The sequence below is a fragment of the Nelumbo lutea genome, chromosome 3, assembly GCF_056320005.1.
Source record: "Nelumbo lutea isolate HS-2025 chromosome 3, American lotus-T2T, whole genome shotgun sequence".
Taxonomy (NCBI): Eukaryota; Viridiplantae; Streptophyta; class Magnoliopsida; order Proteales; family Nelumbonaceae; genus Nelumbo; species Nelumbo lutea.
Window position 1 is genome coordinate 53,144,014 of NC_142686.1, and position 116,727 is coordinate 53,260,740.

A 116,727-nucleotide genomic window follows, 5' to 3' on the forward strand; every position below is an offset into this window, starting at 1 on the left:
TTAATTACGTTTACAATATCATCACCACCGGATCTGATAGTGCTGCTATCAAGTCTTCCATCACAACTTTGACTCGTATCCACAAATCTGGTGTAACAATCTCTCAGCAACCTATCTGACAATTAACCCTAAATTCTACTCCCGAGCTAAACATCATGAGGTGATTTTCCACTGTGTGGGATAAGGTTGCCTAACGAGCTCTTGATGTTTGGTACATTTCCACCACTACCCAGCTTGTTGATCTATTGACTAAGAATCTCCCTTGAGCCCGTTTCCAACTACTTTCAAACAAATTGGACCTCTCCCGGTAACCGGTGTGTTCAATTTGCAAGGGGTGTTGGAGAGGAATCTCCTCCTGTTACCATTACGTAACTGTTCTCATGTGACAAAATGACAGTTACATAACTTACATTTACATTTTCAACAGTCACTGTAACCATCAAACTTTTAATTTCAAACCCTACACAAACTATATTACTCTGTAACAATATATACACATGAATGAAATCAAAACTACTGTCGTATTTGTGAGAATTCACTCAATACTTGCTTGGAATGGAGTATAGAAGAACAACCCTAACCAGTTACGGGAATCCTGGGTTTGGTTTGCAATTTAGATTATTGTTGGTATATTTTGAAAATTTGAAGAACAGTTAAGGATAAAATAATAATTTTATTAATTCAACAGGCTAACGAAAATTGAATTTATGAGAATTTAAAACACTTTGAGTAGGTTTTGAAACTTTATGAGTAATTTGAGTAATCGTCAGATGGTTGGGAGTACTTTTAAGTGATTAACCCTGTTTTATTTAAGATATTAGGTTTTCATTTATAAAATATAAACAACCACCCTTCCCAAAATCATAGTTAAAGTACCTTGAATTTACTTTCAATTGCGACACTTAAGTACCTTGAACTCTTAAAAATAGACACTATGATCTATTAATTAGAATTCATTCAGTTAAACATTACATAATGTGAAAGATACCCTTTTCGTGTATATTTGAAATCATTCTAAGGAGTAAAATCACCACCAGAGAATACCATTGCCAAAAATTTGAATCTGTTATTTGCCATCCATGTGAGAACGTCATCGTGGGGAGACGTTCTACTACCTATGAATGATAAAGGGTATTTTTTACATTATGTAATGTTTAATTGACAAAATACTATCGAGATGGACCCAAGTGTCTATTTTTGAGAGTTCAGGGTACTCAAGTATTACACTTGAAAGTCCAAGGTACCTATCTGACACTGTCCCCAAAGTATAGGGTACCCATCTGTAATTTATCCAAGTACTCATTAAAAAAAAGACAACCAAACACCCAATATAAAATAAGTGCTTATTTTAAAAAATAAACACTTAAAAAGTTGATTGCCAAATGCAAATAAGAATTTATTTGAATAAATACTTGTTTTTAAGCACTTATTTTTTAACTTAAGCAATTCCAAAGATGGCCTCAATCCAGCTCCGGAAGCTTCTTTTTACAAGCATGCGACTTTACACGACGCAGACTGATTGCCAACTTTGCTAGTAACGTATGGGGCGATATGCCAGTATTTGGGTAAAACTGTAAAAGGGCTGATTACATTCATAAAGGGGATACCAGATTAAGAAATGAAAGATAATCACCAACATTTGTGTCAAACGCGTGGCAACTGATGGGAGCAGGATCAGTCAATTCAGTTCAGCCTAGAACATTTCAAAGTAACATTTTGGCAACATCACTGCCAGTCTTCTTGGAGTTCTGGACGCGGAGAGTAAAGTACAGACCATATAATTTAATGATTAGATTAAAAGAAAAAAAAAGGGGGAGTACCTAGTTGTAGCTTGATGATTTTACACTACTGTTTCAATATCCTATTGACAAAGTAGCTTCTTAACATACAATTCACAGAAGATATTTACAGAAACAATTGATTATGAGGACTCAAGCATTTGACTTACTTCACTGCAACAATTTTTACAACCTACCGCAGCCTTCACCAATGGTTTCATGACTCCCGGTACTTGGTCAGGTCAAATGTCAATGTTCTTGAGCAGCTGTAAACATTAAAGCATCAGTAAGTGACCTTTAGCACAGCTAAACCTTGTAAACTTACTGCACTGCAACCATTAAGTTGCAAATTCCATTGCAGTTGCAAGCTATCACGAAAAATAAGGAAAAAGAAATGGATCACCTTCTCTCTGAATCCCTGTAGACTCCAACTAATGCTTCAGCCTTGTCATAAAAGCTATCCTTCAGTGAGATAACAATACTCTGAAAACCACTGCCACCATCAGAATCTTGATTACCCCTAGCTCCATCACAAGATTTTGACCTAATGAATCCAGCAACCTTGGCAACATTCAAATTATCTAATGCAGCATCAACTTCATCCAATATGAAGAATGGAGAAGGCCGGTAACTGAAAAGTTGACAAAGATCATCTGTAAGCTCCTGGAAATATGGCAATTTTTCATGACGGAATGTGGTTCCACTGTGACGGTGGTACATATACACAAGCTAACAGAGAAGGCAGTTGGCTTAGATTTTCCTATTAGTCCGTGTAGGACTCAGAGAGCCAATAAGGGGAGATAGAAGTTGTGTAAGTTACAAGCCAGAGTATCCTGTTATACCGTAGATCATTTTGTGTTTTCATTCTCTGAGAAGTGTACCTATGAATAGAGAAGAGCAACGCAAGTGCTGCAACAGTCTTCTCCCCACCAGATAGTTGTTCCATGTCACGGAATCGCTTTGTTGGGGGCATTGCAGTGTACTTGATGCCATGTAAGTAAGGGTCATCCTCATTTTCTAGGTTCAGATATGCTGTTCCACCCAGCGGGAGTGTGTTGCTTTTCGTGAGTTGCTTATAAATCTTGTCAATATTACTGGAGATATGGTTGAAAGCATCCATGAACAACTCATACCTGCATCAACCAAAACATATTCCTTAATTTCAATAATAAATCAATAGCAATACTAAAATTTTTGTAGACATTTCAGGCAAAAAGAATTTAAGACAAACTGATCCCAGCAGACTCCTAGGCATAAACCTCATCTGCCCTCCTGTATTAAAATATATGTTCCCGAAATAATTTCAGTTCATATAAACTAGAGGAAACTAACTACATAGACAAAGCTATCTATATTGATCTGTTAACGACAATTAACAAAAGGAAATTTCTATAAAAGAATAGTGAGGGCCAGCAATGCTGTATGGAGAGAATGCTGGGCATTCAAGAAAGTAGTGAGGAGGTCATTCGAAGGAACCTAGAAGTAGCTCTAATAGGTGATAAAATGAGAGAAAGTAGACTAAAATTGCATGCATAGAAGACCATCTACAGCACCCTCAAGAAGCGATCTGTTGCAGGTTGAAAAGGCTAGAAGCGCTAAGGCAGACAAAAGGAGAACATCTGGGATTGGCTACTTCAGACAACATCTGGAGTTCTACAGTAGAGCACTTCATCAGATGGATGGTGTGGCTTCTACTCCTACCTCTTTTGCATCTACATTATGTAACATTGCCTCTGCTTTCCATGTGCCCACCCATGCTACTAAATCCCCTTGGATTATTGACTTAAGGGCTTCTAATCATATGACTGGTGAGTCTAATCTTTTCCATTCAATAGTCTTTTTGCTAATGTTAGGGATGAAGTAAGACTAGCATATGGGACTTTTTCAACCATTGCTGGTCAAGGATTATCTCTTCCCCATGGCCCAGCCCTTACTAATGTCCTTCATGTTGTCTATCAGTAGTATCACAAAATCTTTGAAAATGTGTTCCAAGATTTGACCTCCAAGAAGATTGGTCAATCTTTGAATAAAGCTAATGTTGTAGCATCTAAGTCCAGTAGTTCCAGGAGTCGATCCAATAAAAGTCAAGTTTATTTGTAGCACAACCATATTGGTCACTTGTCTTTTGAGTGCTTGAAAATATTATTTCCAAAGTTGTTTAAATCTATTTCTAATCCTTCTTTACAATGCCAGACATGCCAACTAAGCAAACATAGTAGAACTATTTCATTCAAATAATAAAAGAGCAATTTTTTCCTTTTTATATTGTTTAGTCTAATATTTTGGGGTCCACATCTATGACTTATAAGGGTGGTTATAAGTACCTTATCAGTTTTATTGATGACTTCTCCAGATATACTTGGATATATCCTATCCATTGTAGAGAAGAAGTTCCAAAACTTGTTAAAGATTTTCTACATATGATTTTCACACAATTTCATGTTGAGATCCAAATTTTTCAATCTAATATTTCCACAGTGATTTTAATGATTTTTTATTTTGTTTCATGTGATTCTCTCCACTAGAGTTCTTGTGCTAGAACACCACAACAAAATGGTGTTGCAAAGAGAAAGAACTGACATCTACTTGAGATAGACCAAGGGTTGATGTTACACATGACTGTTCCAAAGTGGCTTTGGATTGATGTTGTTCTTGTATGCCCTCCCAAATATTGCAAGATAGGGCCCCACATCAGATGTTCCCTCAGTACCCGTTTTCCGCACCCCTTTATGTCTTTGGTTATCATTGATTTGTCCATTATCTCCCTCTTGTGAAAAACTGGATCCAAAAGATTTTCTTTGTCTTCCTTGGCTATCCTTCGTCTTAGAAGAGGTATAAATGCTTTGACCCGGTGTCCAAAAGTATTTAGTCTCCAAGGATGGATCTGTCATTCTTTGAGAGCCAGTCTTTGTTCCCTGGCTCTCCTCAAGGACAGACAAGTGCTAGCCTAGAGAATAGGCAAGTTCAGCAGGTCCAACAAAGTTCAACAGATGTAGAGAACTGAGATTGTGCAACCAACATCATCAAGTTCACTAGAGATAATTCCTTCCCAATCAGGTATACTTGTTCCCTTTGATATTCCCGAACCCATTGGTGTTGATGTTCCAGTTGATGATCTTGACGTTCCTATTGCTAAATGTAAGGGTGCCAATCTTGTACCACCACGCATCCCATTGCTCACTAAATGCCTTACGATAGTGTTTCCCCTTCATTTTATACCTTGTAGAGGCTTTAATGTTTCCTGAATGGGAAAATGCAATGAGAGAAGAAATAAGAGCTCTTCACAAAAACAATACTTGGAAACTTGTTGATCTTCCTAAAGGTAAGGAGCCAAGGGGATGTAAATGGGTATTCTTATTGGAGCATCAAACAACTAGGACAGTGGAGAGGTATAAGGCCAAGCTAGTTGCCAAGGGATATACATAGGTGTATGAAGTATATTATGTTGAAACCTTTACTCCAATGGCTAAGATAAATTCTATTAGAGTTCTAATATCATTGGTTGCTAATCTAGATTGGAATCTCCATCAATTAGACATCAAGAATGCCTTCTTGAATGGAGATTTGGAAGATTGAGTATATATAATCCAACCTCTTCAATTTCAGGTCAAGGGAAGTCAGCACAGGGTATGCTGTTATGGACGCATTCCTTGGGAAGACATACCATCGCTGCCGGCAACAGCAGAAACCTGACCCACCGCCAGCAGCAGTAATGATTCAGTGATTCTCAGTCTACCCAGTTCAGCAGCAGCAGTCTCATCCAGATTAGATTAGCTTATCTTGCTTGTTCTTATCTTCTTGTTCTTATCTTATTTTATTGCTCTTATCTTATCTTGTTAGTAAGTTATCAGATTAGGATTAGCTTATCTTATCCTTAGCAAGATAGAACTGGAAGTCTCCCTATTCAACAAGGAGACTCCCTCAGATTAGGACTCTTGTAATCTCCTATTTAAGGAGACACCCTTATTGAATGAAATCATCAAATTATTCAGTCGACAAGTGAGTTAGGAGAGTTGGTGATCTCTTGGACAAATCACCAAAGGCGCCATAATAGGTTCATCACGAACAGGAGGTTTTCCCCGTGGACCGACCCGTGACGAGATCCTAATCTCGGGCCCTCAACAACTTGGTATCAGAGCAAGGCGTCATGGGAGATCTGGAACAGCTACCATCCAAGGTCCACGACCTCGAGCACCAACTTGTGGAGACCAGCTCCGAAGTTCGTGAGATCAAAGGCGAAGTGAGGGAACTGCGACGTCTGATGGAGGTGCCCTTTCTAGCAGGGAAAGGAACTCTGAAGGAGGGACAGCCACTAACGACCGCCAACCAGATCTGCCGAAGTCTTCCGGCGAACAGCAGTCCGTTAGCCATGGAGCAGCCGTTGTCCTCAAGTACAGCAGGCTGGAGTTCCCGTCATACATTCCGGAATCAACAGACAAATGACCAGGATAAGGTAAGCCTAGCCGCCTTTCATTTAACAGAAGAAGCACAACTTTGGTTTTATCGATTAGAGCAAGAAGAACCCGGGCTCAGTTAGCCCCAATTTAAATCCTATTGCCTTCTTCGATTCGGACCCCCACTGACCAGCAACCCGCTGGGCGAGCTAATTAACCTTAAACAGACAGGAACAGTTGTTGAATACCAGCGACAGTTCCAAACCCTCCTTGCGAGGGCATCCTCCATGCGACCCGACCAGCAAGTGGATATGTTCACAGCAGGGCTAGCAGAACCCCTGTGAGTGGATGTCGAAATGCAGAATCCCCCAAATTTGGTCACAGCCATGAACTTAGCCCGCGCATTTGAGCGCAAGCTGCAGCTCAGCCGCGGAATTTTTAACGTGGGTCGTCCACCGAACTAGTGGGTGCCCCCAAGATCAACAGCAACGACCCTCTCTTCGGCTACCAGCCGGTAACTGAAACCTCACATGACCACCACCTCTAGAGCAATGACAAGTACAGGCAGTAACATGGCCACTCCTCCCATCAAGCGTTTGACCAGAGCAGAAATGGTAGAACGTCGAGCGAGAGGTCAATGTTTCAACTGTGATGACCTCTACTCGGCAGGACATAGATGCAAGAGGCTTTTTTGCCTTCTCATCGATGAGCAAGAGGAGGAGAAAGGGGATCCCGCCACATTCAAGCCAGAGATCTCTCTCCATGCGATCATCGGTATTAAAACCTCTAAGACCATGCAGTTACAGGCACAGATCGCAGGTCAGTCGGTGCGCATTCTCGTCGATTCAGGGAGCACACACAACTTCATAAGTGAACATGCCGCCCTGCAGTTAAAACTACCAATGGAACTCCGGCCACGGCTACAGGTAGCCGTCGCAAACGGTGAAAAAGTTCACAGTTCAGGGATTTGTAAGGACGTCCCGATACAGGTCAATTCTGAACTAATTCTCGTTGATTTATTTGTACTCTCATTGGATGGGTTCGATATTGTCCTTGGGGTCAAGTGGTTAATCCCTTAGGGCCGATTTTATGGGACTTCAGTGCACTCACAATGACATTTCACCTAAATGGGAAACAAGTTTCATGGAACGGTTGCAGGGTTAAAGAAAAGAGACCACAGGTCCATACTCTTCAAACAGAAATGGCAGCTATGGAAAAACTCCTCGCCGAGTTTTCAAATTTATTCCAGGAACCCAAGGGACTCCCTCCTCCCCGAGCTTGCGACCATCGCATCCCTTTAGTGGTAGGGTCATCGCCAGTCGTTGTTCGGCCTTATCGCTATCCTCACCTACAGAAGGATGAGATAGAAAGACACTGTACAGCGATGTTGCAACAAGGAATCATACGCAAGAGTCACTCCCCCTTCTCTTCGCTGGTTCTATTGGTGGCAAAGCAGGATGGAACGTGGAGGTTTTGTGTTGACTATAGAGAACTCAATGACCAGACGATCAAGGATAAGTTCCTTATTCCCATTGTGGACGAACTGTTGGACGAATTGCATGGTGTGCAGTATTTCTCTAAGTTGGACCTCAGATCAGGGTATTTCCAGGTTCGCATGGCTTCTAGCGACGTGAAGAAGACTGCCTTCCGCACCCACCATGGCCACTTCGAATTGTTGGTCATGCCATTCAGCCTCTCCAATGCCCCATCCACATTTAAGTCATTAATGAACGAGGTATTTCAGGCCCATCTGGGCAAATTTGTTTTAGTTTTCTTTGACGATATCCTCGTTTACAGCAAATCATGGGTAGAGCATGTGCATCATCAACGATCAGTTTTCGAGCTCCTGCGCCAACACAAATTATTCCTCAAAAGGTCCAAGTGTTCCTTCGGGGAGCGACAGGTTCTTTATCTTGGCCACGTCATCCATGGGTAGGGTGTGACAGTTGATGGTTCCAAGATTCAGGCTATCAAAGAATGGCCCAAACCTCAATCAGCCAAGGCCTTGCGCGGATTCCTTGGATTAACGGGTTACTACCGCAAATTTGTTCAGAACTATGGATTGTTGGCAGCACCGTTAACCAACCTGTTAAAGAAAAATTCCTTCCGCTGGGACGACACAGCAGATGAAGCTTTTCTGGCGCTAAGGACTGCCCTGTCCTCCACCCCGGTCCTGCAGTTACCTAATTTCGCCCTCTGAGTTTACTGTCGAGTGTGATGCTTCCGAAGTAGGTATCGGCGTCGTATTACAGCAGCAAGGGCACCCAATTGCTTTCTTCAGCCGCCGACTGGCCGATCGGCATCTAAAGCTCCCAGCCTATAAGCGCGAACTGATCGGCCTCGCCCAAGCCGTCCAACACTAGAGACCATATTTGTGGGGGCGGTTGTTCATCATCAAAACTGATCATTACAGCCTCAAATACATGTTAGAGCAACGTCTCACCACTGCCCCTCAGCAGCATTGGGTTAGCAAACTGCTCGGGTTCGACTTCCGGGTAGAGTACAAGGCGGGGTCCTCCAATCGCGCAGCTGATGCCTTATCTAGGCGAGATGAAGACGTGATGACTCTGTATGGCATTTCCCAACCCCGGATCTCTCTGTTTGACGACATTAAGAAGGCAGCACCACAATCTCCGAAATGGTCACCCTTGGTCCAGAAGATCTAGTCAGGCACTGCCGACCCCAATTGGTCGCTTCAAGATGGGTCGGTACTATATAAGGGACGAGTCCATCTTCCGTTCGACTCCCCGTTGATTTCCACCATCATCACCAGCATCCATAACTCCACCCATGAAGGCGTTCAGAAAACGCTACACCGCATCCGAACTGATTTCCATTGGCAATGTATGAAAACTTCCATTCGAGATTTTGTCCAAAAATGCTCCACATGCCAATAGCATAAATGGGAAAACCTACACCCCAGTAGGCCTTCTTCAGCCCCTTTCCATTCCGTCACAGATCTGGGCCGACATCTCCATGGACTTCATTGAAGGACTACCCAAGGTAGGTGGCAAATCAGTTCTCTTCGTGGTAGTCGATCGTTTCTCTAAATACGCTGACTTCATCCCTCTATCAAACCCGTACAGTGCCACTTCAGTTGCCCTCGCCTTCTTCGCACATATTTTTCGCTTACATGGGTTACCAGAATCCATTGTCAGCGATAGGGACCCGGTTTTCACCAGTGCCTTCTGGAAGGAGTTATTCCGGCTGCACGGCACCACCCTGGCCTACTCTTCAGCTTATCGGCTGTAGACCGACGGTTAGACAGAGGTGGTCAACCGCACCATCGAAATGTACCTCCGTTGTTTCATCGGCGATCAACTGCGACGGTGGGTGGATTGGCTCCCTTGAGCCGAGTACTGTTACAACACAGCCTACCATTCTTCCCTCGGCATGACTCCCTTTTGCGTCGTTTATGGTCGGGACCCTCCCCGCTTGTTGTCCTACGAGCCTGGTTCTACTTGTTTGGACGCAATTAATCACTCCTTACAAGAACGTGACGCCCTCCTAGCCGACGTCCACCTTCGCTTACAGCAGGCCCAACTCCGCATGAAGCTCACCTATGACAAGCACCACCGGGAACTGTCGTTCGATCCAAGACAATTTGTTTGGTTAAAGCTCCAGCCCTACAGGCAACGCTCCTTGCGCCACAGGGCTTCCCCAAAGCTGTCCCCTAAGTTCTATGGGCCCTTCAAGGTTCTACGACGGATTGGCAATGTGGCCTACTAGCTGGAACTGCCAGCGACCAGCCGGATTCATGATGTCTTCCACATCTCCTTACTGAATCCATTTACAAGTGTTCCTCCGGACCAAATTCCCCCCTACCACCCCTGAAAGATGGCAAACTGATCCCCCAACCGAAAGCTCTCCTCTGCTCTCGTTTCAATCGAGGAGTTCTTGAAGTCTTGGTGGAATGGTGTAACTTACCATCGGTCGAAGCCACATGAATCCCATTGACAGAGTTCCAGGCCACATACCTGGAATTAGAGCTTGAGGACAAGCTCTTAGTCCAGGAGGAGAGTAATGTTATGGACGCATTCCTCGGGAAGACATACCATCACTGCCAGTAGCAGTAGAAACCTGACCCACCGCCAGCAGTAGTAATGATTCAGTGATTCTCAGTCTACCCAGTTCAGCAGCAGCAGTCTCATCCAAATTAGATTAGCTTATCTTGCTTGTTCTTATCTTATTTTATTGCTCTTATCTTATCTTGTTAGCAAGTTATCAGATTAGGATTAGCTTATCTTATCCTTAGAAAGATAGAATTGGAAGTCTCCCTATTCAACAAGGAGACTCCCTCAGATTAGGACTCTTGTAATCTCCTATTTAAGGAGACACCCTTATTGAATGAAATCATCAAATTATTCAGTCAACAAGTGAGTTAGGAGAGTTGGTGATCTCTTGGACAAATCACCAAAGGCGCCAAGATAGGTTCATCACGAACAGGAAGGAACAAGGGAAAACAAGAGGTTTTCCCCTGGACCGACCTGTGACGAGATCCTATTCTCAAGCCCTCAACATATGCCGACTAAGGAAATCTCTATATGGGTTAAAGCAATCACCTAGAGCTTGGTTCAGTATATTCTTACATGGCAATTCAGCAGATAGGGTCAAACAATGCTAGTCTGACCATACTTTGTCAAGAGGGACCAAAGTAAAACTGTTGTTCTAATAGTTTATGTAGATGATGTTATTATCATTGCAAATTGAGATTTCTAAAATACAAAAATTGAAGGACTTCCTAGCCATGGTTTGAAGGGAAGGATCTAGGTCCACTTCATTACTTCCTTGGGATTGAGGTTGCCCATTCAAATAAGGGTATTTTTATTTCTCAAAGGAAACATATTCTCAATTTTCTCCAAGATACTAGTATGTTGGGGGCAAAGCCAACAAACATGTCTATTGAGGTGAACCATAGACTACGTAATGACAATGTTGAGATTTTACTAGACACTAAGCAATTTCAAGGACTAGTAGGGAGACTTTTTATACCTGCCAATGACTCAGCAAGACAAACTATGTAGTAGGGGCACCCAGTCAAGATATGCATGAGCCCAACACTTCCAACCATGAGGCTACAAAAAGAGTACTCAAGTACTTGAATAACACCCAATGAAGGATTTATTGGTAACGAAACATGGTATATGAGAGTAGAGGCGTACAATGATGTAGACTAGGCTGGGTCTATTGATGACAAGAAGTCCACCAGTAGAAATTGGATGTTTGTAGGAGGTCCAATTTCTACTGGTGGACTTGAATAACAAGTACTTGAATAACACCCAAGGAAGGATTTACTGGTAATGAAACATGGTATATGAGAGCAGAGGTGTACAATGATGTAGACTAGGCTGGGTCTATTGATGACAAGAAGTCCACCAGTAGAAATTGGACCTTTGTAGGAGGTAATTTGGTAACATGGAGAAGCAAAAAGCAAAATGTCGATGCTAGATCTTGTGCTGAAGTAGAGTACAAGGCCATGGCACATGGGGTTGCAAAAATTCTATGGATTAAGAACTTATTAGGAGATCTAGGGTTTGTTGTGGGCAGCCCTATGTCATTTTATTCTGACAATGAAGCAGCAACCAACATAGTTGAAAACCATGTTTTTCATGACCAAGCAAAACACATTGAATATGACAAGCAGTTCATCAGGGAACAGCTTGTTGATGAACTCACAAAAGGCTTAATATAAAAGATTTTTATTAAAAATCATCCGCTTTGACAAGACCCCCCCCCTTTCACTAATGTTATGCATCTTTATTCTTCTTAATATAAAAGATTTTTAATAAAAATAAAGAAAAAAAAATGGAATCCCCCCTTCCTCTTCATCCTCCTCCCCTTCCTCCTCCTAACCCCCCTCCTCTTAAGGAGGCTTACGCCTCCTTGTGTTTGGGAGGCTTACACCTCTTGCGTTCTGAACTACGCCTCATGCCTCTAGGTAGTGGAACGCCTCACATCACGCCTCCACGTTTTAAAACATTGCGCCTAACATAGTTTTTCCTAGCGTTTGAGCGAGGCATACTTTGAAAAGTGCCTAGTCGCCTAGACAAGCACCTTGACAACTATGTTTACAACATCAAAGGAAAATCTAGGAATGGCCCCCAAGTCATTTATGCCAATAACAGACTTTGGCAAGTTAACAATGTTTGATAAAGTGACTCAAAACCGAACATAATTTAGAGGTGAACTTTTAACTATGACAGGTAGGTAAAACGGCTAATGTTTAACAAGAACTATAAATTGTCAACTATAGTCTAGGGGTGCAAATGGATCGAATCATGATCCAATCCAATTCGAAGTTCGACCCTATTTTGTCGGATTCGGATATCCCCATTTCGGATCTTTAGATTGGATCGGATCAGATAATAGGATCCGATCAGAAATCGGGTCGAATTTGGATCACCCCCTATCCGATCCAAGAGGATATGATCCGATATATATAGGGGGTGTGTTTAGAGATGCAGGAGGAAAAATCCTGGCTATGTATTCTAGTCCAATAGGTTTGGGGGACTCGCTTAGAGCTGAAGTGTTGGCTCTCCTCCAAGGGGCTCAGATTGGCCAAGCAATTAGGCTTTCAAAAGCTAGAAGTAGAGGGAGATTCAAAATTAGTACTAGGTTGGCTGCAATCAAATAGTTTGGGAACATGGTACCTTAGACAACCTGTAAGGGAATTATTGAGCCTCACAAGGGAGCTGAGTGCACAAGTTTATTGGACTAGGAAGCCAGAAAATGCTTTAGTTGACAACCTAGCAAAGCAAGGGGTGAATCGGGAGGTTTTGTTTTGGGCAGTGTTGTAAGTTGTTTTTTGTTCAGGGGTCACCTTTCACTTTAGTAGGTGACAATTGCACTTCTGGTTTTTAACTAATGAAAGTTATTGTTTCCTATCAAAAAAAAAAAAATATATATATATATATATATATGTTTTTTTTTTTAAAGGTAATGTAATTTTATTCAACACAGAGAAACAAAGACAAACTGCAATTCAGACCCAAGAAGGCAGTCTGAAGAGCAGCCGGGATTACAATCTCCACCAGGAGCAAGACAAAATAACATCCATGTAAATATATATATGTTATTTATTTATTTAGATAAATATATATAACACATATATATGTTATTTATTTATTTTTTATAAAAAACATGCATATATATGATGAAAATAGTTGAAAAGATACTTGTATTTTTTAATTTTTCTTTATTTAAATTGTTATATTTTATTTTTCTTTTAATAATTTATTAATTTTTTTTAAATTAAATCAGATCCGAATATCCAACTTCCTCATTGGATTCGAATTCAAATCTTCGGATCGGATCCGATTGGGTCTTTGGATCGGATCAAATCTGTTGTTCATAGTTGCGGATTGGATTCGGATATACCCTGATTCAAATCCAATATGAAGTATAAGTATAAGCTAAGTCCATGGATGGAATCAAAAAATGTGGTGAATATGGGAATACCTAGGAGTTTGAATAAACACCCCTGGTAAACTAAAAACCAAAACAAGTTGATGATAAAATGAGAAACAAAAGATTCCAGTGGGGAGTGGTAATATTGCAAGTCCAAAATAATATACCAACAATCATGCAGAAGAGAAATCAATCCAGTCTGGAATTATGAAAGGAAAACAGTAATAAAGAAAAAAAGGTCCAAATTATTGAAAGTATGACCTAGCTGACAAAGTTACTGCAAACTTCTTGTTATTTAAGAGGTGGTTATAAATGGTAGCAAAGACAAGACCATCAATCAGCTCCTGAAACTCATTACCTGCACTGATAATGTCTCAGAAATTGCAATGGTGACTCATTAGCCATATACTGTGAACCTATTGATGTGGGGGAATTAACAAGGGCTGAACTATTGGCATTGTTACATGGATTAAGGTTGGAAAGATCTCTGTACTATAGTAATCTGTTGGTAGAAGGTGATTCAAAGGTAGTTGTAGGGTGGCACCAAAAGATCAACTTGGGGCATTGGCACCAGGCAGTACAGAAGCATCATAAGAGAACACACTTGGCAGGACAAGCAAGAACATCCTTAGGTTCAACAATCAACAAATAGGCTAACTGATGAGCTAATTAACAAGGAGTACAAAATGTACATTTGTACTGGGGAATTATCTTCCCCTAGGAACTGTTTGATGAAGTTAAAAGAATATATGATGTAATCAGTGGTAGGCAGCAGGAGATGGCCTATATTTCTAAGAGGTTCTAGGCACATACCTCTTGTACAGATTTCTCTTCTATAATAAATAAAGCTATTAATGGTAAGTGATGAATACAGAACCAGTTCAAACTCAGAATTATACCTCTTTTGCTTTACTGCATTGTACTTATCAGTTATCTCTTTTTCCTCCTTCCTGGCTGCTTCAAACTCTTCAATTACGGCCCTCTCTTTCTTCTGTAGGGACTCATACTGCTCCACTGCCTTTGTATTGGGAGCTGTTCTTTCAATTTCTGATATCAAAGAATCTATCTTTTGCTTGAATTCCACCTCAAGTTTTTCCCTCTCAGAGGGTCTCATGTCCTGCAAAAAGGATCTGTTAAGCTGATTGTAATCAAAAACCAGATCCTGTGATGGTTCTTCTGTTTCCATTGGATCAGAGCAAGTTGGAAGTTTTATCTGCTCCAATTCACATTTCTCCAGTATCTCTTGCTGCCATGATCTTAGCTGTTCAATTTGTGCCTCCTGTAATGCAAAACATACTCTTAAGCCCATGAATATTCAAAGATTAATGTTTGTTTACAATAATAGTGAAGTAGAACATCAGCCTTCTGATCTTACCTTGGAATTTATTTGACGGCTCAGTTTTCCTACACTTGCTGCAACACTAGAAGATTGCTTCTTCAATTCTTGGATGGTCTTCTCACAGTCATCTGAGTTAGACTTCCACTCTGTATGGCAAGAAAGAAATAGCTTCACCATTATGGTTTCAAACAAAACAACATCTCATTAAAATAAAATGACAGAGTCTATAAATGAAAACAGAAAACAGGTACAACCAATATAATCCTACTTCCCTGGGAACAAACAAACCGTCCCTACACTGTGATATTGAAAGAAAATGAACTGGAACTGTACCCTGAACTTTTTTCTTCAACTCATCTATCTCAGTTGTAGCTTTCTCCGTCACTAGTCTGGCTTCTGCATCTTTCTTCTGTACATGTTTCAACTCTTTGTCTAAAGCATCAAGAGAAGATTCCAGTTTCATGATCGGTGACTCCATGTCCCGTTTTTGTTCATACTCTAACCTGACAAAAGCATGGATTTTTTCTCTGTAACTGAAACTTTATTTATTGATACAAAGAATAAGATTGTTACATAGAAATGCCTAGGCACCACAATATCTGGCCTAGCCCCTGCCAATCAAAAAAGTTGAGTTCTGGCTACTCCTTGCTTTACTAAGCCATCTGCCAAACTGTTGGCAGATCTAAGAACCCAATGGAAGCTTGTTTTCAATTCTTTTGCCAAGTATCTGTCAGAAGTTTGTGTTTAGCTCTTCTGACAAAAGCATGGTTTCCCAACAAAATAATTAAAGAAGATTAAAGATACAGAGAAAACAAACCATTTGGACAAGACAATTGGGTGCAAATAAGATGAAAAATAAACCTAGTCTATGTGTTCAAGCATATAACATTAGAAGCCCAGTAAGTTTCCTTTCTTTAATTGCTTAAAAATACACTAACGTATGCTGAAGTAAGTTGTTTAGAAAAGCATTAAAAGAGAAAAATCTAAAGTTGCAATACTATACTAGCAATACAATCACCATTTAGTGCAACATTACACCCACAAATACAACATAAACCAAAGCCACAGAATTGGTAAATAAAATTATATATATATATATATATATATATATATATATATATATATAAACTACCATGCAAGATGAGCTAATGAGCCATATAGATATCTTCTATACATTCAGACATTTTCAACTTTGAGTTTTACTAATATCATGTACCGCTTTTCCAAAGGTTCATTATTTCCCAATCCTTCATTTAGAAAAGAATTGTCCTTATTCAACAAAAAATGGAAGTTGAACAATTTAGTGTTTGCAAACCAGAAATATCACAATGGCCCAAAGAAAGTCAAACTTGCTCTTTACAAGGCACCAGATAGCAAATCAAATTAAATATACACCGAGTAAAGCAATGAGAATTTATCAAGCATCTGTAATAGGAAAGTTGCAAATATCAAGTTTCCTCAACAACTTCCACCCAGAAGCAGAAACAAAATGCTTTCACAGGCAAAGGATCCCATTGCAAAGATGTTACAAACACTTTCACAATAGTTATGCTTTCCAAAACAGAAAAGGCAACTCCAAAAAGTGGAAGTTATTTTGATGGAAGTAGAAAGAGAAGTACAAGGAGAGCAGGCACTGGTGCAGTTATACAAGGGATGCAGCAAGACAGACTAGCACTATACTCAGGCCCAATAGGACAGGGAGAGATATTGAAAGCAGAAATGATAGTATTCCTGTATGGATTAAGGCTGACAGGATCACTCCATCTCAGCAATCTCTCAGTAGGTGATTCTACATTACAGTGAACTGTCTGTTGAATGAAATTCAAGAACAATGGAGGTCAAGAAATTTACTAAGAGAGATCAAGAACCTGATAAGGGAGTTGAGGGTTCAGATCTGATGGATCCGAAGGGAAGGAAACAGCTTGCCGGGCAGGATAGAAAAGTATGGGGTAAACAGAACAGACATGTACTGGGGGTGGTCAATGAAGGTCCAAGGGATTAAATTGCATAGAAAATTATGTACTTGGGACAGTAGCTGGGGCTACCAAGGGTGGAGTGGTGTGCATGTATTTGGCACCTATTTTACAGCTTATACATTCTTCTTATCATTAATAAAGTTAGTGTTACTGATCAAAAAAGCAAAAATTATTAAACATCCATGCCATGTGAGAGAATTCCAAAATATCAGCACAAATGATCATTTTTGTGCCTGCACCTAAAAAACATGATCAAGTAAACTGCAAAAGGTAAAAGAACTGATTGAGAAAAACCAAAACTTACTGGTATTTCAATTTTGACATCTGGTTACTGAGGCTAAGCCTTTGTTCGGCCATCTGTTGTGCAGCCTTGAGCTGGTTTTCTTCATATTCACGAATGTTTTTTACTCCAACAGACTCACTGAATTTCTTGTATATGCGGTCCACAATCTCATTAATCCTCTTCTCAAGCTTCCCAATTTCTGTCTTCCTTTTAGCAATTAGGCTTTTTAACTGCCAACAGAACAAACCCATGATGTCAACTAGTATCCACCTAATATGTATATGAATTCCGTAACATAAAGTATAAACACCAGTTATTCAGTCCCACTTTGTGAAGCTCAGGCTCGATATGATTAATTTCTTCTTTGATATTTAGCTTTTCCTGCTTCAATTTCAAAAGCTTCTCCTGGATATTGTCCTGCACTAAAGATTTTATAAGTAAAAAAAGCAGTTCATAAACTGCATTAATTGCAGAATCCAGAATGTATACAAAAAATTGTAAAGGATATCAATATCCACAGTGCTATATAGCATTTTAGCTTTTACAAACGAGGATTCAAAAAAACACCAACATAACGATAATAATAGTAGTAGTAGTAGTAGTAGTAGTAGTAGTAGTAGTAGTAGCAGCAGTAACACTAACAAAGCCACAAGTGTAGTAGTAGCAGTGGATTCATTTGACTTTCAACTCTCAAGTACAAAGTTCCGCCTTTAAAAAATAACCTACTGAAGTGGTTTCATCTGAAGGGTAACATCCTTGATTTATGGACTTGGCACCTATTCTTAGCTCAGTTGCATCCTTTCCCTGTTGAAGCACTTTAAATTCAGGTTTCTACAACAAATTGGCATTTGGTAATCTAGTAAGATATACATCCCTTCCAAACTAAAGTCCCGAAAAAGGAGATACTCTAAGTTGTAGAATTTAAATGCTCAACAAGTTAAAAGCACTATAATAAGAAAGTGATCACAACGGAATTACAATTGAAATTAATAAGTTCACCATGAATGCAAGTTAGCTATCTCCAATTATCTAAAAGCATGCAAGTTAAAAAAGAATTGCAGGCCGATAAAAGAATTTAATTTACCCTCTCAATCTTTGAATAATGAATTTTCTTTTCAAGTCCACTGATTTTTCCAAATGCTTCAGACTCTTTCATCTGCATCTCCCTTATTGATCCAAGCTCTTCCATTTCCGACTCATATCGTTCTTTGTTTTTCTTAAGACCTGTGAAAAAGAAAAAAGTTAACACTTATTTGATTACAATAAAGGGCTAAAAAAGAGCCACAACACAAACCTTCAATTTTCTTATCATCCCACTGTTTTGACCTTGCTTCCATTCCGCCACTAGTACCACCAGTCATAGTTCCCGACTTTGAAAGGAGAATGCCATCAACAGTTACAACTGAATACAATCAAAACAGTCGCTTTGACTGATTTGTAAAAAAAAGATATAAACATAAAATCCCCATGCATATTAGATAAGCATTTACCTTTGTACCTCTCCCCGCTCCAGCTAAGAACCTTAGCTTCATCTAGATCATCACATACTAGTGTATTTCCAACAGCATACAGAATAGCCTTCTCCAAAGCTGGGTCGAAGGTGTTGTCATTAAGGTCCACAAAGGTATTACATATTCTTTACTTTCTGCAACTTTAATCAAATTGCACATCAATTCTTTTATATAATATTTTTAACACAATTCTTTCTGCTAATCCATTTTAGATGAGATGGTAGCATCTTCATATGAATAATCAATCAATTTTATTAATGTATAAAATGTTTGCATGAGAGATATGCAAAACAGGCCCAGAGCAAAAAATGAATTTTACCTTCCACAACATTCAACACATTAAACCAACTATAAACAAAACCTATATTTTAATCCCTTTAACTCATTTAGAGGAAGTATCCAACCAATCCATCAAGAGTTGAAGGGGCTAGAAGGGCTAGGGTAGACCAAAAGTGACCTGAGTCGAAGTAGTTAGAAATGATGTAGGCCCCGTTTGGTTATTCTGATTCCAACTGTTTGGTTGAATCAGAATCCCACTCCCATTCCTACTGGAATGGCATTCCCCCATTTGAGGGAATGGCCATTCCCTGCCCCTCCCTTGGGAATGAAATCTCATTCCTGCTTATTCCAACTCTCATTCCCATTCCTGTCTGAACCAAATAGACTATGGGAATAGACCATTCTGATTCCAATTCCGAATGATTTTGGTTCCAATTCCAACTGCGAACCAAACGGACCCTTAAGTGCCCATAATTTAACAACAAACAGAACAGAATGGTGAAACAGGACTCAAGTGCAGACCCCATATGATGATGATGATGATCCAATACATCAAGAGACCACTGACATACAAAGAAACCACCATGGCCCTTCCAAATTCTCAAACAGTCTCCAATTGTTTCCTTTCCAAACAAACAAAAGGCCATTGTAAACATACAAACTAGCCTAAACACCTAAAAGGGCAGGGTCAATGCAATCCCATCCCTAGGGGTGGCCACAAACCAAGCTTTTCACGAGCTATTCGAGCTCGGCTCATAAAAAGCTCGGTTTGGCTCAGTCTAAACCGAGTTCAAGCCCAATAATAGGCTCGTTTGCTAATCAAGCCAAGCTCGAGCCTAATAAAGCTCAATTAGCGAGGCTCGCGAGCCTTATCGAGCTTTTACAATGTGTGTGTGGTGTGTGTGTACATACATATATATATGTATACATGTGTGTGTGCGTATTATACATATAAAAAATAATATATATACATAAATTAAAAATAAAAATGTTAAACATGGTATTTTATTTTTTATATATAATAGTGATAACTACATTTTATAATTCTTAATTTTTATAATGTTAAATAAAAAATAATATTTTATATGTATAAATTTTAATTTTTATAAAACATTTGGTTCACAGACGAGCCGAGCTCAAACGTATCATGTTTTAAAAGTGCAAGGCGCAAAAAAAGATGCAAGTGCCAATTTGTGCCCAAGGTGCAAGGTGAGTGGCGTGCCTTTTTGAAGCAAGGCGCAAAAATACAAAAAAAAAACAAATGAAAAAAAAATAGTCAAAAAATGCAAAAAAAATGCAAAAAAAAATATTAAACATGATGTTAATAAAAATATAAACTTAAATTTTAAAATTAATGTTTTAAAAACCTATTATCTAAAACTAAAATGCATAAACATAACATGTATAGTGTATTCAAATGAAAATTTAAAAATAAAATCAAACATATAAAACATTTTCACGCATGTAAAACCCACAATCTCTTTTTTTCCTCAATTGCATTACTTCAAGTAGCTAATGGAATGTAAAACATATTACATTCCTTATTTTACGAGAACCCCCTATTTGCTAATGTTGTTCATTCATTCATCTTAGTAAAATATCTTCTTAAAAGGCAATTAAAAAAATACAATCATTATTTTTTTGTGAAAATTAAGAATTTAAGACACTAACATGGGCTAGTTTGGGCTTGCCTTGAGGGGCGTGGTCCGCCCCCGGACCCAGCCTCTAGGTTCAAAAAAAGCAAAAAGAACGTAAAATTTTCAAAAGGAACACGCTTGGGCTAAGGTACAAGGCCCATCAGGCACACACCTAGGTGCACCAGGCGTGTGCCTTTTGAAAGTGTTGCGCCTAGAACCTGGGCGAGGCACCTACCCTAAAATGTACCTCGCCTATGCGCCTAGGCACACCATTTAAATCACTAAGCATACGAGCTTTTGACTCAAGTCGAACTAGAGCTCAAGCCTCTCTCGAGCTTGAGCCTCATACTTTATTGGTGAACCGAGTTCGAATAGCTATACATTCGGCTCGGCTCAAATCCACCCCTACCTATCCCCCAGATGTCCGTGCCAGGCCGCACCCAACAATCCAAGAACCTACACCATATCCTATCACAAACAGGGCCCATACAACTAGTTGCAAGATGAAGGCACTAATTAGTTGCCTAGTTGTACCCGGTAATCTAACATTTAGAGGGAATAGGATGAATTACACACAATCTTGAACACCTGGCTGTAGGACCTATCAAGAGTGAACACACCAGTGTTTCTGTGGATTTGTTTGGTTCACAGACAAGATCAGAATTGAAAATTGGAATTAAAATCCCCAGGAATCAAAATTGGAATCACCTATTCTTGACGCCTGTTTGGTTCAGTTGGGCATCAGAACTGGATTCGGATTCTGATTGTTGTTGCTTGGTTCATTTGGAGTTGGAATTGGAATCAAACTTTTCAATTTTGTATTAGTCTATTTATTATTTTATTACTACTTTATTAATATTTTTATGAATATATAATTATTATTTTATTATTATTATTTAATAATTAATATCTTAGTTTTTATCATCAATTTATTAATATATTATTATTTTATTATTACTTTAATAATATTTGTTTATTATATTTATTAATAATTGTTCTATTAATATTTTCTCATTAGTTTATTAATATTCTATTATTTTTTCTTTTATCATTTTAAAATTAATTTATTATTATTTAATAATTAACATGTTAGTATTTGATTTTTACTTTCATTATATTATATTAATATTTTATTTGTACTTAATTATAATTACTTTGTTAATATTTTATGAATTTATAATTAATATTTCATTTGCACTTTGTTTTTATTGTTTTATTAGTATTTAATAATTAATACCTTAGTATTTATCATTAATTTATGAATATCTTATTAATATAAAATTATTTTAACATTAATTTATTATTCATTAATAAATATCTTTGCTTTTTATTATTAATTTATTTCTAGTTTACTAATATTTGATTATTATTTTAATTATTAATAGATTGTTATTTTATTATTATTATCTTATTATTACTTTCATAATATTTATTATTTTATGATTAATATTTTCTTATTATTTTATTATTATGAACTTATTAATTTAATAATATTTTATTATTTTATTACTATTAGGTTTGGCGGGTATCCTATTCCCTCAAAGGAGCCTAGGATGGCCCATTCCCCCATATGGGGAATCCAATTCCGCCAAGAATGGGAATTGGAATCCCATTCCGACCAAACAAACGGTTGGAATCAGAATGGGCCCAATTCCAGGCGCCTATTCCAACAAACCAAATGGACAATGTATGCATAAAAGTGGGCCTCATGTGTAAGGAACATTAGCATGTTCACTCTTGATAGGACCTGTACCACAATTTGCTCAACTTTGTTTGTAGACCAACCGAACTCCATTTAAAGGTGCTGAATGATGACACCAAGTCTTGATGAAAGATATTGTATCTTTACAATATCCATACATCACAAATAGGGCAGAAGAAATCATGTAAAACTGTTTCTATCATTCAGATAATTACTAGAGAGAACCTGGCAGCCAAGAATTCAAAAGCTCATGGCCCGATAAATCATGAATGTTCAACATTGGCATGATATATGCATGCAAACAGTTTGGTTCTTGTGCCTATACATATTCAACTATGCTTTACCTAATAAGATCAAAAGGAAATTTAACACCACTTTCCATCCAATGCATGAACAAAAATGTGTGATTATCTCTACGAAAGCATACTAATACTTCTTTTTTATTTTAATAAAATAGAAAACAATTAATTATCAAAAAGAATAAAAATGTAGGCATCAAACCCAGTATGCATATTGCAAAATTTTCACGGGCAGAACCAAATCACCAATCAATTAAAAAAGGATATTGGATCACATCATAGATCAGCTTCGCAGTTCCACCTAGCACACGCAACCTCTCAATTATTGGCTTTACACGCACTGATTGCAGGGGTATAAACGTCTGAGGAGGAAGCCTTTGTTCCTTCAAATACTGAAGAAAAGAAATAGGGTTAATATTTTTTATCACTTAAGCACATTGTATAATTGAGATTGTAATTAACATGAAATCCACAATTACGGAGCCAAGGCTACAAAACTGCATACTGTTATCAATTTAATACTAACTACGTTAACAAGAAAATGTTAAACACAGACAAAGAAGGGAAACTTTTCCCTCTAAGGCTTTTTTTATTTCATTATGAAATGGATGTAAAACTTTTTTAGGCTTAAACATTTCAACTATTATTCCCAACCCTTTATAACAAAAGCTTTGTTTCTTCCCCTGCCCCCTAGTAATTTGTTTTGATGTAAATTGCAAGTAAAACAATGTTTTCATCATAAAATGGATAAGATTATCTGACTTTTTCAGCCTGAAAATTTTCCATCCATTTTTTATTGAAATAAATGCAGCCATAATATATTTTTGGAAATAAATATAGAAACAAAAAATAGAAAGCATACAGCTTCTTTATATTCAATCTGTTTTAATAAGAAGTAGCTTCTATCAAGGCTTCAATTTTTTAGAAGATTACAGAATATTAAGTAAAGGGATCTTTAATTGTGTCATCTGATCCTTATGGGGTGAGAGTCTTGTTCCCTTTCACCTTCTGCACTTTTCTGTGTAGTCTGGTGGTTTTAATGAAATTATTTTTATTTATTAAAAATGATGCACAAATACAAGTTAAAACAGATGGTCAAACTCTACAAAAACAAGATACAATATTGTAAAGGTACACATAGAGTGCCCATAAATTTCTAAATATTTGATGTATACCAGAGGAGAAAATTCTGGTTTCTCAATTAGTGTGCAATTTCAGAATTGAGTGTGGCATAAAATTTTTTAATTTCACTATCTATTTTGCTGAGATTTTCACACGATATGATCATTTTTTTAAAGAAATTAACTGCACATGATATCACATTAGATGATCAGCTTTCGCACCAATCACCAATATGCTCCCTAGACCAAACCAGAAGAAGAACCAAGACCAGGAAAGGAATCAGCCTATTGAATTGATTGATTGCAACAACATCAAGGGGGTGTTCTTTTTTTGGATTTTGAGAGGGGGGAAAGTTGGTCAATGGATTTTAATTCCCATTGACCAAGAATCCCATGTTCTTTTTTCAGATTTATGTGGGGACCAGGGAAAGTTTATTTTCCTGGGTACCATTTACCCGGGTAAGTGATACCCATCTCTTAGGTGGGTAAAGTTGCCAATACTTGAATGGGACAAAAATGCCCCTTTTAATAATGGATTTTTATGGCTAAAATGGTCATTGCCTTATTTACATGAGAAATAAAAGAACATGGGTATATTTACTTACCCGGATAAGTGTTTCCCAGGAAAACTTACCCAGGTAACTGCATTTACCCAGGTAACTTACCGAAAAACGAACAGGACCCAAGAGAGATCCAAAGGTTTCAGACTTTAACATCACCAAAATCCCACACCTCAGAAGGTTCAAATTTTGAACTCCTCTGCTACTTAGGAACTACACCTGCACCACCATCATCTGGGCCCACAGCATTGACATTCCTTTAGTAAAAAATAAAAAATAAAATCTATTGAAAATAAAAAAGATAGGTACAAGATAGGTGATAAGATATTGTCCACATAGATGAGAAAAGAAAAAAACCCAGAACCCACCGCCATCTTCTAAACAATCTTTCCAAAGCCCAAAAAAAAGAATAAAACCCCAGACAAAAACACATACATTATAAATACTACATACTTAAACTCACACCTCCAATTCAAACGAACTAACCTACAACAGACTGTCAACAAAATCATCAAACCTCCCAACAGAATTACCCGCTTCCTCAGCTTCTACGAACAATTGAACATAGACCTCTTTACTATCTCTTTACTTCTCTTATTAATTTTCTTTGTTTTCTTTACTTTCTTAATGGGCCAGACCCCAAATAATCCCATCTTCAATCTGAAAAAAAAAAAAGACTTTCACATCTGAACAGTTCAGTGGTTTCTGACTTCTGAAGCATCTATCAGGAATTTCTCAATGGCCATTGGTTCCATAGGGTTAGCATTGATCCTTTCCAACTCCAAGAACATATTCTTTTCAAAATCTGACCCACTGCCACCTAACCACTATCTTCAAGCCCATACCCTTCAACTCCAGCTGACCTCAGTCTATTTGGATTATCAACACTCTTTACATTACAACAAGCCACCTCATGAACCATATTGTTATTCTCCCAACCCTTCAAAGACCTAATGAATTTTTCTTCCAATTCCTTGAAAGTTCTCCTTCAAGAAAAAACAAACCTAAAGATTTTCTGACCTCCACCTCTATATTCACATCATCTTCCACTAAAGATTCACTCAAGTTATCATCATTATCTTCAGCCTTAATGTTTCCAACTTCATTTTCACTCTCTTCAAACTCTATAAATAGTTTCGTTCCATATTACTTTTTTCACTTGTACATTTTTACCTCTATCTCCTTGCAGCCATTATGCCCATGCTCCACTTCACGTCCAGATTAACCGCCCTCACCTCCTTTCTTGCTCCTTCCTTCTCATCTCTGCCTCCCATCATATAACCTTCAGAAGTCCTGTCCTCAACTTCCTTTCCAACAAATCTCCTCTGTAACCCCCCCCCCCCGGTCTTGAATGTATTGACATCCCAAAATAGGGTCCTTCAAGACCCCCAACTTTCATTCGTTCGATGAGGTTAATGCACAACATGGTTCACCTGAAATTAGTTTTTCCCCAGTATGTGTGTTCATTCTCTTGCAACACAACAAAAAAAAAAAAACAGGAAAATAAATGACCCTTGACACAGAGCAACAGCTTATACATGATAAGAAGACCATATGTACCTTAATGCATTCTTTTCCTGTATTTTCATCCTCTACTACTACAGCATCCATAAATTTTCCCATTGCAACTGTAACAGCAAGATTATACTTCTTCTGTGTTGGCCTACACAGATCAGTCATACGACCATGAACACCTGGAAACAAGCGCTTGAGAGTCTCAACAGCTTGGGACAACCTGGCATCCCGTTCATTTTCATGCCTATCAGCCTTCAGTTCACGCAACTGATCATCCACTTCAGAAATCTTTAACTTCAAAGATTCATATTTATTCCTGTGTAAGAGAAGAATTCACTTTGATTAGAAAGTACATGGAATAGGAGAAGCAGATGGATAAAATTGCACCAGTCAACCATCAAATAATTCTGTGTAAACCAACATTTTGAAATCTAGAAAGTGTTTGGTTTTTAACTCCGCCAGTGTGAGCTTGTCTTGCACCACCAGTCCCAAGCCCAGATTAAGTAGGAGGGTGCATCAGGTTGGCAGCCAGCACTAAAACTCTTGCTAAACTCACATGAAATTTGATCCTAACTTGGATATGGCATTAAATAGAACGGACGGGTGAAACAGGGTTCATGTAGCCGACCCCATATAGTTGGGAAAAGCATGGATGATGATGAAAGTGGTATGTTTTGGCTTTCCCACTGTTATCAGGTGGTTCAACATCAAAATGCCAGAACCAGCAGGTTTCCATTGAACTGGATTGTGGTCCAGTTCAGTTTCCAAAACAAGGAAAGTCCATTACAGTTAGAAAGCTAATTGTTAGCAATAAATGTGCAAACAATTATTAGACCAACCTAGATTCTCGATGCTTATCTTGCATTGCAGATAGCTCCTTTTTAACTCGCTTGAGCTCTTCCTCGTGCTTCCCTAGTGCATCAACAATTTTTTTAAGTCGTGTTTGCATTTGTTCCTCCTGTGACTCCAGCTCTTGCTCCCGATTTCTCAACTGTTGAAGATTTTCATCCAAATTTTTCTCAGCTTCAATATCAGCATGTTGTTGTCTATCCTGAACCTCTTTCTCATCTCTCAGCTTAGCAGTTTTCATTCCAGCATCTTCTTTACTGCAATATTAAAATTCCATTAATGATTTTTACCTAGAGAAATATTACAGATGTTAATTAACAATATGCAAAATGTAATGAGTGACAGAATCATATGTAAATATCCATAATATCAATTACATCAGACACACAGAAATTTTAGGAGCAACTTAATGAAACACAGAATATATTATGTTATGTAAAAATGTATTAATGGAGTATTGAGACTGTAATGAGCATGCAGAATAGGGTAATATTTAAAAAAGATTTATAAATAGGAACTTTAAACCAATATCAGCTCATTGAGGGTCTGTTTTTTAGTTGGGCAATTCGAGTCTTGATATAAAGCATCACTCTCATTAGAGAGCAATAGGGACATGTAGTATTTTTTTTTTTATCAATAGCAATAAGCTTTATTAAAGATGGGAAGAACTAATTCAATTATCAAAAAAAAAGATAGGAAGAACTAATTACAAGTGGGGGGGAGGTAAAATGTCTTAACTCCCCACCATCAAATTACAAAGAAAGAGGAATTAGAAATTAGCCCAAAACAAAGACACCGTATTCACCCCTTGCTTGGCTAACCCATCGCCAAGTGAGTTGGCATTTCTTTTCACCCAGTTGTACTTCACCTCAATGTCCCTAGCAAGCCATTTGAATTTTTTCCTTTCATTGCTATAGCTCCACATGCTATTGTTGTCTTCCTTTAGCCATCTAACCAACATCTCGGAATCACCTTCAAGGACCAATCTTCTGGTGTTCAACTCTCTTGCTTTTTGGATTCCTTCCAGAGCCGCAAAGATCTCAGTCGTGAGAGAGTCACCTTCTCCAATTGGGCCTGAAAACAAGGATAGAATATTCCCTTCCTCATTCCTGAACACACCCCCAATCCCAGAAGGCCCTGGATTCCTTAAACTATTCCCATCAAAATTGAGTTTTGCGAATCCAGTGGGTGGGGAAGTCCAAGAGGGTCTAGAAATCCTCTTAATCTGAGCAGAGCTAGCTATCTCTTTCCAATTTCTCAGCAAGTCAGTCATGGAAAATTTGTAAAAAGGTCCAATGATTTCAGCCAATGGACCACCCTTAAGTGTATCATTTCTATTAAGCTCTCAAAGGTTCTTCCCTTGTGTGAAAATATACATGAGTTTCTTTCTTCCCATACGGACCAACAAACAGCTGCCTTGATGCATCTCCACATAATCATCCCTCTTTTCTAAGGCCAGCTGAAATAGGAAGGAGAGAACAAACTTTGCACATTCAAAAGGGGATTCCGATTACACCCAAAAAGGGTGAAAGCCCACTCCCAAATGGTTTTAGCAAACAGGCAAGTAACCATAAGGTGGTAGCTAGTTTCCCCATCAACTTTGCAGAAAGAACACCTATTCGAGGATAAACAAGAATTGGGTCTCTTTCTTTGAAACATGTCATTTGTGTTAATTCTTTCCAGGAAAGTTTCTCAGCAAAAACTACAATCCAAGGAGGAATGGGCTTGCTCTAAACCTCTTTAACAAGGGTCCCCCAAGAGGAGAAGGAGGCTGAATTAAGGTTTCAAAGAACGAGGCACAAGAGAAGGTACCCAAGGAGGAGGGGGTCCAAATTCTGGTATCTTCCTTAATGGGGTCCAAGAAAACATTTTCAAGGATGTTTAACAAAGCCAAAATCCAGCCCATATTTGTATCCTTAATGGCCCTATTCACACCCAGGCTCCACCCAAACCTAGAAGTTGAGTCTAAAGGAACTAAGAAAGAAGAGATAGGTACATTTTTGAGGTTTGACAGAGCATACTGATGAGACTAAAAAGTACCCTCTTTTATCCCCAAATATTCACTCTTTTTCATTCTTTTAGCACTTAATTGAACTCATTACTCTTGTATTTCGATTCAGGGCAAGCAAGAAGGCGATTGGAAGAAAACAAGGCTAATCGGATGATTTTGCACAGTTTCAGCACCATTCAGTAATCTGGGCATAACTCTCTATTCCGAACTCCGATTTAGATAATTCAAGATGCACTGGAAAGATGAGGGATATGCCCACAACTTTTTTGTTTTGGGTTTTGACAGATTCGGTCTGCATCAAAGACGAAATCGGGTCCGAAGTTGGAGCAAGTTCGCAGCAAAGTCCATTTCACAGCTAAAGCCCAATTCGCAGAAGAGCCTTGTAGCAACCCAACTCGAATTCAAGAGACAAGAGTCCCAATTTCGAATGTAATCTCCAGAAAGAGAGTCTTATCAGATTTAAGTTTTGAATGTAATCCTAGAAAGATAAGATGATTGAGATTAGATCACTAGATAAGAGATAGGATAATATTAGTTCAAAACAGATCAGGACTTTCTTAATTGAGGTTAATCTCCTAAAAGAAGTTGGAAAACAGCCATCTCCCTCAGCTATATAAAGGGGGAGGGGGCGGACTAGCTTTAAGCATCAACCAAAAAATTCCATCAATCAAGCATCAAGCAACTCGATCAATCAAGAAAGATCAGTTCGGCCTTCTAAGAAGCAGAGCATGGAGGATTCGAAAATCATGAGCAGTTAAGCTTTTCTTTTCTGGTTCAAGGTTTATTATGGCTATCCTAATAAATCTAAGGTTAAATGCTTGAATTGCAAGACTGACAAAGTCTACCTAGGATCGATGACCAATTGATTAAATCCGAACCCTTGAATCAAAATTCGATAAGACTGATTTCTCTTAAGTTGATATTGCTCTCTTGATTCTTTTTGAATTTTAATTATTTAATTTTCCCACTCTTTATATTGCACACTCAGCTGAGAAATTATTTCCCTAGCTCCCAGTGGGATTCGACCTAGTACCACTACTACTACAAAGAGGGGAATTGTTCCATCAAAGGGGAATCCCCAATCCAAGTTTGTTCCCAAAACTTTATTAGGTTACCTAAGTTCAAGCCATACCTGATCCAAGGGGAGAATGATGGAAGTACATCATGGATGGTTCTCCATGGAGATGTAGTTGTAGCCCTTGCCAGAATTGTAGGATCCCAGCCATTGTCCTCCAGCTCATGAATGCTAGCCACTATCTTCGTCCACAATTTGTCCTTTTTCCAAAAGAAACCTCCATAACCACTTCCCCAATAAAGCCATGTTTCTTTTCCTAATATTTCTTATCCCAAGACCTCCTAATTTTTTAATTCCATTTATCACCTCCCAACCCACCCAATGGTCCTTCTTCTCCTCTCCTGGCTCCCACTAGAAATCCCTCATTAACTTTTTCCAACATGTTGGAGACCTTCGTGGGAATCTTAAACACTAACAAGTAAACAGGTAAGTTATCTAGGGTAGACCTAATCAAAGTGATCTCCCCAAAATTATATAATTTTTCCTCCAAGAAGCAAGTCTTTTCTTGAATCCTTCCACCACCGGGTTCCAAAAGCTTTCTTTCTTGGGATTATCTCCTAAGGGGAGACCTAAGTAATTCGAAGGCCAATCCGAAATTGCACAACCTAAAACTCCTGCATATTCTCTTATTTCCCTCTCCTCCATGTTCACCCCGCTATACAACTCTTATCAAAGTTCACCTTGAAATTAGACATTTGCTCAAAGAGTTGTATTTCCGATTTTAAATTCATAATCCAAGTTATGTCCCCACCTTCACAAAAAGAATTGTATTATCTGCAAATTGCAAGTGTGTAAGTGAAACTTCCTCCCTTCCTACTCTCCATCCTCTTAGTAAATTCCTCGAATCAGCTCTATGAATCAATCCGCCCAAGAACATCTACAATCAAGGTGAATAAAAAAGGAGAAAGTGGGTCACCTTGTCTTATTCCTCTCAAGGCAGGGAAAAAGTCCACCATAGTTTCATTCACCAAAATAGAATAGTGGTAATTCCTAACACAACCCCAAATCCATTTGCATTATCTGTCCCCAAAACCAAAGCATCTCAGCACCTCCAACAAAAATGACCAATCAACTAGGTCATAAGCCTTTTCTAAGTCTAGTTTGCAAAACACTCCCTTCTTTGCTTTCCTAAAACTCTCCAGACTCTCATTTGCAATCAAGATTTGACCAATAGTCTGTCTTCCCTTCACAAACGCTCCTTGGTTGGATGCAATAATAGTACGGAGAACTTTCTTTATCCTAAGAAACAGCACTTTTTCAATTATTTTTTACAGGTTGTTCACTAAGCTTAGTCCTAATATTTTTTCTTTTTGTTTTTCCCTCTAAGGCTCTCCTTTTCACAACAAGATGGTATCAGAGATAAAAGACTCCAAGAACGATTATCATGTCTTAAGATCTGTTAACCATATTCTTTTTATGTCATGATTATATGTTTTTTTTTTCCTATGTTGTATTTCTTGTTTATCATTCTTGTATCTTTCATGAACTTTTACTTTGGTGTTTTGTGTTTCCTCATATAGTTAATTTGTGGCAAAGTCTTCTTTCCCTTTATTTCTGTTACCGGTATGTTTTAGAACAGTGTTGTTAGGGGGCATTTAGTAGTGTTCAATCGATCAACAAATGCTGAAAATGTTGCTTGTACGGTGGTCAGTGATTGTATCGTTGAACCTCCACACTCCAAAAACACCTCTGAAATTTTTAGCGGTCAAGATACCTCTAAGCACATCCATTCATCCAAAGGTAGCAGAAGAAAAATGGTTCCACCCATGCCCTTTTATTATGTTGAAAAACCCAACATTGTTTATTGTCTTCCTGTTGCAACCAGTTCGATGCTTTGGTCAAAATGACAGCTCCAATGTTCGGAAAAGGTGCAATGTTCAATCAGAAGCAGCATGTTTAATGAAGCTACCAGTAGTGATGGAAAACCAACAATTTCTTTACGTGAGTCGGATGGTTCCTCAACATCAGGGCTTGCTCTACAATGAAGATATTGGTTGTGGTTGTTGTGCAAGAGTGGTGTCATCTCTTGTTTTCTCTCCCTGTTTTTCTGTTGTTATAGGCGGTTAGTTGAAGTTGTTGGGTTTGGGAGTGTTATCTCAACACTTGCCTTTAGGTTGTATTCGGTTTTTTCGTTTAGGCTACGTTTGGTAGAGGTGTAAAATCGAACCGGGGTAAACTTTACACCCCGGTTCGATTTTGCAAGCATTCAGTAAGCATGTAATCGGTGTAAAATTACATGTTACCGTTGAATTACGTCGCGCTCTCTCTCTCTCTCTTCTCCTTCTTCTCTCTCTCTCGCTCGCTTCTTCTTCTTCTCCTTCTCTCTCCTTGTTCTTCTTCTTCCTCCCGGTTTCACTCTGATTTGTTCATACCTACCATCGGTCTTCAACTTTCCCCCTTCTCCGATCAATCTTCAATCTGGGTCCTCTACTCAGCCTCCATGCCACAAGCTTCTTCACCGGCGTAAGAATCGGTGTTACAGATCTGTATCTCCTTCACCCGTACCAAACGACAACGAATCGAAGGGATTTGAGGTGTTGCAAATCTGCTCAACCTCCATCGCTCGCCCCTTCACCCAAAGCAACACGTAGGTGCTGCTCGGAAAACTTTCCGGTACATCTTCATCATGTTCTCGTCCTGGAAGCAACACGTAGAGAATGACCCCACAAGACCAAATATCCGCTTTCAATCCGTTGTACCCTTTCTTCCTTAGAATCTTGGGGGCCACATAGGCCGGCATCCCACACTACGTGTGTAGGAGTCCATCATTGAGGAGCTGCTCTAGCAAAGCAAATAACCACCAAAATCAGAGATTTTGAGATTTCCGTTCTCATTAAGGAGGAGATTCTCGGGTTTCTGATCACAGTGAGAGACGCCCCTGTTGTGGCAAAAATCAACAACACTAATCAATTGCTGGAAATACTTTCGAGCGACATCCTCCTTGAGCTTCCCTCTGTAGACTTTAGCAAAGAGCTCACCACCTCGAACGTACTCCATAATAAAGAAGATCTTCGATTTCGTCGCCACGACTTCCTCGAGCTCGACGACGTTGGGATGGCAGACCAGACGCATGACGGAGATCTCCCGCGTGATCTGCTCCATTAATCCTTCCTTCTTGACCTGGTCCTTGTTGATCACATTGATGGAAACGCTCTCGCCGGTATTGAGTTCCTTCCGCCAAGACCCAAATTTACACCATAGGAAACCAAACGTGATCAATGTAAATTTTCAAAATCAACCGGTCCTAATTTCCATCCATCATTAAACCAGTTTACATTTTCCCTGGTGTAAAATTTGAATTTACACCTCAAACAAATGCAGCCTGAATAAAAATTCTTTTGTTACTTATCAAAAAAAATATTTTGAAGGTGATTTTCTATTAATTCTGCAACTGTTAAGTAAATGATGTGCATAAATGGTTAGGTAGATGGACTAGCCTACGCTGTAGGGGGGTGCCTTGGCACAATCCAGATTGTATTCTATTCTGATAAGCTGCTGATATGCTATTGATTAAAGAAAAGACCAATAGTCCCACATATTAGTAATGGTAAAGCCAATACTTCATTCCAAGAACTATATATCTAATATCACAAGTATCAAAATACAACACCACCAGTAAATAGCCATCATTGTTTGATCTTGAGAAACAATTATTAATAAGAACAACAAAATCACTAGTTTCTGTCAAGAACACACAACAATAAAGAGTTCCAAAGTTGATGCTTGAAAATATTGACATTTAAGAATTAGTAGAGCAAATTAAGCATAAAAGTATAATTAACTGACAAAATCAAGAGAAATACATTATTAGCCTAAGATTATTATGACTGACCAAAACACTCAAAAACGAAAACTTACATCTGATTGTATTCCTTTAATTGGCTGTCAGCTAGTTGTAGTTTTCCAGCACCATCTTGACCCTTTTCATTTAGACTGTTTAACTCTATTGTGACATCATGCAGATCATTCTGTAGTTTTTTAATTTCTTCATCATGCTTCCTCTGATCTTCAATCTTCTTATCTAGCTCCTTTCGGCTACTTTTGATCTTTGAATTAATACGGGACATTTCTTCCTTTAACTTCAGAAGCTCAGGTTGCTGCCAAGAGGAAAGCAACACAATGAGGAATCTAGTATCTATTAAATTAGGTTACATATATCATAAAGCTAAATCTAAATGTCATTTGAAACAAACAAGAGGAAAAATCATTCCTTCACAAGGCCACTGTGACATAGCAAAACCAAAAAAAACCAAGACAATCATATGCTCCAGGTAGATGTTGCATTTGCAGATGCACATTCCCTTCTCAAAAATGACTACGAGTCAATAATGCAGAGGAGATTTCTTTTATGGACATAATGCAGTACGACATGTTATGCACATAAGGAAAGAAAACAACAGTAGAGTAAATGTTGAAATGGCAATCAATAAGGAATTATGGATCAAAATGATGGAGTTGGATGAAGATGTGTGCTTCCACCACAAATTCTCAATTCTTTTGAATGGAAGTCTCACTGATTTTTTTCAAAAATTCTAGAGGCATTAGACAGAGTGGCCCATTTTCCTCTCTTCCCTTCATCTGTACAATGGAGGCTTTGGCAAAACTAAAAAAAGGGCAGCTCAGGGAGGCTTCCCTGGTGGTTTTGGTGTTGTTGATGGCTTTACCAAAGTTGAGCTACTTTATTTTGCAATGATGCTTGTCAAAGAAGTGTCTCAAGAGAAGTACAGAATCTAATTGAGTTTTGAATAGGTTTGAAATGGTTTCAGGCCTGAGAATTAATTCAAAAGAAGCTCTACTACAGGACACAATTATCAGGGGCAAGCTCCACCACTGTGCTAATAGCCCATCTTGCAGCCCTCCCATTAGGACCCACTATTCCAAAAGTGAGAGCAACCCTATCTCTCTCTTTCATTTTTGCACCTTCATGTCATCAAATGGGAGGGACATGGGGATGTAAAAAGATTGTATCAACTTGTTCTGACCCAGGACTATAAGCTTATGGGCTCAGTCTCATATCATCATTGAAAAACAAAAGAAGATTTCCATATTCAAGCTGAGCTCAAACCAAAATAGCCCAGTGTTTTAAAAGTGCAAGGCGCAAAAAAGGCGCAGGGGTCAATTTGTGCCTAAGGTGCAAGGCACAAGGCGAGGCGCGCGCCTTTTTGAAGCAAGGTGCAAAAATTTAAAAAAAAATGCTAAAAATTAAAAAAAAATGTCAGAAAATGCCAAAAAAAATAAAAAAATATTAAGCATAATATTACTAAAAATATAAAGTTAAACTTTAAAATAATGTTTTAAAAAACCTATTATCTAAAATTAAAATACATAAACATAAGATGAAAAGCATATTCAAATGAGAATTTAAAAATAAAATCAAACATATAAAACATTTTCAAGCATGTAAAACCTCTAATCTCTTTTTTCACTCAATTGCAGTACTTCACATAGCTAATGTAATGTAAAACATATTAAATTCCTGATTCTACGAGCCGCCTTTGTGCCACGCCCCTCGAGGCATGCCTTTTAAATCACTGAAATAGCCAACAAGCATTAGCTCTTCTTGAAAAGGAGGTGACCCAGTGCTAGAACTAGTTAAGCAGCAATACCTCTTTATTCTTCTTCTTTTTTATGTTATGTTATTTAAATAAGGGCAGAATTGTAATTTTATATTATACTAAGAAATAATTAAAGCAGGGGGCAGTTATGAGAGAGTTCGTTCAATCTCTCTCTCTCTTTTGCAACCCTATTTTCCTCCCCTCTTCTTCTTTTCTCTTCTTCTCTCTATTCTCTCTCAATTGGACATGTTTACATATTGTTTTCTCCTATTTTCTTTTATTGCAAGGCAAATCACATGGTATCACTCTATCAGAGAACTTAGTGATTGGCCTGCAATCGTCTTGATCGTCATGCATCCTTTGCATCAAAAGAATTCATTCTATTCATAAAGGAAGGAAAAGGAACTGAAAAGTACTGGTCGTTTTCCAGAGTAGGAGGATTCCATGCTGTTGTGGTTGGTGTAGTTTTGGTGGTTTGCTAAGGACCCCTAATCAGCAGTTCAAAAAGTAACAGCATAGATGAACATGTTGGGCGAATCAATCTCCTCCTTGTTTGTGATGACTATGTGATTTATTGTGGTGTGGCAGTAACTCAGTAAGTTATTTACATGTTTATGACATCTGCCAGTAATCCAAGTGCGCGAAAGACTTCTTTATATTCTTTGTTGTTGCTGTAAGTGTGCCTTAGCGGGTATCCAGAAGTAGTTGGACTTTGGTAGAGTGGTTTAGTGAGTGCCCAGTAGCAGTTGGTTATTGGTTAGGCAACCAGTAAGGTTTTTCAGCTTTATGGCTTCATCAAGTAATGAAAATAAATCTTCCATGATGTTACAGCCAGATTTTATGGTCATTCAAATGACTTCTGTTAAGCTCAAGGATACCAATTGTGTACCGTCATCTCAGGAGGGGACCAAAAAAGACACATTCAAGAATTTGCAGGTGTCTAAGGACCTATGAATTTAAAAAAAACAAAAAAAGTATCGCATATATGTTTTATAAATTTGAACAAGACTTTGAATCCATCTAGAGGTCCAAATAATGGCCCATTTGGTGGCACATTTAAGGCTAGTTTGGGAGTTCGGAATCCAGCATTGCATATATGATAATTATGGCTTCGACAAGATTTTGAACCATCAAATGACCAAAGTAATGACCCATTTGGTGCTGAATGTAGGGCTGCTTTTTGGGAACCCATCTTTGATGATAGCTATATGTTATGTGTGTCTGTGTGTGTGGAGAGAGACAGAGAAAAGGCCAGCATACACAAAATTATGGTGGCAAGATACACTTATATAGGATGTTTAATATGATGAAAAAAAAGCAAGTGCATGAGAAATATTATTCAGGCCAAGAGAAAAGAATATATGAGAGATAATGTCTGTGAAGGTACTGACCTTCTTATCAAGTTTACTCTTTTTCTCTACAATCTTCTTATCACAAAGTGCAATCTCTTTCAAATATCCAGCTTGTTCTTTCTTTTTGGCACTTACTTCATGTTCACACGCCTCTTGCTCCTTCAGAACCTCTTCACGATTTCTTTTTTCAGCTTCAAGGTCATCATTTGTTTTTTTCAACTCCTTTCCAATGTTAAATAATTGCCACAAAAAATGCTCTTCTTTCAAAGATTTCTGTAACATAGAAAAGAAGTAATACTTGTAACTATGAAGAGCAAATTTTGTAACAGATTCTATGATTGAGCTTCAGGGGAAACCATGCTCATAATGCCACCTCACATTTTACCATTATTAAATAATAAAAAGCAACTTCTGACATAGCATTTAAACTAAATCCAATAAATTTTACATGGTAATTCAAAAGAACAAAATCCAATAGATTGAAAACTGGGCCACATATCGAACCAAAAAGCTTCAGTTCCCAGGTTTATCAGTTTAACCGCTTGCTGCCAGAACCTCTATAAAACAGTGAACTTGAAAGCTATCCAATTCCTGATTTCACAGTTAAACCTGGCAGTGCATGAAGTCCAGTTTTCAAAAATTTTGCAAAAACCAAAGCATTTGCAAGAGCAATTAAGAAAGTTTACAACATAATTAACAGAAACACTGGCAATGCTTCCTCTTACAAACATGAGGCATCAAAATGACTAATTTACTTGGAAAAATATGCTCACATGGTCAACTAAATTCAATAAACTAAAACAAAAAGTTAGAAAGGAAATATAAATTATTACCTTTCAATAAGAAGATTTTGGATCTCACGATATGGATGCAAGAAAAATAGAAATGAAACTAGATAGATGAAAAGTCCAAGGAAGAAGCAACTTCATAACAAAAGGATAACCTCAAGCAACTATCATGTGATACTTTATGGAGCCCAAGGAAGAATAATCTAGCCATAATAAATTATTTAACATCACAAAAATATCAAAAGGGTGATAATGAATTAAAAGGCTGTGTATGAACTTTATAATGAATACCAGCTGATCTTGCAAGCGCTTATGTTTTTCAGCCTCTTCTTTCTGTTCTTTCTTCTGCTTTCTCTCCATGACTACTTGTCTCTTTCTCTGATAAACAAGTGCTGATTTTTCTTCAGCCCTGGCCTTCTGTTCTTCTAGATCCTCGTAGTCTTTCTTAAGGTCTTCAGAACCAGATATCTGCTCAAGAAGTGCAGTGAGCTCCTTGGGATTTTTTGACGCAATTGACTCCACATCACCCTACAACACAATGTAATAAGACTTGAGCAATCAAACACCTTATATCCAGCATAACTAACAAGCATAGCCACACATTTACACATCAAGATCAATGCAGTCAGGTAGAACTCAAAGTAAAACGGAAGCATATGGAAAGCATAACTATTATAAAGTAATTATGATAAACAATGTTTAAACTATACACGATGCATTAACACTGACATGTGAATTCTAGTGAGAGCTTAACATATTTCTAAAACATGAAACACTTCAACATGTATGAGAACGAAAAAAGGCAAGATGGGAAAGATGTGAAGGAAACAGAAAAGTCTCATATTGAAACCCCAGCGGTGGTTACACCAGATACGGTAATTATTCAAAAGCATTTGAATTTAGAGATGAAGGGACGAGCATTAAAACTTTCACATAAGTATTAAGAAAAGGAGCCACATCAGACCCTAGGTGGGGACCACCTGTTGAAAAGGCATTTAGGATGGGAGTAAATCAGAACTGACTGAGAGGAGAAATTACCAGTTGGTTGAACCGGGTCAGGGGATTGGCTGAGTGGAAAAGTTGGGTGCATGTGACATTTTTAATAATCATGAGTCGAGGGCTAAGGAGTGTACGAGGACCAACAGGAGACAAATAACATGTGTCCATTATCATACCCGGTTAGTCCCTCTACGAAGAATGAACCGAAAAAATGTCCGCTACAGTGGCATCCAAGGGCAGAATCTCAGAAGATTTACTCCAACCAATCTGCAACTGATCAACCTAATCCCAGATATACTAGGACTAGATCGGAGGAAAATGAAGTTGTTGATGGAGGTTGGGTGGCTTGTACTGACTCAGACGAGGATGACTTTTCTTCAAACTCCATGTCGCTCATTGGCAGTGTGGGGGAAAATGATAAGCCAGAAGGCAAAAGAAGATGGGCTTAGTACTGAGTTGCTCTTTGCTGAAGAAGACTGTAAGGATACTAAAACCCCTGTTTTGGCCTCAACTAATGACAAAGGAGGTAATGCCAACACCGTGTACAAGAAGGTCAATGAGGAGGAAAGTCAAATCCTGGGAAAAGGAAGATCATAACCAAGTCAAGCTCATTGGCAGGGTGTCTATAAGGAGATAGATGAGAATCTTTCAAAGACCTAACAGAGAGACTCCAGGCGGGGATAGGCAACAACTTTTTGGGGGTGATCACAGAATGTTAACAGAGTCGGGATGGACTTTTCGAGCTTAATCTAAGAGTGTACAGAGTAATATCCAACCAAATGAACATGGAAGGGCTACAGAGCCTTCAGTCCCAGCCATCATTTCTACCAAGACCCAGGTACTTTTGTGATTTCGTTTTCGGATACTAACTTGTGCTCTGTGTCTGAGAATCTTTGTCCAAGTTCCCAGCCTATTGCAAAGCCGCAAGCCTTTGCTAATTTAGCCTGAGCCACTACTTTGAGGGAAGAGGAAAAGGATAGAAGGGAAAAGATTGTGGTGATAGAAGAGGAGGAGGAAGGAAAAAAGAATTTGGGAATTGATAGAAGCCTAATTTGAGAAATTGAAGAGGAAAGAATTAGAAGGAAGTACAGAAAATAGCAAATACAAAACATCCCAAAATGAGTTATCCCTGTTAACCCTTTGTTTAGCAAGAGCATCAGATCGCCGAGTCCAGATCCATCAACCAAGCCACAACTGCCTTCGAGTCCCCTTGTATTATCAGATTTTCCACACCAAGTTGAACTGCTAATTGAATCCCTTGTATAGCTGCTAATAATTCAAATCTAGTAGAACCTCCATTTTCCCCTGGACCAGAGAAAAAAGCTAGGATATTACTGTCCTTCCCTCATCACCCCTTCAATTCCCGACGGTCCAGGGTTACCTCGACTACTACCATCAAAATTGAGTTTTACAACCCCATCAGGAAGATGAACCCATTCTGCAATAACACTCTGCTTTCAAGATGAACTGCTAGCCACTACCAACCAACACCACTGCAAGTCATCAAAAGTAAGGACTGGAACAAGACGGTAGTCTTCAACCAATGTAAATACCCTTGTCAAGATGTATTCCTTGACTTCTAGCAAACACATTCCCTTATAATAATTCATTGAGTGATAAGAGGGTATGGAGGTGGAGCAAGGATGGTGTTTTCATAATCAATCCTTTTTTATAATAAGTTGGTTGAACCTAGGGAGGTCAGTTCACTTAGGCTAGGATTTGGTGTCTTGGAGCTCCTGCTAAAATTGTCTTGCTATCATGGACTGCCGCACTAAACTAGTTACTAGTATTCAACCACTGTGGGTCATACTTTTTTTTTGTAATGAGAGTTTGGAATCTGTGGATCATACTTTTCTCCATTGCATTTATGTTCAAAGACCCCGGGGAATATGGAAGATTTTCTAAGGAGCTGGTATTTACAGGGATGATTAAGAGAAGAAAGTGATTTGGAGGTCCTTCCTCTGGATTTAGTTTGGGCTTTTTGGGGTACAATTTACTCCTGAGTAGCAGTACATAGATGTTTTGGTGGGCAGCCCTTATAGTTCTTTTTTTTCATTTCTGATACATTTTTTTGTAATTACCAGAGAGCATTCTGATGTATAGTCTTGGGATTGAGGTGCACATGTTCTTCCTGCCGCAGAATTTTTGGCTTGTATTTTTGTTTATCTTTAATACAATAATTTACCATTATCTAGAAAAAAGATGAACCCAACAGACTCACATCTCCAGATAAATATTGAAATCTTTAGTAATTGAAACTTGACAGTTGACATTAACCATGACCCTCTTTGCACATACAATAAATAACAGAACATTGAGAAAATAATGGCAACCAACTTTTTGAGGTATTGCAATTCCTCTCACTCTATTAATATTAATCAGTTTCATCTTCATGTGCAAAATCCTCAAAATCTAACTTGTCTCTCTGTAACAATTGATGGAATCATACAGAACCCTCATTTCATGCACATACCTAGGAAGTGCTCAGCGCAGATTCATATATTTATATTCATTTGGACTTTGTAAGGCCCTCTCCTCTCAAAAGGATAGTTAAATTCGAAGGAACAACTAGAACCAATCAAAAGAGGAGATAGTAACATAACAAGTAATGACTGCAGAGAAATGTAATGTAGCACGTTGATATTAGTCAAAAGAATAAACATTTGAAATTTGTGTGATGGGTTACAAGGTCTGTGCATCAAAAGATAAAATGCAAAAGAATGTAAAAGTAATAATATAAATGCGCGTGCAATCCAAAATCAAGTTGAAAGTACCTGAAAAACAAGGAAGTTTCGCGCCTTGACAAGAATACCAAGCGACTTCAGCTTATTGTTATACTCATCCCACGTCACAATCTTTCCATCAAGTCTGTACTCGCTGCCTCCAGAACTCGTGATCGTTCGCGTGAACTGAATCTCCGAGCCATTACTCAGTTGGTAAACAAGCCGAACAAAAGCCCTTCTTCCCTTCTGTTCCTTCTCCTTGTCATCATAAGCATAAATCAAATCCTTCAGCTGCGCGCCTCGCAATTGAACCGAACGCACACCAAGAACGAAGCTTATGGCGTCCATGAGATTAGACTTTCCAGCGCCATTCGGACCGATAATTGCAGTGAAGTCATAGAACGGGCCGATGATTTGCTGACCTTTATACGATTTGAAATTCTCGAGCTCTAGACGGAGAATCTTCCCGGGAGACAGCAAAGACGGCATAATTTAGTGGACGGAGTTCGTAATTAGGGTTTCGGATGGACTTCAATCGATAATATCGTGGAGTATTCAGAGATAGGGCTTTGAGGTCCAAATGCTAGGGTTCCATGGAGATCTCGTGTCTGTACGACTTTAGGAGAGAATGAACTGGAGGTGGAATCTGGGAGAAGTGATAGACGAAGCGAATTGAAGATTGTTAGTGGCGGGAACGAGGAGAGAGTGAAGATAGCGAGCGGAAAAAGTGAAATAACGGAAGCTGTATACTAAGGAAAAAAAAGAGGCTGGCACCCAACCAAACACGACGGAACGGGCCTCAGTCTCTGCGTCGGAACCCGGACCGGGCGGGTTGCCGAACCGTCAAATGAAAGTCAACTTTGACCGTATTAAGGCCCTGTTGCTGTTGGCCTGTTGGGGTGTCCTTCAATTACAATTATCCAAAAAAGATGAATTACTTTCAAGGCCTTACTCGTTTTTCAAAATTTCGTTGGATAAGTGCACGTAAAATGTTTTATGCGAAAACGGTAATTTGACTTACCCATGTTATTTTTACTAGCGGAGGGTCCCTCCGTTGCCATGTAAATTATTATTATATATATATAATGAAGGGTTGAGAAATTCATCACATGGATGTCCAAAGATTGCGGAATAAGGGTCAAATTTCAAAAATTTTTCTCTCCCTTCAACTAGGAATCACATTCCTTATTTAAAAAATCACATTTTCAATGATAAATCTTGAACCTTAAACTGAACCAGATTTGAACCAAAAGGAATGGGAGAGAATGATACCTGATACGGAAAAGCAATATCTCCCAACGAAGGTGTTCACGCCCAAAGAACGATCCAAAGACTGCTCCCACTGAAGATGGCGCAGTGCAGGATGGAGCAGAATCAGCAGTGTTCTTCCCCAAGAACTCTGTCCTTTGCAAGAAACAGCAGGATGGAACGTGAGCACAGCTTCCTTTTCAATCCTTTCTCAAAGAATTGATGTCAAGATCCAATCTTGACTTTTCCCACAGTTGGAGATCGAACTGGCAAACAGGGCGGCAAGAGCAAAGAGGCGGCAAGAGAGTATTCGCAGGGTGCAGAATTCTCTCTTCTTGATTTCAGCACTAAAGAGGATCTGATGTGTTTCTTGGTCTCTCTCAAGGCTGTCGCCCCTCCTTCCTTTTGTTAACTTGAAAAGATCAACCTTCTCTTTTAATGATAAGGATAAACTCTTATCTTATCTGCAAATTAGATTAGCTTTATTCTAATCTTATTAGGAGGTTTCTAGATCTGAATCACATTCAAATCTGGACTCTCTGAGTGGATAGGATTAAGACCCTAACCTAACTGCTAATTCATCTCAGAATTCGCCCCTTTAATTAACTAAATTAATAGCCCATTTCGAAATGGGCTTTAGGCCCATTAAGCTTATGTGCTCACTTAACCTTCCTAACTGCTGCCCAGTTGGGCTTCCTTGTATGGCGTGGGACCCAAGCATTGATCTACACATCAGCCACATGGGTGCGGCCCAGCCTTTGTTACAAGGCCTGGTCGAATACACTGTTAAAGACAATGCACCCCCTGAAACCCATCAAATGGGCTCTATGGGCCCAACACTTACCCTAAATGGTCCCTGGGCCAAGCCACCTTGTAACACCCAGGGACTGTAGGCAGATGCAAGATTAGCCCATCAAGTATTATCCTCAATGGTCTTACACTTAACCTCTCAACCCATAATGATCATACACTGCCCGACAAGAGAGGACATCTCCCTCGGCTGCAAGGAATAGTGTTGCACTCTCCACTTATATGGATCCCGGGAATTAAAACATTTTGCAAACATTTTAGAAACCATAATATATATACTTTTATATATCATATAAAATATATTTTGCAAAACAAATTTCAACGGTTGAAATCGACTGCCGGCAGTCTTGGTTTCCAACAGTGAGAGTGCATCCCCGATCATTACCTTCGTCCGACAAAGGGGCTGATCCTGTCACTATGATCACCCACTCAGATGAATTCTCGGATTGTCCCAACATACCCAGGTTTTGACCCCCGCTAAGGATCTCACTGATTGGTACATCAAAGACAGCCCGATTCGACACCTAGTGCAGTATCATAATCGAGTCTAGGGGTCGGGTGTAACTTTCCAGTTTTGCCCATCAATCTCCAAGGTCCAGGGCATTACTGGAAATCTGGTCCAGTTCAAAGATTCAATTAATCCCACACTGTATGTGCCTAGGGTCTCACCCCGGTAGCTAAGACAAGCCACCCCAACCGACTTGGTGGCACCACAGTGTCAGCCTTGTCAAGATAAGTCTCCCCAGACCGACCCACTGGCTGTGAACATTCAAAACTAACACAAGTCTCAATAAGTGTCCAGTTTAAGGGTAATACACAGAAACATACCAAGGGAACATGAATCAAATATGTACTTTTATTCATTTACAATAAACTTATAAAGTACATCAATTTTGATTGAAGCTAAGGGCATACAAAACTGTCTAACATATACAGGTAAAATTTTTAATTAAAATTTTATTGGAAAAAATATATATTTAATATAAATAAAAATTTATAGATAATACTATATTTAATTTAATAAAATAAAACAATAAATAAATAATCATGGTTATCGCCCATTGGGCAATAGAGTGAAAGAGGGAGATATGACTTTTGAGTTTTGCCACTGTATTTTTGTTTTCTATAATGAAATAATTGTAAATAATTAAATAATAATTAATTTAATTTAATAAATAAATAAGATAAGATAAATAGACAATCAATGAAAGAGTAAATATATACATGATTCTATGTTTTACTTTGCTAACAATAATAATTTGTTAAATTATTAAATTATTAACTAATTAAATAATTTAGTTAAGTAAGTAAATAAATAAATAAAACTTTTATGTATTATCAACACAAAATTGGTAAAGGCTATCTAAAATTATTTAATTGATAAATTTAGCATTATTAATGGATCGAGTTAAACTACTGGGCCCGGTTTGTGGCTCGGCTTGGCCTAAGGCTTGGCCCGTGGCATATCATTAGCTCGTATAGGCTCATGCTAAAATAAAATTTTAAGATCTTTAATTTTTTGTCTATATTTTAAATTTATGTTTAATTTTTCATTATTTTTTTCAAAATTTTTAAAAACAAAACATGGTTTAGCCCGGTTCGTAGCCCAACCTAGCCTAAGACTTCGCTCGTGGGTCGTGGGCCAACTCAGACCGTGTTGTGCCACAATTTTGGAGATATAAAATCATGTATAGAAATCTAATTATTAATTATGCAATGTAAACTTGCTTCATTCCAAGCACATTGTTAAACAAATTATAAGTGAAAGAATATAGATTAAACTTGAGATGAGGCTCTCTACCAACAAAAACAAATTTAAGACGAGGCTTAGGATTCGTGAAGGGAGGCAAAAATCCTTAGGCATGTATGTACATTGAATCAAATCATATCAGATTGGATAAGGGTGGATCCATTGAATGCAAATCATCCTTAACTAGATTGAATTCAACTGGAAATAGGACAAATTGATACTTTTTGTCGTTCCAAGGAGCCCTTGTAGTATCATAATTTGGCCTTTTCTTTCTCTATCCATTAGAGATAACTTGTTCCAATTCCTGCTTATTTCTTTTTTATTTTTGGGGATTGGTTTAGGCACATCTAATTATTGATAAACCAGGCAAAACACTTGTAGAAAGACTATAAAATTTTTCCATGTAAAATATCAATACATAAAGATGTTTTTGGTCTTTAAAGATGTGCTTTTGAAGAGAATTTTTGTTTTGAATACTGCTCAGGGTTATGCCCCTTTAATTACAAAACGGAACACTTTTCTAAACCACTCTCCCTATTTTTAATTTGTTAAATTGTATTTCTAATTTTGACAAGTCTATTTCATCCCCTATAGTTCAATGGTTCTTGTACTAAATCCTAGAGAAGGGAAGCTGACTATACATGCTGACCTAACCTTTGAAGAATACATAAATTACAACTACCATTCAGTTGTTATTTTATGTCAGTTGATATGGAATGGAGTTAAATTCTCAAATTGATCCAATTTATTCTAAGGTGATATTTGTGCAATTGGTCTAGATGTTCATAAAAAACTTGGATTGTGGATTCTTCTATATTCCTAGAAAAGGACTTTAGGTTGCTAGTGCAGGGAAAAGCTACCTCACTACTGGAACTTCTTAGAGAAAATAGATGTAAGCAACAAAAGTTTTGGAACTAAAGTATAAAAGGAACAAATATATTGATTGTGATAGATGTTAGATTGATATATAAACATCAAAATCATACCTATTGTGTATAAAAAGGGTTGCAATACGCTATTCATTTCTTATAAATTTTAACTAGGCTTGTGCTTACAATCATGATAATACAGGTTTGAATCTAAGTATGGCCACTTAGTACTAAAAAATTCCAAAGGTTTAGATTTGTATCGGTTCTATCCTCCCAAAACCCCATATAGCAGGGGCCATCTAAATTATTTTTCCTTCCCATTGATTTGTAGTACCTCCTCTCAATTTACTCCAATGAAGTTCCACCTCACTATTTTACATATGATTTTCACTATCAGTTATTGTGTAATCTCATGAAGAACATGTTGGTTTGAAGTATCATATTTCTAACATAAACTATAATGTATCAAGTGGAGTTTGTTATCATATACCAGACAAATCAGCTTTTATGTACATTACTATTGGAAATGGTGGAAATCGTAAGGTCTTGCTGAAAGGTGAGGTCAATGTGCCTAATTCAATGGCTTTCATCAATAAAGTGGTTTAAGACATCACATTATGTTCTCTATAATGAAATATCATCTTTTTTATGTAACACTCATGTTTTGCTAAGTTAAAGTTGGTGTGATACTAATGATCCACACTGATTTGATTTACTGAGAATAACCCACCTAAAATTTTATTTTCTTGTGGGGCTATTCTAGAAAAATAACAATACAGCTAAAAAAGAATGATACAAAAAATCTATATGATAGAATCTAGAATATCTGACATTTTTTCATTGAAGCATCAAAAGTCTTTTTATTATTTAGTGATATTTTAATTTTGTCTTCCTGTAATTAAAAATGATATACTTCTTACAATGTATATAGTTTCCTGCAACAAATTGTCAATCACTCCTAAAATCCAAAGATCTTCTCTTTAGCATTTATAAACTACCCAACAAGCATTACAAAAGAGTGCACATTTACCAACGGACCTAATCCATCGGAAAAACACAATAAATCCATTGGTATATCTCTAAATGGGCTATACAGATGGGAAAGAAAATTATACCAACACCTCATCCATCCGTAGGTATAGGCACCGTAACAATATGGTTTTACTAATGGATTTGGTCTTCATCGGTGTAAACCCATGTGTAATACCAATGGCCCGAATATTAATAACAACGACAAATAACCGTCGGTAAAGAAACAAAAACAGCTTATTCAAAGATCTTTACTAACAAAATAATCCATCGGTAAAAGTATTGGTATTTTTTAAATTATTGACAAAGCTTCAGTCGGTACAGCCACTAGTTAGATATTTTCCAGGTTTTAAAGCTATAAATTTTTAATGGCAGCTCATGACCGTTGCATAGATGAACATTCACTAAAAAAATATTTGCTTGTAAATTATATTATTTTAAATTCATTAATTATATGAAATTAGTCATACAAATATTGAAATCACCTCTCAAAAAATTACAAATCATCTTTATTAATAGAAATTTCATTATATAAAACATAGCATAGAAATACAACTTAGAAAGAAATTTTAGACTAAACAACAAAAACCGAAAGAAACATCAAACAACCAAGTTTGAGAATCATTGACTCATTATTTAAAGATTTAGGAATCCTTGATCAACACTACATAAGTTGTCCAGTTTCCATTCCTCCTCACAACATTAAACCTATTTGCCACTTAACAAGTCCATAAGAGTGTAATGTTCAGTGTCCACATCTAACTCCCTCTTATGCACGCTAGCACTAAACCTTGCAACCACTTTTCATTACTACATCAGAGAGATTTAGCTCATGGCATATAGCAACACATCTGCAAAATGAAAAGAGTTTCATATTTAATACCTAAACCAACTTTAACGTAAACTATGTGAACCCTTAACACTTAATTTGTATTCATTTAGCTAAGAAAACTTTGACTATGAAACTGTTTCATAACAGTTGAAGTTGTTGAATTGAATTACTTAATTGTTGTCTTTAAATGGATAAAATAATAAAATGTTCTTATAAAAGTTCTCTAAACCAACTTCTTTAGAAGGTCATTTCTAAAACTTAAAAAAAAAAGACACTAGTAATCAATTTTTCCATCCTTTATTTATTTTTGTATGTTTCCACTACAAATAATCCCTACTACTTAGATCTCTATTTGAAACAAATGGATAAAAAGACAAATGTACCAACATAGATATTTATCTTTATAGTTGTCGATAAGCATGAAAGACGCACTTAAGCTCTGTTGGGTGAACAAGTACAAGCAATAGTTGAACAAATTAGCTGACACAAGTAGTTGCCAACGGATTTGGAATGGGTGCCCAAGTAAATGGTTGCCAAAGGAATCAGAAATGTTATTAAGAAAATAAAATTTAATCTTAATAATAGAATTAAGCAATTACTTTAAAATCAAATTAATTTTGTATACAAATACAGAGGAAAAAAATAAAGCAACCACTTAAATGCCTGCAAATGATTATTGTCCTGGATTGGAAGTTTTCATATAGAAAGGTGTTGTTCTTGGATTGTAAACACACTCCTACATGTTAAAACTTCAGAAGTTTATGATTGTCACCAAGATTTCTTTTGCATGTTCACCCAAAACCTGCTGCTTCACTTGGTGAAATCCTATATATAAAATTTATCACTTATGGTTTGAAAAGTACTTTTCTTGATGATAATGGAGTCTATCATCAAGATCTAATCTTACTCTAACACATTTTTTATCAATAATCTTATTCTAACACTTAATATGTAAGACTAAAGTGGAATTTCTCTTGTTGTCTTTAGCCATGCCATACAAGACCTCTTTTTCCATAAATGACTTTTTACATCTCATAAAATTATAATCATATTTCAATAATGTTTCAATTTTGAAAGTAGCCACTTTGTTCAAAAAATTCCAAGATCCTGGATAGTGGGCTGACATTGGGTTTTGGCATCTTTTCAAAACAGTAACCTACTGCACAAAAATTGAAGCATCACCAAACATTTCTCATTTAGCCTCTAATTTTTAGTTGATTCATAGTTGTAAAGGTCATTTTCCCATCTATTTTCTGTTGGATTCAGCACTTAGAGCATCTTGTATCCTACTATAAGTATAATATAATGATATTCCCTCCTACTTAGACACTCTTATCCAAATATTGGAAAAAAATATGTTATGAAAAACAAAGGCTCAATAATAAACTCATATAACCAACTAGAAATACAAAGAAAATAATGAAGGAGTAGATACAAAACCTTTATCAAAGGAACAAGAGGAAGATGAATGGATGTAGGATAGCAACCAGGTTTAGCAATTAGCCATGCTGAAATTCTTCTCTTAAAATTTCTGTCAAACCATAAATAACTTCTTTCTGCATCTAGATAAGTAAAATATATTAGTTAAATTCATACCTCTTCACAGGAATGGGAAAAAAAAAAGAGAAAACAAGAAAGTAGTTAAACATATCCTAAATTAATACATGTCAAGCATGAAGAGATCAAATATGCATATCAGTCAACTCTGCCCAAGGTAGATATTCAATGTGAAGATCATGATAGAATAAGAAATACGACTTACATACATAGCCTGGGGCTTACCATACCCAAGGTTCAAAGTATCATTACATATTGGTTGATACGTATCATTCTGGGACCCTTCCAATACGCCCCTACAGTGGGTGTATTGGGGGTTTGACCGGTTCAGGGGATGAAGGGGTCCTAGACTGGCTCCCCTGAATCAGTTTTGAAAAAAAAATAAAAAAAGAGGTAAAAAAACAAGTATCAAAATGCCTAATACGCCCCTACTGGCATATCAGGCGTATCGATATTTTGAACTTTGATCAGACCATTCCTCATACTCATCAATATTTCTTAGCCGAAAATCCTGCAAAATGATCTCACTTTAATTTCTATACTAATTACACTCTGGTGAGAACTTCTTTGAAATGCATGTAATGAGACCATGAAATTAGACAAACTAATTGTACTAAGAAGTGCAACCAAAGCATACTATAGAAAGACCAACACAAAGGCCGAGCTAAAAGGAAATTTTACATAGTGCAAGCTGACCAAAAACAAAGAACAGTCAAGATAGCTGATGTAGGGTTCCATCTAGACAAGCTATCCATCCTAGAGGCCAAAGACTTCACTTTTATATAAGGTCTAAAAATCCATGGGCCTCCACCTGAGAGTTACTAAATACACTAGAATTTTCTTAAACAATTAGAGAGGACAAACCTGTAGAGAAAAATAATTTGAAACCTTGTAGCAATAGAGAAGCCCTTTTCTGAGTGAGTTCCCCTCTCCAACACCTGCAGGTATAATGGTTTAAGCGCCAACAACTTAAAAATGGATATGAAATTAAACAAAACTGAATGACAAAACAGGATTCATGTAGCTAACCCCATATAATTTGGCATGAACTGAATGGCGAAACATGGATACTTCTGAATATAGGTTGTAAAGGTGTATTAGAGTAGGAGGATATAATATTTTAATTTTGTATGAAGATGGCTTTGATGTCCAACAAGCTAGGTTTGAATAGTAGACAAAGCCTTTGTCTCTCTAAAAATAAATCCAAGTACCTCTTCTCCTGAGAGTTGACTTCAAGTGTTAACTGGCAATATCTAACCACTACAACAAAGATTGTACAATGATATATACCTGTGGCATATAGTCTGTATCCATATGAGCTTAAATGATATATGCAAGCTTGTTTTTGTAAACTTTTATTGTCTCTAAAATATTGCCCACATTCCTCTAAGCTAGAGAATAAAAGAAAGATTGTCAAGGGAAACAAATTGAAGATGTTTTATCAATATATTGGACATCATATCTTAAAATATTGTCCACAAGATTGCAACAAACAAAATTTTATCAAATATTCCCAGTACTAATGAATAGAAAATAATGTCATTTAGTACTAATTCCTTGAAAAAAAAAATATATCATAGCAAGAAAGAAAAGTAATGGTGCAATACCTCCATCCACAAAGAAGGATACAATCATGAAGTAAAGTAGTCCTTGTCACTTCAAGTAAAGGCTTAATTAGAGGCCTCTGAATTGTATAACAGTTTGGGCCTACAAATTAGAGTTTCTTTTCTTTCATTTGCCTTTTCTCATTCTTGTATAAGATGCCTTCTTAGGTTTCATTTGGCCTTACAGCATAATTTGTGGGAATAAGAACCTTGTTAGGGGAATCAAACTTATAGTCTTTCTCAACCAACAGTATGGTTGTATTTGATTTGATGCAAATAAGGATGAAATAGAAAGTTGAGGGAAGTTGTTAAGGAATTTCTTATTCTCTATCAAACCAAACAAGCCTAAAACTTACTAGGTGAATCCACTGAATGGGGTTTCAAAGGCCAAAATATATGGAACCTTTGTTTGAATATTAATCTCTATTTATTCTTTTTATCATCTTTATTTATTCTTGTAATCCTGTTTTGGATAGAACTTGATGCAACTCTAGTTATTCACCAAAAATAGATCCCATCAAAACCTTGTTCTCAATTTTCTTGTCAAGAGTCAATACTAATCCATCCCACCTCAGAAAGCAACTAATTTATTATTATTATTGATATTGTTTCTTGTCAACAAAAACTTAGTTAGCATCAAGACAAAGATGGAAGATAATGGGTTTTGAATAGCAAATAAAAACAAACAAATAAATAAGAATAAATAAAAAAAAGGAATAAATACATTTTAAAACTTGTTAAAAGCTCAAGAATGAAACAAAAAATACTAATGCCAATAGAAGCCTCAAGACATGCAACCATATGGAAAAAATCAAAACAAAATTACAAATATTGGGAACCAAATGTGAACTGATGATTTCATTGGCAGCAAAGGGTGATACGGTGACATGTAAACTGTTGATACCATCGATGTCTTCATTGCAGAGACCTTATAACTAAAATCGATCTCAGTCGTGTAACCCTTCACCAACTCGATCATCGAATACCAGTAGAGCCACTCTTTCTTTTCACACCAGTTACCCTTCTTTCTCCCCCTTGACTGTTCAAGTTATGACCACTAAAATCTTGACAGTTTTTAGTACTTCGAACACCTTTCATAGGCAGAGGAAGAAAAGCAAAATGGGAAAGAAAATAGAATGGAGATTTACTTTCAATGAATGATTCGATTGGAACAAGGGGATAAATGACAAGAAGAAGAGAGAGGAGGAACTAAGAGGCATGAAGAGGTTATATTGAGGAGACAAAGAGAAAGGTTTCTTGCCTAATGTTTTTTTGAGCGCCAAACAAGAAAACAACAAGTCATTCTATTTTGTCGTATAAAAATGTGATTAGAGGCACAATAAGGCACTTCTATAATAACAAATAGATAGAGGTGTAAATCGGGTTGCGGCCCGACAGAACACGATCATACCGGCTGGGGTTTTTAAGTCCATGGGTCAGTACGACACAATATGACCGAATGGGTTATGTCGCCTACGGCTAGTGGCATGACCCATATATATTTATATATAATATGTATATTATATATTATATATAATATTTATAATAATTATATAATATATTAATATATATAATTGAATTTTCAATTTTATTATATTATTTCATTTTATTATTGTATATATAAACAATTGCATACATCAAAATTCATATAAAATAAAATTGTAAGATCTTTTTCTATTTTTTTGTCTATATTTTAATTTATGTTAAAATTTTCACTATTTTTTTTCAATTTTTTTTTTAAAAACATGGCTTGGCCTAGTCTGTAATTCGACCTAACCCAAGGATCAGCATGTGGGGAGGTAAGCACAGACCACACACAAAGTTGTGCCATGCTGGCCCATCACGGCCCGATTTACACCTTTAATAACAAGTACAAAGGTGCCTTCTTAGGTATGTTATAGAGGCAGTTTTTTTACCGTCTCTACCAAGAGGTTATATATATATATATAGGTGTTCTCAGTCTGATTTGGAGAATATCTCAAAACAAACCAATAAACTATAGTTTGAGAAATTTTGAAACCGTTTTATTACAATTTGGTGTGGTTTAGGGATTTTGGACCATTCTATGATTTTATTGGGCTTAACCAATTAGAAAGCCCAATTAGATCCCTTAAGATGGCTGAACCCAATGACTATTTAATGTAAATGTTGGGCCTACGAAGAGCCCATGCTGATGGGCTCAGGGATTCACTATGTTTAGCAGTAAATTCGGCTAGGCCTTGTAACAAAGACTGGGCAGAAACCATATAGCTTTTGTGAAGATCAATGTTAGGGTCCCACGCCATACAAAGAGAGCCAAGTCAACTAACAATTAAAAGGGAAATATAGCTCTCTCTCTTTTTTGGGAGCTACGTTTGTGGCTTCCGTATCAAGTATAGCTCTCTCTCTCTCTCTCTCTCTCTTTTTTTGGGTTTCAAATCTGGTTCGGTTTATTTCAAGAACAAACTTTGAAAAATAAAGTTTTTTTAAAATAGAGAATACAATTCCCAGAAGGGAGAAATAAAATTTTTGAAAATTTCCCCAGCCACCCTACATGGTTCGATCATCCATATGGTGATCTTCCTTTTGGCTTTGTGTTTAAAGATAAAGGGGTAAATAATGTCGGATTTGGGTGTTATTGGTGTTATTGGGCTTGATTTTCTTGGCTCTACGTACCTATGGTTTTGGATCCTTGGGGCCCAACTTTTATAAAATTCCAAAAATAACCCCTGGTTGGCTGAGATGTTAGCCAAAGCATACTTGAAGCTCAAAGTGTTGTAGAAAGACTCAAGAGCGCAAAAATGGGGTGTCTACAGGGTGCTTCATGAAGAAATCAATAAAACATACACTGATGTGATTCCAAAATGCAGAAACCCAAATGATGCAACACATTTTAGGCCAATTCGTTTGTGCAACACGATTTATAAAACCAAAGCTATGGTTTTAGTGAATAGACTGAAAACCATTCTACCAAAAGTAGTTAGTTAAAACCAAACTACTTTTTGTGCCAGGAAGAATGATCTTTGATAATGTTTTGTGTCTCACATGAATTAATTCATTTCATGAAAACAACAAAGTCAAAACAAAAGTTTATGGCGGATATGAATAAAGCATATGATAGAGTGGAATGGATTTTCATTAAAAAGGCTATGGAAAAACTGGGATCCGGGAAAAATTTCATAAATTGGATATGGCTTGCATGTCATCTACCTCTTTCCAGCTATTGATAAATGGGAGCCCAAGCAGTAAATTCAAGCCTACTAAAGGGCTCAGACAAGGAGATCCTTTATCTCCATATCTATTCTTAAAAGTATCTGAAGTCCTCTCCCTAGCCATTAAGAAAGCCCATTTGGAAGGATCTATCTTAGGAATAAGAGTTAATCACAATAGCCATGTTGTCACCCATTTGTTTTTTGTAGATGACTTCTACATTTTCACCAAATCCAATATTGCAGAAGGAGGAGTAATTATAGAGATCCTTGAGCAATATAGGAGGGCTTCGGAGAAAATGGCGAATTTCTCGAAATCTGAAATTTAATTCTCCAATTTCAAAAAAAAAAAAAATTGACAAGACTGATGGGTATCAAGAAAGTTAGTCACCCATCCAAGTAAGTGGGTGGAAGGTTTCTTTTTTCTCCCCTGTAGGAAAAGATGTCTTGATTATTGATTGCTATCCCCTCTTATGCTATGTCTTGTTTCCTACTTCCAAAATATATTAGCACTTAGGAAACTTGCAAAAATAATTAATGTGTGGAGAATAAAAAAATCATAGCAAAGTAAATTAGAATAGATGGGAAAAGATTTGTAAGGGCAAGTCCTTGGGAGGTTTAGGATTCAAAGATCCCTACAAGTTTTGTTTGGCTCTCCTAACCAAATTAGCTTGGAGGTTTTGTGTATGCAAAAATAGCCTATGGGTGCAAATAGTGCAAGGTAGATATTTGAGAAGGACAAGTTTTTGGGGAGTTTAGGTCCCAAAAAACTGTTCTTGGGGTTTCAGAAGCCGTTTAGCTGGAAAAGACATTTTGAAAGAGGGGGCTTATTGGTTCATTGAGAATGGGGAAAATCATCAGATTTGGGATGACCAAATTTTAAACCTATGGGTCCAAGACCCATACCTAAAAATGCTGAACTAGTGAGTGACTTAATTGATCCTTAGAATAATAGTTGAAAGTTAGAAAATTGCAAAGTTTATTTAACCAAGCCATGGTAAATCACATAATCAGCATAGTTTTGCCTAGATCTGGAGGGGAAAATAAGTTGATTTGGACCCTGGACGGCAAAGGGAAATTCTCAATGAAGTCTGCATACCACTTAACCACAACTCTACAAGAAAACCATTTGAGCAATGCAAGTCAAGATGAGATGGACCCTAAGTCATGGAAGAAGATTTGGGATTTAAAGGTCCCCCCAAAGATTAAACCCTTCATTTGGAAGTGTTGCCATAGTAGTATAGCAGTGAACCAAATTCTAGCAGAAAGAAACACAAAAGGGGATTCTTTATGCCAGAATTTTTTTTTTTTGGGGGGGGGGGGGGCAACATGGTTTGGTAGCAGCCTAGGTCTCACTTGTCTAAATCTAAGCTTATTTAGTAGCTCTGGAGAATGGCAGAAGTGGTGGATAAATAAAAAAAGTCAAGATGCTTTAAATCAAAATCATAATATAGATGTTTCTAAGCACTAATCCTTATTTAACTCTTTTGCTTGCAAACAGGATGATAAAGGAATTGTGGAGAGCTTCCCATCAAGAATCAACAGATTCTTTACAGGTTAAAGCTGTTGGCTCTATAGATACTGAAAAGGAAAATATTGGGTCAGATTAGTGCTTAGAAGAACTTATAGAAGTTTTTGCATAAATGGTTCAAGGGGGTTATGGTTTTTGGATTTTGAGTGAGTTTGGGTCATTTTTTTTTAGCTGGTTGTGGTATTTGTAAATCAGTGTCAGTTGAATTTTCAAGAATCTCTGCTATTGTGGAATGCTGTTTGGTTGCAAAAGCTCTAGGTGTTACTAGTTTAAGTACAAACTGTGATTCTACAATTCTCTCTCTCTCTCTCTCTCTCTCTTTTATATATATATATATATATATATATATATATATATTGAAGGAAGGTTTTCAGGTTACAGCCCTGGCTTTTTCATTTTATAGAAAGCTAAACACGTGGAAATTTTTGATAAATTCCTACTAAAGCCTACAGCCCACTACCAGGCTATAGCCTCCTGTCATTTAGACACATGGCTTTTCATATTTTTGGAATGCTAAACACATGGCGTTTTCTGAGAAATTGCTAATAAACCCCACAACCCACTACCACCATTTTCAATCCATTACTAAAAAATGCAGAAAATACAAAAGAGGTTATCCACAAGTACTTGTGCCTACATTCTATCAATCTCAATAAATCATTAACTCCCTATGGGTCATAACAAAAGAAAACTATATTTTAATAATTATTTAAAATATTAATAAATATAAATTTAATATTATTGGTTCTATAATATAAATTTAATATTATTGATTCAATAATATAAATTTAACATTACTAATTCCCCATACTTAATACGGGGTCATTCACTAGTTAACATGTTAAGCCAGAAATCTTTTGAGTGTGACCCTCAGTTGTGGCCTCTGTTACAAGATTTGTATGCTATAGCAAATGTTCAAATTGGCTTTCAGGTTTATTAACAGACCAGGGAATACTGCTGCTCATGAGTTGGCAAAGAAAGGCAAACAAGGCTGGAAGCACAGATGGACTAGCCCTCCGGGGTGGTTAGTCACTCAGATGAAAGAAGATTCTGAATTTTTTTAGTTTGTTTGTTCTGTTTTTGTCTACTCATCTTCCTGATGGAATTACCCCAAGAAAAAAAAAAAAATCAGGACAGGCTGGGGTCTCTCGTGGGAGGGTCCACATTGCCATCTCTATAAATACTGCCTCCAAGGCTCCAACTTTATTTTGGGACAAATGCCCCCCAAACTATTAAATTTTAGTATTTTGCCCTTACTTCATTAATAAAGTTGGTGGTAAATACAACTGATTGGCAACAAACACAAAAATGATAAAAATAACCATTAGAATACAAATCTTAATCTCTCTCAAAGCATTAATGAACCAGTCCGTTCAAGGCATTGTCAAGATGAATTTTGTCAAAAGAAGGTTGAGAGAGTCGTGTGAGAATTAAGGTTTTTAGAAAAAAAAAAGCGATAATGGCAAAAGAGTCTCCTAAAAATAACACAAAGGTACTTTAGGGTTTTAGAAAATGTTCAGTCGAATATCTCATGAAGAAAGTTAATTGAATGTTAACGGTTGCAACAAAGTGCTAAAATCTTCGAGCTCAGGCTTAGGATTTTTTTGTCTAAAAAAGAAGTTCGGAGGGCTAAGTGTCATTTTCCCTTAAATACAGGGTGGCTTTATGTAATTTACCCATAGACAAAACACCAGAAACCATCCGTTGGCGGATCGAATCCCGCGTGGTAGTTATAGTAACAGAAAAATCAAAGAACTTGGGAGATTCACATACAAGCGTCGTCCTGGAAAGCCAGAGACAGAAACAGACTTCACATCCCTTCTCTACCTACGAATCTCTGTTGTGCTTCTTAAAAGCTACTCGGGATTCATCGGTATCGTTATTTTACAAAGGGAATGGCATCTCCTTTCTGGCCTTAAGAGGTTCGGTCTCCTCTTTGGGGTTGAATAAAAGAGAAGCATTTTTTTTTTCTTCTGTTTCTGTCTCAGGATTTTGGAAAATTTTCGTAGAGATTTTGTTATTATTGTTTTTTTCGCTTCCTGATATTGAATTCTTCATCATGTAAGGCATCTTAATGTTGATGCTGCTCTGGATTTTATTTTATTGTCTCTTCATCTTTTAAGGTCGTTTGGGGAGGAAGATTTTGTTATTTCTTGATTTTTACGTCTAGTTTTAGTTTTGTGGTGGAAGAAAAGAAATGGGTCAACAGCAATCCAAAGAGGAGCTGCTTTATCAGCAGGTCAATTATGCAAACACAGAAGGAATCAAGTCTCTTCGAGGAGAAGGTGCAGGCCTTGAGGTATTGGAAATTGCTACTTTCTATTCTGTGAACTTTTGAGTTCATTTATTGATCAATTCAATTGGAAATTTGGTTCTTCATCTGCTTAGTGCATCTGACCTCGGAATTCCCTTTCAATATTTTTATGGGGGATGATTTTGTTGTAAAGCTGTGCGACTCTTCTCTTTGTAAAATGTTAATTTATTTGTCTTTGCAAAGTGGCGTCTCACTAGATTTTTGTTGCAGTGGGTTGATAGAGAAGGAAAGACTCCCCTGATTGTTGCGTGTATGAACTCTGAACTTTTCAATGTTGCTAAAACTTTGATTGAACTGGGCGCCAATGTCAATGCTTACCGTCCTGGTAAGAATCTCATGTTTCTATCTAAGTCATTCTTTGTTGGGCTACCCTTTCTTTCCTCTCTCCTTCTAATATATATAGGTCATTTGGTTAATCTGTATAGTATTACACTTTTCTTTTTCATTTTCTCTTATTATTTTAGGAAGTCACGCGGGGACACCCTTACATCATGCAGCAAAAAGAAACCTTGACCAGACGGTGAAGTTACTTCTCTCCCATGGAGGTGTGTTTTCTTAACTTCCTATGGATGATATATATATACGGGATGGAAGCATGTACATTTAGTTCCTTTAGGGTGGGAACCGTTCTCACATCTGTCATTTGTTGTGGTTCTCTTACTGAATGAATTCCTTCATCATATTCCAGCAAGTCCTTTAATAATGAATGATGATTGTCAGACCCCACTTGAAGTAGCTAGAGCAAAGGGATATGGCAATGTTGTTCGTACAATTGAGGTACGATTGGAGTTTATAATAGTGATGCTATAGTTTGTGAGGTTCTTATTGTTCTTCAACTAATGCTATTTCCATTTCGTTGCTCTCTTAGAGCCATATATGCTTTTTCTCTGGTTTTTTGAAGGAACTTTATGGACCAGGCTTTCTTGAAGCATTAGCTCCTCAATGGGTGTCACGAAAAATGTGGGTATGATTTCTGATTGTATTGAACTTTTCTTTCAACCCCTTCATCATAAAGCACAGTGTTCAGTGGATGATGTTGGGATTCAAATCCAGATCTGGGGTTCAATGGTTTCTGATTTGGCCATCTAGGAAAAAGTATATTACTTTGCTGGTTGATTGGTCATTTTGAAGTTCTTTTGAGTTTTGATAGTACTGGCAATATCTTGACTTTGAACCTGCAATTGCAGATTAACCTTCTCTGATTTTTATGTGTCTATATTATTTATCTTTATATGTTCTGACTAGTATGTCCAATATTTGCAGTTGGGCTGTGGTTATACCCTGTGGCTCCCATAATCCTGCAAAGCCTCTCAAATTGGAGCTTGCTTTATATTGTGGTCTACAGGTATACTAAAGCATGATTAGCCATCTTGGTAGAAACTTAGAATTGTTATATGAACATTTCTTGTTAGGTTCTATAAGGCTGTATAACAAGCCCTTCAAATTGATAGTATGGCTTGAAAATAAGCCAAAAGTCCCTTTACAAATCTGCCCTCTTATTTATATAGGTTAATAGCTAAGAAGCTTACCTTGCAAGCCACATTAAAGAAACTTGCAGCCCAAGTCACAAACTGACAACAAAGACAATAAAACATTTAAGCTACCCAAATTACAAAAGGACCCTCATAGAAAAAAAGAAATAACAAAAGACCCCTGGCTGTAATCTTCTACAGGACCCTGTGAACAGTGCTACTACAGTGCTAGAGCTGTATTCTCCTTCATGCTCCTGCACCAATCTACTGGGTGTGAACTTGTCTCTGATGAGTATGCTCACTGGAATTCAGCAAACATCCTCTGGATCAAGTTGTTTCAGCTCCTTTTCTGTAATCCATGTGCTTTCTGCTGCTGGCTTTCCTAGCCATTTCAGTAAGACCCTTCGATACTGATTTCTCCGACGGGATCAAACCTCCTTAACATCTAGGATGTCTTCAATAACTTCACGTGGTTTCTTTGGCAGATGCTCTACTCCAGATACTACAACTTCTTCATCTCCATCAAATCCTTCATAATAAGACAAATCTGCAACATTAAAGATCGGACTAATTTGCAAGTGATCTTATAGATCTATAATGTAGGCATTGTTGCTGATCTTTTTCAGTATTTTGCATGGCCCAAACTTCTTCGAAATCAATTTTCTATATTTGCCCCTTGGAAATCTTTCTTTTCTTAGATACATCAATACCATATCTCCGCTTCGACAAGACCCCCCCTTTCAACTAATGCTATGCATCTTTATTCTTCTTAATATAAAATATTAAAAATAAAGAAAAAATGAGATCCCCCTTTCCTCTTCATCCTCCTCCTAACCCCTATCTTCTTAAGGAGGCTTACGCCTCTTGCGTTCTGAACTACGCCTCATGCCTCTAGGTAGTGGAACGCCTCGTGTCATGCCTTCGCGTTTTAAAACATTGATATAATAACTAATTCCATTAAGGTAAAAAATAGGGAGGGATGTAGAAAGCCTTGTTAGAAGTTAGATCAATATATTTGGGTAGTAATATGCATTGATTAGTGTAGTTAGCAATTATATTTTCCTTGTCTGTGCTTATGGTGCATGGATAATCTCCAGAAAAATTGTTTTCTTATTTCCAGTTGATTTTTCTTTTGATAATTGAGTGGAAGTTTCATTAATCAATAGGATAAAACTTTTTCAAGCATCCCTAGGAGAGGTGCAAGATAGAGACAAGTGTGATCTCTCCTTTTACATTGATTACAAGTTTTCGAAAACTCTAATTAGGTCTACCCTAGCTAACCTTCATGTCTATTTTTTATCAGTATTTAAGATTCCAGTTAGAGTGGCTAGTAGGCTGGAAAAACTAATGAGAGATTTTCTTTGTGAGCTGGGGGAGGAGAAGAAGGACTATAGGGTTAAGTGGGAGGTGGTGTGTAGGAGTAAGGAGGGAGGTCTGGGTATTGGGAACATAAGGAATAGGAACCTGGCACTATTAAGGAAATGGCTGTGGAGATTCTTATTGGAGAAAGAAAACAGAGGGGTGTTTTGTCTCTGTGTGGCTAGCATCCTCCATTGAAGCAGGGTTGTGGAAGGAGGCTCGTATGGTAGGAGGGGAGAAGGAGGAAGAAGAAGCATTACGTGGACTTGTGAGATTGGTTAATTCAAATGGGAAGGAATGTTTCACTAAAAAGGGCCCAACAAATTCTAGGAAGCCAAAAAGCTTTGGGGCAGATGGAAGGTCAAACCTATAGAAAGCAAGAAAAGGCTATGACAAATGGCAGATCTTTTGCGTAGGAGAGGGCTGAACCAGCAACCTCAGACAGGGAGGGTTGCTGGTTCAACCATTAAAACAGGGGGCGTGAATTGTTAAGAGGTCACGTGGGAGGAAAAGACTTAGAAAATGGGTCCAGTTGAGTGGATCCCTTTTCTGGTGGGTCGGAGAAGGCAACTCAAGTAAAGGCTTTAAAGCTGGGTTCTTATATTATAAGTTTTGAGCCCAAGGCCCATTACAAGACAGATGGGCCAAGGGACCCCTTAAGTAAGCACGTGACTGGGAGGAGGGATGAGTTGATAGACGAGATTAAGCGTCTATCTTTTTCTACCCCGAATCCCTCCTTTCGATCGAATAGTTCAGGTGCAAAATCTCAAGACTCTCAGTCTCGAGGCTCTCTACATTGGGCCCCATCCAACTTGGTGAACCGTCTCTCACCAGATAGGCGCAACCCGAGATACCCGAAGCCTAGTGATTTGAATAAAACAGGGTTTGAAGATTGGTTGAGTGAACAAAACAACAGTGGCGATTCTGATAGAGACGAAACTGTAAGTTTGGGAAGTCTGTCTCTGAAAAGCAACAGTGATTTACTTGAAATAGAAAGTTTGCATATAGAGCTGTTGTTTTTAGAGGAAGAGATTGAAGAGGCAGGTGGCAGGAAGACTAGAAATGGTGAAGAAAATGGTCCTAAAGCTGTGAAAACTCCTCTTCCCTTCGTCGAGGGAGCTGACCTTGAGTCTAATGAATTATAGGATGTTGGTGGAGAGGGACAAGAATCGGCCGTGAGGATGGATGTGGGTATTCCAGTGCCGGAAACACAGAGAAAGGTTTTCCAAGTGGGTAGGTCGTCAGGAAGTGATTCTTTCACTATGTCTACTTCACAACTTTGTCCAAAAAGGGGAAAGGCCTTAAAACCATTTGTCGCCTGTCAGCAACTCAATTCCAGTGATTCTAGTCCTACCCCCGTCCTACCAGGTATGAGTGTCAATTCATTTTTAGGTACTGACTTGTCTGCCATGCCAGTAACAGATATTCCAGCTTCCCATCCATGAGGTTCTGATGCAAGAGAGAGGGCGATAGTGAAAGGAGGAGAGAGGGTGATGGAAGGAAGTAGTAAGGGGGAGGCCGACAGAATTTGGGAGTTGATCTGTACAATGATGGAGGAATTAAAAAAAGGAAGGATTCTTAGAGAGATGTTGTAGCCAAAATAAGTGTGAGCAGGGTAAAATTCTTCCTCAGACATTGGATGGAAAGGATGGAGAAAAGAAAAGAAAAAGGATGATTGTTGTATTAGGAAGGGGGGGGGGAAGGAACAACGAAGAAAAAAAGATCTGAAGTGGAAAGGCTAATCTCAGACATTGAGGGAGATTTAGAATTTAGTGGTAGATGGGATAGGAAGAAGGGCCTAAAATGAGGAGATTATGGCCTTTTCATGGGTTTTTTTGCTACTTTGTCTCGATGAAAATTATTAGCTGGAATGTAAGAGGGCTAGGGAGTGCAAGAAAGAGAAGGGTGATCAAAGGCCTACTCCGAAGGGAAAAACCCGATATTGTGCTGTTACAAGAATCCAAAATGATGGAATTAGATGGGAGATGGGTGAGGAGTTTTTGGAGGTCTAGATGTTTAGGTTGGAGCTCATCTCTTTCTTGGGGAGCCTCAGGGGGGATCATAACACTGTGGAGGGAGGATGTGGTGGAAGTAGTGGAAGAATTGATAGGCAGGTTCTCAGTTTCCATTAAGTGTAAAAATGTAGAGAATGGGTGTGTATGGGTCTTAACCAATGTTTATGGCCCTAATTCCTATAGAGAGAGGAATGAGATGTGGGAGGAACTATATGCAATCAAGGGGCTATGGGATGGCCCTTGGTGCCTGGGCGGGGATTTTAATGTCATTAGATTCTCTGATGAAACCAGTAATCCCCAACAGGTCATTACAACAAGCATGAGGAAATTTAATGGTTTTATTGAAGAATGTGAACTGAAGAAAATACCTCTGCTGCAAGCTAGTTAGACTTGGTCCAACCTTCAGGAAACCCCTTTGTGTTCGAAGTTGGACAGGTTCTCATTTAACCTTGCCTGGGAGAATAGTTTGGAAAACTTGGTTGCTAGAGCATTACCCAGGGTCACCTCCGATCACTGTCCTATCTAGATAGGTACTGAGTTTTTTCCTATAGGATCCAAACCATTTAGATTCAAAAATATGTGGCTTTCCCATCTAGATTTTGTGAAAAAGTGAAGGAATGGTGGGGTGAGGAGGAGAGGGGGTAAGATGGAAGGGGATCAAGTTTCATAAGAAATTAAAAAGGTTGAGAGCCAAAATAGAAAAGTGGAATAGAGATCATTTTGGTAGAATTGAGGAGCAAAAATTGTGCCTAATCTCTCGAATAGAAAACTTGGATGTAAAGGAATCTCAAAATGGGTTGACCGAGGAGGACAGAGTGTTAAGGAGACAATTGAAAAAGGATTTGGAAGAGGTGTTACTGAGGGAGGAAATCCATTGGAGACAAAAATCTAGATACAAGTGGATTAAGGAAGGCGATGAGAACACTAGATTTTTCCATGATTTGGCAAATAGGAGACGAAGAAAGAATCTTGTGGCCAAGCTAGAGATAGGAGAGGAGGTGATTACCAACCAGGATGACATAGCCAAAAAATTTATGGACCACTTCAAATCGATTTTTAGAGGACCTTTGAGTGAGAAAGCAGTTGTGGAAGGGGTGGAATGACCAAGAATTGATGACGGAGTGGCAAGGTGGCTGGAAAGGGATTTCGAGGAAGAAGAGATTAAGAAAGTTGTTTTTCTAATGGATAGATCCAAGGCTCCAGGTCTAGATGGCTTTACAATGGGTTTTTATCAAGACTATTGGGAGGTGTTGAAAGAGGATTTAGTTGAAGTCTTTAAGGAATTTGCATACAATCACATTATAAGCCCTGGAATTAATGCCACCTTTTTGGCCTTGATACCTAAGAAGAATGACGCCTACCACCCAAAAGATTATAGGCCTATTAGTCTAGTGACAAGCATCTATAAAGTTCTGGCTAAAGTGCTCTCGTTGAGGATCAAAACAGCCCTCCCTTCTATCATTAGTGAAACCTAGGGGGTTTTCATTCAAGGGCGACAAATAACAGATCAGATCTTAATTGTGAATGAGTGTGTGAAGGAAATGAAAAGGTCTAGTAAGACATGTTTCATTTGTAAATTGGATCTTGAAAAGGTCTATGATTTGGTGGACTGGGAGTTTCTATTAGAGATTATGCGAAACTGTGGATTTGGGGACAAGTGGTGTAGTTGGATTTTTGGGTGTATCGGTACTTGTCACTACTCTATTCTGGTAAATGGTATGGTGAGGGACTTTTTTCTAGCTTATAGGGGTGTCAGGCAAGGGGATCCACTCTCACCCTTCCTTTTTACCTTAGTAGCTGATGTGATTAGTAGGATCATTACTAAGGCTGACAGTGAAGATGCCATTGGGGGTTGGAGAATAGGGAGACACAAGTCCCCGTCACCCACCTTTAGTTTGCAGATGACCTAATGATCTTTTGTGAAGGAGGTTTTAGCGAAAAGGTAGCAAACCTAAAGGAGCTAATCAAAGGATTTGAAAGTATTTCTAATTTGAGAATAAATTTGGAAAAGAGCTGCATAGCGGGTATAAATTTGGAGGTAGGGGAGGCCGAGGCTATTGCGGAGTGTCTTGAGTGTTCCACCTCTGCTTGGCCTATGTCATATTTAGGGCTTCCTTTAGGGGCAAATCCTAGGGAGAGTAGATTTTGGACCCCTGTGATAGAAAAGTTTGAGAAGAGATTAGCCTCATGGAAGAGAAATTATGTCTCTTTAGGAGGGAGAATTACCCTAATAAGAGTTACCTTGGCTAACTTACCTACCTATTTTTGTTTGTTTTTAGGATACCGGTTAGGGAAGCTAGGAAACTGGAGAAGTTGATGAGAGATTTCTTATGGGAGTCGGGACAAAAAAAAAATGATCACTTGGTTAATTGGGAAATTGTGTGCAGAAGTAAAGAAGAGGGGGTTTGGGACTTGGGAGGGTAACTAGTAAAAATCAAACTCTGTTAGGGAAATGGTTGTGGCGATGGCCACTGGAAAGAGAGAGATTGTGGCATGAGGTGGTGGGAAGCATTCATGGGAGGTCAGAGAATGGATGGGATGTTGGTGTATCAAGGCAAGCTAACCTATTAATATCTTGTCCCTTTTCTGCAGACCTCTGGGCTTGGCTACTTTCGTTGTTTGGGAGTAGTTGGAGTCTACCAGCAGAAGTTCACATGCTCTTCAACCATTCTACCTTTTATTGGCCTACAACAATAGGGAGAATTATGTGGAGATGTGCTCGTGCTGCCTTGATTTGGACTCTTTGGGAAGAAAGGAATATTAAAATTTTTCAAGAAAAGGAAAGGAGCAATTGGGAATTGAAAGACTGTGTGTTAAATAGGGCAATACCTTGGCTAAAGACCTTGGAAATCTTTCATTAATTCTCCTTTAATGACCTTTGGAGAAATTGGTCAGCAGTAGGAAGGTGTTCATCTCTAAAGGACAAATCAATTACAAGCTGGTCTCCTCCATCCGAAGGCTCACTGAATTTGAACTTTGATGGAAGTAGCACGGGTAATCTAGGATTATCCGAAATGGGGGGGGGGTTGCTTTGAGAAATGAGAAGGGAGAGATTTTGTTGCTCTACTCAGGTCCCTTGGGAATTGGGGACTCCATCAGGGTAGAACTTTTAGCTGCTCTACAAGGGGTGCAATTTGCAAACCAGTTGGGGGCACAACACCTAACAATCGAGGGGGATTCCAAAGTGGTGGTGGGTTGGTTGAAAAATCCTGAAGAGGCTATGTGACGTTACAAGAATGAAATGAAGATATTTAGTTGGTTGACAAGGAATATGTTGGTCACTATACAGTGGGTGGGGAGATCAACAAATACTTTGTCAGATGTGTTAGCTAAGCAAGGGGTAAATATGTTTTGGGCTTAGTTGTGATTCTTGCTTTTCTTTCCTAGTTTACTTGTAAGATTCAAGGAGGGGCTGCAGCTTGCGCCTCCCTAGGATGTTGTATGAACTCACTCTAAATTTGCCTCTGAATTAATAAATTTATTATCATTCATCAAAAAAAAAAAAAAGAAAAACTTTGGGTTAAGATAGTGGGTAGTATTCATGGGGTTGCAGACAATGGATGGGACTCTGGGATTCTGGCAAGGACTACAAGAGCATCTACGTGGAAAGCCATTCAAGCTATTTTGCCCTTGTTCTCTCCCTAGATCAGGTATGATTTACACTTAGGTAACCTCATTAAATTTTGGGAACATGTTTGAGTTGGGGATACTTCTTTAAAAGACCAATTTCCGACTCTTTTTGCTATCTCTACCCTTAAAAATGAATCAGTTTCCTCCTTCCTTGTACCTTCCAACTCAACTTCTGGGTTTGGTTGGAACTTGGGTTTGAGAAGAGACATCAGGGACACAGAGTTAGGCTATACTTTATCCTTGTTATCCATCCTTGAAGGGGTGTCTTCCTAGAGCCAATAAAGGAAGATAGTAGAATTTGGACACTCACTCCCTCGGGTTCCTTCACCTGTGCCTCTTTCTTTAAAGCCCTAATACAACCTTCTTCTGCTAGACTGTCCTTTCCTGTTAAAGAGGTGTGGTGTCAACCTATACCTCCAAAGGTTGGGAGTTTCTGTTGGGAAGTCTTTTTGGAAAGATACAGGCGATTTACTTCAAAGAAAAAGACCTAATAGTTGTTTGTCTCTTCAGTGGTGTGTCCTCTTGTAAATCTGATGGTGAGTCTAGATACCATTTACTAATTTCCTGTCAGTTTGCTAAAGTCATTTGGGAATGGTTTACTTCTTTGTTTGGGTGCAGGTTGACTCCCCCTTTGAATGTGCAAAGCTTATTCACTTCCATGCCTAAATGGTTGACAAAAAGGGCCAAGACTATGCCGAGATGTGTTAGGGCTGCAGTTTGTTGGACTGTTTGGGAGGAGAGGAATTCATGGATTTTTTCAGATAAGGAGAGAAGCTTGGAATTAATTTTGGAGGTTATTCATATTAGGGTGATAAATTGGTTGAAAACTTTGGACTTGTTTGCAGATTTCTTAGTTGATGAGTTGCTAAGGAATTGGAAGGATGTTGCAGAATCAGCTTCAGTTAAAAAGGCTTCAAGTTCCTGCTCGACCCCTCCACCTTATGGTTTTACTAAACTGAATTTTGATGGCAGCAGTATGGGCAATCCAGGGCCCTCTGGAATAGGGGAGTGATAAGAGATGAAAAAGGGAATCTGTTAGCTATACATTCTGGTCCAATTGGGGTGGGAGATTCTTTGAGGGCTGAGATACTAGCAGCCCTTGAAGGGGTACAAAGGGTCAAGGACATGAATATTAATAGATTGATCATAGAAGGAGATTCTGAAATTGTGGTGAACTGGCTAAAAGAGGACAACTCTAGGCTCTGGAATTACAGCAATGAAAAGAAGAAATTTAAGTGGCTGACTAAGGACATTGAAATTCAATTTACATGGGTAAAGAGAAGTGCAAATTCATGTGCAGATGGTCTAGCTAGGCAAGGAGTGAACAGAAACTCTATGTTTTGGGCTGTGCTGTAATTGCTTTACATTTTGGGTGTACATTGGTTGTATCCGGGTGTTAAGATTGTTTAGCTCCTTTGCTTTGTAATTTTCAATACTTTAATAAAATTCACTGTTATTGATTAAAAAAAATTACAATGCAACCCAATATAATAGTTCCTGGGAAGCCCCTTGTTTAGCAAGAAAGTTAGCCATAGCATTTGCTGATCTGCCCACCCATTGGATTCTAATTGTCATGTGCCTTGTTAACCATTTCACCTTTTTTTTTCTAAGATGTTCCTGTAACTCCAAATGACAGAATCTGGATCCAACAGCCAACCTACAACCATCTTTGAGTCTCCTTCAATTAGTAACTTTTCCACCCTAATCTGATTGGCAGTCTTGATCTCTTGTACTGCATCTAGTAACTCAGCCCTTGTAGAATCACATATTCTCACCAGGCCTGAGAATAAGGATATGATATTGCTGTCCTCATTTCTCAGAACCCCTCCAATACCTGACAGTCCAGGATTACCCTGACTGTTCCCATCAAAGTTCAATTTAATAAAACCTTCCAGAGGTGGTATCCAGACTGCTATAATACTATTCTTCTTGAGAGAAATATTAGCTATTGCGGACCCACCCCTCCAACCGTCACCAAAGGAATAGGAATTAAAAGAATCTAGGGTTTTCATCCAATGGATTGCCCTTGTTACAAACTTTCACTTCTGAGAGGCTTCTCTCCTTTTCTTGGAAAAATCCTGGTATTCCTTCTTCCCTGGTTCCTTTCTTCTAGTTGATTCCACAACCACATTATACAATTTGATGAAATTCTCAGTTGTATAGAGAAAACTTTGTAACCAATTGAAACACTGATTTCTTTTTGCCTGAGCTGTTTGAGTTGATAATATTAGGTGGTAATACTACATTACTAATAATAGGAGATTTCAGTCACACTAGATTTGCACAAGGTCAGTGATGTGGACGCTTTTATTGGGAAGAAATATCGCCGCCGACAGCAGCCGTAAAGGGTGCAAGATTTGCTGATTCTCATCTTATCTAATTCTAGCTAGATACAGTTCTATCTTATCTGTTCAGTATTCTTATCTTATCTGTTTCCAGTAGTATGGATTAGTGGGGAGTCTTATCTGTTTAGTGTTCTTATCTTATCTGTTCAGTAGTATGGATTAGTAGGGAGTTTTCCTAATCAGTAAGGAGTCTTCCTAAAAGTAGGACTCTTATCTTCTTGTAATCTCCTATTTGAGGAGCTGATGATATTCAATAAAGGCATCAAAATTTTCAGTCAAGAGAGAGCAGAGGAGGGTTGGTGATCTCTTGGACAAATCACCATTAGGGCGTCAAGATAGGTTCCTCAAGAAAAGGGAGGAACAAGGGAAAACAAGAGGTTTTCCCCGTGGACCGTCCCGTGACGAGATCCTATTTGTGAGCCCTTAGCAATCTGGTATTAGAGCAAGGCGCCATGGGTGACCTGGAGCAGTTGACATCCAGGGTGCATGAACTGGAGCACAAGCTCGTGGAGAATAGCACGGAGGTGCGCGAGATCAAGGACGATGTCCGAGAGTTATGGCGCTTGATGGAGTTATATTTCTCTAACAAGGAAAGGAATCCAGAAGGGGCTGCAACCACAAACGGCCGCCGACCAGACATGGCGGAATTGTCCGGCGAGCAGTTGGTCGTCGCCCAGGGAGCCGCGGTTGTTCCCAAATACAGCAGGCTGGAGTTCCCTTCTTACAACGGTGCTGGAGATCCCTTGGGGTGGCTTTATCGATGTGAGCAGTTCTTCCGCAACCAACGGACAGAGGACAGAGACAAGGTAAGCCTAGCCACATTCCACTTGACGGAGGAGGCGCAACTCTGGTTCTATCGATTGGAACAGGAGGAACCTGGGCTCAGTTGGACCCAATTCAAATCCTACTGCCTTCTCAGGTTTGGGCCTCCATTAACAAGCAATCCATTAGGCGAACTGATCAACCTCAAACAGACGGGAACGGTGGCTGAATATTAGCGCCAGTTCCAGACCCTCCTTGCCAGAGAAGCATCGGTACGGCCAGACCAGCAGGTAGACATGTTCACCGCAGGGTTAGCAGAACCTTTGAGGGTGGATGTGGAGATGCAAAATCCCCCCAACCTGGTTACGACCATGAATCTAGCTCGCGCTTTTGAATGCAAGCTGCAACTCAACCACGAAACTTTCAGTATAGGGCGTCCGCCGACAACATGGGCACCCCCGAAAACACCCGGAATGGCCCCATCTTTTGCAGCCAGCCGAGAACAGAAGCCTCATACGAGCAACGTTCCGAGGTCGGCATCCAGTGTGAGAAGCAGCATGGTGGCCCCCCCATTAAGTGCTTGTCTAGGGCCGAGATGGCAGAACGCCGAGCGAAGGGACAGTGTTTCAACTGCGACGATCTTTATTCGGCGGGACACAGGTGCAAGAGACTTTTCTGCCTCCTAGTGGATGAACAAGAGGAAGACGAGGATGAACCCTCATCGTTCGAACCCGAGATTTCTCTCCACGCAATCACAGGAATAAGAACCTCTTAGACTATGCAGTTGCAGGCACGGGTTGCGGGAAGATCAGTACGGATCCTCGTTGATTCGGGAAGCACACACAATTTTGTAAGTAAGCAAGCTGCCCTTCAGTTGGAGCTGCCAATGGAAATCAGACCAAGACTGCAGGTAGCCGTAGCAAACGGTGAAAGAGTTCACAGTTCGGGAATCTGTAAGGACGTCCAAATACAGGTCGAATCTGAATCCTTCTTTGCTGATTTGTTTGTGCTATCCTTGGATGGATTTGATATAGTTCTTGGGGTAAAATGGTTGATCACCTTAGGCCCAATCCTATGGGATTTCAGCGCCCTAATGATGACATTCCGCTTGAATGGGAAGCAAGTTACTTGGCAGGGTAACAGGGTAAAGGCAAAAAAACAACAAGTTCATGCGCTCCAAGGTGAAACGATGCATGCAACGACTATGGAAAGGCTCCTTGCCGATTTTTCAAATGTGTTCCAAGAATCCAAGTGACTTCCTCCTTCTCGAGCTTGCGATCACCAGATCCCTCTGGTGACGGGTTCAGAACCAGTCGTCGTCGGATCCTATCGCTACCCACATCTGCAGAAAGACGAGATAGAGAAGCAATGTGCTGAAATGATGAAACAGGGGATCATCCACCTTAGCCATTCTCCTCCTCGCCAGTCCTGTTGGTGGCAAAGCGGGATGGTACTTGGAGATTTTGTGTTGACTACAGAGAGCTCAATAACCGGACTGTCAAGGATAAATTCCCTATTCCTATTGTGGACGAGTTGTTGGATGAACTTCATGGTGCCCAATACTTCTCCAAATTAGACCTCAGGTTGGGATACTTTCAGGTCCGAATGGCTTCCGGAGACGTTGAGAAAACTGCCTTCAGAACTCATCATGGCCACTTTGAGTTTTTAGTTATGTCGTTCAGTCTCACAAACGTCCCATCCACATTCCAGTCCTTAATGAATGAGGTATTTCAGTCCCACCTTCGCAAATTTGTTTTAGTGTTCTTTGACGACATTTCGGTTTACAATAAATCATGGATAGAGCATGTGCATCATTTGAGGACTGTTGTTGAGATCCTGCGCCAACACAAGCTCTTCCTTAAACGGTCCAAGTGCTCTTTTGGGGAGTGCCAGGTTCTTTACTTGGGTCATGTCATCAACGGGCAAGGTGTAATGGTGTACAGTTCCAAAATTCAAGCAATCAAGGAATGGCCCAAGCCCCAATCCGCTAAGGCTCTCCGCGGGTTCCTCGGTTTGATAGGATATTACCACAAGTTTGTACAGAATTATGGCCTGTTGGCTGCCCCATTAACCAACCTGCTAAAGAAGAATGCCTTTCATTGGGACGACACAACCAATGCGGCTTTTGCAAATTTACGGAATGCCCTCTCCTCCACTCCAGTTTTGCAATTACCGAACTTTGATCTCGAATTTACAGTTGAGTGCGATGCATCCGGAATAGGGATTGAAGTCGTATTACAACAACAAGGACACCCAATTGCCTTCTTCAGCCGTAAACTTGCTGACCGTCATTTAAAATTACCCGCCTATGAATGTGAATTGATTGGATTAGCTAGAGCAGTCCAACACTGGAGACTGTACTTGTGGGGAAGGTCATTCGTCATCAAAACTGATCACTATAGCCTCAAGTACTTGTTGGAGCAGTGACTTACCACTTCTCCTCAACAACATTGGGTTAGCAAGCTACTTGGTTTTGATTTCCGGGTAGACTACAAAGCGGGATCCTTAAATCGCGCCGCGGATGCATTGTCTAGAAGCGACAAGGACACTATGCTTCTTTGTGGGATCTCCCATCCCCGAGTCACCTTGTTAGACGACATCAAGAAGGTGATGCCACACTCACCAGAATGGACGATCCTTGTTTAGAAAATTCAGTCTGGAGCCGCCGACTCCAATTGGTCCCTTCATGACGGGCTTGTGATGTATAAAGGTCAGGTACATCTTCCAGCAGATTCCTCTTTAATTCCCTCCATCATCTCCAGTATTCATAACTCCACCCATGAAGGCATTCAGAAGACACTGCATCGCGTCCAAGCTGATTTCCACTGGCAAGGTATGAAGGCTTGTATTAGGGACTTTATCCAAAACTGCTCCACTCGTCAACAACACAAATGGGAAAACCTGCACCCGCCTGGCCTTCTTCAGCCCCTTTTGATTCCAGCACAAATATGGGCTGATATCTCCATGGATTTCATAGAGGGACTACCCAAGGTTGGAGGAAAATCAGTTCTTTACGTGGTGGTGGACCGCTTCTCTAAGTATGCCCATTTCATCCCTCTGTCACATCCGTACAGTGCTACTTCCGTCGCCCACGTTTTTTTTACTCATGTTTTCCGTCTACATGGGTTACCGGAATCTATTGTCAGCGACAAGGACCCGGTTTTTACTAGTACCTTCTGGAAGGGAATGTTTCGGTTACATGGTACCACCCTAGCTTTCTCTTTCGCATATCATCCTCAGTCGGACGGGCAAACGGAGGTGGTGAACCGAACGATTGAAATGTGTCTCCGTTGTTTTGTTGGAGATCAACCGTGACGGTGGGTTGATTGGCTTCCTTGGGCCGAGTATTGTTATAACACTGCCTATCATCTTCCTTAGGAATGACACCTTTCTAGGTCTATGGCCGTGACCCTCCTCGTTTGTTATCCTATGAACCCGGTTCTACTCGTTTGGAGGAGATTGATCGTTCCCTACAAGAACGCGATGCCCTTCTAGTTGAAGTTTCTCTTCGCTTACAACAAGCACAACTACGCATGAAGCATGCCTATGACCAGCATCATCGGGAATTGTCATTTGAACCGGGACAATTTGTTTGGTTGAAGCTTCAGCCCTATCGACAACGCTCCTTGGGTCACAGGGCTGCTCCTAAATTAGTTCCTAAATTTTATGGACCCTTCAAGGTTTTGTGGCGGATTGGTACGATTGCATACTAGCTGGATCTGCCAGAGCACAGTAGGATCCATGATGTTTTCCACATTTCCTTGCTCAAGCTGTTTAAGGGTATTCCTCCTAACAGAGTTCCCTCCTTACCACCCTTGAAAGAAGGCAAACTCATTCCCCAACCTCGGGCTCTTGTTCGCTCCAGAATCAATTGGGGTGTTCTTGAAGTCTTGGTGGAATGGGCCAACTTACCATCAGCCGAAGCTACCTGGATCCCTTTGACTGAGTTTCAAGACACATATCCTGGTTTTGAGCTTGAGGACAAGCTCTTAGTCTAGGAGGGGAGTAATGATGTGGACGCTTTTATTGGGAAGAAATGTCGCTGCCGGCAGCAGCAGTAAAGGGTGAAAGATTTGCTGATTCTCATCTTATCTAATTCTAGCTAGATACAATTCTATCTTATCTGTTCAGTATTCTTATCTTATTTATTTCCAGTAGTATGGATTAGTAGGGAGTCTTATCTGTTCAGTGTTCTTATCTTATCTGTTCAGTAGTATAGATTAGTAGGGAGTCTTCCTAATCAGTAAGGAGTCTTCCTAAAAGTAGGATTCTTATCTTCTTGTAATCTCCTATTTAAGGAGCTGATGATATTCAATAAAGGCATCGAAATTTTCAGTCAAGAGAGAGCAGAGGAGGGTTGGTGATCTCTTGGACAAATCACCATTAAGGCGCCAAGATAGGTTCCTCAAGAAAAGGGAGGAACAAGGGAAAACAAGAGGTTTTCCCCGTGGACCGACCCGTGACGAGATCCTATTCGCGGGCCCTTAGCAGTCAGATCCAAGAGGACCAAGAACTTGCTTTATGGTTGAGGGCTGCCACCTGATTGTGTAGCTCATTTGCCTACCTAAAAAGGAAAAAGGAAGCATGCTTTATATTAAAAGCCATTTCACCTACCTCTGCTAAACACAATGTATGGTGGTGCCTGATGTGTTAGCATTCCTTTTGGTTTGTTAAGTCATGGCTAGCGTATTGAAAACAATTCTATTGTTTTTAGGGTTCTTGATGCACATTTGCAACTGCATATTTTATGTTTCTAATTGTAGTGAGCTTTTCAATTGCAAACATCTAGGACATTGATTTTTTTTTTAAATTTCTAAACCAGGTTCAACAAATGACTTCATATTTGTTAAAAATTTCTAAACCGAGTTCAACAAATGACTTCATATTTGTTACTTTCATTGCCTTGAAAATGATTTGTGGAATGCATCCTTATGGCAGTGGTCTTCAAGTTTCTTTTTCTCCTTCAAATAGAGAAGTCTTTGCCTACAATGGCCTTACGCATATTTCCAATATCAATGAAAAAAATGTTCCTATTATCGGTTGTAGCTTTGAAGTGCATCAGAAGTTGCTATGTTTATCTAAACATTTGCTACATGAACATACACCTCTTATCCATCAATCCTTCTTCAAACACTACCATTGCCAACACTGTTCCTTCAGAATCTCTGTTCTTATCCAGTATTGTTTTCCTGTTCCAAGCTTTTTATTTTTGAAAGTTAAAAGGAAAAAAAATATTAAAATTGAAAAAAAAAAGAAGACTGATTACAATCACCATCCAGGTGTTAAGATAACACCCACCGAACAAACAACAAAAACATAATTCAATAGCACAACCATAAGGGAAAGAAAGAATGCCACCCCGAACAACACATCTTAAACATCTTCTTCAAACATTTTGTCTTGTCCATCTCTTTCCTCATTCCACACCTCTCCTCCTTCCCCAACAACGATCTTCTTCAAGCTCTCTTCCCTCTTGCTTTTCTCAAATGCTTTGAAAGCCCTTCTAGCAAACTCCTCTCTGCCCCAAAAAAAACAGACCTAAGCTCTTGCCCACCTTTACATCCCCATCAACCAAACACTCAATCTCCACTTCCCACTCTTGTCACTTGCACTGGCTGATGATGACACAGACAAGGACATCTATTTAATATTGTGTGTGTGTGTGTGTGTTGTGGGAAGGGGATGTCTGCTAAAGTTCCATTTTATGTGCTTTGCTAATTAAGGTGATAACAATACTTTTTTACTAGAATGATGAGGGGTGGGTGGAAACCATCATATCCATAGAACATGGTAATCAATTATATCTATATCTATATACATATATAGATTAGAGGAGAAGTTGAACTCACAACTTGTTTATTGCTGTATTTGAGTTTATGCAGCTCATACTTGTATACACCTTCAATTGATGCTATATTCTGTTATAGTGCTTTGTTCTTCTTTAGTTAAAACTAAATAATTAGTTTTTATAGACATTGTAAATTCCTTATGAGGAGTTTTTATTGAATGAGCAGGATGCACAACCTCGCACAGTTATTGCACTTTGGAAATCTAAGATTGAGGAACCAAAAATCAATCAACCTGATCCTTCGGTGATAATCTCTGACAAGTCAACAAGTAAGCTCTTTGATGATACCTTTGGACTTTTTTTTCCATTTCCATATGATGTATAATATTTTGAATTATAATTCTATTTTTGACTAGATATTGGCAAACTGCATTACATCCATGTTTTGTGTCATAGATAAATTAAGAATGTATTTATTAATTAATTTGTTTTTTTTTAATTGTGGTTAGAATATGTTTATGTTTTTTTCCCTATTTGGTTGTGGGAGGGGTTTGCAATTTCTCCAGGGGTGAAAAAGTGAACATCCTTCAGTTTGCAGATGATACCTTATGCTTTATTGATGCTTCTCTTGTATAGTTGGAAAATCTGCTTGGGATCCTCAGTTGGTTTGAAGTAGTCACAGGTTTGAAAGTCAACCATACTAAAAGTCAAATAATCCCAATGGGTGAAATCCCTAACCTCGAAGATTGTGCTAATGTTTTTGGATAGTTAGGTGGATCAGCTCCGGTAAGGTACCTGGGCCTTCCATTGGGGGCTAAATGTTCCTCCTTTGCCATATGGGATCCAATAATTGAAAGATTGTAAAGAAATTGTCCTCGTGGAAGGCTAAGTATCTCTTCTTTGGTGGTAGAGTGACCCTTCCAGAAAGTACTCTCTCCAACCTTCCTACCAACTTTCTTTCTCTTTTCCCTATCCCAAATAAAGTGGCTAGAAAAATAGAGACTCTCCAGAAAAGCTTTTTGTCGAGGGGTTGGGAGGAAGAAAGGAAAATCCACCTTGTGAATTGGAACCAAATTTGCCTTCCTAAGGAACAAGGGGGTCTAGCTTTGAGAAGAATTAAGGTGACAAATTCAGCACTGCTTTGCAAATAGATCTGGAGATTTGCCACTGAAAGGAGAGCTTGGTGGAGAAGCCTAATTGCATCTAAATTTAGGGTTGAGTGGGGAAACTGGAGAACTAACCCCCCCACTGGAGTTATTTTTTATGGAAAAGTATCATGATGGGTTTTCCCTTGTTTGATGGGGGAATTAATTTCAAAGTCGGAAAAGGGGATAAAATCAAAATTTGGAAAGATCATCGGTGTCTGAATCATTCCTTGGCTGATGAATTCCCTCTTACCTTCCAATGTGCCTCCAACCAGAATGCCTCGGTTGCTGAAACTTACACAGTTTTGGGCAATGAAGTGATTTGGGCTCCCCAACTTAGAAGATATCTTTTTGATTGGGAAATTCAAGAAGCTTCAAAACTGTTGGAGACTCTACAGGCTCAAATCATTGACCACAGTCAGGATGATCAGTGGAGTTGGATCTGGTCCAAAGCGGGTGTTTTCTCAGTTAAATCAATGGCTAGTAAACTTTGTATTAGAGTGGCATGGGGGATTTCCTTGCTAAACAGATTTGGAACTCAGTCTGCCCTTCTAAAGTTAACTTTCTAGTCTAGACAATGGCATTAGACAAATGTTTGTTCAGAACCAATCTTGAGAGAAGAGGATTGCAGATCCTGGATAAGTCCTGTGTCTTTTGTGGTGATCATCTGGAATCAACGAATCATATATGCATTCATTGCCCATTTGCTGCTCAGGTGTGGTATCATTTCTTGAAGGCGGTGGGGATTTGTTGGGTCATGCCTAAATCGGTTAAGGAATTACTATATTGCTGGAAGATTAGTAAATTGAAGAAAAGGGGGAAATTGGTTTGGATCACTATCCCGTCAGCTGTGATTTGGGCCATTTGGTTTGAGAGAAACAACAAAATTTTTAATCAAAGAGTGAGAGGATCCGAGGCTATAGTTCAGCTAGCTGTTGGTAAACTGCTCTCTTGGATTTCAGTCACCCCAGAATTCAGACACACAAATACGACTCATTTATTGAGAAATCAGTTAATTTGGTGCTTGTAATAGGGGTCCCTCAGGCCTGCCTGTTTGTTGGCAGGTTCTGTTTTGTACTTTTATGAGTTTGTTCTAATAAATTTATCTTACCTTTTCAAAACAAAAAAAAAATGCTTTGCATATCTATAATGTTACTATTAAAATGTCGAAAAGGAATGAAACCATGGAAGAAATCAAGTTTCTTTCAAATCCCATGACCAATTGCAATTTCATAATTTTTTGGTGATTTGGATTTTGGTTGATTTGAGTTTTTTTAAAAGTTATTTTCTAATTTGTTGGTAATAAGTTAATAGAGTAAGTTCAATAGGTGATAGAACCAGAGAAAGTAGACTAAGATGGTTTGGCCATCTAACACCAGTAAAAAAAGCAATTTATTACAAGTTGAAGGAGCTACAAGGGCTAGGGGCAGACCAAAAAGGACATGGGTTGGAGTAGTAATAGATGATTTGTGCGCTCATAATTTAACAGTTGATATGGCATTAAATAGAAAGGAATGATGCAACAGGATTTGTGTAGCTGACAACATTTAATTGGGATTAGATGACGATTTAAAATAATATAATATAATATAATTTTTGTATATACTATCAAAAGAATTTTACTTTTTTTATATCTTAGGTTTTTCTTGTGGGACATGGTTTGCTGGTTAAATAGAAATAAGGCCAAAAGGCCTTTACCAAATGTTGGTTCCAGTTATCTAGGATCTTGGGATGAGTGGACTGGATACAGACCTAAACTTTGGCTCGTCTCCCCCCTGCTCTCAGAATTGAACTCATGCTCTCATGCTTTTCAGCCCAAGATTTTACCAATTATACCAAACAATTATCCCTATAAAATGGAAATAAGGCACACAACAAAAAATGTAAGTGGTGAAAAGGTTCTTTTAAGTTTTCTTTCAATCAGTTGCAAGTTGAAGGGGCTAGAAGGGTTAGGAGCAAACCAAAAAGGACATTGGCTGAAGTGGTAAGAAATGATTTCTTTTTGAGAAGAGGTAAGGTAAATTGTATTAATTATCATCAATATGTGTAACTGTACAATGAGGTAAGGTAAATTGTATTAATGAAGAACTCTAATTTATTTGAGGAAGGAATTGGTTACAACTTGGGAAATGGGGAACGAATTAAATTTTGGAAAGACTCTTGGTGTCCTGAAGTGTGTCTGAAAGATGCCTTTCTTCTCTTGTATCAAATTTCTGTAAATCAGGATTCCTCGGTGGCTGAGAATTTCAATGTGGATGGTAACTCTTTCAGTTGGAACCTAACTTGTAGGAGACGTCTCTTTGACTGGGAAATTGAGGAGTATGCAAATCTGTTGGGTCTGCTCCATAACCAGAGGATTGACCCAAACATGGAGGATGCTTGGACATGGAAATGGGAAGCTGATGGCAGGTTCTCTGTAAAGTCTATGTTCAGTAAGTTGATAAGTTCAGGTCAGGGAAACTTTCCGGCTAGGCAGATTTGGAACTCAATCAGTCCTAAAGTGAAGTTTTTGCTCTGGACAATGGCTTTAAATAAATGCCTATCCAAAATTAATCTAGTGAAACGTGGCATACAGATTTTGGACATGTCATGTGGCTTGTATGGAGGGGCAGTAGAAATTACTGAACATCTGGCCTTACATTGCCCAGTCTCGAATTATATTTGGAGGCATTTTCTTCAAGCTTTGGAAATCAGCTGGGTAATGCCAAATTCTGTGAAGGATCTGCTGTTGTGTTGGCATATTGAAGGTCTCAGCAAGAAAGGTACCTTGGTTTGGAAGACTATCCCGGCTGCTGTGCTTTGGACTATCTGGATTGAAAGAAAAAACAGCATTTTTCAGGGCAAAGCTGAATCTCCAGAGGAAATGGTGCAGAAAGCTGTGGGTAAACTTCTGTCCTGGGTGTCGGCAACGGAGGTGTTTAAAAATCAGAATTTGAGTCTGTTGTTTAGATCTCAGAACTGGATGTATCTGTAATTTGTGGTGGCTCTAGGCGGCCTCTAATGGTCTAGGCTCCTTTGTACTGGTTATTGATTTAATAAAATCCTTACCTTTTCCAAAGAAAAAAAAAGACTCTGTACTTTACACAAGATTTAAGATTTCCCCAAAAAAGTTAACAGCCAAAAAAGAGGAGAGATTACTGTCATTTGAAAAATGGAGAGATTGATAACTGTTGTCTTGGAGCCTCCACTACACCATTGTTCACTTTCTCCAGCAGATTACTCTTCTGTTCAAGGATTCTTGAGTTTCTTTCCAACCAAACTAACCACAAAACAGCCAAGGGAAGCAGGATTTAAGTGCTCGCAATTTAACAATAGATATTGCATTAAACAGAAAGGAATGGTGAAACAGGATTCAAATAGCTGACCCCATATAGTTGGGGTATGGTTTCGATGATGACTACGACAACAACGATGATTAGTGGTGTGTTGGTATGGAGTTTCCACAAACAAGGGGTGCATCAAATAGTTAGGTTGCATTCTTTCTGTGTAAAAATAGTTGCTGTAATTCCCTATTCTAACCTATCAAGCCTAACTTTTTAATGTTAGGACTATTAGGATCAATATCTTAAATTTAGAAGAGATCTTTCTTTGTTGACTAGTCAAAGAGGCCAATACAACTAGTCATCACTTTACTGCATCAGTAAATTGGGTGAAGCAGCAATCATGCCACTTTTATTCACCCTATTGTTCTGGGGTCAAAACTTGCCCATTTTTCATGGTATTGGTGTCATTTAGGGCTGCAACTTTGGCTGGCTTTGGGTTGAGCATTTTTAAAATTTAAATGGTACCACCCCAAGGGCCTAGGGGTTTGATAGAGTGTAAATTCTTCAAGTTGGGTATCCAACTTGCATCCCTAGTGACATTAAGTTGGTTATCTATCCAACGAGACCAAGATCTTGTACCTGTGATGCATTTTGAGCAAGTTACGACCATTTTAACTAAGTAGGCGCTTGCAACAGAATAGAAAGTTTTATACCTTAAAGTTGCATTTTTTGTTCTAGTTTTAGTAAGATTAGCATTGAACATTAGCGGTCAAGAGCCCATATTTAAGTGTTTGTATGGGCTATACATTGATTTGTTTTTGTTGTAAAGCAATTAGGAGTTATTTCAGGTCAATTTAATCCAAATTGGAATTTCTAAAGGGAGATACAATCCAACATTTCTTTTTGATGAGTAAAAGTTTGGTTTAGTGAATTTTAGTTGTTGCTAATTATCTCTGCCTCTCTTCAACTTTTTAATTAAAACCGCTTATTCTTATCATTTTTGGCAAACAGATATGACCATACCCTACGTATTTCCTTTTAGGAATAATAATCTGCTTTGACTCTTTTTTATTAATAGATGTATGGATATTTGGGATAATGGCATTGGACCTTTATACAACATCTCCATTAATTATTTCTACGGATTTTTTTTTTCTTTTGTCTTGTGTTGTTGGTAGCATAATTTCTTTTCTTTAATATCTGGATTAGCCTAGTATCCTAATCTGTTGTGTTTTGCTTAACGTTTAATATAGTTTCTTTTCATATTAGATGGAGGTGGATATTTTGGCATACACTTGATTATAATTGAAAAAACAATATATATTTCAGTTCAGCAATAACAACCACAAACACACACACAAACTAGTATTGTAGCATCTTATGCTTCTAAGTTGTAATTGCTGAAGTAACAGAGAACACGATGGCATATTTGATCAGTGTTTGGGATTAATATGCCATTGTGTTCTCTGCTACTTCAGCAATTACAACCTAGAAGCATAAGATGCTACAATACTGGTTTGTGTGTGTGTGTGTGTGGTTGTTATTGCTGAGATATATATTGTTTTTTCAATTATAATCAAGTGTATGCCAAAATATCCACCTCCATCTAATATGAAAAGAAACTATATTAAACATTAAGCAAAATACAACAGATTAGGATACTAGGCTAAGCCAGATATTAAAGATCAGAAATTATGCTACCAACAACACAAGACAAAAGGAAAAGGAAATAATTCGTAGAAGTAATTAATGGAAATGTTGTATAAAGGTCCAATGCCATTATCCCAATTATCCATACATCTATGAATAAAAAAGAGTCTAAGCAGATTATTATTCCTAAAAGGGAAATACGTAGGGTATGGTTATATATGTTTGCCAAAAATGATAAGAATAAGTGGTTTTAATTATAGTCAGCTCATTACATTTTGAAAGTCAGCACTAGTATTTTGTGATGTTATAGTCAGTTCATTACATTTTGATTGACAATTTGTTTGGTTGGGCTTAAATTCAACCCAACATTCTCCTGTAACAGATTTTGGACTGTAGCATATCTAGTCCAGAAATTTCTTGCAGGAGACTTTCAAGTTTTAGAGATTCAGTTTCAAATTCCTGGGTGGAGCCAAATGGATTTTATACTATTAAGATGTGCTGGTTTGCCACTTGGTTACAACACTGTTATCCACTATTAAGAAGCTGGTTTGCCACCTGTTACAGCACTATTAAGATGTGCTAGTTTGCCACTTGGTTGCAGCACTGTTGTCCACTATTAAGAAGCTGGTTTTCCACCTGTTACAGCACTATTAAGATATGTTGGGGACAGATGTGCTGGTTTGCCACTTGGTAACAACACTATTATCCATTATTAAGATGCTGGTTTGCCACCTATTACAACATTATTAAAATGTCTTGGGGGACAGATGTGCTAGTTTGCCACCTGCAACAACACATAGTGCCATGTGGTTACAGCACTATTATCCATTATTAAGATGTGGGTCTTATCCGCTATTACAACACAGGATGTGGATCTCGTCTACCTTAAAAGGATAGAATTTTTAGTCCCAAATATTCCACGGTGCTCTGATAACCATTATTTGCAATATATGGGTAGATTTGTAGAGAAATCATACAATGAATTAATTTGAAGTCTATAATCAGTCCTGATTTAGATTAATATACAACAGAGAGCTTTACTCTCTACATTGGTTTTCATAGGGATTGGAACCAATAGTTCTAAACAAAGGGAAAGATAACTCTCCCAAATGGAACCATAAGGTCCAAGGAAAGCTGAGTCCTCCCAAATCGGAACTGTTGAGTCCAAGGAAGACCAGCTAAGACTATCAAAATGGTAGCTTTCCAAATGGAACCATAAAGTCCAAGGAAAGTTGACCCCTCCCAAAGTGGAACTATTAAATCCAAGGAAGACCAACTGATGATCAAAATAGTAGATTTCTTGGTAAAAAAGAAGAGAGAGAGAGAAATAATGAAGAAAAAAAAAATAAAGGAAAGCAGTTTACTTGAGTTAGCTTCAAAGAAAAGTGACGCCCCAAACTTGTCTTATTTGGTAGAAGCAAAAAAAAAAAAAAAAAAAAAAACAGCAGAAACAAGAATTTATGATCCCAGGAGAATGATTCATATTTGAATCACATGATTTATGTGATAGGGACTAAGGTCAAGCCTTATCTCCTAGATAAGAAGATAAGGCTTGAGGGGGCCAGATTCATATTTGAATCACATGATTTATGTGATAGGGACTAAGGTCAAGCCTTATCTCCTAGATAAGAAGATAAGGCTTGAGGGGGCCAGATTTGATAGTTGGCCCATTTCACATAAATTTAAAATTTAAATTATTTTGGTTATGGGGGGAGTTAAGCAACCACCCCATGTATGAAGAGTGGGGAGGTTGCTCTAACCTCCCTACCCATAATTGCCTCCTTTATAAAAGGGAGAGAGGAGAGGAAAAAATGGGCGACGGATAGAGAAAGAAAGGAGAAAAGAGAGAAGAGAGAGAATAAGAGAGAAAATAGAAGAGAGAACTGCAATTCTGCTAATTGAAGAGGATAAATACATAGGTACCAGATTATTTTTTCTTTTGGTCTCTTATCTTCTATCCCTTTAAGCTTTATCTACTCTCAATCCTTATCTCTTTTTCTCTCTAGAGTTCTATTAGAACTCTAAATCTTATCTCTAGAGTTCTATTAGAGTTCTCTCTCTCACTCTTTCTTTGATTGGTTGTATTATATCTAATGGATTTTGCTCACCTCAAAGAATAGAATTCTCAGTGGGTTTCTCAGTTTGTTAAAATAGATTAAAAATAAAAACTAGTACCTGGGACCCGCTGTCCTGTTCGCTGGATTTTATCCACCTCAAAAGAATAGAATTCTCAATGGACTGCCTAGTAATACAACAGATTAAAAAAAAGAAAACAAAGGTTCATACTTGGGACCCACTGTTATTAATGAGCTGCCAAGTGTTTCAACAAGTATATTGATACCTGTAAACAAAACCAATAAAAGTCAATATCTAGAATACCATATTCGGTGGGTCTCATCCACCTCAAAAGAATACCATCGGTGGATCATCCACTGTTATAAAGATACACATGATTCTATTTTAATGGGTCCCACCCATAGGATCTAATGATCAGAAATTAATAATTGGGGGACCCACTGTCACACTCGGTGGATCTTATCCACCTCAAAAGAAGGTCAACAATGGACTATCCACTGTTACGACAAGTTAGATTGTTCTGATTTGGTGGGTCCCACCCATTATAAAAAAAGGGGGGCTTAATAACAAGAATTCAATGCTGTAGTGGGCTATATCCACTGTCATAACAGGTGTTAAATAACTTGATTTGGTGGGGGCCCATTCATCATAGTAGGTCCCACTTAAAATATTCAAGCGGGCCATGCCTACTATCAAATCAACATAGTGGGTCCCACTTGTAGCGGGACTCACTGTTAAAATATTTAAGTTTAAAATGTCAAAGTGGGCCACTTTTCATCATAGTGGGTCCCATCCATCAGCGGGTTCTACTGTTAAAATAATTAAGTTTAAAATATCAAAGTGGGTCATGTCCATTATCAGATTTGTATAGTGGGTCCCATTTTTAGCAGGGTCCATCGTTAAAATATTTATGTAGGCCATGCCCACCATTAAATCTGCATAGTGAGTCCCACTTTTTACCGATTAACGGACCTGCTATTAAGACGTATAAGTTTAAAATACATAAGTATCCAATAGTGTATGGGTCCCATAACCTATCTACCAAATGGGGGGCATGCTCATGGGTATAACCCACTAAGAGTTCAAGTTGGTGGGCGTGCTTATACCTGTTACTGGGTTTAACCCTTACATAGTAACTCTTTCACATAATATCAAAATCAAAGGGTATTTTCTCTAAGGAATATAATGACGGGGTTTTAGCAGACATGGTGTGCACTTATACACTCTTAATAGGGAAACCCTAATTCTACTCAAGTTCTTTTTTTGTGAATTATGATAAAAAAATCAGTAACAGTAAAAATTTATTAAAATCAATTAAAGTACAAAAAAGTAAAAGAATGGTTAGCCTTAACTACCATCAATGTGTGATTGAATACACTTGCCAACTCCTTTTGAATCTTACAATAGATTACCCCAAAACATTTGTACTCTGTTTGCCCCTTGCCAAGCCATTGTATCGATTAGTCCATTTGCTGATCTTCTTTTTTCAAATGAATCTTGCATTTACTTCAGCTGCCAATTTCCCAATCTCCTTCAATTGATACTGTTGAGTTTGTCCAGTTTGTTTTTATTTAGTTAGGAAGTTGTTGGGCTTTAGGCCCATTAGTTTATGTTTTTTTAAGTTGTGACTGTTCAGCTTTTAGTAGCCGCCCTACTAAGGGCATCCTTGTAATATCTCATCTTTTTAAGTTAAGTATAAATATAATGAGAGGGGGGCGGCTAGGGTTAATTTCATAATCCTGGTTGACTTCCTACTCTCTTCTTCTTCTCCTTTCTTCTCTACTGTTGGAATCTTTATCTTCCCCCTCTTTCCTTCACAAGAAACTCGACTAGATCTGCAATTAGTGATCTCTACTTGGTATCAGAGCAGGCCGAAGGTTCCTTGAAGTTGTTCTCTCATGCAGCCCTAGATCGGCCGACTGCATGGTGATTTAAGAGGCTGATCGAAGCTCTCAGGTAAGCCCAGTTTTTGGATTTTTTTGGTGGATTTGTGTACCTTGTAGTTGGTCTAGGGTTTCTCATCAAAATCAGGAAAAACTAGAGAAAGGGGAAGAGTCTTGTTTCTGTTGGACTCTTCAATTTTGACCTAGGAAGTGGCGCCCTAAATTTTTAGGGTTCCTTGGAGATTTTTTAAGGGGCGATTAAAGTCCTACCTGATTTGGAGGCTTCTAGAGAGGGCGGCTGCCTCTTCTCTCTCTTCTCTCATCTCACAGAAAAGGAATCTTTTGTGGGAAGAAAGTCTAGGACACCAGAAAGGTGTTTTGTTTGATCTTGCTGCAAATTTCAGTTATTTTCTTTACATTTTTTGAGAAGCATGGAGGGCCACGGAGTTGAAAATAAGCCCGGGAGTGAAATGAGACTAGTGGGAGGAGGTGTTGGAGACCCTTTTGGGGCTGTGACCATTACTACAGTTAGGTTGGATGGTGCAAATTACTTAGAATGGTCACAATCTGCAACGATGGCCATTGGTGCTCGTGGGAATTAGGGTATATCACTGGTGAAGAGGTGAAACCCAAAACTAGCAACTCCCGGTGGGTACAGGAGAATTATATGGTGATGAATTGGTTGTGTAATTCCATGTTGCCACATATAAGTAAAAATTTTTTATGGGCAAATACAACTAAGGAAATATGGGATGGGGTTGCAGAAACCTATTCACAAAGGGAGAATGTTGCTAGGGCTTATCAATTGAGAAATCAGATTATTGCTACAAGGCAGGGAGATAGATCTGTTGCAGCCTATTTTTCAGTCCTTAAAACCCTGTGACATGAGATTGACCATTTAAAGACATTTGCTTGGGAAACCACTAAGGATGCAACTACCTATCAGAAACATCTAGAGAAGTATAGGGTGTTTGAATTCCTTGTTGGCCTTAATCCTGAGTATGATATTGCACGACAACACCTTCTTTCCAGGGACAGGGGAGGAGTGTAGGAGAGATGTGATGATGAAAAACCTTATTTCTGATCACTCTACCATGGTAAGTGCTGTGAAACCTAAACAAAGTGGCAGTGACATCAAGATGGAAGATAAAAGAGATTTGATCTGTGACTACTGTAAGAAGCCTAAACATACAAGAGATACTTGTTGGAAGCTTCACCCACATCTTGTGCCGACTAGATTGAAAAATAAGAAGGGAAATGCACACATGGCAGTTACTGGTGACATTCCGGCCCCTCCTACTACAACTGCTCTAGAGTCTGTTGCAGCTGCTATAGTAAGGGCCGAACTTGAGAGGTATGGGCTACTTCTAAACCAGCGGGATACAGCCAGTTCAAGTTCAACTGCAAGCGGACAGCAAGGTACAGGTGGCACTGGTGGAGTCCACTCTACTTCCTTTGTTCACGCAGGTAGTTCACACGTCACTGCAAATTATGTTTCCACTTCAGGTAAGGAGGGACCTCCTTGGATTATAGATTTTGGAGCCTCAAAGCACATGACCCAGAGCTCTACTATTTTTTCAACTTACCAGCTCTGTTCTAGCAGAGATAGGGTCTCCACAGCTGATGGATCCCATGTTCCTATTGCTGGGAAGGGATCTGTCAAGATTAGTGATTCTATTTCTCTACCCTCTGTCCTTCATGTTCCTAGATTGAGCACTAATTTGTTATCTGTTAGTAGTTTGACTAAGAACCTGAACTGCCCAGTAATTTTTTCTCCTGGCCGTTGTATTTTGCAGGATCTGGATTCAAAGAGGACGATTAGGAGTGGCCGCGAAGTGAATGGAATCTACCTCCTAGATGTACTTCCTTCTCATTAGAGTCATCATGTCAGCAGGGATAGTGAGTTAGGGTCTGTGAGTCAAATTATGCTTTGGCATAATCGTTTGGGTCATTTACCATTTTCTTCTTTGAGTTTTTTGTTTCCAAAACTTTGAGTCTGTTAGTTTGTCAAGTCAGGAGTGTGAAGGTTGTCAACTTGGAAAGCATTGTAGACATTCATTTAAACCTAGTAATAAAAATGTTCTTCTTCTTTTGATGTTATTCATTTGGATATGTGGGGCTCTTACCATGTTCCTTTTATGGGAGGCTATCGCTATTTTCTCTTATTTGTGGATGATTTCTCACGATACTCTTGGATTTACCTGATGAGATCCCGAGATGAGGTACCATCCTTGGTGAGGCAATTTCATCAGATGGTACTAACACAATTTGGAACAAGAATAAAGATGCTCAGATCTGACAATGCCAGGGAATATTTTGAAAGACATCTTGCCTCATATCTGTTAGAATATGGTGTTGTCCATCAGAGCAGTTGCCCCTACAGTTCATAGCAGAATGGTGTTGCAGAAAGGAAGAACAGATACATTGTTGAGACTGCAAGAAGCATGATGATCACATCTACAATTCCGGTTCGTTTTTGGGGTGATGCAGTTCTCACAGCAGTATATCTGATTAACAGGGTGCCCTCTTGTATACTTGGATTCAGCACCCCATTCAGTCTTCTTTTTCCTCAGGGGGAGATGTTTCATATTCCTCTTAGGGTGTTTGGGTGTGTCTTCTTTGCACATATCCTTGGTCCTCACCGCTCGAAGCTTGATCCCAAGGCAAAGAAGTGTGCCTTCCTTGGATATGCAGAGAATTAGAAAGGGTACTGCTGCTACGATCCAGTCTCTGGGAGCCGGTATATTACCATGGATGTCACCTTTTTTGAATCCACGTACTTCTTCTCAAGGAATCATTCTCAGGGGGAGTGTTTTGGGGAAGTGAGTCAGTAATCTATTCCTCTCCCAGTTCCAGTCCCTGTGTCTACTCCTGTGCTTGACCACCACCCTTTGGCACCTACCTTGCCACCTCCTTTGCGTTCTGCTTCTCAGCATTACTTACGATAAAGACTTCACAAGGAGGTTGATTCCACTACAGCAAAACTCACATCACTTCCTGTCGATTCCTTGGAGACTCCAGATTCGGCTGCCATGGATTCAGGTATTCCTCTTGGTCCTACTATTGTTTCAGTTCCCATTAATCCTACTAACTCTGTTACAGATAACCTTGATCTCCCTATTGCTCTCAGAAAAGGGAAGAGAAAGTTTTACTGCTCATTGTATTTCACAGTACTTATCCTACAATGGACTTTCTCCTACCGTGCTTTTCTCTCCTCTCTGGATTTAGTGTCTATACCCAAGGGTGTTAGTGAGGCTCTCTCCAAACCTGTGTGGAAGACAACTATGCAAGAAGAGATGGCAGCTTTGATTAAGAATCAGACATGGGACATTGTGGATCTACCAGAAAGCAAGGAGATAGTTGGATGCAGATGGGTTTACACAGTAAAATATAAGGCAGATGGAAGTATAGAAAGGTACAAGGCAAGACTTGTTGCAAAAGGGTACACACAGACCTATGGCATTGATTACTTAGAGACCTTTGCGCCAGTTGCAAAGATGACCTTCGTTCGGATACTTCTTTCTCTTGCTGCCTCATACTCTTGGCCCTTGTTTCAACTTGATGTGAAGAATGCTTTCCTAAATGGGGTTCTGCAAGAAGAAGTGTATATGGATCTTCCTGCTGGTTTTTACAATGATACTGAAAAGGGAAAGGTATGCAGGCTTAAGAAGTCACTTTATGGCTTGAAACAATCTCCCAAAGCATGGTTTGATAGATTCAGACAGGCCTTGATTGCTTTTGGCTACACTCAGACTCAATCTGATCACACCTTGTTTGTGAAGCGAAGGGGATCTTTGGTGTCAGTCCTAATTGTTTATGTGGATGATATTGTTGTCACCGGGAGTGATCTGAGTGAGATTGATGGTCTTAAAAAGAACCTACATAAAGAATTTGAAATTAAGGATCTTGGAGAACTGAGATACTTTAGGCATTGAAGTTGCAAGATCAAAACATGGAATTTTTATCTCACAAAAGAAGTATGTCTTGGATCTTCTTCAAGAGACAGGGAAGCTTGGAACAAAGGCAATCAGCACCCCTATTGATCAGAACCATAAAATCAATGCATCAGAAGGTGAACCAGTAAAGGACATTGGGAGATATCAGAGACTTGTGGGTCGACTGCTATACTTGTGTATGACAAGACCATACATCTCCTATGCAGTAAGTGTAGTTAGTCAATACATTTATGCTCCACGAGTCCAGCATTGGGAGGCAGTTGACAGGATTCTTGCTTATCTGAAGGGACACCCGGGCAGAGGCATATTGTTTACTGATCATGGATAGTTGAAACTAGAGGCTTATATAGATTGGGCAGGATGCCTTGATGATAGGAGATCAACTTCAGGAGTGTGCACCCTAGTTGGGGGTAACCTTGTCTCATGGAAGAGTAAGAAACAAACAATGGTGGCAAGATCAAGTGCTGAAGCCGAATACAGGGCCATGGCGTTTCAGAACTTCTCTGGATCCATTCCCTGTTAGAAGAAATTGGTGTACAGGTAGAAGAACCTATGATGCTATACTGTGATAACCAAGCAACAATTGACATTGCCCATAACCCAGTCCAGCATGACCAAACTAAGCACATTGAAGTGGATAGGCATTTTATCAGAGGAAGGGTAACTTCTGGAGAAGTTTGTCTTCCATACATTGCTTCTGATCTGCAGCTCGTTGATGTTCTCACAAAAGGCATTGCAAAGAACAAGCTGGAGCATGATCTACACAAGTTGGGAATGTGAGACATTTACTCCCAACTTGAGTGGGAGTGTTGACTTAGTCCGGTTTGTTTTTATTTAGTTAGGAATATGCTTTTTTAAGTTGTGACTGTTCAGCTTTTAGTAGCCGCCCTACTAAGGGCATCCTTGTAATATCTCATATTTTTAAGTTAAGTATAAATATAATGAGAGGGGGGCGGCTAGGGTTAATTTCATAATCCTGGTTGACTTCCTACTCTCTTCTTCTTCTTCTCCTTTCTTCTCTACTGCTGAAATCTTCATCATCCCCCTCTTTCCTTCACAAGAAACTCGACTAAATCTGCAATTAGTGATCTCTACTGATACCAATACTGCTGAGGGCTTTGCTTATTTTCATATTTGGGTGGAGGGGTGCATTAGAGGTTTGTTGCACCTTGTATTCACTTTGAATTGTTACCTTTTGTTATTCGTCAACCTTGATTTTGTGTGCTCTTTACAGAAACACGCTATAAGTTCGCATCTGCAAATGAGGGTGACAAGCAGCAAGTTTTCTTGTTTTATAATGCATGTAGGGGAGTTTCCCAGGTATGACTTCAAACAAAGTTCTATTGTGTTTCATACACTTTTGAAACTATACAAGCATGCTACATTCTTTTGCCTTTGGATGTGGGATCAACAGGATCCACTGCAACTTGACAAAAGATTCTCTTAAACTGAGAGTTTGCCTGGATGTTAATTGAGAAATTTGTTGTTGACCTTACTAAATCTTTGTTGGGTGCTTTTCTTTTGATATAGAACCTTGATGTTCATGGAAGTTAGTTGTATATTCCTGAAATTTTTTGTTTTATCAATTCAATCTTCTTGTTTTCAAAAAAAAAAAAAAAGGAAAGCTTAATCGCCAAACTAAAGTGAGTAGTCTATGATACAGAATTTAGTTAGAAGTGCTATGCTTGACCTTGATCTGAATTTTACTATGGTTGTACTTGGGAAGGCAATGAAGAATATGCTGACTTTGGTTGTCCCAGTAGTGCAAAAGGGTCTGTATGACTGATAAAAGAAAAGGGTCTGTGTGGGTTCATATTTCAAATATTTCTAATCATAGCAAGGGGACTGTCAGAGAGTATTTGGGGGAAGGTGATCAGATTCAGGTGAGGTTTAGGCCTGATTATATGTGCTCTAAGGTTGAGGCTTTGATTGTAATGCAATACTGTATACACATGTCACCTTTTCTAATAAAAATACTGGGGTTTCATCCTGATGGTTTTGTTGTCTCAGCTCTGTATGGTATCTAGCTACAAGGCCATTTGATCTAATGAAGGCTGCCTCTTTTTGGTAGATTTGGATCACTAGTGCTGTCTCTTTAGTTGAATGGATGAGTTTGAATGGCATTAAAATCCATGGATGAAATCTGTTGGAGTTGAACATGGGTTATATTTGTTATTTGTTGGGATGATCTCAATTATCTCTGCCTCTGGTTGCCATGTTGGTTGAAGCCAAGGCAAGCTCAAGTGTTAATTTGGAATGCTTCAATTGAATCTTGTGATTTAAGAGCATGCTCTACAGGTTTTTGAAGATGGTATTGGATTGAGTGGTGATGAAGGTGGTCATGGTCTTGGATTCAGCATGATAAATAAGATCAAGTTCATTGGTTATCCTGCTGCAGAATCTGTCTTTTACAGATGTGCACTAGTCATTGACAGAGTGTGGACCATACATTTTGAGAGGTGAACAACCAATGGTTTGTGTCAACATGGGCTTAGTGAGAGAAGGTAACACCCAACCATATAAGAGCTGGTCCTGGGTATCCATATGGTGTATAGTGGGTTGGCTTTGTGGACGGAGGGGATACATGACTTGATTAGGTAGCAAGAATTAGGGAGGAAGGACTACAGAGAAAGGTCTCTTCCACATAACTGAGCAGCCAATGGCTTTTGAGAATTGGCATTTATTATGACTTAGACAAGAGATGGGTCAGACTAATTTAACTGCCACCTGGCCAGGATTCTGGGTCTGTTTTACCGGGTGGGTCAGTGGGACATGGGTCAAGACCATGGGTCAAAATTTTGTCACTGATATGCCAAATATGCATGCTTTGGTGTTTTGACCTTTTTTTTTTTTTTCGCGGGGGGGGGGGGGGGTAGAGAAGCCTTAGACCGACCCATCTTGACAAGTTTTGAAAAAACTCGAATCACCTGATACGCCCCATCTGGCATATCGGTGTGTATTGATATTTGGAACCTTGGGCAAGACATTTATTCTTTTATTCTCATTTTTAGTCATTTCCATCATTAGTGGCAACAATTCTCATTTATCAAACTTATTTTTGTTTAATATGATGAATATACAATATTAGAGACATAACCACATTTTTCTTGCAGAGTTTTGTAAATTTTTATATTTCCCTGTACTTTCGATGTTTTTATATATTTATTTAATTTATGACATCACAGTTGACCCATTTGACCTGGATGGTTGAACTGCTAGCCTGCCACCTAGACAGAAAGTGGTCCCATTTCCAGGTCTGTTTAGATGAGGTGGGTAGAATTGGATCAAGGTTAACAAGAGTTGTGGTTGTCGTGAGATGGTTGAAGTTGATAGGTTTTGTGGCTGTGGTGGACATGTGCATGGGAAATAAAAGGATATAAATATTTACATAAGTAGGACTGTAATGAGTCGAGTTGAGTATTGAACTACTTGAGCTCAGCGGAATTTCAAGTTTCCCTATTTGAACTTGACTTGAGCTGATTATAAATATATTAATATTAAATTATTATATATAAAAATATATGAAGCTAGATTATAAATTTATTTATTTATATTATAAATAAATTAATATTTAATTATATTTTAAAAAATATATTAAAAATTAATATTTTATTATAAGCTCAATTAGGTTTTTGAGCCAATCGAGTTGGGTATTGGGAAGCTCAAACTCAACTTGAGTTGGGCTTGACTCAAACTCGATTATCTTCGAGTATTTAGCAAGCTAAATTTGAATAGCGTGGCTCGGTTACACCCCTACCTTTGAGGGCTCTGATGCCATACCAGAAATACTCAATTTTGAAGCTTAATCATGTTCAATGAAGCTAGCTGCTCTTTTTTCTTAAATTTATCCTTAGGGTATTATCTAAAGCACTATGACAAGCGCATCTAAGGAAATAGTGATAGCATCAGCAAGCATTAAAGCCTGAATGCAAGAGGGAGGATTCAAGTATAGATATCTATCATGGGAAAATAAACACTCTAGATAACTTATATAAGAGAAGACCTTTCCTCTGTATTTCTCCCAACTGGTGTACCCTCTATAGAGCTCATGGGGAGGATAGTTACCGTCTATTAATAGTGTCCTTTTTCTACAGACTTATGGGCTTGATTACTCTTGCTGTTTGGGAGTAGTTGGAGCTTACCAGCAGAAGTTTTGCATGGTCTTTGACCATTCTACTTTTTCTTGGCCTACAAAAAGAGGGAGAATTATGTGGAGATGTGTCTAAGCAGCCCTAATTTGGACACTATGGGAAGAAAAAAATGCTAGAATTTTTCAAGAGGACAGGAGCAGCTAGGAATTAAAAGACTGTGTTGAATAAGGCAATACATTGGTTGAAGACTTTGGAAAATTTTCAACAATTTTCATATAATGATTTTAGGAGAAATTGGTGGTGCTCGTCCTTCAAGAACAAGATAGTTACAAGGTGGTCTCCTCTGTCTGAAGGTTCACTGAAGGTGAACTTTGATGGAAGTAGCTTGGGTAACCCAGGGCCTTCTGGAATTTGGGGGGGGGGGGGAGGGGGTGTGTTCTAAGGAACGAGAGTGGAGAGATTGTTCTGCTATACTCGGGTCTTTTAGGACTTGGAGACTATTAGGGCAGAGCTATTTGCTGCTGTACAACGGGTACAATTTGCAAACCAATTGGGGGTAGAGCAGTTAATAATTGAAGGGGATTCCAAGGTGGCGATGGGCTGGCTGAAAAACCCTGAGGATACCATCTGGTGCTACAAGAATGAAATTAAGAAAGTCATATGGCTGACGAGGAATATGTTGGTTTCTATACAGTGGGTGGGGAGATCAAAATGCTATGGCTGATGTGTTAGCCAAACAAGGGGTAAATAGGGAAGAAATAGTGTACTTGTAAGCTTCTAGGAGGGGTAAATAGTGTACTTCTAAATCAGGATATGAATTAACAAAATTTTACTATTACTCGTCAAAAAAAGTATAGATATCTATCATATTTGAAGTTTGAACAAGTTTGGGGTGGACCATGACTTGCTGAGTGATTTTGGAATTTGGGTTATATGCAATGGTGCTCTTTTTACTAATGCTTTGCTCATGGCCAGAGTCCTGTGCGCACCATGCATCTGAATCATCTTCTTTTATTTATAGTTTTATAGCATATTACTTTCCTCTTTCGGAATTTAATGGTAATATGCAATATAGCTAAAAACCTTCATATCACTCACGTTAGAGATTTTGATTTGCACCTAGTTGTCCATACACATGAATTTGTTCAGATGTAGTATGTAACTAGCATTTGCTTGTTGGCCTTGCAATTAATGTAAAATTAACGACACTTTTAACAATAAAAGAGTGAAGCTTCATGTACTTGTAGTGTACTAGGTGAAATTGCCTCCTCTGGTCATTGAAAGGATGCTTACATTTCAGTTTTTGACTCGATATTTGCAGGTACATCCCCCACTGTCATCTAATACCCAGACTCCACCAGTTGTTCCAGCAACTGCACCCCCATCTACTGCAGAAGATGTAGAGTTGGCCATGGCAATCAGTGCTTCCCTCCATTCACTGAGGGAAGAGAGACCATCAATTATTCCAAACATCCACTCGGGCCCTGAAGTAAGCCACACAAATGGTTGGGGGGACTCTGTAGATAATTCCAGTTATAATGGTTGGGGCCCAAGTGGAGGACCTGCACCTCATTCGAAAGCTAGTAGTAGTGGATGGTTGGATGAACCAGTTAACGATGCATGCAATGGATGGGGTATTTCAGAAGCTGGACCAAGTAGGAATCCCAATCAGCATATCCAAGCTGCCCATGTGTCTTCTCTAGCTGTTTCTTCAACTCCATCAGCTCCACCAATTCCTGAAGTGGTTGCAGATGATGGTCCTATTCATTGTCCATCAATCGACTCTAGCCCAGTTGATTCATCTGCTGCAACCGTGGATGGACTGTCCAGAACAAGCGAGGTGAAAGATGGTGGTTCTTCGTCATGTATAATATGCTTGGATGCTCCAATTGAGGGGGCATGCATCCCCTGTGGCCACATGGCTGGATGCATGTCTTGTTTGAATGAGATCAAAGCCAAGAAATGGGGCTGCCCGGTTTGCCGTGCCAAGATAGATCAGGTTATAAGGTTGTATGCTGTTGTATGATTAGTGAGAGTTTTTTGGTATGGTGGGTGGAATTCTTAGGCTGTGTTTGGAAACAATGCAAATATGTAGTGCGTAAAACGTTCTATATAAATTGTTAAGTTGGGTTAGTTTTGCACTAACAAATTTATTTTGTTACCAAATAAACTTTTAGCTGTAATGGATGCAATCCAATAAAGCATATGTCTTTTTTTTTATCAAAAGCCCACTTGAATGCAAATTTACTTCTTTTTTATTAATGTACTTTTATATCTTATCATCAATGTAAATATGCATTGAAAAATATGTTTTCTATCATTTGTCAATGCATAAATGTAATGTTGCCAGGCAAAAGTGAACTAGAGTGCAAATTTACCCTAAACCGGGATTTACACTCCATTTTCATTGTTTTCAAATGCAGCCTTAGTGAATTTTTGGAGGAAGAATGAGGTCTCTTTTATAACAATAAATACAGAAGACAATTCAACCTACATGCATACACATGCATAGAAATAGAGAATTCCCATATTTTGTAGCAACTTCCAAGGTTCAAATGGTTGTCTATATTTATAAGAATGATATAATGTGTTCATATGGAATGGCTTGATTATTAAGACTTTATTTGTTTGCAGGGCAAATGAGATCTACGTGTTCCCTAGTCCCCCCAATCCGGATGTTGGGCGAAGGGGGAATTCGATCCCAGCTCTCAATTGCAACCAACCATAGACTTTAAGAGCAGGCTAGCTTGTCTTAAACATCCAACCAATAGAACCCCTAAAATAAAGAGGGAGGTCAGGAGTTCTCTCATCTCAATGCTTATACATACACCCCTCTCCTTTCTGTGGTTTATTTATTTTTAAATTAAGATATAAAAAACTACATAAGCATCTCAAGTCTCATTATCTCTAATAATATCCATCTTAACTTCTCTCTCTCCATTAAATCCCTTTCTCTCATTTTCAATCTCTCTAAATTCTTCATAAAGTAGGGGTATAAATTAAATGAATTGGTAGAGTTATAGACCAATTCCAAACCCAATGAGCCTTAGGCCCAGCCCTGAATCGAGGTTAAAGTCCAATTTCGTCAACTTAAACCTCAGCTAAGCCAAACCCAACACAACTTGGGATGCAGGTTGATCAAATTTGAAAATCTTCTCACTAACGTGATTATTTCTAACCTGGCCCAACCCATTATATATACATATATCATGTGTCCTATTACTTTGTGGAAAAACACAAGGGAAAACCTCAACTCAGAACTGAGGTCATAAAGTGGGACGTATGTCAATCAATGTACTGAAAACCGGACCGGACTGGCTGGTTGGACCACCACCGTTCCCTGGTCGGTTTGGATAAACCCCCAAAACTAGCATGTCAAAAAAACCGAGAATAACTGGTCACCTGGCCGGTTCAACCAGCGAACCATAAAACCGGTCCTGATTTTGTATAGGTGGCCGGTTTTTTTCATTTTCGGATTTAGCACAAAAGAAAAAAAGGTTAAATTGGGCCAAACAGGCCCTTACGTCCAAATCCAATTGATCCCAAATTCAAAAACCTCAAAACTATCGAACTGACCACCACCACTGGCGCCTCCATCTCTGCTGATGCCATTACCGTCACCGTCGACAAGTTCTCTCTCTCTTCTTCATCTTCCCACCAGTTGACTTTGTTCACTGTGCCCCTCTCCCTCCAACTCTGCCGGCCGATTCCTTTCCTCCTCCTCCACCTTCTTCTTCTTCTTCTTCCACTGATTTCTAAATTCCAAATGGATTTCTAAATTTAAATGGTTTAACCCCATTTGAACCTCTGACCTGTGAACCTCTACCCTTGTCGGGTCAATGCCCAGTCCGGTTCTCTGAACATTGATGCCTTCCAAGATATAGATGAACAAATAGATCCAAGGTATTATTCAAGGAGAGCTAGTTTCAAAAAGGGGGGTGGGGCAGATCTCCTGAAAGCAAAAACTCTGCACACATAGCACAACATCCAATGCCAATTATACATTGGGAATATCTTCTTTACATGTAGCAAAAACTCTGCACACATAGCACACACATCTGATCCCAATCATACATTGGGAATATCTCCTGTACATGTTAAGTTCATGAGAAGATGTTCCTAATGTGTGGTTATATGTCAATGTTTTCAGAGTGTATGCAGAGTTTTACTTGCAAAGAATCTGTTCCTCACACTAACCTCACAGCCACATCCCACCATATATGGGGAACATCTACCATGAATAATAATAATAATATACAAGTATGACTATGGGAGATGTTCCCGATTTACGGCTGATATATACTGTGAGGTCAGTGCGAAGAGCACTCTGTGAAGAGCAGATCCGGACTTCATGGATCGGGGTGCAAGTCAGGGCTTGGACTTGAAACATTTATACAACATCAGGCTTAGACCATAGAGGGGGGCTATTCAAAATTTGGCAAATTCTTGGTTCAAGTCTACCCAAATTGTAGCCCTACTAATATTGGAGGGTGGGCCAAACTTAATGTAGATGGAGCAGCAAAAAATTTGCTCTTTCAAAACTGAACCTTAATAATTTTTTTTATTTTATTTTTTTAGGCTCAATTTGGAAAGAATACAAATACAAATATAGAAATATGTAGAGTGTAAAACCTTACATTTTGTACGCATTTGCACAATGTATAATTATATTTGCACTCTTTCAAAACTGAACCTTAATAAAATTTTTACATAGGAAAAATAAAAAGACTGCCGTCATCGCATCACACTGTCACCTCACCAGAGTGGGCAGCCTTTGGCAATTGGCATGATGGGCATTATTGTTATACATCCAATAATGTGGCTCAAATGTGGGTGGGGGTAAATACTAGGTGGTGTTTGGTAGTGTACAAATATCATGGACTAGTTTTGTCCATGGTAAGATATGGTGTTTATTATGTGTGGACGGTCATCGTCCACAAAATAGCATGGACAGGGACGAGCCATGCCCCAATTTATTGTCTACAATATTTTCTTGTGGATGGTCCATACTATAGTGTGGACAGCTTGTGAGAAGGTTTCAATGTAACACACTTGTGTTACATTACATTAGTCCAATTACTCTCATTTATTTATTCTTTTAATCATTTTTAAATTTTAAATTTTTAATATCTTATCAATTAAACAATAATTTGTAATGTTAATTTTAGCACAAGTTCAATGGTTCTCCTTCTCCACTCTTTTTTATTATTTAAAAATTAAATTTTTAATATTTTTATCAATAAAATAATATTTAAAATATAATTTAAAAAAAATTAATATTTAAAATAATAATTTTTAATTATTTAGAAAATGTAATTGTTACCTACATATTAATTTATTGATGTCTTTTTCTCAATTTATTTATCATATAAAATGCAAAAATTAGACATTTATGATCGACTGTATAGACCTCCCATGAAATGTATATGAGATACATGGAATAAAAAAATATGGTGTAGACTGGTCCACACTACACCTATAGAACATCACCATGAGTGTGGACTAGTTTGCACACATTCTATCCGTAGTTCAGAACAACTGTGGACTGTGTGTGGTGTGGATTGGTCCTTGCCATAGGGTGTGGTATGGACCAGTCCACACCCACCAATTTCTCATCCACACTACAGAATACCCCCTAGTCTCAAGCTAGATAGACGATTCTAACTGAGGGATGGGTCAGTTGGTATATAATATATTAGCTAATTCATTATGGTAGAGACGGAGATGAGATTCTAATCCTTCTACCACCATATTTGGGGAGGGGGTTTATAACTTGTAAGTGTGGTGATGTACTGTTGCGCTACTCAAAACACAGATTTGGGCATACAAGAAAAAATAGATGAAAATTGGCAAATCTAGTCACAGACATTTCCAAGTTGTTACACCGAGACTGGCAAATCCTTCTTTTTCACTATTTAGAGAAGCAAATTTTAGTGCCCACAAATTATTAAATGTTGCTAATATATATTAAACATTGGGAGGCTTAGGTGGAGATAGAGTAGGTGCATACGAGGCTCTATTGGCCAGGTCATGGAGAGCTTGCAATTAATTAGATATGATCCCTGCATCTCCAATTTTTGGAGAGACGTTAAGGTCATGTTTGGTTCAATTCTCATTCTTTTTCATTCTTACCCAAGATGAAATTCTAAAATGGACAATAATGGGTAAAAATAGGCACAATGAGAAAATATTGCTATCAACCAAATGCTTTTTTCCTAAAAATGAATTCTTTTGAGACTGACAAGTGTCCTATGTAAAAGTACTTTTGTAAAATTCTTTTATAAAAATAAGCATTTTTTATAAAAGTACTTTTATAAAATTACTTTCGCAAAAATACTTTTGTAAAAGTGATTTCTTGTAAAAATACTTTTATAAAAGTACTTCCACAAAAGTGCTTTTATAAAAGTACTTTCGCAAAAGTGCTTTTACAAAAAATGTTTTCATATATGTACTTTTGAAAAAGCACTTTTATAAAAGTGCTTTTGTGTACAAGTACTTTAAGTGCTTTTGTAAAAATGCTCTTATTAAAGTGCTTTCATAAAAATACTTCCATGGTAGTCCGCTGGTAAACACATCTATGGCAGCAGTTTTATAGGCAAAGTTTTCTAAAAGAATGAAAATGAGTAAGATGGGGCATGAAGCATGATTATTTTTCATGCTGCAGCCTGCAAGCTACCCCAATTTTTGTGTTGTGGGCTTATTTTTCATTTTAAAAATAATGTGGCCCATGGCAAGAATTTTGTAACCTAACACTCTAATGTTATTTATTCTTTTCCAGAATGAGCAAGAAATAAAAAATGAGGCCCAAAGCAGTAAACCAAACATGGCCTAAGTTACCATCTCAACTACAACTGATCTTTGGTATGTAGGGGTGGCTTTCTCTATATATCGATTTGTAGTGCTTAATCAAAGTGCTTGGACAATTTATGAACATGAGGAATTAACTCAGTAAGGGTATTAGTTCTTGGTCAGGTGAAGGTGTTTGTGGCTTGCAGGCTTAGAGATCTGAAGGGGGCGATTGATTTTTTCATTGTCTTCTTTCTTTGTTGATTTAAGGTTCTGGCCTTTTGAGAGCGGGGGAAATTTTAGATTTTTAATGTTTTGGTAATTGAAAATTACAAATCCGAGAAAATTCAGGTGCAAATCAGGTGGGCTGGGCCAATTTTAAACTCAATCCAACCCACTTGCTTTAAAATCTAATGCATTTGGGTTGGGCCCAGGCCCAGCTGAGCTTGGATTGGACAATCAACTCACACTAAAATCTGATATAAATGTATGTTTGTATACATCCAAATATGCGCCTATACATTATGAATATAGTCAAACCGGACTCAGATAGGAATAAGGTTGGACCTGAGTTGGGTTACCTAAACTAGAGGCAAGACCTGAGCCTTGGGCCTAGGCCCAGCCCAAGAACCAAAAATTCAATCCCACATGTGTAAAATTGGGTCTAGCTGAGTTAGTCCGGACTCCAGCTAGACCACCCCAAGTTGCACCTTTATTTAAGTTCAGATGCAGTTCGTTAGAAAGCGACCCTTTCATGTTCATGGACTTAGGATAGACAAGCTTTCTTTTTTATACATCTGTGCATGGTGGCTTGTCTTTTCCTAGCAATTTCCAGCTGTTAAAAGTACCAAATAGCTAACTAGACAACTCCTACAAAGTGGTAGAGATTATGAAGCTTGGATTGTCATACTAAGAAGGGGTATCATATTCATATCCGGATCTGTCAAATACCGGTAGTTGAGATGGTCTCTTGGCATCATTCCCAAAGCGGAGACCCGGGTTGAAATCCATGCACCCTACTCCGTGGCTCTATCCCTACTCCTATGTTTTTACCTACTTAGGAGTTCAAGTTAGGCCGGGTCAGGTCAAGATCAATCCTAAATTAACCCGATTCTGTCTATTTTTTTTTTCACTTCTTTTTTGCTTAAAAGCAAATGTTCTATCTTTTTGGGCTTGGGATTAGTTAAGTGAGTTTGGATTAGCTGAATGCGATGGTTATTGGCCGTTTAATAGGCTGTAGAACTAATAATAACATCCCATGCCAGTAATAGCAATAGATGCTAGGTGTTAAACGTACGTAGTCTGGTGGGCATTTACTGAAACTTAATATAAATACATGTTTTGATTATTGGAATCGCTTGTAATATTAAAAGAAATCAAGGCTGAGTTTGGAAAGAGTACAAATGCAAATATGTACTAAGCAAATGCATACAAAATATTACAAAATACAAGGTTTTGCACTCTAAAGATTTGCATTTGTACTCTTTCTAAACTGAGCCCAAATGTATCGATACTTTAAACCATAAATTTGACTCTTAGGGGGCGTTTCTTTTTTTGGATTTTGAGAGGGGGGGGGGAATGGGATTTTGGTTCTCATTGACCAAGAGTCCTATGTTTTTTTTTTCAAATTTATATGGAGATCAGGGAAAGTTTATTTTTTTAGGTATGACTTACTTAGGTGGGTAAATAACTTTCTCACCTAGGGGCAAAGTTGTCAACACTTGAATGAGACAAAAATACCCCTTCTAATAATGGATTTTTATGGCTAGAATGGTCATTGCTTTATTTACATGAGAAATAAAAGAATATGGGTAAATGCACTTACCCAGGTAAGTGTTTTACAAGAAAAACTTACCTAAGTAACTGCATTTACTTAGGTAAATAACTTACCGAAAAATGAACTGGGCCTTAAATCTAGATGGGTAAGTAACTTACCCCAACGAACGGCAAAACTTCACCAGTTACCTGGGTAAATAATTTACCGAAAAACCCAAGTAAATGCATTTCCTATAAAGTAGGTATTTGCCTTGGGTTTCATGCAATTGATAAAAGTCAAATCTAATAAACATGTATCATGTATGGTTAATACTTATTTATACATGTATATAACATGCATGCTCCTACACTAGTATATACTTATGAAGATATGATGAATCTAGATTAAATTAGATTGTCTAATACCTCAACCCTAGCCTTAACTGAACTTCAACCCAACCAATTTTGTAATTGGGTTTGGATCAACCTGGTCAAGTTGCACCTCAATCCCCAAGGAGAGAATAACATAGCAAACATATGGAGCCCTTCTCTGAAACCACCGGAGCGTAGGATGCGTTTTGGATCTACTGGTGAAGTTTTGCCGACGAGGATGACAGATATTTACACATGATGTTGTTCCGTGCATGGACATTCTGACACCACTGGCCCAATAAAGTTTTGGCCCACTCTTTATCATCTCCTGCCACTACCACAGAGGAATTTGACTGATTTATATCGACTCTAGCTGTTAATTTGTATTTTGGAGTCTTTTCTTCTGCTTGTGGGCTGGGACCAAACTTTACACCGGCTTAGCCCAGGCCCATGATGGGAGAAATTCAAAATCAACGGCTATAAATTACCCCCTCCCCCGTTAGTCTCATGTTTTGGTTTAGGATGGAGCAACATCAGTCATTTATGAGAACTCTTGGTGCCAATTCGAGACATCAAGAGCCAATTAGTGTCATCATATAACCTCTTAAAATGGAGCGGGTTGGCCCGGTATCCAACACTCTTCTACTCCGTAAGGGTATGCAGTTAGGGTTGGATCTTCTCAAAGACCCACATTTCGAATAAATCCATTAACAATAACAGGGGTACAACCAAAATTCAAAACGACATTCAAATCCATAAAGGGATTGGTTGGGGCTCGCTCTATGAGATCTGGACCAGTACCAGGACATTCAAATCCAAGCCCGAGTTCGACCCCAGCCTTTATATAATTTCCAAAGCCCGATCTAGATAAATATATTATAATATATTTGATGAAATAATATTATATATTATATAGAATATTATTGAACCGGGTTTAAACTTGGACTTAACTTATTTGAGAAAATCCGCATCTGACCTGAAAAACATTCGGGACCAGGACAGCCCATTGGGTTGGGCTACCTGGCCATGAACAGGGCTAATGACATCCAACGAGGATCACTCAAGCCTGTTCCCTGTTCGGCTGTACCTGTTCAAATGTGGATTCAGATTGGATTGGATCCACTTCAGGCGTGGGACCCATTTCATGCCCCAATTTGATAATGCCTTTTATGTGAAGGAAGAGAAATTCCTGTGATTATAGGGGTGCCAATTGGACTGGATTCGGTCCAATCCGTTGCAGTTATAGTCCATTAAAAAATGATCAGATCCAGTCCAATTCAATAAATGTTTTGGATCAATTTGGATCGGTTCAATTTAGTGTCTGAACCTGTTCAAATTCATTTTGATTTAAATTGGTTTCAACCCAAACTTGGTTCATTGATATATATATTCTTATCTTATATCAATAGATCAAAATATTGGCTTAATCCAACCCAATCCAATATAATTTTATTTTTTTTACAGAGAACCAGCTCCAATCTAATCTTATAAATATTTTAGATTGGATTGATCCATTCCAATATATCTTATTGGTCCGTTCAATCCATCCAAATTGATTTTAAAGTGAATAATGTCCAATCCAAAACCGATCCATTAACACCCTTACCTGTGAAACTGCAAACACTCAGCCATGAAATGGGAGACCATGTAAAATTGAACCTAAATACGAGGGCCCCATATTTCCAACATAGATGGTTTTCAGGCTTTGATAGCACATGGCATGCTTCAAGGGAAGGACGGCATGAGCCTGAGAAAGGGAAACAGAAATGGATTACAGCCTTGTGGGGGCCTGACAAGAGACCCAACCTCTCTCTTTCTTCATTGTGATTCCGTTTACAGATCCATCTCTTTAATGGTTTGCCAGCTCCTCTCAACCTCCGGCAGCATGACGTATACGGGCCGGCAAAGGAAATTAAAAAAAGAGGGGAAGAATACTTAATTCATGTAATGAGAACAATGTTTTAAGACCCGGCTTAGAGATTGAACCACCTCGTCTGATGGTTCAACGGTTTAGTTTAGCTGTTAAATCATTCAAGCCAATGTTTTTGTCAGATACGGATAACCCTTTGTGGGATTTTTGGATTGGACTAAATCAAATAATAGGATCTGGTTAAAAATCGGATCAAATTCAGATCACCCGTCCGACCTAAAAGGATCTGTTCTGGTCCAACTTAAATATATGTATATATTTATAAACATATTTAATTATAAAAATATGTTTATATTAATATGTTTATTAATATATTTATTTATAAATATGTTTATATTACATTTTTTTGTAAATCTTTTATAAAAGACACATACATACACACACACATATATATATATATATATATATGATGAAAATAGTTGAAAAAATACTTATTTTTTTGTTTTTCTTTATTTAAATTGTTTTGTTTTTTCTTTTATAATTTATTAAAATATTCAAAATTTGAATTGGATTGGATCATGTTCCAATATCTGACATCTTTAATGGATTCAAATTCGAATCACCATTTGTGAGATCATACCCTGATTTGAATCTAATCTGATATGTTTGTATCCCTATAATCAGTCAATGTTGCATGTTCGTCATCCTTATTTGAAGCCATGTCCCAAGTATATGGGGTTGATTATATTTCTATGAATAGATTTAAAATATTGATACACATTCGATATAGGGTGATGAACTGTGTTGGTTTTTCAATCCAATGATACTCAATATAAATTCGGACGTCTACTCAATTGTAAATTATACTAATGGCATATTAAGGCTATTTTCAAATAGTCAAAAGAAGATGATTACAAAAGGGGTGACTATAACTATGAGGCTTGACAACGCATGATAGGCTTTTTTTTTTTTGTATACATCGTGCGTCTCATTACTTTAAGCCTTAGTTCATTGTGTATAAATCATTTGTTTGATGTTATTATTATAATATTTAATAATTACAATTATACAAAAAAGGGGAGAGAGTGAATAGGTCAACTATTCAATCATATTATTGATTGAATTTATCATTTTATATGCTATATATACAAGGGTTCGATTATGATATGGGAAAGATGCCATATGTGAAATTTTTTTGATCAATCAACTGGTATCATAAACATGATAGCCAATTAGGTGTTATTTATCAAAATTCATAAGTGGGTTTTGATTGGTCAAAACTCTTCTCATACCATATCTTTCCTGTATCATAGATTTTCCTATATATATATATATATATATATATATATATATATATATTTATATAGGTTTAACTATGATATAAGAAAAACTTATAACTAATCAACCGGTATTGATGAGGGCAGATTTGGCCCTCCAGTGAAATTGTGACACGTGGCACCTCGTGACAACTAGGAAAACACCCAGCCAACAAACTTACGAAGTTGGTGACCCACCCGGGCACCAGTATGGCCGGCTTGGCGCGACCTGCGCGCGGCCTGACGCGTGCCTGCGCGACCTGCGCACGGCCCGCGCAACCTGCACGCGGACGGCCTGCGCGAACTGCGTGCGGCCTGTGCGACCTGGCTGATATGGACCAGCGTGCATGATCTGGCCAAGCCGCCCATAAGGCACCCACCGACAAATCTGGCCTAGACACTAACCCGCCGACTGACACAAGTGCCAGCTTGACAACCTGGTCTAGACACTGACCCGCCGACTGACATAGGCGCCGACCTGACGATCTGGCCTAGACACTGACTCCCCGACTGACGCAGGCGCCCCCTGACAACCCGGCCCAGGCGCCGACATGGCCGCCTGACACAAGCGCCAGCCTAACGACCTCGAGGAGTTCACCACCTTACCCCGGTTCTGACAGGATGCGACGAGTCTTACCGTTTGGAGGCTTTTCACCCACCTAACCCGCGAGGACTTCGGTATATAAAGACCTCACCCCCCAAAGGGGAGGGGGATGGAAAAAGGGAAGTAACCCTTGCTCTCTAGCTCTCTCATATTATCTTCAAAGCTCTCTACAATAAGAGTGCTAACTTAAGCATCAGAGAGCCCCCGCCGGGAAAATACCCCCGGGACCTCTGATTCAGTTCTCGCAGGTCCTTCAGCTCCCGTCGCCTACAAAAAGGAGGAAAGGATGGAGTTCTCGGAGGTTCCTCAGCTCCCGCCACCTACAAAGAGGAGGAAAAGATGAAGTTCTTGCAGGTCCCTCAGCTCCCGCAGCTTACAAAGGAAAGAAGACCACCTCATGCTGAGGGCAGCCGGATTGCGCTGCACCAGGGAGCTCCAACATTCTCTAAGTCACCGGCCGCCTAGTAGGCAGTTCGCCATCGAGCAGTTCGCCACCAGGCAGTTTGCTACCAGGCAGTTCACCACCAGGCAATTCACCACCAAGCAATTCTCCACCAGGCAGTTCGCTACCAGGCAGTTCACCACCGAGCAGCTCGCCACCGGGCAGTTCGCCACCAGGCAGTTCGCCACCAAGCAGTTCGCCACCAGGTAGTTCACCACCAAGCAGTTCACCACAAGGCAGTTTTCCACTAGGCAGTTCGCCACCAGGCAGTTTGCCACCGAGCAGCTCGCCACCAGGCAGTTCGCCACCAGGCAGTTCACCACCAAGTAGTTCGCCACCAGGGAGCTCGCTACCAGGCAGTTCACCACCAAACAGTTCGCCACCGGGCAGTTCGCCACCAAGCAGTTCACCCCCAGGCAGTTCTCCACCGAGCAGTTCGCCAGTAGGCAGTTCACCACCAAGTAGCTCATCACTAAGGCACGCCACCACCGGGTCAAATAACGAGGTACTTAGCCAAAAAATTTTACATCACAAAACATTAGTACGTGGCCGAAAACAGTTACATCAATTGGCGCCGTCTATGGGAACATGCTACAAAATGCTAAGTTCTCATCCTACAAAAGCTAAGTTCTCATCTTGCCAAAGCTAAGTCCTCACTTTTTAGAAATTGAAGCTATCGCTTTATAGTTTACGTTTTTTATGAACTCAGAGACTATGCATGGAGCTAACGGACTAAGTAGCTCTACCAACCTTACTTTCAATTCAGATAATGCCACATCAGTCCTCTCCGCAAGGTCCCCCCTACAAAGATGAGCTCTTCGTGGCTTCCGTGGGAATTGGCGGCCAACTGACTACATAGGCGCCCTTACCGGTAGAGCCTTCCAAGGCTCCCGTGTGAGCTGGCAACCTAAAGTTAGTAGTGCTGCCCCCGAAGGTCGAGCCCCTAGTAGCTTCTTGTAGGAGTAGGTGACCGGCATTACGAAGCTGATGCAGGCCAAACCTACGGGCCACATTACTACCTAAGACCCGGTCGCCTCTCCGGCACGGGCAAAGTCAGAAAAGAGTAGACCACTAGTCACTCCAAAGCCTATGGGCCACATTACTACTTAAGACCCGGTTGCCTCTCCGGCACGGGCAAAGTTAGAAAAGAGTAGACCACTGGTCACTCTCAAAGCCTATGGGCCACATTACTACTTAAGACCCGGTCGCCTCTCCAGCACGGGCAAAGTTAGAAAAGAGTAGACCACTAGTCACTCCCAAAGCCTACGAGCCACATTACTACTTAAGACCCGGTCGCCTCTCCGGCACGGGCAAAGTCAAAAAAGAGTAGACCACTAGTCACTCCAAAGCCTATGGGCCACATTACTACTTAAGACTCGGTCGCCTCTCCGGCACGGGCAAAGTTAGAAAAGAGTAGACCACTGGTCACTCCCAAAGCCTATCGGCCACATTACTACTTAAAGACCCGGTCGCCTCTCCGCCACGGGCAAAGTTAGAAAAGAGTAAATCACTAGTCGCTCCCAAAGCCTACGGGCCACATTACTACTAAAGACCCGACCGCCTCTCCGACACGGGCAAAAGTCAAAGAAGAGTAGACTACGAGTTGCGTCCAAAGCCTACGGGCCACACTAGTAATTGGATCAGCACTTACTAGCTCATAAACTTACGGGCCAAAAGAAATCTACTCCCTTCGCTGAGTTACTATCAGCTCGGGAGTGGGGGGCTATTGATGAGGGCAGATTTGGCCCTCTAGTGAAATTGTGACACGTGGCACCTCGTGACAACTAGAAAAACACCCAACCAACAAACTTACGAAGTTGGTGACCCACCCGGGCACCAGTCTGGTCGGCCTGGCGCGACCTGCGCGTGGCCTGGCGCGCGGCCTGCGTGAACTGCGCGCGGCCCGCGCGACCTGGCGCGTGGCCTGCGCGAACTGCGTGCGGCCTGCGCGACCTGGCCGACCTGGACCAGCCTAGCGCATGATCCGGCCAAGCCGCCCATAAGGCGCCCACCGACAAACCTGGCCTAGACACTGACCTGCCGACTGACACAGGCACCGACTTGACGACCTGGCCTAGACACTGACCCGTCGACTGATGCAGGCGCCCCCCTGACAACTCGCCCCAGGCACCGACATGGCCGCCTGACACAAGTGCCAGCCTGATGACCTCGAGGAGTTCACCGCCGTACCCCGGTTCTGACAGGATGCGACGAGTCTTACCGTTTGAAGGCTTTTCACCCACCTAACCCACGAGGACTCCGGTATATAAAGACCTCACCCCCCAAAGGGGAGGGGGATGAAAAAAGGGAAGTAACCCATGCTCTCTAGCTCTCTCATATTATCTTCAAAGCTCTCTACAATAAGAGTGCTAACTTAAGCGTCGGAGAGCCCCCGTCGGGAAAATACCCCTGGGACCTCTGATTTAGTTCTTGCAGGTCCTTCAGCTCCCGCCGCCTACAAAGAGGAGGAAAGGATGGAGTTCTCGGAGGTCCCTCAGCTCCCGCCACCTACAAAGAGGAGGAAAAGATGGAGTTCTCACAGGTCTCTCAGCTCCCGCCGCCTACAAAGAGGAGGAAAGGATGGAGTTCTCGGAGGTCCCTCAGCTCCCGCCACCTACAAAGAGGAGGAAAAGATGGATTTCTCATAGGTCTCTCAGCTCCCGCCACCTACAAAGAGGAGGAAAAGATGAAGTTCTTGCAGGTCCCTAGCTCCCGCAGCCTACAAAGGAAAGAAGATCACCTCATGCTGAGGGCAGTCGGATTGCGCCGCACCAGGGAGCTCCAGCATTCTCTAAGTCACCGGCCGCCTAGTAGGCAGTTCGCCACCGAGCAATTCGCCACCAGGCAGTTCGCTACTAGACAGTTCGCCACTGAGCAATTCGCCACCAAGCAATTCGCCACCAGGTAGTTCACCACCAGGCAGTTCGCCACCTAGCAGCTCGCCACCAGGCAGTTTGCCACCAGGAAATTCGCCACCAGGCAGTTCGCCACCAAGCAGTTCGCCACCAGGCAATTCGCCACCAGGCAGTTCACCACCGAGCAGCTTGCCACCGGGCAGTTCGCCACCAGGCAGTTTGCCACCAAGCAGTTCGCCACCAGGCAGTTCACCACTAGGGAGCTCGCCACCAGGCAGTTTGCCACCAGACAGTTCACCACCGGGCAGTTGGCCACTAGGCAGTTCGCCCCTAGGCAGTTCTCCACCGAGCAGTTCGCCAGTAGGTAGTTCACCATCAAGTAGCTCATCACTAAGGCATGCCACCACCGGGTCAAATAACGAGGTACTTAGCTAAAAAATTTTACATCACAAAACATTGGTACGTGGCCGAAAACGATTACATCATGTATCATGAAAGTGGAAACCAATTATGGTGGTTTTCATTAGAATTAATGGAGAGTTTTGATTGGTCAATGCTCTTCCATTATCATACCTTTTCGGCATCATAGATTTTTATCTTTTGTTTTAATGTAATGGGTTAAAGGTTCATCCGAAATGAGATTGTGATGGGTCACCAATCAAACACATTAGGTCAGCAACAGATTTAGTACAAGAAAAAAAAGGTGACACCAGGTTGAAAACATAGAATAAGAGTGTTAAAAACTTTAGGGTAAATTGTAGATTTGTCCCTATACTTTGGGGGTTCTCACTTTAGTACCTTAACTGTGAAAAGTGCCATTGCAATACCTGAACTTTCAAAAAATGTCTCTTTAGTCCAACCAGTTATCTATGCACGTGATGTGACATGCAATTTGAAACATTTTAAAATCTTAAAATTACCCTTTGGAAGAAGACATTGTTCATCATCCTCTTCCTCAAGGCTAAACTAGAAAACAATGAATAGATTCCCATACCCACCACTAGTCCACCTCTTCTCTACACTCTATTAATCTCTTGCTCTCTCTCTTCTTGTACTTGTTGTTGTTGTTGTTCTTCCCTTTAGCTTTTTAAAGCAACCCTCAACCTATGATATCCGGTGAGGGAATTCAACCAACTGCAGCACCCTCAACGTATCCATCACCACCACATGCAGGTCCTACATTGCAATAGGTATACCTTCTCATTTTCATTGTGGTTCATATATTACATATTACATCTATTATTTTTTTTTATATTATTACTTGCTTTCCAAAATGAAAATCATTGCATGGAATATTCAAGGAGCAAATGACCGGAAGAAGATCAAAGATCTTAGCAGACTGAGGAGACATGACAACTAGAACTATTATTTTTATCTGAAACAAAACTCTCTCCTAACAAAAGCTCTTCCTTTGCCAAAAAAATTGGGTTACTTTAAGCTTGTCTTTCAAGAAGCATCTAGTTAATCGGGAGGTCTACTTTGTTGTTGGTCAAACTCCATATATGCAAATATTCTTGAAGTGGATAACCCATCTGATCCACCTCGAGATTACAAATTATCCTTCAAACTGCAAATGGCACCTTCTATTATTCTATGGTCATCCAGTCCGCCACCTTTGCAAGGATCTATGGCAGCAGTTAATGCAATTACAATTGAATACCAATCTCCCTTGGCTCCTAATCGGAGACTTGAATGACATTTACAAATTAGATGACCACAAGTCTTTTAAAAATACCAAACCTAGTCTTTCCAAATACATGCAGCAATTCATAAGCACCTTTGACCTTATCGACTTTGATTTTGTCAGACCCCCTTTCACATGGACCAATGGTCAACAAGGGCTAGCCAGAGTCGCGAAAATATTGGATCGGGCATTGGCAGTCCCATCATGGTGCCAGTTATTCCCAAACACCCAGCTTCACCACATTCCAATAAATACTTCCGACCATGCACCTATTTCCATCAATACCTCCCTAGTGGCACCTAGAAGGAAATCTCACTGCATTTCTATCCAAATAGATCAATAATACAAAGTTGGTGTTCATACCAAAAAAACAATCAATCAGTGGATACTTCAAGTTTTTGGCCTATCAGTCTATGCAATGTGATTTACAAAATAATAACAAAATGAATGGCCACACGCCTCCAGCTGGTTCTACAAGAGTTGATCCCACCTTTCTAATCAAGTTTTCTCAAAGGAAGACAAATCTCAGAAAATATTCTTTTGGTCAGAGAAATTCTCCACAAAATGAAACAACAAAAAAAAAAGGTTAGGGTTTCATAGCTCTTAAACTAGACATGTCCAAAGCATTTGACTGGATGGGCTGGTCTTTTTTATATCAGAAGATGGAGTTTCCAATCAAATGGTGTAACGTGATCTATCAATGCATATCCACTGCTACTTTTTCCATCAAATTGGCATGTGAATCATATGACCACTTCAAATTGAATCGAGGAGTCCGGCAAGGTGATCCCATTTTCCTTTACCATTTTATCATAGGCATGGAAGTTCTCACACAAATGTTATGCCAAGCCTTTACAGCCGGGCAATTTGAAGGAGTGAAAATTAGTCAAAATAATTCTCCCATCACTCACCTCTTATTTGCAGATGACTGCATTCTCTTCTGTAAGGCGGAAGTAACTCAGGTTAAGACTCATTAATATTTTGTAGTCTTTCGAAGCCATATCTGGTCAAAAAATAAACTACTCCAAGTTAAGCATTTTTTTCAACATGAATGTACCCTGACATCATAGGAAATTCTTCTCTCATATTCTCCATGTAAAGAAACCTCTGCTAGGATCCAAATACCTTGGCATCCAAGTTGGTATAGATATCCGTCTATGTGGCTCTTATAAGGAGGTTATTGAAAGGGTACAGTCGAAAATTGGCTCTTGGAGTTCTAAATTATTGTCACAAGCGAGTAGAATCAAATGAGTTAAATCAGTTCTACAATCAATCCCTGTATACCCCATGTCAACATCTATTTTGCCAAAGTCAACCACCTCATCTCTTGACAAAATTATAAGAGCCTTCTAGTGGGGGGATTGTAACAAAACTTCTCATCATACAATTGCTTGGAGGAAGCTATGTCAATCAAATAATCACAGAGGCTTGGGTTTTAGATCTTCTGACTCCATGAATCAAGCAATGTTTTGTAAGCAAATATGGAGGCTATTAACGGATAGCTAAGGTTTATGGAGCATGCAAATCAAGTCTAGGTATTTTCCGAACACCTCTATCTTCTCTATAGAAAAAGGCAAATTCAGTTCACAATGGTGGCAACAAGCCCGTAGGATGGCACTTTTGCTAAGATCCAACTTATTGTGGTCAATCAAGAATGGTATGGCAATATCATCCTACTATGACCCTTGGATACCTACACTACCAGGACAAGTTCCATTGCCAACCTCATCGCAACAACCTCAACGGCCTGGATTAAAAGTCTCAGAATTAATTAATTCTGATGGATCTTGGAACCTCCTTCAACTACAAGAATGTTTTCATGCTTCCACTATCCAACACATACTTGCAGTTACCCCGGAGCCTAGCCAAACTAGCGACCTACTAGTCTAGAAGCACAATGCTTCAGGCATTTATTCGGTCAAATCGGCTTACCAATTCTTCTCAGCATTAGGGGCTTTAGTATCATCCACACATTTCAATTGGAAACTAGTATGGAAGTTAAAGGTGCCATACAGATTCCAAAATTTTCTTTGGAAAGTTCTTTTGGACGGTTTGCTGGTTAAATGAATAGGACCGGCTTTGCATTTTTTGCAAACTGCAGGAAGAAACACTTCATCATCTCATTTTTTAGTGCCCGCTTGCACGAACTATTTGGTTTGATGCCCAGATTGGATTAAATCCCTTCAACATAAGTCAGGATCTGATTCACACTATCATCATTAACTGGTTTACAGGGCTACGTACAATGTTGGGTAAGTAGTAAGCAATAATAAGTCTAAGCAGATTTGCTTTGATCATCTACCATATATGGGAAGCATGGAATAAGAAAATATTTGAAAATATTAATCTGGATCCTATGCAAGTGGTTAAATTAGCATTGTGATTCCAATTAGAGTACCCAACAAATGAGGCTAGGTCACCACTATCTTTTAGTAATTTGCCTCGTTTATTTACTGATGGCTCTTATGATCCAGCATGAAGTGTTGCAGGATGAGGCTTCATCATCCAACATGTCATTGAAAGATACACCATCGTAGAAGGAGGACCTTCGTGGGCTCTCACAAGCTATGACGCTAAAATTCGAGCCATGTTAAGTGGATTACAAATGGCTCTCTCTCATGGTATCACTTGTCTTTTGGTATATATAGACAATGCTGTTTTAGTAGATTTTGCAAGAACATATCGAGTTGCTCACTGGATTAATCAGCTACCTAAAGGCCACTTGAGACGACTCATAAACTCTTTTGATTATATACATTTTGCACATATTGTAAGGCAAGATAGCCAGGCAGCACATCTTTTTGCTTACTTATTTTGTAAGGGTCAAATCAGAGTTCACTACAGGCAATCCCATCATGTAACTTTTTCTATATAAATATATTCCTTCCCTTTCTGAAAAAAAGAAAACAAAACAAAAAAAAACCTCATGCAAAGTATTAATTCAAGACTCTAATACCTTATTTATTTTTCCTACCTATCTTGTTGGTATATAGTGAGATACGGTGAGATTAAACATTCCTATGCATTATATTGGTCTTGTAATGCCAAAATTCTATTAGACCCTTTATGACATAATGTAGTCGTGTAAAAAAAAAAAACTAGCGTTTAGGTCCTCTTGATGCTTCCACTATTGTATCGTTGACTTTTGATACCATAGTGATCTCTTGATGAAGTATACTCAACTATTCCTTTCTTTATACAAGTTTTGAAGGAATGGCGTGTCTTTGTTATCTAAAATTTTTTGGAGTATATCCTTAAGGCCCCGTTTACTTTTCGATAAGTTATTTATTCAGATAAGTGTTTCCCAAAAAAAATTTACCCAAATAATTGCATTTACACATGTTCCTTTATTTTTTAGGTAAATAAGGTAATAACCATTTTAACCATAAAAATCCTATATTTCCAATTCCACTCTTGTATTAATAGGAAAATTTTGCTAGTTGTTTGGGAATATAAGGATATAGCTGATGATCAACTCGAAGGTGGACTGCCAAGCTTGCTGTACTTCCAAGGGCCAACTCAGTTGCAAGTGAAGCAAATAGTAGGTATAGTTTTCTTATAAGATAGCAGATAATACCATTGTCCATCAACCTGAATACGATTATTTAATGGCCATCTAGCTCAAACCAATTTCTACACAAAACGTCCTTTGGTTGCTTGAAGAGTTACATCATTCATCTTAACAAGACAACCTATTCGCGTGATTACCTATAATCCGTAAAACCTCATGATTGAAATGTATATTTGATGTAGGGATACTTGGCAAACTCGGATTGTGCCATGTGGCACTGGCCAAATTAAATCATAACCACACATCATTAATTGCTTTCAATCACTCCAAGGCAAAGTAAACATACTTACATTCAGAGTCCCAAGAGAATCATTCTTAGTTATTAAGGACTAAGCTTTGAATGTTCGTTTCTAGCTTGGTCCGACCTCTCTTAAGCACTTGGTTAACTTGACTGTCAGAATCTCTGCCTTTGGGATAACACCCGAGGCCTTTATGTGTATTCCTCTCTTATTTACAGGTTGGACCCATCGACTTTAGACACCAGCAAAATTCCCTTATTGCCCTTGGCCTCATATTTGGCATGGCAGCAACAATATTCAATAAGTAATTCTGCAATATAGAAACCCAAACAATCATTATCATTTTGGTGATGTCCTCTCGTGCTGTTTAGAAAGAAGATTTTCGACAACTAACAGATAGCTTTTGTTTGGCAACTGTCCAATGACCCTCAAGCATAGCTCAATGAACTTAAAGTGTAGAAATTGTTCAACAAGTCAATGATATCAAGATGACCCGACGGCTTCCATGGTTGATTTATACGTTGAACTAGTAGTTGGTAAGAAATTAAATAGACGTACCTAGAATTTTTCCAACCAGTGTCAATTGCCAGGGACAACAAATTGTACTCCTTTATAGTTGGTAGTATAAAAACTGATAACGTTTTCTCTCTTTGCTTCATCATTAAAGGATCTGACATCTTTGTATCCTTTAGAGCCTCGTGTCTCCAATGTATACTACTCCTTGATCATTCGATTAATTTTTCTGAAATTGAGTGAAACTACATGTTTTATTTATTAGGAAAGAAAGTCTAAAAAGCAAAAAAAAAAAATATTATATAATCAATTGTTAATAAACTCATAAAGTACTAGATGAAGTAAAAGCAATGATGGAAATACAAATGATTTGTAACTTTAAATAGCTACAAAAAATAATTGGGAAGAAAGGAATGGATTCGGCATAGGGTCTATCCGATTTGATTGGACAAGAAATCTGACTATTCCGAATTTGATAAGAATATATTGGATTTTGAAGATTATGATTCGAATTTGAATTTGAATATATTATCGAATATCTGATTTATACCCGATTTGATTTGGTTTGTAATAAAAAATCTTGATGATAGAAAAAATGACTCATGATAGGTGTCCATGGTGGGGCTGGTAGCAATCGTAAAGAAGTCTGTTTTGGATGCAAAACCTTGGGCGATGGATAGACATTTGAAATGACAAAGATTCCAAGAAGGAAAGCAATGTTTGACTATTGTCCATGTTAAATTGGGATTATATAGTTGGGTGAAAAACCATAAAATGGTATGTTGTTGCCTTGTTGGCTTTCAAGTTCCAATGGCGCAAATAATTGCCCATCAACTTAGTTCGAGTTATGAAACAACTTGGTAACATAAGACCCAAATGAGAGATTTGATTTTAATATATATATAGAGAGAGATTAGTGGGTTTTGTCAAATTTTGATTGTTCATGACAGCAATAGTGGTGGATTTGAGCCGAGCCATCTTGCTTTATGAGCTCAGCTCACTAATAGATTATTAGGCTCGAGCTCGATTCTCTAGAGTTCAAATTCAACTCGAGTCAAAAGCTTAGAAGTTCGAGTTTGACTTAGCCCGAGTTCGATTCGAGATAGAGACTTGAGCTCGAATTTGGCTCAAGTCAAAAGCTTAGAAGTTCGAGCTCGACTACGAATTAAATGTTTTATAAAAATAAAAATTATACATATAAATTTTTTATTTGACATATAAAAATTAAGAATTACAAAAAATTAATTATTAATTTATATAAAAATTAAAATTATATATATATATATGTATGTATGTATACATATATGTATATATGTAAAAGCTTGATTAGGCTCGCGAACCTCACGGATTGAGTTTTATTAGGCTCGAGCTCGGCTCAATTAGCAAACAAGCCTATATAG

The 116,727-nt window shown here is 38.8% G+C and overlaps 2 protein-coding genes and 1 pseudogene across 3 annotated transcripts; 1 reads left to right on the forward strand and 2 right to left on the reverse strand.

Moving 5' to 3' along the window:
* Nucleotides 1-1,611: 1,611 nt before the first annotated feature.
* On the reverse strand, nucleotides 1,612-41,925 carry TTN8 (Structural maintenance of chromosomes (SMC) family protein). Its single transcript, XM_088977549.1, has 18 exons — nucleotides 41,205-41,925; nucleotides 37,723-37,959; nucleotides 36,683-36,916; nucleotides 33,595-33,833; nucleotides 26,641-26,907; nucleotides 25,847-26,117; nucleotides 22,873-22,997; nucleotides 18,668-18,777; nucleotides 18,472-18,579; nucleotides 18,262-18,401; nucleotides 17,505-17,594; nucleotides 17,199-17,407; nucleotides 15,252-15,421; nucleotides 14,955-15,064; nucleotides 14,479-14,858; nucleotides 2,660-2,911; nucleotides 2,182-2,409; nucleotides 1,612-2,044 (listed from the first exon to the last, which is right to left on the reverse strand). Exons 1-18 carry the CDS (start codon nucleotides 41,640-41,642, stop codon nucleotides 1,996-1,998), a joined length of 3,657 nt encoding a protein of 1,218 aa, XP_088833675.1. The 5' UTR covers nucleotides 41,643-41,925; the 3' UTR covers nucleotides 1,612-1,995.
* On the reverse strand, nucleotides 31,944-32,961 carry LOC148864999 (CBL-interacting serine/threonine-protein kinase 25 pseudogene; annotated as a pseudogene).
* Nucleotides 41,926-57,270: 15,345 nt separating the features above from the next.
* LOC148865000 (putative E3 ubiquitin-protein ligase XBAT35) lies at nucleotides 57,271-95,546 on the forward strand. Of its 2 annotated transcripts, XM_088980753.1 has the most exons (10): nucleotides 57,332-57,493; nucleotides 57,742-57,870; nucleotides 58,096-58,210; nucleotides 58,350-58,430; nucleotides 58,574-58,662; nucleotides 58,754-58,845; nucleotides 59,149-59,230; nucleotides 75,483-75,585; nucleotides 90,464-90,549; nucleotides 94,642-95,546. In XM_088980753.1, exons 2-10 carry the CDS (start codon nucleotides 57,769-57,771, stop codon nucleotides 95,344-95,346), a joined length of 1,455 nt encoding a protein of 484 aa, XP_088836879.1. In that variant the 5' UTR covers nucleotides 57,332-57,493; nucleotides 57,742-57,768; the 3' UTR covers nucleotides 95,347-95,546. The 2 variants fall into 2 exon arrangements, with proteins under 2 accessions (XP_088836880.1, XP_088836879.1); XM_088980754.1 differs by having other exon boundaries at nucleotides 57,271-57,870; nucleotides 58,787-58,845.
* Nucleotides 95,547-116,727: the final 21,181 nt, after the last annotated feature.

Excerpts from the sequence above, each read along its gene's own strand:
- TTN8 (XM_088977549.1), bottom strand. The coding sequence starts at position 41,642 with ATGCCGTCTTTGCTGTCTCCCGGGAAGATTCTCCGTCTAGAGCTCGAG. Across the intron at positions 18,402-18,471 it reads GGATGATAAGAAAATTGAAG|GTCTTAAGAAAAACAAAGAA; the intron begins GTTTGTGTTGTG and ends TCTTTTTCACAG. Across the intron at positions 2,410-2,659 it reads TTGCTCTTCTCTATTCATAG|TTACCGGCCTTCTCCATTCT; the intron begins GTACACTTCTCA and ends TCAACTTTTCAG.
- LOC148865000 (XM_088980753.1), top strand. The coding sequence starts at position 57,769 with ATGGGTCAACAGCAATCCAAAGAGGAGCTGCTTTATCAGCAGGTCAAT. Across the intron at positions 59,231-75,482 it reads CTTTATATTGTGGTCTACAG|GATGCACAACCTCGCACAGT; the intron begins GTATACTAAAGC and ends TTGAATGAGCAG. Across the intron at positions 75,586-90,463 it reads AATCTCTGACAAGTCAACAA|AAACACGCTATAAGTTCGCA; the intron begins GTAAGCTCTTTG and ends TGCTCTTTACAG.